The sequence below is a fragment of the Pseudophryne corroboree genome, chromosome 1, assembly GCF_028390025.1.
Source record: "Pseudophryne corroboree isolate aPseCor3 chromosome 1, aPseCor3.hap2, whole genome shotgun sequence".
Taxonomy (NCBI): Eukaryota; Metazoa; Chordata; class Amphibia; order Anura; family Myobatrachidae; genus Pseudophryne; species Pseudophryne corroboree.
In genome coordinates this window covers 1,228,107,797-1,228,251,975 of record NC_086444.1, presented here as the reverse complement: position 1 = coordinate 1,228,251,975, position 144,179 = coordinate 1,228,107,797, and the positions used below count along the sequence as shown (strand labels likewise).

At 45.9% G+C, this 144,179-nt stretch overlaps 1 protein-coding gene across 1 annotated transcript; it reads right to left on the bottom strand.

Moving 5' to 3' along the window:
• Positions 1-67,849: 67,849 nt before the first annotated feature.
• LOC135028309 (tachylectin-2-like) lies at positions 67,850-116,224 on the bottom strand. The gene is made up of 2 exons (XM_063953771.1): positions 115,945-116,224; positions 67,850-68,750 (listed from the first exon to the last, which is right to left on the bottom strand). The coding sequence occupies exons 1-2, from the start codon at positions 116,039-116,041 to the stop codon at positions 68,056-68,058; spliced, it is 792 nt and encodes a 263-aa protein (XP_063809841.1). The 5' UTR covers positions 116,042-116,224; the 3' UTR covers positions 67,850-68,055.
• Positions 116,225-144,179: the final 27,955 nt, after the last annotated feature.

The window sequence follows — 144,179 nt, the reverse complement described above, 5'->3', positions numbered from 1 at the left end:
TCCTCACAATTTCACACTTCTGTATTAGGTGCTTCTAATGCTAAATGTAATCTCAGATCTCCCAGAACTAAGAGTCCTGGTGTCTGCTGTCTGCAAATAGGCTACACTGAGTGTGGTGCTTGTACTGTGCAGGTCTATATAGAGTACTCTATCCCCCTCCCCATTCCACCTCCTTCTATCTCCACTCCCTTCCATTGTATCCCTCTCCCCTCTCCACCACACCCCTCCATCCCCCTCCCCTCTCCATACTCCTACCTGCTCCACTCCCCTTATCCCACCACTCCCAACCCCATGCATCCCCCTCCCCTTTCCACCACACTCCTCCATCCTCCTACCTTATCCACCCTCCTACCTGCTCCACTCTCCTCATCCCTGCACTCTAATCACCATGCATCCCCCTCCCCTTCCCACCACACTCCTCCATCCCCCTCCCCTCTCTATCCTCCTACCTTCTCCACTCCCCTCATCCCTCCACTACCCTCCCCCTGCATCTCTTTCCCCTCTCCACCACACCCCTCCATCCCCCTCTCCTCCACACCCCTCCATCCCCCTCTCCACCACACCCCTCCGTCCCCCTCCCCTCTCCATCCTCCTACCTTCTCCACTCCCCTCATCCCTCCACTACCCTCCACTACCCTCCTCACTCTACCACACCCCTCCATCCTCATCCCCTTTTCAAACCTCACCATTATGGTCTCCATCTCCTTCCCCAATATCCTGTAGGGTACACTGATATTTGCTCAAACCGCAATAAGAGGCATATTCACTAATTATCGGTTTTAGATCTAATAATTAGAATTTTTAATCGGTTCTATTCATGGCAATATGAAATTCAAATTCCCCGAATTTAATAAAAATGTAGAGACAGGGTTTCCGAAATGAGTCCATCCCTGTGATGTGTAAAGAATAGTGATGTGCACCGCACTTTTTTGTGTTTTGGTTATGGATTCGTTTCCGCAGCCGTGTTTTGGATTCGGAGGCGTTTTGGCAAAACCTCCCTGAAATTTTTTTGTCGGATTCGGGTGTGTTTTGGATTCGGGTGTTTGTTTACAAAAAACCCTCAAAAACAGCTTAAATCATAGAATTTGGGGGTCATTTTGATCCCATCGTATTATTAACCTCAATAACCATAATTTCCACTCATTTCCAGTCTATTCTGAACACCTCACACCTCACAATATTATTTTTAGTCTTAAAATTTGCACCAAGGTCACTGGATGGCTAAGCTACAGTAAGCGACCCAAGTGGCCGACACAAACACCTGGCCCATCTAGGAGTGGTACTGCAGTGCCAGACAGGATGGCAGATTAAAAAAATAGTCCCCAAACAGCACATGATGCAAAGAAAAAAAGAGGTGCACCAAGGTCGCTGGATGGCTAAGCTAAGCGACCCAACTGGCCGACACAAACACCTGGCCCATCTAGGAGTGGCACTGCAGTGTCAGACAGGATGGCAGATTTTAAAAATAGTCCCCAAACAGCACATGATGTAAAGAAAAAAAAGAGGTGCACCAAGGTCGCTGGATGGCTAAGCTAAGCGACACAAGTGGCCGACACAAACACCTGGCCCATCTAGGAGTGGCACTGCAGTGTCAGACAGGATGGCAGATTTAAAAAATAGTCCCCAAACAGCACATGATGTAAAGAAAAAAAAGAGGTGCACCAAGGTCGCTGGATGGCTAAGCTAAGCGACACAAGTGGCCGACACAAACACCTGGCCCATCTAGGAGTGGCACTGCAGTGTCAGACAGGATGGCACTTCAAAAAATAGTCCCCAAACAGCACATGATGCAAAGAAAAATGAAAGAAAAAAGAGGTGCAAGATGGAATTGTCCTTGGGCCCTCCCACCCATCCTTATGTTGTATTAACAGGACATGCACACCCATCATTTCAGCCACAGGGTCTGCCACATGACTGACTGAAATGACTGGTTGGTTTGGGCCCCCACCAAAAAAGCAATCAATCTCTCCTTGCACAAACTGGCTCTACAGAGGCAAGATGTCCACCTCCTCCTCATCCTCCGATTCCTCACCCCTTTCACTGTGTACATCCCCCTTGTCAAAGTCGAAAAATATCATGATTCATATGCCTTGTATTAACCCCTAATGTGTGCGCATGCTGCTTTTCGCCTGGTCCCCCGTGCGTACACATCCCCGCAGGTTTTGTAAGGGACGCTTCAGCGTCTCGTGCGCATGGGATGTGTAAATACGGCGGAGTTTGTGAGCTTGTAGCGTGCGACTCGATCGTGACATATTTAACCCAAATAGCGTATATTATAGTTAATATTCCCCTTAACAATGTCAGCAAGTATGGTAAATTTAAAACTTCTTGGACAGAGAGATTCCTCTTTGCATGCTGGGAGGGCTCAGACAAAGGTTGGAGGGTAGTGTTTGGTGTCCAGCTGTGGGGTATTGAAGGGGTGTTGTGCCTATGATAGTTGGGAGGGATTCGCATGTTCCTGCGCATGGTTATGCGCAGAGGTAGAGAATAAGATGGATTGTATTCAGAATTAAATTAGAAATAAGTGCAGGGTAAGTAAATGGAATTCAGTCATTTCTTTCCCACAGACTGAATACAATGGCCTTATTTACACTAAGCTTTGAGATTCTATGAAGAGGACTTACACCTTTGTTTATGAATAGGACCAGGTTTCTCTCCAGAATAATGAGTGCTGAGTTGTCAATTGTCTCAACTGAAGGTGGGGTAAACAAAGCCCAGAGACAGAGTTTGTTTGGAAGATCCAAAACAATAGCTTTCCACAATACAACCAGACAGAGAGGAATTTAGAATACTAACAAGTCCTAGCCATCGCCCACTTCTTGAACTAACCAATGATCCCCGGTGCAGTACATGTTTTACCCCCTAACCAATGGAAAGAGAGCACACAGTGTCTATTGTAGTATGTCTTGAGTTAGTAAATAAATATAGCTTGCAATAGGCTTGGTCACACAAGACTCTGCAAGGTTTTCACACTGAAGGCTGGAGCCCAGGTCCAGGAGCGCCTGCGAATCATTCCCACGTGTGTAAGTTTCTCTGTGGCCATTTCGTTACTCTGTATGTATGCAATTGTTCTCTTTTAGTTATCCTATAAGTTTTTGCCATTTATTCTCTTTGTGTTTATTCTATTTGTGATCGTTCGCTATTGTGTATACTTCTGTTTAGTCATTAATGTTAGGACTGTACTGTATAAGCTGTTAACTGTACTTTTCCCTTTTACGTACTAAAATCATCTAGTAAAGGTGTTGGAACCTTAGCAAGGAGTGTGTGTTTTACTAGTTATTATATAGGGTTTCTGAGCGTCTTAATCGCTCCAACAGCTTTCATATGATAAGGGTTAATCAGTGTTACATTGTGGTAATATTACAGTCATAAGGTTTACAGCATAAGCATACCCTTACAGTGTGTTGATAACAAGGTTTTCTGTGTGTAATTCAGTGAGCGTCAGCGCCGCTCGTATCCCGCTCTCGCGGTACAGCATCTGCTAAGCTAAGTGCGTACCATTACGGCACCTCGTGCGCCTATTGCGTACATTGTCTTTAATAAGTATGTAGCTTAGGTTCAAGGTAAATATTTAGCTTTATCAATTGGGGATCTCGTCCAGTCCACCTCATATCCGCAGTCAAGCGAAAACAGGCAGACTTTATCGATCAGCAAAGGGCAGAAAGGTATCCCCTGTATCCGTGTTTGTGGTTGGGGATACAGTAGTGCTGATCGGATGAGCGTCTGCTTCTCTTGGTTTGTAGGGATGCTGGTGGAATCCGGTTCCAGAAGGTAAGAACGTTAAGCTATTGTCTTTTTAAATCTGGTTTTAATTTCTATTTGGTGCCAACTGCACACGCAACACATGTAGCACACGCACACACCTGTACTCTGCATATCTGACCATATCGTTGCGGAACGGGGTTCGAATGAGTCATATCGTGTTTGATTCAGATTGGATTGCTTGTCTGTTTAAATAGGTTTAAAAGTATTTTTAATCGCTCTGCATAGCTTGATAGTTTTATTTTTAACCCAGGCCTAAAATAACTTCAGGGGCTTGGATGGTGATTTTTTTTTGTGACAATAGAAGCCGCATGGTCTGTCCTCCATTTTGTGTAACCCTCATGTATGTGGAAGGGGGAGGAGCAGCGGCCATTTTGGGAAGGTCAAAATTTTTGTTTTTTTCTGAATGGCTGATTTTCAGTTGACTCTGGAATAATCAGCCGTCCCTCATCAAATAGAAATCACCATTTGAGTTACCAATGCATTTATTTAACCCATGCATAAGCAATTATAAATAGTTCAGATAGGGTTTAATGTAAGTTAATAGTAAAATGAATATTTGATTTAAGAACGATACACAGATAAAGCAAAGTTTTTTTGTTTTTTTTTTCTCTCTTCCTTACCTCCTGTGATTCAGTTAAACTTTGCTTGCTGTAGGATAAGCCATTGAAATGCAAATTAACCTGTGTGGCTGCTTTTTCCTGGCAGTGAAGAGAATCACCCTCACACACAGTCAAGGGCACATTCATATGCAAATTAGAGAAGTGAATGGGTCTCATAGATGTAATAGTGAGTAGTACAGAGATGTAATATTATAATTATGTGTGTGTTTACAGCAATGTATGCTCTGCAAGATGGCTATCATACTATTGGAAGCATTGATTATTAGATTAATTTAGAATTTTCATTTGTGTATTTTCATCTATCTACCTTCCTGTTTGCCATTTGCATTTGATAACGTGCTGAGAAAAATTTGTTGCTACTTTAGTTAAAAGTAAGATTAAATACTTAAAGGGAGTAATTGTAAGGCACGCACATAGCCTGGCCTAATTAAAGGTTGATACAGTGGAATACTGTGTGATGTGCGGTAAGTGATTATAGTTAAATATCGTTTACATTTATAGAAGCGTGTTACTTGTGTTACTGCGGACGTATCTAGGCTGTGTACACGTGTCTCTCACCAAGTGTGAGTCAAGCGTACGCGACGCAAAGGCCTACGCAGGTAGCGTGTATTACGCAACGTGCGTACAGATGCGCCCGCTAAATACAAATCACACGATAACATTGTTTTAGTAAGGCGATACGGGAGCAACGCGATAATAGCACAAATTGATTTCAGTCTCCTAAAACTAGTTTAAAAAGATCCTTCTCTTGTTGCAACTCCTCTGGGATTAGCCTGTGTTACCTGAGTGAAAGAAAAATTTTCTGTACAGAAAAGTCAAAGAGTATATGAGGTGAAAAAGCGTGTGTATGAAAGTAAATTTTTCTTTGGGGTGAACCTTGAGAAAATTCGAGATCTCGTAGAAGTACACCCGTGAAGTGAACACGTGGTGGCGTGGGAGAAGGCCATCTCACGTTAAAAGTGATTTAAGGTAAAAGGAGCAATTAGTGTTAAAGCAGACCAGAAGGTCGCTAAGTTTAAAGACCCTGACTTAAGAAAGGTCAGAGGCAGTGGGCGCAACCCACAGAGAGGTTGGCGCAAAACCCATATAGGCCCGTGTTAAGAATAAAGCTCCGGCTGAAGGTTTCGCAGCCTAAACAATCGGTTCCGCTGGTCGTAAGGCGTATAAATAATAGTTATTTATACACAGTGCGACTGTACCGCACGTAATTGTGTGCATTAGTTTGTTACCTTGATACCCACTAAGATTTACTGTGGGATCATAAACGCTACTTTTACATTCTAACGTGATTTGTGTAGGTTTTTTTTTATTTTAAGGGAGGTTCGCTGATCACTCAGGAATTCTCCAGCAACTGATATTTACTGGGGAGGGTAAGTGCTCTGCGGATCACTCCCACATGCCACAGTAAATAGAGGTTCAGGTTGCAGGGGCCCTAGGTTGAGTACGCCAGCGCTAAAGCAGAGTGTGGGCATATTGGTCGACGTGGGCGAGAGTGTGTGAAGGTACTCGTTAAACTTTTACCGTTGCCTTACCTCTGGGAACTTGGTTTTTTGTAAGGGTTCGCTGAGAAGGCAACGCCTGCAAATAATGGGGGCCAGTTGCTCAAGTAAGGGGCGATCAACCAAGGTTCAGGTTGATGTTATTCCGCGCCCAGCTGGGTCGGCGAGGTACATAATGTGTGAAAAATATGGATCACACGCAGAGGTATTATGCAATGAGTGGGAACGAATGACTGTGCATGATGGGGAAAAGTTCCCACGAGTAGGCAGTTTTAGTCCTGAGGTGTTACAAAATTTAAGGAGAAGGATATGTCTAATTAAATCCGGCAAGCAGCGGATCAGACATTATGAATATTTACAGTTATGGCAACAGGAAGGAGATATACAAAGAGGATTGGCTCAAGCGGCTGGTACAAACTCTATCAGGAAACTGATAGCCACCGCACCCCCACCATACATGGCAACTGAAGAACAAATGGCTGCAGAGAATGACATACTGGGATATGATGATAATTGTGCACTTAGTAACTGTATTATTAATGATAAGAGTAATTGTAATAAATGTAATAATGATAGAAGGAAAACTGATAAATGTACAAATTCTAACCCGTGCAAGTTGCACTCCATGTTAAACTTCCCTCAGGATAACAAGCAAGACAGAGAGCCCAGCACGATGTCGGCACCTTTTCCAGCAGCCATCATACGAGACACCCAGGTGGGCACGAACCAATCGGTAAAGGCAGTAGTCAAACCCCCTAACGGAGGGTCAGGTGAGGTCGTGTCCACAGGTAAGTACGGTATTGTATATCATACACAGACAAATGCATAGAGATGAGCGGGTTCGGTTTCTCTGAATCCGAACCTGCCAGAACTTCATGTTTTTTTTCACGGGTCCGAGCGACTCGGATCTTCCCGCCTTGCTCGGTTAACCCGAGCGCGCCCGAACGTCATCATGACGCTGTCGGATTCTCGCGAGGCTCGGATTCTATCGCGAGACTCGGATTCTATATAAGGAGCCGCGCGTCGCCGCCATTTTCACACGTGCATTGAGATTGATAGGGAGAGGACGTGGCTGGCGTCCTCTCCATTTAGATTATAAGAGACTGAGAGAGATTTACTGGAGCTGACTAGGAGGAGTACTGTTACTGTAGAAGTGTAGAGACTGAGTGGAGAGAGTTTACTAGTGAGGACAGTGCAGTTTACTTTATATTTATAATCCGTTCTCTGCCTGAAAAAAGCGATACACAGCACACAGTGACTCAGTCACATACCATATCTGTGTGCACTGCTCAGGCTCAGGCCAGTGTGCTGCATCATCTATTATCTATATATAATATTATATATATCTGTCTGACTGCTCAGCTCACACAGCTTATAATTGTGGGGGAGACTGGGGAGCACTACTGCAGTGCCAGTTATAGGTTATAGCAGGAGCCAGGAGTACATAATATATTATATAGTGAGTGACCACCAGACACACAGTGCAGTTTATTTAATATATCCGTTCTCTGCCTGAAAAAAGCGATACACACAGTGACTCAGTCAGTCACATACCATATCTGTGTGCACTGCTCAGGCTCAGGCCAGTGTGCTGCATCATCTATTATCTATATATAATATTATATATATCTGTCTGACTGCTCAGCTCACACAGCTTATAATTGTGGGGGAGACTGGGGAGCACTACTGCAGTGCCAGTTATAGGTTATAGCAGGAGCCAGGAGTACATAATATATTATATAGTGAGTGACCACCAGACACACAGTGCAGTTTATTTAATATATCCGTTCTCTGCCTGAAAAAAGCGATACACACAGTGACTCAGTCAGTCACATACCATATCTGTGTGCACTGCTCAGGCTCAGGCCAGTGTGCTGCATCATCTATTATCTATATATAATATTATATATATCTGTCTGACTGCTCAGCTCACACAGCTTATAATTGTGGGGGAGACTGGGGAGCACTACTGCAGTGCCAGTTATAGGTTATAGCAGGAGCCAGGAGTACATAATATATTATATAGTGAGTGACCACCAGACACACAGTGCAGTTTATTTAATATATCCGTTCTCTGCCTGAAAAAAGCGATACACACAGTGACTCAGTCAGTCACATACCATATCTGTGTGCACTGCTCAGGCTCAGGCCAGTGTGCTGCATCATCTATTATCTATATATAATATTATATATATCTGTCTGACTGCTCAGCTCACACAGCTTATAATTGTGGGGGAGACTGGGGAGCACTACTGCAGTGCCAGTTATAGGTTATAGCAGGAGCCAGGAGTACATATTATATTAAAATTAAACAGTGCACACTTTTGCTGCAGGAGTGCCACTGCCAGTGTGACTGACCAGTGACCTGACCACACTGACCACCAGTATAGTTAGTAGTATACTTATATTGTGATTGCCTGAAAAAGTTAAACACTCGTCGTGTGACTTCACTTGTGTTTTTTTTTTTTTATTCTATAAAAATAAAACTCATTCTGCTGACAGACAGTGTCCAGCAGGTCCGTCATTATATAATATATAATATATACCTGTCCGGCTGCAGTAGTGATATATATATATATTTTTTATATCATTTATCATCCAGTCGCAGCAGACACAGTACGGTAGTTCACGGCTGTGGCTACCTCTGTGTCTCTGCACTCGGCAGGCAGTCCGTCCATAATTGTAATACCACCTAACCGTGGATTTTTTTCATTCTTCTTTATACATACATAGTTACATAGACATCTTCTCTTTATCAACCAGTCTATATTAGCTGCAGACACAGTACAGTACGGTAGTTCACGGCTGTGGCTACCTCTGTGTCTGCACTCGGCAGGCAGTCCGTCCATAATTGTATACCACCTAACCGTGGTTTTTTTTCATTCTTCTTTATACATACATAGTTACATAGACATCTTCTCTTTATCTACCAGTCTATATTAGCTGCAGACACAGTACAGTACGGTAGTTCACGGCTGTGGCTACCTCTGTGTCTGCACTCGGCAGGCAGTCCGTCCATAATTGTATACCACCTAACCGTGGATTTTTTTCAGTCTTCTTTATACATATATAGTTACATAGACATCTTCTCTTTATCAACCAGTCTATATTAGCTGCAGACACAGTACAGTACGGTAGTTCACGGCTGTGGCTACCTCTGTGTCTGCAGTCGGCAGGCAGTCCATAATTGTATACTAGTATCCATCTCCATTGTTTACCTGAGGTGCCTTTTAGTTGTGCCTATTAAAATATGGAGAACAAAAATGTTGAGGTTCCAAAATTAGGGAAAGATCAAGATCCACTTCCACCTCGTGCTGAAGCTGCTGCCACTAGTCATGGCCGAGACGATGAAATGCCAGCAACGTCGTCTGCCAAGGCCGATGCCCAATGTCATAGTACAGAGCATGTCAAATCCAAAACACCAAATATCAGAAAAAAAAGGACTCCAAAACCTAAAATAAAATTGTCGGAGGAGAAGCGTAAACTTGCCAATATGCCATTTACCACACGGAGTGGCAAGGAACGGCTGAGGCCCTGGCCTATGTTCATGGCTAGTGGTTCAGCTTCACATGAGGATGGAAGCACTCAGCCTCTCGCTAGAAAAATGAAAAGACTCAAGCTGGCAAAAGCAGCACAGCAAAGAACTGTGCATTCTTCGAAATCCCAAATCCACAAGGAGAGTCCAATTGTGTCGGTTGCGATGCCTGACCTTCCCAACACTGGACGTGAAGAGCATGCGCCTTCCACCATTTGCACGCCCCCTGCAAGTGCTGGAAGGAGCACCCGCAGTCCAGTTCCTGATAGTCAGATTGAAGATGTCAGTGTTGAAGTACACCAGGATGAGGAGGATATGGGTGTTGCTGGCGCTGGGGAGGAAATTGACCAGGAGGATTCTGATGGTGAGGTGGTTTGTTTAAGTCAGGCACCCGGGGAGACACCTGTTGTCCGTGGGAGGAATATGGCCGTTGACATGCCAGGTGAAAATACCAAAAAAATCAGCTCTTCGGTGTGGAGGTATTTCACCAGAAATGCGGACAACAGGTGTCAAGCCGTGTGTTCCCTTTGTCAAGCTGTAATAAGTAGGGGTAAGGACGTTAACCACCTCGGAACATCCTCCCTTATACGTCACCTGCAGCGCATTCATAATAAGTCAGTGACAAGTTCAAAAACTTTGGGTGACAGCGGAAGCAGTCCACTGACCAGTAAATCCCTTCCTCTTGTAACCAAGCTCACGCAAACCACCCCACCAACTCCCTCAGTGTCAATTTCCTCCTTCCCCAGGAATGCCAATAGTCCTGCAGGCCATGTCACTGGCAATTCTGACGAGTCCTCTCCTGCCTGGGATTCCTCCGATGCATCCTTGCGTGTAACGCCTACTGCTGCTGGCGCTGCTGTTGTTGCCGCTGGGAGTCGATGGTCATCCCAGAGGGGAAGTCGTAAGCCCACTTGTACTACTTCCAGTAAGCAATTGACTGTTCAACAGTCCTTTGCGAGGAAGATGAAATATCACAGCAGTCATCCTACTGCAAAGCGGATAACTGAGGCCTTGACAACTATGTTGGTGTTAGACGTGCGTCCGGTATCCGCCGTTAGTTCACAGGGAACTAGACAATTTATTGAGGCAGTGTGCCCCCGTTACCAAATACCATCTAGGTTCCACTTCTCTAGGCAGGCGATACCGAGAATGTACACGGACGTCAGAAAAAGACTCACCAGTGTCCTAAAAAATGCAGTTGTACCCAATGTCCACTTAACCACGGACATGTGGACAAGTGGAGCAGGGCAGGGTCAGGACTATATGACTGTGACAGCCCACTGGGTAGATGTATGGACTCCCGCCGCAAGAACAGCAGCGGCGGCACCAGTAGCAGCATCTCGCAAACGCCAACTCTTTCCTAGGCAGGCTACGCTTTGTATCACCGCTTTCCAGAATACGCACACAGCTGAAAACCTCTTACGGCAACTGAGGAAGATCATCGCGGAATGGCTTACCCCAATTGGACTCTCCTGTGGATTTGTGGCATCGGACAACGCCAGCAATATTGTGTGTGCATTAAATATGGGCAAATTCCAGCACGTCCCATGTTTTGCACATACCTTGAATTTGGTGGTGCAGAATTTTTTAAAAAACGACAGGGGCGTGCAAGAGATGCTGTCGGTGGCCAGAAAAATTGCGGGACACTTTCGGCGTACAGGCACCACGTACAGAAGACTGGAGCACCACCAAAAACTACTGAACCTGCCCTGCCATCATCTGAAGCAAGAAGTGGTAACGAGGTGGAATTCAACCCTCTATATGCTTCAGAGGTTGGAGGAGCAGCAAAAGGCCATTCAAGCCTATACAATTGAGCACGATATAGGAGGTGGAATGCACCTGTCTCAAGTGCAGTGGAGAATGATTTCAACGTTGTGCAAGGTTCTGATGCCCTTTGAACTTGCCACACGTGAAGTCAGTTCAGACACTGCCAGCCTGAGTCAGGTCATTCCCCTCATCAGGCTTTTGCAGAAGAAGCTGGAGGCATTGAAGAAGGAGCTAAAAGGGAGCGATTCCGCTAGGCATGTGGGACTTGTGGATGCAGCCCTTAATTCGCTTAACAAGGATTCACGGGTGGTCAATCTGTTGAAATCAGAGCACTACATTTTGGCCACCGTGCTCGATCCTAGATTTAAAGCCTACCTTGGATCTCTCTTTCCGGCAGACACAAGTCTGCTGGGGTGCAAAGACCTGCTGGTGACAAAATTGTCAAGTCAAGCGGAACGCGACCTGTCAACATCTCCTCCTTCACATTCTCCCGCAACTGGGGGTGCGAGGAAAAGGCTCAGAATTCCGAGCCCACCCGCTGGCGGTGATGCAGGGCAGTCTGGAGCGACTGCTGATGCTGACATCTGGTCCGGACTGAAGGACCTGACAACGATTACGGACATGTCGTCTACTGTCACTGCATATGATTCTCTCAACATTGATAGAATGGTGGAGGATTATATGAGTGACCGCATCCAAGTAGGCACGTCACACAGTCCGTACTTATACTGGCAGGAAAAAGAGGCAATTTGGAGGCCCTTGCACAAACTGGCTTTATTCTACCTAAGTTGCCCTCCCACAAGTGTGTACTCCGAAAGAGTGTTTAGTGCCGCCGCTCACCTTGTCAGCAATCGGCGTACGAGGTTACATCCAGAAAATGTGGAGAAGATGATGTTCATTAAAATGAATTATAATCAATTCCTCCGCGGAGACATTGACCAGCAGCAATTGCCTCCACAAAGTACACAGGGAGCTGAGATGGTGGATTCCAGTGGGGACGAATTGATAATCTGTGAGGAGGGGGATGTACACGGTGATATATCGGAGGGTGAAGATGAGGTGGACATCTTGCCTCTGTAGAGCCAGTTTGTGCAAGGAGAGATTAATTGCTTCTTTTTTGGGGGGGGTCCAAACCAACCCGTCATATCAGTCACAGTCGTGTGGCAGACCCTGTCACTGAAATGATGGGTTGGTTAAAGTGTGCATGTCCTGTTTTGTTTATACAACATAAGGGTGGGTGGGAGGGCCCAAGGACAATTCCATCTTGCACCTCTTTTTTCTTTTCTTTTTCTTTGCATCATGTGCTGATTGGGGAGGGTTTTTTGGAAGGGACATCCTGCGTGACACTGCAGTGCCACTCCTAGATGGGCCCGGTGTTTGTGTCGGCCACTAGGGTCGCTAATCTTACTCACACAGTCAGCTACCTCATTGCGCCTCTTTTTTTCTTTGCGTCATGTGCTGTTTGGGGAGGGTTTTTTGGAAGGGACATCCTGCGTGACACTGCAGTGCCACTCCTAGATGGGCCCGGTGTTTGTGTCGGCCACTAGGGTCGCTAATCTTACTCACACAGCTACCTCATTGCGCCTCTTTTTTTCTTTGCGTCATGTGCTGTTTGGGGAGGGTTTTTTGGAAGGGCCATCCTGCGTGACACTGCAGTGCCACTCCTAGATGGGCCCGGTGTTTGTGTCGGCCACTAGGGTCGCTAATCTTACTCACACAGCTACCTCATTGCGCCTCTTTTTTTCTTTGCGTCATGTGCTGTTTGGGGAGGGTTTTTTGGAAGGGACATCCTGCGTGACACTGCAGTGCCACTCCTAGATGGGCCCGGTGTTTGTGTCGGCCACTAGGGTCGCTTATCTTACTCACACAGCGACCTCGGTGCAAATTTTAGGACTAAAAATAATATTGTGAGGTGTGAGGTATTCAGAATAGACTGAAAATGAGTGTAAATTATGGTTTTTGAGGTTAATAATACTTTGGGATCAAAATGACCCCCAAATTCTATGATTTAAGCTGTTTTTTAGTGTTTTTTGAAAAAAACACCCGAATCCAAAACACACCCGAATCCGACAAAAAAAATTCGGTGAGGTTTTGCCAAAACGCGTTCGAACCCAAAACACGGCCGCGGAACCGAACCCAAAACCAAAACACAAAACCCGAAAAATTTCAGGCGCTCATCTCTACAAATGCACCTCATAAAGTAGTAGTTTATGTATTAATGGATGGTTTAAAGGAAGTATTGAGGACGAGGGTACAGACCACCCAACCATGTTGGCGAGGTTTGTCAGTGGCTACTTTGAGAGAGGCCGCTATTGATCATGATCGGAACATCACGAGACACAGGGAGTCACAGGAGGGTAAGAAGTACCCCAGACCCCTGTGGGTAAGTCGAATGTGATAAGATGTTATAGCTGCCAGAAGGAAGGTCATTATGCACGAGATTGTATGTTTAAAGATCTACAGAAGGTATATCAACCCCCTAGACAACAACATAACCGTGGTATCCAAGGAATCAGGGAAGCACAGGGAGAGCGGTCAATGGTGATGAGCATCCAAACACTAGAGGAGGCATCAAATCGACCGAAACCCCAGGCCACTGGCACATGGAGGAAGCCAAGGGTTTGTTATCTTTGTAAAAGAGAAGGGCATTATGCCACCAACTGTAACAGCCCACATAAAGTCAGACCCCCTAGACAAGAACACGAGCAAAGTCATGTTACACGAAATTGTAATCAGGGATCACATATGAAGAATCTTGGGCCGCACCTGTAATTTGCAGTCAGTAAAGTTGATCATTAGCCTTGATAGTAAGCCTGAGGTTACAGTTAATGAAATTGGGAGGTCATTTCCTTGTAAGACACAGGGACGGCCGGGTAAACTTTGTAATTTATCTTTAAATGTTTTCTTCTCATCTGTAACTTTCACCAACAGAACTCAAACGTCACATGGCTACTTGGTCTTTTCAGAGGTCTACCTAACCCCAGTATGTCTTACCCGCATCGTTGTGTTTGGCCAGATGCAAAGGGTGGAGAGGGGAAATACTGGTGGGGGGGGGAGACTATGCAGAGATACTGGTGGACATGTTGATGCGACAGCCTGTTGATGAATCTGACAATGTTTTTCTTTTCTATTGTTCTCTCTCTTTGTGTTCTTTCTTGTTTTACAGATAGTAAGTCACACCTCAGTCAGACAAATGGTAATGCAAGATTTATGCTCCTTACAGAAAGATCGCTGATTCGGAAAGAATATTGTATCACCGGAGTGTTCATTTTGGGAAGACTGAGAGACAGCACCTTTGAGATGACATCTGAGCAAGAAGAACAAGACCAGAGGACAAATCATCGTAACAAGTTTTTTTTCCCCCTTCAATTATTTTCTGTACCCCCATTACAACTTTCCCTTTCTCCTCCTATAAGATGGACTCGCCCCAAGAGACTGCAGTCCGTGTTTTCCTGTTGACCCTGTTGTTGACCAGAGCAGTCTGTTTCGGTGAGAGTACCAGTGAGTTCGAGAAAGGATCTGGAATGGGTTCTGATGATCAGGATGGATTCGTAGAGTTCCAAGAACAACACAATCACCGAGCAAAGGCGAGTATCAGAAAACGATCTGGTAGCCATGTTATCAATAGACATTGTGAAGGATTGTTAGCTGAAGAGAATTGCATCTGTAGGAATTGTGACAACATAGTTGAGGACGGCTGCATCAAGGAATGTCAGTCCCGTTTTAATATTAATATGGACTGGCATCCATTGAGTGACTATCACTCATTGGTGGGTAAAGTGTTAAATCAGACAGACTGTTGGGTGTGCTCACAAGTACCTCTTGGTCATAGAAAGTCAGGACTAGTGCCATATCCTTTAACGGTAGATGAGGTACTTGAGTTAAAAGGTGGGAGATGTGGACAAGAGATTTAATATTTCTAGTCCTCCTAGTTTGAAGCTCCATCAATACCATGTAGATAGGTCCCTAATATGTTTTAACATTTCCAATCCCCGAAAGCCGGGAAATTGGGAGGTGTCATGGAACAACCAAACCATGACATTTTCACACAGAGCCGACAGAATGCCCATAGATTCAGAGCTTATACGCCACATAGCCAACAGTGGAAAATATTTCCAGTATAGGTACACTCTAGGAAGTAGGATCATGCGAGTTGGAGAAGTATCACCAGGATACTGTGCACATATCATACAAACTGATACGTGTACTAGACAAATGAGAGAGTTAGGGATAGGACTGTTTTCATGGAAGGTTTGTAATATGGTTATGTCATTTTCCATCCCGTATGTTCTCCCCGATGACGCATATTTCATATGTGGGAGGAAGGCGTATAGGTTCCTTGCCCCAAACTCAGAGGGATTGTGTTATATTGGAAAAGTGTGGCCTGAAGTGAATTTATGACCCAACGATTGAGACAATGTTGTGATAAGATATGATTCCAAGGACCGTTTCTTTCACCCGTTTCTCCTTTGATTTTCTCCGAGGTACCAAGAGATCCACCTGGAAGAAGAATTTGATGACCTTTTATACAAGACCACTGATGAACTGTGTCACAGACACCTAATAAGTTTTTTTAGAGACTGTAATTCTTTTTATGGACACTTGAAAAAGCTTTTTGTTTGCCATTAAACCTTAAAGCTACAGTAAAGACCCGACGATCCCGACAAGACATCAGACAACACATCAACAAAACCTCAATCGGCGACTGTATACTAAATCTCACATAGTTATATGACTGCATTTATAACGCATGTTTCTTATCTTCATCTCTACTATGTTCAGGTAATGACACACATAGGCGACAGGGAATATAGACCCATATATCAGCACTCACATATTCTCCCCCTTCATGTATCATCAACTAATGTGCACCCCATTTGTTGTAACCAAAAGCCGAAAAGAGCTCGGTAGAGTTTGACAGCCCATACACAGACCCTTGATACGGTATAAGAAGGATTCAAATGTATACTTCGCAATACCTCGAAGCTTGATTTAGAACACGTACGGCACGATGATACATGACCCCTCAGACATGGATCTCATACACACATGCTTTTACTATCTCACTAGGTCATACATTTCCCACCTCCTCCTCTCCTCCCTACTCCCAATCATAATGAGGTATTTCATGATAACATATATTTTTCTGTTTGGATTATTTAGATAGTGGCAGTTATTGTTGACAAAAGGCTGGACTGTCAAAGTCGAAAAATATCATGATTCATATGCCTTGTATTAACCCCTAATGTGTGCGCATGCTGCTCGTCGCCTGGTCCCCCGTGCGTACACATCCCCTCAGGTTTTGTAAGGGACGCTTCAGCGTCTCGTGTGCATGGGATGTGTAAATACGGTGGAGTTTGTGAGCTTGTAGCGTGCGACTCGATCGTGACATATTTAACCCAAATAGCGTATATTATAGTTAATATTCCCCTTAACAATGTCAGCAAGTATGGTAAGTTTAAAACTTCTTGGACAGAGAGATTCCTCTTTGCATGCTGGGAGGGCTCAGACAAAGGTTGGAGGGTAGTGTTTGGTGTCCAGCTGTGGGGTATTGAAGGGGTGTTGTGCCTATGATATTTGGGAGGGATTCGCATGTTCCTGCGCATGGTTATGCGCAGAGGTAGAGAATAAGATGGATTGTATTCAGAATTAAATTAGAAATAAGTGCAGGGTAAGTAAATGGAATTCAATCATTTCTTTCCCACAGACTGAATACAATGGCCTTATTTACACTAAGATTTGAGATTCTATGAAAAGGGCTTACACCTTTGTTTATGAATAGGACCAGGTTTCTCTCCAGAATAATGAGTGCTGAGTTGTCAATTGTCTCAACTGAAGGTGGGGTAAACAAAGCCCAGAGACAGAGTTTGTTTGGAAGATCCAAAACAATAGCTTTCCACAATACAACCAGACAGAGAGGAATTTAGAATACTAACAAGTCCTAGCCATCGCCCACTTCTTGAACTAACCAATGATCCCCGGTGCAGTACATGTCCCACCCCCTAACCAATGGAAAGAGAGCACACAGTGTCTATTGTAGTATGTCTTGAGTTAGTAAATAAATATAGCTTGCAATAGGCTTGGTCACACAAGACTCTGCAAGGTTTTCACACTGAAGGCTGGAGCCCAGGTCCAGGAGCGCCTGCAAATCATTCCCACGTGTGTAAGTTTCTTTGTGGCCATTTCGTTACTCTGTATGTATGCAATTGTTCTCTTTTAGTTATCCTATAAGTTTTTGCCATTTATTCTCTTTGTGTTTATTCTATTCGTGATCGTTCGCTATTGTGTATACTTCTGTTTAGTTAGTCTGTTTAGTCATTAATGTTAGGACTGTAGTGTATAAGCTGTTAACTGTACTTTTCCCTTTTACTTACTAAAATCATCTAGTAAAGGTGTTGGAACCTTAGCAAAGAGTGTGTGTTTTACTAGTTATTATATATGGTTTCTGAGCGTCTTAATCGCTCCAACAGCTTTCATATGATAAGGGTTAATCAGTGTTACATTGTGGTAATATTACAGTAATAAGGTTTACAGCATAAGCATACCCTTACCGTGTGTTGATAACAAGGTTTTCTGTGTGTAATTCACTGAGCGTCAGCGCCGCTCGTATACCGCTCTCGCGGTACAGCGTCTGCTACGCTAAGTGCGTACCATTATGGCACCTCGTGCGCCTATTGCGTACATTGTCTTTAATAAGTATATAGCTTAGGTTCAAGGTAAATATTTAGCTTTATCACCCTCCTCACAGATTATTAATTCGTCCCCACTGGAATCCACCATCTCAGATCCCTGTGTACTTTCTGGAGGCAATTGCTGGTGAATCTCTCCACGGAGGAATTGATTATAATTCATTTTGATGAACATCATATTCTCCACATTTTCTGGAAGTAACCTCGTACGCCGATTGCTGACAAGGTGAGCGGCTGCACTAAACACTCTTTCAGAGTACACACTGGAGGGGGGGCAACTTAGGTAAAATAAAGCCAGTTTCTGCAGGGGCCTCCAAATTGCCTCTTTTTCCTGCCAGTATACGTACGGACTGTCTGACGTGCCTACTTGGATGCGGTCACTCATATAATCTTCCACCATTCTTTCAATGGTGACAGAATCATATGCAGTGACAGTAGATGACATGTCAGTAATCGTTGGCAGGTCCTTCAGTCCGAACCAGATGTCAGCACTCGCTCCAGACTGCCCTGTGTCACCGCCAGCGGGTGGGCTCGGAATTCTTAGCCTTTTCCCTGCAGCCCCAGTTGCTGGAGAATGTGAAGGAGGAGCTGTTGACGGGACACGTTCCGCTTGACTTGACAATTTTCTCACCAGCAGGTCTTTGAACCTCTGCAGACTTGTGTCTGCCGGAAAGAGAGATAAAATGTAGGTTTTAAATCTAGGATCGAGCACGGTGGCCAAAATGTAGTGCTCTGATTTCAACAGATTGACCACCCGTGAATCCTGGTTAAGCGAATTAAGGGCTCCATCCACAAGTCCCACATGCCTAGCGGAATCGCTCTGTTTTAGCTCCTCCTTCAATCTCTCCAGCTTCTTCTGCAAAAGCCTGATGAGGGGAATGACCTGACTCAGGCTGGCAGTGTCTGAACTGACTTCACGTGTGGCAAGTTCAAAGGGTTGCAGAACCTTGCACAATGTTGAAATCATTCTCCACTGCGCTTGAGTCAGGTGCATTCCCCCTCCTTTGCCTATATCGTAGGTAGCTGAATAGGCTTGAATGGACTTTTGCTGCTCCTCCATCCTCTGAAGCATATAGAGGGTTGAATTCCACCTCGTTACCACTTCTTGCTTCAGATGATGGCAGGGCAGGTTCAGAAGTGTTTGCTGGTGCTTCAGTCTTCGGCACGTGGTGGCTGAATGCCGAAAGTGGCCCGCAATTCTTCGGGCCACCGAGATCATCTCTTGCACGCCCCTGTCGTTTTTTAAATAATTCTGCACCACCAAATTCAATGTATGTGCAAAACATGGGATGTGCTGGAATTTTCCCACATGTAATGCACGCACAATATTGGTGGCGTTGTCCGATGTCACAAATCCCCAGGAGAGTCCAATTGGGGTAAGCCATTCTGCGATGATGTTCCTCAGTTTCCGTAAGAGGTTGTCAGCTGTGTACCTCCTATGGAAAGCGGTGATACAAAGCGTAGCCTGCCTAGAAACGAGTTGGCATTTGCGAGATGCTGCTACTGGTGCCGCCGCTGTTGTTCTTGCTGCAGGAGGCAATACATCTACCCAGTAGGCTGTCACAGTCATATAGTCCTGAGTCTGCCCTGCTCCACTTGTCCACATGTCCGTGGTTAAGTGGACATTGGGTACAACTGCATTTTTTAGGACACTGGTGACTCTTTTTCTGATGTCTGTGTACATTCTCGGTATCGCCTGCCTAGAGAAATGGAACCTAGATGGTATTTGGTACCGGGGAGACACAGTACCTCAAGAAATTCTTTAGTTCCCTGTGAATTAACGGTGGATACCGGAAACACGTTTTTCACCACCCAGGCTGCCAAGGCCTGAGTTATCCGCTTTGCAGCAGGATGACTGCTGTGATATTTCATCTTCCTCGCAAAGGACTGTTGGACAGTCAATTGCTTACTGGAAGTAGTACAAGTGGTCTTCCGACTTCCCCTCAGGGATGACGATCGACTCCCAGCAGCAACAACAGCAGCGCCAGCAGCAGTAGGCGTTACACTCAAGGATGCATCTGAGGAATCCCAGGCAGGAGAGGACTCGTCAGACTTGCCAGTGACATGGCCTGCAGGACTATTGGCTTTCCTGTGTAAGGTGGAAATTGACGCTGAGGGAGTTGGTGGTGTGGTTTGCAGGAGCTTAGTTACAAGAGGAAGGGATTTAGTTGTCAGTGGACTGCTTCCGCTGTCACCCAAAGTTTTTGAACTTGTCAATGACTTCTAATGAATGCGCTCCAGGTGACGTATAAGGGAGGATGTTCCTAGGTGGTTAAAGTCCTTACCCCTACTTATTACAGCTTGACAAAGGCAACACACGGCTTGATACCAGTTGTCCGCATTCCTGTTGAAATAATTCCACACCAAAGAGGTGATTTTTTTTTTGTAATTTGACCAGGCATGTCAATGGCCATATTCGTCCCACGGACAACAGGTGTCTCCCCGGGTGCCTGACTTAAACAAACCACCTCACCATCAGAATCTTCCTTGTCAATTTCCTCCCCAGCGCCAGCAACACCCATATCCTCATCCTGGTGTACTTCAACAGTGACATCCTCAATTTGACTATCAAGAACTGGACTGCGGGTGCTCCTTCCAGCACTCGCAGGGGGCGTGCAAATGGTGGAAGGTGCCACCTCTTCGCGTCCAGTGTTGGGAAGGACAGGCATCGCAACCGACACAATTGGACTCTCCTTGGGGATTTGTGATTTAGAAGAACGCACAGTTCTTTGCTATGTTTTTGCCAGCTTAAGTCTTTTCATTTTTCTAGCGAGAGGATGAGTGCTTCCATCCTCATGTGAAGCTGAACCACTAGCCATGAACATAGGACATGGTCTCAGCCGTTCCTTGCAACTCCGTGTCGTAAATGGCATATTGGCAAGTTTACGCTTCTCATCAGACGCTTTTAGTTTTGATTTCTGGGTCATTTTACTGAACTTTTGTTTTTTGTACTTTACATGCTCTCTACTATGACATTGGGCATCGGCCTTGGCAGACGACGTTGGTGGCATTTCATCGTCTCGGCCATGACTAGTGGCAGCAGCTTCAGCACGAGGTGGAATTGGATCTTAAACTTTAGATATTTTATTCTCCACATTTTTGTTCTCCATTTTTTAATGTGTGGAATTATATGCCAGTAATATATCAATAGCAATGGTCTACTACTATATATAATGCGCACAAACACTTAAATGCACCACAGGTATGGATGGATAGTATACTTGATGCCACAGAGGTAGGTAGAGCAGTGGCCTACTGTACCGTACTACTATATATTATATACTGGTGGTCAGCAAAATTATGCACTGTCCTACTATATATATATGTATACTGCGCACAAAAACTTAAATGCACCACAGGTATGGATGTATATTGTATACTTGACGACACAGAGATAGGTAGAGCAGTGGCCTTCTGTACCGTACTGCTATATATTATATACTGGTGGTCAGCAAAATTATGCACTGTCCTACTACTATATATCTACTGCGCACAAAAACTTAAATGCACCACAGGTATGTATGGATCAGGGACGTGCAGTCAGGGGAGGTAGGAGGCAATGCCTCCCCTGCCATTAATGATTAAAATAATACAAAAAAGAAACTTATGACACAGATTTTGTGTCATAAGTATATTTTTATTATTTTAATCATTTTTAGCTTTGCAAAAATTCATGTTAAGTGTTTCGGAGGCACCTCTCTCGGTGCCTCCCGCTGACAATGTAAAAGGGCCGGAAACGGGGGGCGGGGCCAAGCAGCGGGGAATAAAATCCCATTTACAAAAAGCCCTGAAAGCGGCACTAGTATAAGTGCCTCTTTGACAGGGGCGTGCTTTCAGCCCATATGAAAGCACGCCCCTGTCACTGTGGAGGAGGTGATTGGGCAGTGGTGGATTCGGGGCGGTGTTTTTTGTTTATTATGTTTACATTAATGACAGTATATGTGGCTGTGACCGTCCCCTCTCCCCAGTACCTGCCATTCCTACGCTCCTGTTCACTTCTGAGGGCAGACTGAACAGCCACTGTCTCGCACTGGGAACCCCCTGCATGATGATCGCGCTGATGGATCCCGGGCAGCAGGGGCACCAACAGGAGACGCGTGAAGAGCCCCTGAGCCGGTGGGACCACTCAAGTCTACCTGGCCGGCACCTGGCAGCAGAGGAATGCATTGCGGGTGGGAAGGGGGCGGAGCCTAATGCCGTGAAGTGCCCGCCCCCAATGAGAGACCTGAGCTAAAGCCTAGCAAGCCTGGGACAGGTAGTGTGTCTCTCCCCATCCCTCCTCCCTCTCTCTCTCTCTCCTATCTCTCCACATTCGTCCTCCCTCTCTATCTCTCTCCCTCATTCTCTCGCCCCTCATCTATCTCTATCTCTCCCCCTCTCTCTCCATCTCTCTCTTCATCTCTCCCCCATTCCTCCTCCCTCTCTATCTCTCCCCCTCTCTCTCCTCTCTCCATCTCTCTCTTCATCTCTCCCCCATTCCTCCTCCCTCTCTATCTCTCCCCCTCTCTCTCCTCTCTCCATCTCTCTCTTCATCTCTCCCCCATTCCTCCTCCCTCTCTATCTCTCCCCCTCTCTCTCCTCTCTCCATCTCTCTCTTCATCTCTCCCCCATTCCTCCTCCCTCTCTATCTCTCCCCCTCTCTCTCCTCTCTCCATCTCTCTCTTCATCTCTCCCCCATTCCTCCTCCCTCTCTATCTCTCCCCCTCTCTCTCCTCTCTCCATCTCTCTCTTCATCTCTCCCCCATTCCTCCTCCCTCTCTATCTCTCCCCCTCTCTCTCCTCTCTCCATCTCTCTCTTCATCTCTCCCCCATTCCTCCTCCCTCTCTATCTCTCCCCCTCTCTCTCCTCTCTCCATCTCTCTCTTCATCTCTCCCCCATTCCTCCTCCCTCTCTATCTCTCCCCCTCTCTCTCTCTTCATCTCTCCCCCATTCCTCATCCCTCTCTATCTCTCCCCCTCTCTCTTCATCTCTCCCCCATTCCTCCTCCCTCTCTATCTCTCCCCCTCTCTCTTCATCTCTCCCCCATTCCTCCTCCCTCTCTATCTCTCCCCCTCTCTCTTCATCTCTCCCCCATTCCTCATCCCTCTCTATCTCTCCCCCTCTCTCTTCATCTCTCCCCCATTCCTCCTCCCTCTCTATCTCTCCCCCTCTCTCTCTCTTCATCTCTCCCCCATTCCTCATCCCTCTCTATCTCTCCCCCTCTCTCTTCATCTCTCCCCCATTCCTCCTCCCTCTCTATCTCTCCCCTCGCTCTCCCCTCTCTCTCTCTCGCTCCCCTCTATTTCACCCCTCTCTCTCTCTTCCTCTATCTCTCCCCATCAGGGGCGGAACTCCTGGAGGCAACGGAGTCTTTTGCCGCCGGGCTCCAGCCCTGAAGGGGGCACCTGGCTACTCCACAGTCTCCCATCCCTGCCCTTCTTGCTTCAATAGAAGATCCACGAGCAGAGGCGGAGCGGCGATCAGCATCAATGGGGCGCTCCCCCTCTGTGACCTAGAGAGTCAATAGGGAAAAGGGGTCACTAAAAGACCCCCTCTCGAGCAGGGACACATAAAAGGACTCACTCTCACTGCCATTTAGGGGCTGCCTGAGAACGGAGAGTACTGCGGAATACGCTGGGAACAATAGCGGAAGGAGCGGAGACCGGGACACAGGGAGGAGCCGCCCCCACGACCAGCCGCCCTGACTGAGAGAGGGGTACAGCAAGGCCAGAAGAAGTGCCGCACCGCATCTCCCAGCGAGCACCACAGGCAAGGAGGGTAAGTATGGAGAAAATTTGTGGCTATTGTGCAGGGGGCACCGGGAGTCTCCTCTCTGCCGGGAAACTCTAGGAGTGAGACCACAGTGTGTGGCAGTGTGTGGCACTTCCGATGCCATATTCATCACCCAGCGTCCCAGAGCAGCAAAAGTTTCAGTGTACGTCACCCTGTGCTGTTTCCTCTTTCTCTCTCTTTCTCCATGTCTCTCTCCCTCATCTCTCTCTCTCCCCCTCAACCTGTGTTTCTGTCTCCCTCTCTCTGCGTCTCTCTCACTCTCCCTGTGTCCCTCTCCCTGTCTCTCTCCCATGTCTCCCTCACTTCTCTCTCCCGATCTGTCTCTCCCTGTTTCTTTCCAACGTCTCTCTCTCCGTCTCTCTCCCTCTGTCCTCTCTCTCACTCTGTCTCTCTCTGCCTGTCTCTCCCCCTCTCTCTCTCTCTCTCCCTGTGTCCCTGTCTCCCTCTCCCTGCATCTCTCTCACACTCCGTCTCCCTCTCCCTGTCTCTATCCTGTATCTCCCTCACTTGTCTCTCTCTCTCCATCTGTCTCTCCCTGTCTCCCTCTCCCTGTCTCTCTCCCTGTGTCCCTGTCTCCCTCTCTCTGCATCTCTTTCATTCTCCCTGTCTCCCTCTCCCTGTCTCTCTCCCGTATCTCCCTCCCTTCTCTCTCCTCATTTGTGTCTCCCTCTCCCTGTCTGTCTCCCACATCTCTCTCTCCGTCTCTGTCTCTCTGTTTCTTTCTCTCTGTCTCTCCCCCTCCCTCTCTCTATCTTTCTCTCCCTTTCCCTGTCTGTGTCCCTGTCTCTCTCCCTCTCCCTGTCTCCCCCTCTCTCTCTCTCCCTCCCTTTCCCTGTCTGTGTCCCTGTCTCTCTCTCTCTCCCTGTCTCCCCCTCTCTCTCTCTCCCTCCCTTTCCCTGTCTGTGTCCCTGTCTCTCTCCCTCTCCTTCGCTTCTCTCTCTCCGTATGTCTCTGTCTGTCTCTCTCTCGCTAATCTCGCTCTCCCTGTTTCTCTCCATGTCTCTCTCTTTCCCTTGTCTCTCTCTGTCTCCCTGTCTCTCCCTTTCCCTGTTTATGTGTCCCTGTCTCTCTCGCTCTCCCTGTCTCTGCATCTCTCTCTGTCTCTCTCCCTCCGCCTGTCTCTCACTCGTCTCTCTCTCTCTTCCACATCTCTCTCCGTGTCCCTGTCTCCCTCTTCCTCTCTTCTCTCTCCCTGTCTGTCTCTCTCTCCGTCTGTCACTCCCTGTCTTCCTCTCCCTCGTCTCTCTCTCCTTCTCCCTTGTCTATGTCTCTCTCCGCCTGTCTCTCTCTCCTTCTGTCTCTCCCTCGTCTATCTCCTTTGTCTCTTTCTCTCATCTATTTCTCTCTCTCTCCCTCGTCTCTCTTCCCCTCTCCATCTCTATCTCCCTTTCCCTGTCTCTCTCCCTGTCTCTACGTCTCTCTCCCTCTTCCTTCTCTCCCCTCTCTCTCTTTCAGTCTCCATCCCTCCCCTCTCTCTCTCTCCCTCCCTGACACCCTCTTTCACTATCTCACTCTTCTCTCTTTCTCCCTGATACAGTCTGTCTCTCACTCATTCTCCCCCCCCTCTCTCTCCCCTTTTCCCCCCTCTTTCTCTCTCCCTGAAACCCTCTTTGTTTCTCTCTCTCACTCCGTCACTCTCTCTCCTGCTTCCCCTGATGCCGTATATCCAACCCTCACACACTGTGACTCATGACTCACCCGTCTCCCCTTTCCCGAGTGGGAAGAGGGTATTGTGATGGGGGGGGGGGGGGGAGGCGAAGTAGGCAGAAGTTTTGCCTCGGATGTTGAGAAACTTTGCACCGGACCTGCCTGGCACAGTGGCAGATAGAAGGGAGAAGCGCCGGACAGGGAAATGTATACAGAGAAAGTTCCCTGCGCGCGGTGCAGCCAGAGAGCCCCCAGTCCCGTTCCTTGCACCCACCATTCTCGCGCCACTAGTAACTACAATCACTAGCTGCTGCTGTGACTGAGTGCACTCTGGGCAGAGGGGCGGGGTGGGGGAGAGAGGGGTCACGATCACCCGCTCGTCCACTCTTCACTCACTCTTTCTCCATTGACGGATTCCTTTTCAAGCTGCTCGTCACTGGCGATCCCCGGAGTTAACACCAAGGGAGGAGCCAGGCTGCAGTTCTAGGCCCAGGTCCATGTAAGTAAATAGCAATATAATTGTCATTCACTGACTGTTCCCATCACCCTTTCCTTCTCTCTTTTACACGCTCACCCACTGCTACTGTTGTTAACCTTTCCCTGGAATCACCCCTCTCCCTGTCACCCACTAATGTTGCCCTCTCCTTAGCGTCACCCTCTCCCTGTCACCCTTTCCCTGGCATCACCCACTGCTGTCACACTCTTCCTGTCATGCTCTTCCTGTCACGCTCTCCCTGCACCCTCTCCCTGGCGTCACTCCCTGTCACCCACTGCTGCCACCCTCTCCATGGTGTCACCCTCCCCATCACCCTCTCCCTCCCCGGCATCATCCACTGCTGTCACCCTCTCTCTGGCATCACGCTCTTCCTGTCACCCTCTCCTTGGCATCATGCTCTTCCTGTCATACTCTCCCTGTCACCCACAGCTGTCACCCTCTCTCTGGCATCACCCTCTTCCTGTCACCCACTGCTGGCTATTTTGTTGTCCAGAACTTCCATTAACTTAATGGCGCCACACCCACAGTGCTATTAAGTTAATGGAAGCCCTGGACAACAAAATTGCATTCATGTCCTCCTTCCACTCCCTTCCCAGTCCCAAACACTATTTATTTTTTTTCTATTAAAATGTACAATATATTAGCCGCCTGCTCGTCACAAGGTTGATGAGCAGGCAGGCTGCGGAAATTGGCGGTGGAGGCGACATCAGACTGAGATGCGAATTAGTGGTGGAGGGCCGGGGCAGTTGATGGTGGGCGAGTTTGTAAGCCATTGGCGTAGGCGGGGTAGCGGGCATTGGCTCAGGGGCAGTAGCGGGCATTGTCTCAGTGGCGGTAGGGGGTCATCGGCGGGATTCGGTGGACATTATCGCTGCAATGCCTCACCAGCCACTGACCTCACCGCACGCCACTGGTATGGATAGTATACTTGACGACACAGAGGTAGGTAGAGCAGTGGCCTACTGTACCGTACTGCTATATATTATATACTGGTGGTCAGCAAAATTATGCACTGTACTACTATATACTACAATGCAGCACAGATATGGAGAGTTTTTCAGACAGAGAACGTATAATACTGGTGGTCACTGGTCACTGCTCAGCAAAACTCTGCACTGTCCTCCTTCTATATAATACTGGTGGTCCCCAGTCCCCACAATGCAGCACACTGAGCACAGATATTTGCAGCACACTGAGCACAGATATTTGCATTACACTGAACAATCTGAGAGAACGCCAGCCACGTCCTCTCCCTATCATCTCCAATGCACGAGTGAAAATGGCGGCGACGCGCGGCTCCTTATATAGAATACGAATCTCACGAGAATCCGACAGCGGGATGATGACGTTCGGGCGCGCTCGGGTTAACCGAGCAAGGCGGGAAGATTCGAATCTGCCTCGGACCTGTGTAAAATGGGTGAAGTCCGGGGGGGTTCGGAGTCCAAGGAACCGAACCCGCTCATCACTAATATATATATATATATATATATATATATATATATAAAATATATATATATATATTATTATTATTATTTTTTTCACCAATTTGTTTTGGCAATGAATGGGTCAATTAACACTTTCTCCTCAAAACACCAGAATGAATGTAAGAAAGATGGGTGAGGGGGGAAGGGGGGGGGACACAACTTTTAGGAGACAGAAATTCACATCCTCACCTTAGTAATGACAGTAGGAATTTCCCACTGTTCTGTGTTTGGGTTGGTGGTCCGCAGGCAGGAGGACAGGACAGCGCAGAATGGGCGGGCATGAGGGAGCATGGTGTGACGTCAGCACGTCACACCACGCCCAGGAACACAGCACAGGGCGGCCAGGAGTGCAGTGCAGGGCGGGGAGGAGGGAGCGCAATGTGACGTCAGCATGTCACATTGCGAGCCGGCCAGTGCTGGACGGGGCAGTGTCTCAGCAGCATGACTGTCCATTACCTTAGGAATTTCATTTTTACCCAATTTAGGGTAATTTACCCATGTTCCCGACCACTGCATTACAGTCACCAGTTATGAATAACATAAAAATATTAAAAAAAGAACAGATTGTAATTCAAGTGCGAAGGCACAGTATATTAGAATGCAGTAAACTGTAAAAACTGGAGTATAATACTTTTGTTTAGCCTGTGCTGTCCAGCAGGTGGCAGTCTCTGCTAAGTTTTTTCCTAAAGGGTTCACTGTAATGCTCCCAAAGTCCACACGGGGCAGAAAGGGCAATGTAAAACCTCAATGCCTATTGTAGTGTCCCTCTCATTAGCAAGGGGTCCACTTAGGTCATAAATTGTCTGAGCACTGTAGGAGGTAGAGCTAGCAGTAGTTAGCACAGAAAGCAAGTTTGGTTTGGCAGAAGCAAGCAGAGGAAGCCGACTAACAGTATAGGGAGACAAGAGACAAGTTCTGTGGCAATAAATAGCATGCAAGTTACATAGTTCACCTTTGCAGGAGCACAGTTCTGTAGCGATGGATAGCATGTGTTATGATCTAAGTATCTACTCTAGCCACTGACTCTGTTATTCCCCTGAGTGGTCGGTTGGCACCTGCAAAGCTAATCTTCTATAGCAGCCAAGTTTGAATGGGTGAATTAGGTCCGCCCATACTCCAATGCCCCCAGGTCTTACGAGATGACAAAGCACCAACTGAGACTGAGTGTGAAGAAGAGGAAACCTGACTAAGACTGTGAAAGTAGGATGACCATAATATCCCTTTAAACTGGGACACATATGATTTACACAGGTTCTGTGGTTGGCTAAAACCCGGTGAAATTCTGGCTAGAGTTTAGCCAGCCATAGAACCTGTGTAAATCATAGGTGTCTCAGATTAAAGGGATATTATGGTCACCCTAGTGAAAGCAACAATGATCAAAGATGATATAAGCAACTTTATAAACTGGGGAAGCAACAATGCTCAAAAGTGTTATAATACAGAAATGCAGGCAAGCAGTGTCTATGTGGAAACTCAACAAAAACCTGAGCAGCTGGATCTGGTCAGGTACCAATCTGACAAGGTCTCCGGGTCACAGGTTCAACATAGGCAGACAGGATCTCATACGAGCTGACAGGTTCTCATTGAAGCAGGAACTCAGGTGATGGGTAATGAACTCAGGATTTTCTCAGGACAGGGTACACAGGATTCCAGCTGGACAGGATATAACAAGTAATTTAACAGCACCAATTGCACAGGTAAAATATTCCACCATAGGACAAGGCCTGGACACTATTACAACCAGGAACATGTATCCATCACCAGCATCAGGTGCAGGGCAGGCTGGGTAATAAAGAAAGCATGCCCCAATCAGGATGGCTTGAAGCTAGACACAAGGTAATGGCCTAATTATCTGACAGGAGAGACTGCACAGGCCACACATACAGGAGACAGGTTGCAATTACACATACTCACCACATAATGGCCTAAACAGGTACATGAGAAGACCTGGAATGCAACTTAAAAACATAAACAGAATGCAAACAGGAATGAGCCATAGCGGTGGCTCATAACAGCATGCACAAGGAGTACTGAGAGCAGGTGAAGCAATGGTGCCTAAATCCATGCACTTCCTGTGGTTGATTAATAAGCTGTCCTGTAGCCCTAAACAGAAGTATCTTTCTTTACTGTGAAAAGTCTCCTCACTTTGGGGCTACGCAGCAGTTCTATTAGAACTGGTCACTACTGTCCATTCATACCATACCTTCTAACTGTCCCGATTTTAGCAAGTCAGTCCCGCTATTCAGACACTGCCCTGCTGTCCCACTCATGGGTCGCTGTGTCCCGTGTGATCTCCCAAGTATCCCCTCCCCCCCACCCATCTTTAACTAGGTGGCATACACAGGCTGACGGTCAATTACAATTATGTGCTAGTGTCTGTGTATTATGACATATGAAAGGTCACACTTGATTACTTTCATATGTTCCTATCTGGGAGAAGGTCAGACAGGAGACTCATGAGCAGTGGCGGATTTTACCCTTGCAGCCCCCACCAATAAGGAGTACTACAATATTGGTACAATAATGAGTGTCTGCAGGCAAGAGTGAAGCATGGTGGAGGTTTACTTGCAAGTTTGGGGCTGCATTTCATCAAATGGAGTTGGGGATTTGGTCTGTATTAATGGTGTCCGCAATACTGCGAAATATAGGCATGTACTGTACTTCTCCATTATGTAATACCATCAGGGAGGCATCTGATTGGCTCCAAATTTATTCTGCAGCAGGACAACGACCCCAAACATACAGCCACTGTCATTAAGAACTATCTTCAGCATAAATAAGAACAAGAAGTCCTGGAAGTGATGATATTGCCCCCACAGAGCCATGATCTAAACATCATCAAGTCTGTTTGGAATAACATGGAGACAGGAGGATCTGAGAAAGCCTACATCCACAGAAGATATTTGATTAGTTCTCCAAGATGTCTGGAACAACCACCCTATCGAGTTTTTCCAAAAACTGTGTGCAAGTGTACCTAGATGAATTGATGCTGGTTTGAAGGCAAAGGGTGGTCACACCAAATATTGATTTGATTTATATTTCTCTTCTGTTCATTCACTTTGAATTTTGCTAATTGATAAAAATAAACTAGTGAAACTTCTATTTTTGACAGCATTCTGCATTGCAGCATTTTTTTCAGCTACCTCACTGCACAAGTACACCAAGCATGCTTCTGAATTAGCATCTGCGCAACTAATTTTTCAATACATGTATAGGTTTGCAGAGGCAGAGAAGCTTGCAGAGAAAGCAGGAAGGATTTGGGCAGGTGCCCACTGTGGCAGGAGTTACCCCATGCTCATAGAGTATAAGTTATAGAGGAAGCCAGTCCAGGCTGACTTGGGCTAGTGATGGTTGAGGATTTAGGGAGGGGGGGGGGGGGGGGGGGGGTTATTCTGTCCATATCTTTGTGTTTATTCCTCTTTAACTTTGAATGGTTTCAGTCCATTAAAACTACACTTGGGTCCGGGAAGGTTCATTTTCAAGGAACTATCAAATCGATGAGGCTACAGTATTTCATGCCATTTTATCTAGGCATACATCAAGCAATCACGTAAAAACTTCAAACACACACAAAATTCTCATGAGATAAAAAGATACCCAATGTACCCTCACTCTCATAATGGGTGGGATGTACTAAATGGAAAATGTGGTAAAACCCCATTTTCCGGGGCTTTACCGCATTTTCATGTGTATTAATCCCCTGCTGCCGTGTTTTCGCCGCTGAGGGTATAAACATCTTTTGATGGTGATACCCTATAGAAGCCCATGGGCTTCTTACCACCGCAGATGCTGACCCCCCTCCCCCCGGCATACCTTCATCCAGGCAGCCCTGGTACCTGAAGCCAAACTCCTTCTCCCCCTAGCAACACAGCCAGAGGCCCTTCCAGCTGCATGGAGGAGGCGTCGGGGACAGCCTGCTACTTGCTTCCCGGCCAGGGAGGAGAGGGAGAGACCAAGGATATGATGAATACGCCCGCACACCACCTCACTGGCTCCTGAGAAAGTAGAGCCTCAGGTAGGCTTAGTAAATGACCATGTAGATGGGTCAGACAAAGCTCGAGGTCAGGAGTAACAAAGATTTATAGATGAGCGATTCCTGCTAGAGTCAATACCGGGATGCCCAACACATTATAACAGGGTACAAGAACCAGAGTGGACTAGACACTAATACCTGGAACTAAGGAGATCCACATGGCTAACTGAAGAGTGCCTGTACCTTCAGCTGGAAACCAATGTGCATCCTGAGGGCATGAGCAGGTGTCTTGTCCTTGGCAGGTACACTGAAGCACCAGTAATAGACAGAGCGTGCAGAGAAAGAATAGAGTGAGCACACATCCATTACAGCCAGGACCTCTTACCTCAGACTTAATGTTTATAGAGTAAATTTGTGCAGAACATTTAGTTACAAAAACAGTTTCCAACTAAAGCTCTTGAACAAGGTGCATCAGGAGGTCATTGGTACGGCCTCATCTGGAAAGCTGTGATCAGTTCTGGAGACCATGGGGCTAATTCTGAGTTGATCGCAGCAGGTACTTTGTTAGCAAATGTGCAAAACCATGTGCACTGCAGGGGAGGCAGATGTAACATGTGCAGAGAGAGTTAGATTTGGGTGGGGTGTGTTCAATCTGCAATCTAAATTGCAGTGTAAAAATAAAGCAGCCAGTATTTACCCTACACAGAAACAAAATAACCCACCCAAATCTAACTCTTTCTGCACATGTTATATCTGCCCCCCCTGCAGTGCACATGGTTTTGCCCAATTGCTAAAAAACTTCCTGCTGCGATCAACTCAGAATTACCCCCCATATCTCAAGAAGGATATAAATATATTATAGATGGTACAAATAAGGGCAACTAACATGGTGCATGGCCTACATCACACAACTTACCCGGAGGGACTAAAAGATCTTACTATGTACAGTTTGGAGCAGAGAAGGGGAATTGGGGACATGATAGAGACTGCCACATATATCCAGGGTTTTACCAAGGTCCAAGTGGGAGACATTCTTCAAATGAAGAGAAGTATTAGAACACAAGAACATGAACTGAGACTGGAGTGGGAGAGGTTCAGGGGAAACTTGAGGAAAACTTCACAGAAAGGGACAAGTGGACTAGCAACTGGCCAGAGGTGGTAGAGACTGTCACAACTGAGGGTTTTGGCTGACAGGAGAAAGCCTCAGTTGTAGGGGCTGAGAGGAACTTAAACCGGGGAGGTTTAATCAGACCCCTGGACATGTAAGTGTTAAAAGGAAACCCGAAGGTGTGACTATGACAACCAGGTAAAAGTCAAAATAAAAGTTTATTAACAGACTCCGTGTAAACAAACAGCATTCAAGGTAAATAATGGCAATGATAAATAATATGATTCCTGGAGCACTCTGACCATGAAATGGTTACACAGGACACTGGTAGGTAAGAACAGCTGTTACAGTCCTTAGATGGAATAACCTTACCAGGCCTGGCTGTAGTAGTGAAGATATCCAAGGAACATGCCAGTAGATGGAACAGATGAAGTTGGTAACTTGAATCAGCTGTTGTAATTGCTGGATGGAACCAGCCAGGTGGTAAGACACGGAGTGGATGTGGAATGGAATCAGCCAGATGATAAAGTCACTGAATGAATGCTGGGTGGAACCAGCCAGGTGATGAAACACGGAGTAAATATAGTAAGATGCTAGGGAGCGTGGAAACAGAGGAATTGAAGGATGATTACCGGTGGTAATGGATACTGCTGGAAGCAGATGAAATAGCTGAAAGCTGGAAACTGGATCAGCCACGGAGGACTGCAGAGTCAGGCTGCACCGCAGGATGGTAGGCAGGTGCGGGTTTCTTTGGTGGATGCTGGAGACAGGAGCTGGAACCTGGAAACACAACCACAGGAGAGAGAGACTGGAACAAGGTATGACAAACAAAGCACTGACGATTTCCTGGCCCAGGCACAGGATACTTATACCTGCAGCAATGCAGGCATTGGCTGGGCAATTATGCAGATTTCCAGAGGCAGTGGATTGGAGGAACTGGGACATGTGATTGGATCCAACATGGCTGCGCCCATGTTAGAACTTGGAGGAAAGCTAGTTTGGAAACCATGTGGAAACATAGCAGTAATGGCGGCGCCGGCCGCAGAGGACAGGAGACGCCAGATTGACAAGTGTATGCTGAGACTCGTGGATGACAGCGGAGGCCGCAGCAGACATGAAGCACCACTCTGACAACCTGCAACTATAAAACAGGAGCGGTGGCGGAGGCCGCGGAGGGCGGGAGACGCCATGCAGAATTCAAACATGGCGGCGCTGTGACAGCGTCTCAGCGTGACAGGAGGGATATGCAGCATGTAGAGACAGATGGGATCCGGCCTTGGAACGCTGAGCCAGCCTCAGGAGACATCTGAAAGGCAAGTAATGGCGTCCAGATACCCGGATCGTGACAGAGGCTAAGACAGTAGAGCAATGTAAACATGCATGGGATAGACATAAGGATATCCTTACAAAGACCTAAGGATCAAATAAGGTAAACAAGGATATGTGCCCGCACACCATCTCACTGGCTCCTGAGAAAGTAGAGCCTCAGGTGGGCTTAGTAAATGACCATTGTATTTAAGCCATAAGTAAGGCTGAACCATGCAATTGTTTACAAGAAAACCAGACATTTACTCAACAATACTGTTAATAAGGGGACAATACACAACTCTCCACATTCAGCTTGTACTTTAGCTATGGGATGTGGCTCCTGAGAAAGTAGAGCCTCAGGTGGGCTTAGTAAATGATCATGTAGATGGGTCAGACAAAGGCCGAGGTCAGGAGTAACAAAGATTTATAGATGAGCGATTCCTGCTAGAGTCAATACCAGGATGCCCAACACATTATAACAGGGTACTAGAACCAGAGTGGACTAGACTCTAATACCTGGAACTAAGGAGATCCACGTGGCTAACTGAAGAGTGCCTGGCACAATGCCACAGGTACCAGCTGTACCTTCAGCTGGAAACCAATGTGCATCCTGAGGGCATGAGCAGGTGTCTTGTCCTTGGCAGGTACACTGAAGCACCAGGAATAGACAGAGCGTGCAGAGAAAGAATAGAGTGAGCACACATGCGTTACAGCCAGGACCTCTTACCTCAGACCTAATGTTTATAGAGTAAATTTGTGCAGAACAATTAGTTACAAAAACAGTTTCCAACTAAAGCTCTTGAACAAGGTGCATCAGGAGGTCATTGGTACGGCCTCATCTGGAAAACTGTGATCAGTTCTGGAGACCATGGGGCTAATTCTGAGTTGATCGCAGCAGGATTTTTGTTAGCAAATGGGCAAAACCATGTGCACTGCAGGGGAGGCAGATGTAACATGTGCAGAGAGAGTTAGATTTGGGTGGGGTGTGTTCAATCTGCAATCTAAATTGCAGTGTAAAAATAAAGCAGCCAGTATTTACCCTGCACAGAAACAAAATAACCCACCCAAATCTAACTCTCTCTGCACATGTTACATCTGCCCCCCCTGCAGTGCACATGGTTTTGCCCAACTGCTAACAAAGTTCCTGCTGCGATCAACTCAGAATTACCCCCATATCTCAAGAAGGATATAAATATATTAAAGATGGTACAAAGAAGGGCAACTAACATGGTGCATGGCCTACATCACACAACTTACCCGGAGGGACTAAAAGATCTTACTATGTACAGTTTGGAGCAGAGAAGGGGAATTGGGGACATGATAGAGACTGCCACATATATCCAGGGTTTTACCAAGGTCCAAGTGGGAGACATTCTTCAAATGAAGAGAAGTATTAGAACACAAGGACATGAACTGAGACTGGAGTGGGAGAGGTTCAGGGGAAACTTGAGGAAAACTTCACAGAAAGGGACAAGTGGACTAGCAACTGGCCAGAGGTGGTAGAGGCTAAGACAGTAGAGCAATGTAAACATGCATGGGATAGACATAAGGATATCCTTACAAAGACCTAAGGATCAAATAAGGTAAACATTACATAAAGGTTAAAAAAGGGACAGACTGGATGGGCCAAGTGGTTCTTATCAGTCATCACATTCTATGTAGGAGTGTGGACAGTCCCAGTACCAGACAACAGATAAGACGCCCAGACTGATGCCTCTGACCTGTAACATTATTATCATCACCAACTTGTAAGGCTCCATAACATATATGCAGTGCAGGATGAACATACAAACATTGCACAGTAACAGGGTAACCGGGTGACCAGAGCCGGCCATAACCAATATGATGCCCTAGGCAAGATTTTGGCTGGTGCCCCCTAGCACCGCTGCTAGTTCTGCAGGAGATGCCTGGCACGAGTCAGCTGGTAGCTCTGCTAACGTCAGGCGTGTTTTGTTTATGAAAATGCATCTTATTTGCATTACTGTGTGGCTAGGATGCACAAGCAGCTTCTGCTGATTTAAATGATATGCAGCACCTATTTTCTGTGTGTGACTGCGGCTGTATCTGCATACGAAATGCTACATTACAGCGATTTCCAGGAATACACTGCAACGTAGCATTTCGGATGCAGATACAGCCGCAGTCACACACAGAATATAAAAGAAACAAAGGAGTCCCGCAACAGCTTAATTGAATAATGGAAAATATTTGTAGGAGTTTAGTCTCTTGATAACTGTATATAATACAGATATGAAATTATAGACTGGTGCTACCCACTGATCTTGAAACATGTACAGAAAGGGTGAAGAAAAAAGGGATCAGTTTCTCTGGGTGCACTCACTCCCAAAACCAACAAAAATTCCTAATATTGGATCTGTGTCCTTATACATTTTATATATATATATGTATTAACACTTGATTCTTAGTACCTCCCAATACCCATATGGAATGTATCAACTTTATTAGTATCCCATATGAAGTATTAAGACCCTTAATTGGGCCGTAAACAGTGAAATATAAAATTGATAAAAGATAGTATAGACGTGAGTCAGAAAAATGGACAAAACAGAAAAAAGAAAGGATTGGTTTTGTCCTAGTGCCAAATAATAAAGAAAATTAAAAACTGAGCCGTGTGCCGCTACTTATTGTTTTGTATTTAATGTGCAGATTGTATTCCACTGCTGTATTCCTCAAAAGATTATGATAGGGATATATATGTGTATATATTCTTTATAATAAGTATAACAGCCCCTGGTTAATACTATAAATCTTCATAAGCCTGCCACAACCTTATTCTAATTATTTGATAGGGAAAAAAGTTCCCAGTTTGGGCATTACTTCTGTGTTTCTGTCCTGCCAAAAGTAACAGTTGCTTCTGGGTGATACATGTAATAACTTTTAATACACAGCAGAATATTGTAACTGATACAATTGTTGCTTTATTGAACAGAATGTCTTTCTGTGTTATGATTATACCACCATATCATTGGAGGTCTGCAGTACCTCATTCCAGATTGGATATAGTAGTAAAATTTTTTCTTTATCATAGGCAAGAAGAAACAATAGAAGTCTTTCTTATATGGAGTCCTTATTATATATACATACACGCATGTAACGTTATTAACTATACCATATCCCCTTTTTAGCTAATAATAAAATTACACATTAATCATACCTAAGCCATTCAAAAAGGGATTAAATCACATTCCCTTATTTGATTTATTAAGTGTTTATGTGTTATATATCTCTCAAAAAGAGGTAATGCATCCGTGTTTAGCTGATGTCAAATTATATGTGTAATAAGCTCACGCCAATAAGAGCTATTACCCAGATGCATGCAATTTAATACACAGCAAGTATGATTCTAGTCTCTGTTGTCAGACGCCATGGACTTAGTGCACGGCTGACATGTTCCTAATCTCTATTGCTGGACGCCACAGACGTATATAAAAGAGACTAGTGCTGTTTGTATTGCGGGCTGCCGTATATCCCAGCTAAGACTTATATTGTTTCTTCTTGCCTATGATAAAGAAATTTTTTTACTACTATATCCAATCTGGAATGAGGTACTGCAGACCTCCAATGATATGGTGGTATAATCATAACACAGAAAAACATTCTGTTCAATAAAGCAACAATTGTATCAGTTACAACATTCTGCTGTGTATTAAAAGTTATTACATGTATCACCCAGAAGCAACTGTTACTGGCCCTCATTCCGAGTTGTTCGCAGCGGATCATCGCATCGCAAACGGCAGGAAACCTACAAACTGCGCATGCGCAAAAGCGGAAATACGCATGCGCAAGCATAGCGATACGACACTTGTGCAGAATTACTACGAAGAAAACTGCTCATAATACACAAACGAAAACGGGGAGTGATGGAGGCGTGGCAGAGGCACGGCTTCGCAATCCTACGACATGGGCGTGAAAGTGGGTGGCTAGTGTGGGAGTATGCATCCAGCAGTAGGCGTGTTTTTGGCAAAAATGCGTATCCTATGTTAAAAGTACATAACCAATTTTCGCTATCTTCACGCAGCAGAAGAGTGAGTCTGCAGCTACTCAGCACTTGCGAAGTACTGTTACAAGTGTGTGTGCGCTCTAATTAGCAATTAATTAGCAACTGAATTCACCTGTTGAGCATTTACTTGCAAAACACTGCTCTTACAAAATAATACAAGCAGCAATTATATGACCACTTCATATTTGTTTTGTTAGCACAAACAAATCTGACACACTCACAAATAATGCACTGTATTTTTTGAACCAATAAAAATTAACTGATGTTAAATGCATGTTTAAAATATTTGTTTTATAATCTCAAATGTGACTAAACTAACTAATAAACTACATCAGCTAAATCTTCTCAACATAGATATATTCATTTGTACATACCAAATAACATGAGCACCATAATGCAGCCTACATTTAATGTGACTTATTTTTTTTTTTAAATCATTTTAAAAATATGTGTCCATATCTAATACTATGGCATGTTGCCCCTAGTAACCCAAGTTTTTTTTGGTTTTTTTTTTGTATATGTTAATTTAAGTGTTGTGCAAGGCATACAGATTTAAAATTACACTATGCAATGTTTGTCTTAATATTCTGATTGTTCCCTTGTTCCACAAATGTCAATATGCCATGTTCAAGTTTACAGGGCACAGTTTTCATGAGTGCATAACCTTTAATAAAACACACAAACAATTGTAAAGTAATTTTTTTTTACTTCAAATAAAGTTCAAAATCAACACAACATGGCTACAAATGAGCATCACATACAGAGATGGACATAGCAGCAAGCAGATGGCATTGGGCAAATGCACATAGCAGAACCCAGTACTATGGTAACCCCTTATTTTGCCAGAATTTGTTTTTTTCAATTAAGTAAGTGAACCCCCAGCCAGACTAAACTTTTAGGGGAACTGAGGTAGATTCCGGAACAAACACACAAACACAAACATACACAGCACGCTAGGAAGAGGAAGATGGCTCAGGTGTAGGCACAAATAACTCACAGGCTACAATTTAAAGAAAACATTTCACTTTGAGGGAGTTCTACATTCTGACCACACAAGCCAAAATCAAAAAATACATCGAGGCAACATGTAAAACATGGGTGCTGCCCATCTGGAGAGACATCACTTTCTCTTTTTTTTCCCTACCTGATGATGTTCTTCTTGGCTTGGTCTGCGGAGCGTCCTTCGAGGGCCCTGCCCAGTGGGATGTTCTTCCTGGCAGGGGGAGGGGAGGGAGCCGATGTGGCTGGCTCTCTGCCACTGTGGGCAAGGGAGACAGCATGTCCTGGAGCCCTTGCCGAATGGAATTGGCAAGTTCATGGAAGGAGGAGGCGAGTTGATCTTGTCCCTGCCTGATCTCTGCCAGACCTTGGCAGAGTTGAGCTACACCTTGCTCCACACTGGTTCTGTGCTTAGTGAGCCGGACAGGTATCTGGCTTACCTCCCGGAGCATCCTGTCCTGAAAAGCATTCAGGCTCTCACCATACCTGGCTATTTCAGTCAGGATTTCCGGGACAGCAGAGGGTTGGGTGGGGGGGGCCAGTTGGAATCTGGATGGGTGGGATTTGTGGTCCCACACTGCCAGACACACTAGGTCCCTCCACCTCAGCCTCAGCCACATAACCCTCCTGTGACTCTACCTGCTCACCCCCCTGTGCTGTGTTATGTGCAAAGCAAATAGAAGAATGAGTGGAAAAAGAGTAGATAAAAACAATATGAGATTTTTGTTTAACTTAAAAAAAAAATGTGTGGGAACTTACCTGGCAAGTCATGTGCATGGAGTATTTCAGGCAGGTCTGTGTCCATATAAGACACCCCAACCCCCTCCTCATAGCTCACACAGTCCATCGCTATCTCCTCCAGATCTGTGTATTCCACAGTGGCAGCTGGTCCTCCCCCTGTTGCCCTCGAGGCATTCCACTCCGCAGACCTCTTGCCCTTCAGGCGGGATCTGAAGTCGGCCCAACTACATATGTGGGGAAAAACAGGCGCAAGGTAGTGTTAAATTTTGGAAACCTGCTTTAATATATAGTACACATGCTATGCATTTGGTTGCTATAGGCAACATCACATCTAAGTTACTTTTTAATAATACTTGGCACAGAAAATGGACTGGCAATATACACTTACCGTCTTCAAACTTCCTGCGAGGTGTGGACTATTGAGCCGACTTCATTAATAGAATTAGTGATGTCCCTCCAAATTCTGTCTTTGGTTGCAGCACCCATGTTTTTGGGTCCTCGATGTATTTTTTGCATGGCCTGTGTGACCAAAATCCGTAACTCCCTCTTAGTGAATGCGGGCTGTCTTTTTTTTTTTCTGGAAGTAGCCTGTGAGCTATCATCCTGACCTTCATCACCATCTTCCTCTTCACTAGCTGCTTGTGTAGTTTGTGTTTGAGCTGCTAGTCCAGAATCACCCTCAGTTTCCCCACTAGCTATGTCTGGCAGGGGATTCACTCCTAACTCCTGGGTAGCAGAAGGAGTTTGTATAGTACTGGGTCCTGGTATTTCTGAGTCAGCATTTGCAAAATCAAGCATCTGCCTCCGCAGTGCTAATCTTCTCTGTGTTAGTGCTGCCATCTGCTTCTGCACCTCGTCCATCTCTGCTGCCGTCTGCTCACGAGTAGCCATGTTGCTGGTAGCATGTGTGTATGCACGGGTGTTCGGGTATTTATAGCTGCTTGCGTTTTCCGGTGCGGAATTCCGCGCAGGTGTATATTTTGCTAATTGGTCCAGTAATTGCTGCACTGGCTATGTGAATGCCCTGCATGCACCTGTGTGTGGGTGTATGCGTAAAATTACTGAAGCACGGTGGACATTTCTGAGCACATTTCTGAGTGAGTTTAGAGAATATTTTATATTGTTTCAGTACAGTTTTATTTATATAATACTCTCCTTTCCATATATGTTGTGGAAGATTGTTGTATCCAATGTTTTTTTTTTTTAAACAAAATGTTATTATTTAAGATATATGTGAAGAATAATCTGTTTTTGATGAGAAGCCATATCTGAATGTGTGTGTGTGTGTGCGTGTGTGTGTGTGTGTGTCCGCGGGTGCTTATCTCCGCCCATGAGAACTGTACAAACTGTCCTGCACATCAATGTACACATATCAATAAAGTTGATTACAGATGACACCATACATTTCCAACCAATCACATGCAACCAAAAACTATAAATATAAGCCCATATATGGAAAACGCCATTGCCATGATGCGCGCAGCAGCATTCACGCGCCGCGAGCTGCGCGTCCTAGTGGCAGTGATGGACCGCCGCTTAGGCCGCGCAGGGCCCTTTGTCCCAAACAGGGTAAAGCGCGAGGCCTACGCAGAGGTCCGCCGCTTATTGCGGACCCGCGTCCGCTGCCGGAGGTCCGTGATACAGCTCGAGAGGCGCTGGAGCAATCTCCGCAGGCGTACGCCGGACCTGTTGGTGGAGCTGCGACAACAAATCCGGACCCTACGTGGGCGCAGTAAGTAACATTTCAGTACATGACAGATTTTAAGCATAACCTTTGCATACTCTCACTAAGTGAGAGTGTGAAAATTAGCACACTTACAATAAACTTGTAGAATAAACATGAGTGTGTGTGGGTAGGGCAAGCAGTACTGACTGTATATCAAGGTGCTTCTGCAAAAGTGAATGTTGTTGTGCATAATTGCTACACAGGCTGACAACTGAACCCAATAACCTGCTCAGTGGGTATTTTTTTAAAATGTGGATGGTTTTGAGAACTGGTGAGGTTGCCTATATCAAACAATCAGATTCTATATATTATCTGATAGAAGCAGCTTAATAAAGTTTATGTATAATATGATTGGTTGCTATGGGCAACATCACCAGTACAAACATTTTACAAACTTAGTAATGTTTCCCCTGTCTCTTTAACATGGGACAGAACAGAGTAATAGGAATATGCTGATGTTATAAATGTATATGCTAAAACCAAAATATTACATATGTCATTCTAGGGCGAGCACAACGGCAAGGTGCTGGTGCTGGGAGCCCACACCAGGCCATTTCTCAAGCCCCATCCCCTTCTGTCTCCCCCTCCCCCTCTCCAGCCCACTCCCCCTCTCCAGCCCACACCCCCTCTCCAGCCCACTCCCCCTCTCCAGCCACCACCCCCTCTCCAGCCACCACCCCCTCTCCAGCTCAATCCCCCTCTTCAGCCCAATCCCCTTCTCCAGCCACCACCCCCTCTCCAGCCTAATCCCCCTCTCCAGCCCACTTTCCCTCTCCAGCCCACACCCCCTCTCCAGCCACCTCACCCTCTCTTTCCCAAACCCCCTCTCCAGCCCAATCCCACTCTCTTTCCCAATCCCCCTCTCCAGCCCAATCCCCCTCTCCAGCCCACACCCCCTCTCCAGCCCAATCCCACTCTCTTTCCCAATTCCCCTTTCTGCCCCCCTCCCCCTCTGTGTCCCAAAAAACCACTCCACCACCCTCACCCTATCATTCCCAAACCCCCTCTGTAAGGACCTCCCCCTTCCATCCACTCACAGAATTAGACCCTCCTTCCCCCATCCTGCCTCCTTCCCCCATCCTGCACCCATCCCCCATCCAGCCAACCTCACCCATCCAGCCTCCATCCCCCAGCCAGACACCTTCGCCCCCAACAGAATGGGCAGCAGAGGCCCCGGAGCAACTTGAGGGAGGTGGCCAAGTGGCAGAGGAGAGTAAGTTCACACAAATTCCTTATTTTTTAAAGTAAAAAAAAACAAACATTCAAATAAATGCAGTGTTGTACTGTGGGCAATCTTTTGTCAAGGTTAAATGCTTGTCTTCTTCATCATGGTATGGATGATGCCTTTACATTTGTGTGCGGAACATTATATGTACAGTGTCTACATCTGGTTGACAATCACTATGTCGACAGGTTTGGCTGCACAACAGGGTTTGTATGTGATACATTATATGCAAAACATTTAGACCTGAGTGGTACTTTTTGTGTGGTTTTACTTTACAATTGTGCTTGGGTGGAGAAAAAACACCAAAAAAGCCAATGCGCAAACACCACAAGTGCAGCCCAGGTCAACTCAAAATGGCTCACCACACCATAGACAATACATACAATAGAAAAGAGAGAGACCCTGTGGCGCAGATATGGTATATAATGTTTACAATACAGTCCCCTTTATTTCCCTTGTTAGGGATAGTAGATTTCTTCCAGGAATGTCCTCCTCCTCTCAAGGGATTCACTCCAGATAAATACCTCAGATAGGAGGAAAATATTCTTAGTGTAACACTGTTAGATCTAAATGAAACACACTTTTAACTTATGATGTCGCACTAACATTCTATGATAAATATATATGCCCATCATCCTCCACATGTCTGTTCCTCCTTCACCGCAACATATGTGGCTCAAATAAAGAGAAATATTTAGTGCAACACTGTTTGTTTAAAAGCGAAAATGGATTTATTACAGGGTTACACTCACATTTATTAAAAGAAAACAAAGCATATAGAACCTCCTCAATAGGGTAAGATGATTCTCACGACAGCTAGATTCGGAGTCAGCCGGTCCAACCGCCAAAAAGGTATCACCGTCCCCAAGATGTTCCCAGAGGCAAGTCCAAAGTCCAAAAGTCCAGAGCACAGAATCCACCTACTTTACGCGTTTTGGAAGCTCCTTTCCAATTATAGGGTCTTTAAGGAGTGGAAACCAAGTTCTCTTAATACATTTTTCTATTTCTTTAGAGTTAGAACTGAATCGACTGGTGAAAGCCCATGTATAGCTGTTATCATTTAATGCTTTTGATTTGTTCTTTAGTAGATCAGTCTTCCGGTAATCGGAAGTGATGCAACTTGAAGAACGGCTCCGTTTCTTGCCCTATTGGCTGTTTTGAATTTTGGCGCCCATTCTCAGGTGGGGTGGGGGTGGTCCCAATTATGCTTCTTTGGTATAAAAACCCAATTAGATTGTATTCCACCATGCTTCTGATGAAGGACCTTTGAGTTCGAAACGCGTAAAGTAGGTGGATTCTGTGCTCTGGACTTTTGGACTTTGGACTTGCCTCTGGGAACATCTTGGGGACGGTGATACCTTTTTGGCGGTTGGACCGGCTGGCTCCGAATCTAGCTGTCGTGAGAATCATCTTACCATATTGAGGAGGTTCTATATGCTTTGTTTTCTTTTAATACATGTGAGTGTAACCCTGTAATAAATCCATTTTCGCTTTTAAACAAACAGTGTTGCACTAAATATTTCTCTTTATCTGAGCCACATATGTTGCGGTGAAGGAGGAACAGACATGTGGAGGATGATGGGCATATATATTTATCATAGAATGTGAGTGCGACATCATAAGTTAAAAGTGTGTTTCATTTAGATCTAACAGTGTTACACTAAGAATATTTTCCTCCTATCTGAGGTATTTATCTGGAGTGAATCCCTTGAGAGGAGGAGGACATTCCTGGAAGAAATCTACTATCCCTAACAAGGGAAATAAAGGGGACTGTATTGTATACATTATATAAAATTGTGCTTGGGTATTGCAATATTTACACAAAAAAGTCGCAGGAGTCACTTTGTTAGGCAGGCTAAGGACACAGTGATTTGTGTTGTGAAAGTTACACTCCTACTATTTAGGATTTATGCATTTATAAAGCTGTTTGACCTTATGTTGTAAGGCAGGCTTTCATGGAGTGTGGGCATGCTACGATATGTGGTCCTTCTGAAGATGTTGATATGCAGTGTGATGATGCAGGGCCAACCCCAAAAAAGATAAGTTGGCTTCACTCCAGATATGATGGAATGCCAACATGGTGTTACATTTACTAAGATGGTAGTTCTCTTTAAGATGGGATGTTGCCCATAGCAACCAATAAGATTATACTTGTAATTTTTAAAACCCCTTCTACAAGATAATATGTTGAATTTGTTTGGTTGCTATGGTCACCGTCCCATCTTAAATAGATCTCCCATAGTAGTAAATGTACCCCATGGTGTGGTACACTTTTTCAAATTTAAAAAAAAACAAAACATTGCTGAGCAGGCTTGTGTGTTGTTCTGCTACTGATTTATCCTTAAAACAGCCATGATGTAGTCACTTTGCCATTAAAGCCGGCCTGTCCAAACTGCGGCCCTCCAGCTGCTGAGAAACTACACATCCCAGCATGCCCTGACACAGCTTTTGCATTCTCTGACCCCAAAACTGTGTCAAGGCATGCTGGTATATGTAGTTTCACAACAGCTGGAGGGCCTCAGTTTGGACATGCCTGCATTAAAGTGTGCTTTGTGCCTTGCTTGTATAATAGGTAATGTGAGTAAGTTAGTAATGTTTATGTTGCCTCTAAATTTCAGATGTTGCAGTTGGAGAACCCATCTCTTTTGTGGCCATTCTGGACAACATGCGCCAACACCTGCATGGCTTAATGAGGTGTATTGACCAGCTACAAAAATATTCATGATTTTTTTTGTGTTAAAATTTTATTTTTCTGTTTAAAAAAAAAAAAGTTATTTCAAGTTAACCGGGTGTTGTGTTTATTAATGCAATAAAGGATCAGCAGATTGGCTAGCAGAAATTGATTACCTTAAACATTTCACACATCTAACGTAAGATTTTAAAAAAATACAAAAATACAGTTAGGAGGTTATTGTCTAAATAAACATGTAAACACCTTCATTCACAAACTAAACCTCAACACCAAAAAAAAAAAAATAGACCAGGCACATTTAAAACATCTATATTTATAATTTAAACATTTAAATGATGATGGCCAATTATGCCTACAAAGTGTTCTTCAGGTATTTTTAAAAGACTTAATTGGTCATGAACATTATCATTCATTACACTAATTGGATTCGTAATTGAGGAGGGATTGTGGACTTTAAACTGAAAGGTGTAATTTCACTTAATAGAAAAAAAAACCCATTGTTGTGCGTTTTTCCGCAAAAGTGAGCACTTTTAAGAGGAATGTGTAAATCTACGAAAACTTAGGTTTTTTACGTTGAGGTTTGTGTTAATGCGATGCTTTTGCATTGCTGCGATGTCATTTGGCGTACGCCCACTTTGTGTAATACTGCGGACGAATTAGCAAAAATACGTTGGGGCAGATATTCGCAATTTTGCAACATGTTCGCAATTTTGCTCATACCTTGTGCGAACGAAAAAAATAGCGAACAACTCGGAATGACCACCACTGTTGGCAGGACAGAAACACAGAAGTAATGCCCAAACTGGGAACTTTTTTCCCTATCAAATAATTAGAATAAGGTTGTGGCAGGTTTATGAAGATTTATAGTATTAACCAGGGGCTGTTATACTTATTATAAAGAATATATACACATACATATCCCAATCATATTCTTTTGAGGAACACAGCAGTGGAATACAATCTGCACATTAAATACAAATCAATAAGTAGCGGCACACGGCTCAGTTTTTAATTTTCTTTATTATTTGGCACTAGGACAAAACAAATCTTTTCTTTTTGCTGTTTTGTCCATTTTTCTGATTCACGTCTATACTATCTTTTATCAATTTTATATTTCACAGTTTAAGGACCAATTAAGGGTCTTAATACTTCATATGGGATACTAATAAAGTTGATACATTCCATATGGGTATTGGGAGGCACTAAGAATCAAGTGTTAATATATATATATATATATATATATATAAAAATGTATAAGGACACAGATCCAATATTAGGAATTGTTGTTGGTTTTGGGAGTGAGTGCACCCAGAGAAACTGATCTCTTTTTTCTTCACCCTTTCTGTACACACAGAATATAGGCATGCTGCATATCATTTTAATCAGCAGAAGCTGCTGGTGCCCCTAATCATACCAAATGCCCTATGCATTTGCCTAGTTTGCCTATGCTTAAGGCCGGCTCTGCGGGTGACGTTTGTTATGTAACCTAATACCGTGTCTCATGCTGATAAACCAGATATTTTTGGTAAAAGATTACTCTGCATGTATCTGCATTTATACATTGCCATAATAAGTAGAGATGTACGGCGGGCACTTTTCGGGTTTTGTGTTTTGGTTTTGGTTCTGGATCCCCACTCGTGTTTTGGATCTGGTTTGGTTTTGCCAAAACCACCCTTTCGGGTTTTGATTTTGGATCTGGATGATTTTTGGAAAAAAATCCATAAAAACAGCTAAAATCACAGATTTGGGGGTAATTTTGACCCTACGGTATTATTAACCTCAATAACATTAATTTATCATTAAATTGTCGAAGCAGAGAAACCCTCATTTAGAGTGATATTAACTATATAGGAACACTGAACCTTTATAACATCTTCAGTTGCTTTGCATGATTTATATCCGAAATAGAACATAACTGCTTTGAGGCTTTGCATGCTAATCTACTAATAAACTATAGACGGAGAGAAGTCTGCTACTAACATCAGCTGCATAGTATTACTGAACGTTCCTTTATTCCTTATAAAGAAGAAGCTATAATGCTAACCTGCCACTAACATCAGCTGCATAGTATTACTGAACGTTCCTTTATTCCTTATAAAGAAGAAGCTATAATGCTAACCTGCTACTAACATCAGCTGCATAGTATTACTGAACGTTCCTTTATTCCTTATAAAGAAGAAGCTATAATGCTAACCTGCTACTAACATCAGCTGCATAGTATTACTGAACGTTCCTTTATTCCTTATAAAGAAGAAGCTATAATGCTAACCTGCCACTAACATCAGCTGCATAGTATTACTGAACGTTCCTTTATTCCTTATAAAGAAGAAGCTATAATGCTAACCTGCTACTAACATCAGCTGCATAGTATTACTGAACGTTCCTTTATTCCTTATAAAGAAGAAGCTATAATGCTAACCTGCTACTAATATTAACCTTCGGGTGTATTGTTGATAATAATTTAATGCTAATCGCTATTTACATTGTTTAGGATACAAGGTGAAATTTGTTTTATGCTATGCTAATGAGACATTTAAAGTCTTTATTGTGCTGGTGATAAATGGTTACATGTTTGCCGCGTTGAGTCAGTAGTAAATTGCTACAAGTATATATAGGTTTGGCTTTGGAGGCATACGAAAGGATTATTAAATAAAAATAAAAAATTCTTTTTTAATAGAGTCTGTGAGCGCTGTCTGCATTTTATGTTTGTTTTTTGCTAGATAGTTTGAAAGGGTAGAGAAGTCCCTTTTACTACAGTGAGCTGCTTATAGACAGTTGTATTAAAAAAAAAAATTATTGGAAACTGAGCCATTTTAATTAGCGCCAGGGGGTACACTTGTTGTACTTTTTCTCTATTAGGTATGAGGAAAGATCTGGTAAAGGGAGGTATAAGGATATACCCAGTAAAGGGACATATGAAACTATATCCGGTAAAGAGAGGTATGAGGATATACCCGGTAAAGGGAGGTATTAGGCTATATCCGGTAAAGGGAGGTATGAGGCTATATACGATAAAGTGAGGTATGATGATATATCCGGTAAAGGGAGGTATGAGGATATACCCAGTATATGGAAGTATGAGACTATAACCAGTAAAGGGAGATATGAAGCTATATACAATAAAGGGAGGTATGATGATATATCTGGTAAAAGAAGGTATGAGGATTTACCCGGTAAAGGGAGGTATGAGGCTATATCTGGTAAAGGGCTGTATGAGGCTATATTTGGAAAAGGGAGGTATGAGGCTTTGTCCCATAAAGGGAGGTATGAGGCTATATCTGGCAAAGGGAGATGTAAGGCTATATCTGGTAAATGGTGGTATGAGGATATACCCGGAAAAGGGAGTTATGAGGGTATGTCCGTTAAATGGTGTTATGAGGATATATCCGGTAATGGGAGGTATGAGGTTATATCCAATAAAGGGAGGCATTAGGCTATATCTGGTAAAGGAAGCTATTAGGATATACCTGGTACAGGGAGGTATGAGGCTATATCTGGTTAATTGTGGTATGAGGATATACCCGGTAAAGGGAGGTATGATGCATTATCCAGAAAATGGTGGTATGAGTTTATATCCGGTAAAAGGAGATATGAGTCTATAGTAAAGGGAGGTATGAGACTATATCTGGTAAAGGGAGGTATGAGGCTCTATCTGGTAAATGGTGGTATGAGGATATTTCCAGTAAAGGGAGGTATGAGGCTAAATCTGGTAAATGGTGGTCTGAGGATATATCCGGTAAAGGGAGGTATGAGGCTATATCTGGTAAAGGGAGGTATGAGGCTATATCTGGTAAAGAGAGGTATGAGGCTATACCTGGTAAAGGGAGGTATGAGGCTATATATAGTAAAGGGAGTTATGTAGCTATATCTGGTAAAGGGAGGTATGTGGATATATATGGTACAGGGAGGTATGAGTATATACCCGGTAAAGGGAAGTATGAGGTTATATCCGGTAAAGGGAGGTTTTTTAGCCTTTTTTTGTGTTTTTTTTAGGTCTCTTCCAGGAAAATTACAGGTAAATAGCTATAAGAAAAGTAGGGGAAAAAGGGGGGCGTAACATAAACCAGGAAAAGACCTAAAAAAACAAAAAAGTTAAACAACCAAAGAAATAAAATGAGGTGAACTTCAGGTCGGACATGTTGGGAGATGGAAACATTGGATCCCCCTATACACAGGGAGGGGAAACCCGAAATCTATGTGGAAAGGTGAAAATATTTAACTTAAGTTCACACAATCTATCTAAAAGTGAGACCTCGGTACTACAAAAAGGCTTAAAATATGCACTCACGAATTTTATTGATCCATTCCAGTTATACCTTGATGTTCAGAGATTTACTAGAAAGCTAACCATTAAAAAATGATTTGCTAGTCAGGAAAGTCAAAATCAACAGGGACATGATTCCATAGCTCCATTTAAACCCAAAGCAATCTTTTACCCCAAACATATACAATGTCCCTTCATTGAATCAGTTGCAACTTTAATTATGGATGATCTGAAGGAATTACAGTTGAACACTAAGAAAAAGTTTAGTATAACATCAAAGGAAAGAAAGGTCTTTGGTGACTTAAAAAAAGAATAAAACGATTATCATCAAACCCGCCGATAAAGGAGGGGGGAATTGTTGTGATGGACCAAAACAAATATGAAGACAAAGTAATGCAACAACTTAAAGATCCATCAACATATATAAAGCTAAGAAATAACCTCACTGAGCTCACTATGTTGAAATAAAAAAAAACTAATAGATAAATATGAGAAAAAAGGGACAATAAGTGAGAAAGAAGCTAAATTTATTTTGGTTGAGAATCCAGTAACCCCAGTATATACTTCCTAAGGTGTATAAGAGCCTTGTCGATCCCCCAGGGAGACCAATTATATCAGGGGTGGGCTCTATAATAGCCAACTTATCACAGTTCATAGATTTTGTATTGCAACCCATGATATTATATATATATATATATAGGTCACACCTTAAAGACACAAAGGATTTTCTTTTGATTTTAGAAATAGTAGAGTGGCAAGAGGGGGACTGGCTTGTCACTGCGGATGTTAGTTCCCTCTACATGATAATAGAACATAAACAAGGGATAGAGGTGACCCAGTACTTCCTTAATCAGTCAGAATTGCCAGAAGACTTGAGGGATCTCGTTATCGAAGGGATACAATTTATCCTTAATAATAATTTTTTTCTGTTCAGGGAACAATTCTATTAAAGGAAATCTGGAACAGCTATGGGCACCGGGTTTGCTCCGAGTTACGCTAATCTTTTTTGTGGGACTTTGGGAGACCGAAACCATCTGGTCCAGTAACATGCTCGGAGTGAACTTGGTGTCTTTTGTCCGCTACATCGACAACATTTTCTTTATTTAGAGAGGAGACAAGGATATATTAAAAAGCTTCTGTTCCCTTTTGAATTTAAATAATAAAAACATAAAGCTTCCCTTTACTATGGATAAACAAACAATTAATTTTTTGGATATTACAGTTTATATACAGGAAAAAAAACCTTTTCCAAACCTACCGATTGTGGCACTTATATTACAGCCACCAGTTGCCATCATGAGAACTGGCTAAATTCAGTTCTGGTAAGCCAATTTAAAAGACTCAAAAGAAACTGTAGCGATGATGTAGCCTTTCATATCCAGGCAAAAGAATTAGTCCAAAAGTTTGAGACATGTGTGTATAACAAAGATAAAATTAATCAAGCGAGAGATGAAAAAAGTATAGTGGAACGGAAAAACCTTCTGACAAATAACACACAGCATAAAAAGAAAGATGAGAAATTTGAATGGGCTTTTATTACTGAGTTCAATATACAACACAAATCAATTGAAAATGTCCTAAAGAAACATTGGGGACTCTTGAAAAAAGATCCTGTGATCGGGACTCTCGTACCCAAGAGACAAGTCCACATTTACTGTAGAGCCCATAACCTAAAACTAAGTTAGTTTCTAGCACCCTCCAAGCTCCATCACATCCTGCAAGAGTTATCTCTAAGGGTTTTTATAGGTGTGGCTGTTGTATCGGCTGCAAAAATGTAAAAAGTGAGGGAACTAATAAGATCACTAATTCTCCATTAACGACAAGGATGTAAATATTAGGGACTTTATAACATGCAACACTAAGTATGTCATGTATGCCATCAGGTGTAAGTGCGATTTATTCTATATCGGTAAGACATTGCGCCCCTTAAAAGTTAGAATAGGGGAACACATTAGAAATATAAAAAAAGGGTTGGAAACCCACTCTTTGTCCCTATCACAGTTTTTTTGGGGATCAGACATGCCCGTGGTACACTAAGAAATGGGGACACGGCAGGTCTCTTAGCAAGAACCAAAAAGAGCTGCATATATTACAACAATACCCTTACATCCCACGGATTAAACTGTGACTTTGAATTAAAGTGGTTTTTGTAATTTTTCCATCCACTTTGTATAATATATATATATATATATATATATATGCATACACAGAGAGGCGGCACTCACGGCTAGTTGTTTTCAAGGATAAAAAATGCCACACAAGAGGCTTGTTTCAACGTTTCAATTCGAGTGAATTTTCGTCAGGATACACATATACCATCAAAAACTTACCTTATATCCCCTCACCAAATGTGTTCAGGTGTGCTCGCCGCCGGGACCCGGCTCCCCGGCCGCGTCACTCACAAATGACGTCATCGCGCCAGCCGGCGCACGCCAGCGTCACCGTCACCATGGTCACCCGGGATGTGTTTACAACAGACAGGGAAGGGGATACAGCAGCTACAAAAGTAGAATCGTGCATAAGCACATATGATATAAAAGTGTATAAAATACACATGCAGTACAATACAAATAATCACGCCAATTAGGACTAATAGCGCCAAGAGCAGATGTCACATAATTAATGACACCCAATCACATACCTTAAGTTAATTAAAGCAAGATAGCGGTATCATTTCATTTAGACCTCTAGGATACACTGTGTCCAAACGATGAATCCAACGAGATTCACAGCGTAATAGAGCCGATCCACGATCTCCTCCCCGTAAACGAGGCGGGATGTGGTCAATCATGCGATACCTTAAACTGACTAGATTGTGGCGTGCCTCCAAAAAGTGGCGTGCCACCGGTTGGTCACTGGTGCCATTATTAAGTGCCAGGCGTATAGCCGACCTGTGAGCCGTCATACGCTCTTTAAACTGACGGGTCGTTTTGCCCACATATACAAGGCCACAAGGGCACACGATCTGGTATACTACATATGACGATTCACAGGTAAGATGATGCCGAATCTGGTACTTTGTACCTTTACGAGGATGACAAAATGTTTCACCTGTGAGCAAAACTTACAGGTGGTGCAACTACATTTAAAACAACCATTCTTTTTCTGTTGCAAAAAACCAATACGGGGTACCCCCCTGCCTGAAATATCAGTTCTCACTAGTATATCTTTAAGATTTCTAGCACGTCTATAACAAGGCATTAATCTCGTATCACCCAATCCCAGATCCTTATCTGATTGGATGAGGTTCCAATGTTTCTTAGCAATATTTTTAATCTTATTTGAAGCTGTATTGAATGTGTTAACCCAAGGCAGTGACAACGAAGAATTATCCTTCTGTTGTTTAGATAATAAAGAGTCCCTGTCCATAGCTAAGACTTTCCTTTTACATTCCTGTAGAGACTGATAGTTATAACCTCTATCCATAAATTTATTAATTAAATCGTCGATTTGAGTTGCGGCTAGCCCTACATCACTATTGATCCGCAAAATGCGAATCATCTGTGAATAGGGCAACCCACCCTTCAAACTCTTGGGATGGCAACTGGAATTATGTAGGAAGGTATTCCGGTCAGTGCTCTTACAGAAAACACTAGTATCAATTCTAGGCCCATTTCGAGTGATCATCACATCTAAGAATGCAATCTGATGTTGACTCATTGTGTAAGTTAATTTAATAGGACTTGTAGTAGCATTATGTCTGCCCAAAACACCAATCAGCCTCTCTATAGGACCATTCCAAAATAACAGAAGATCATCTATATACCTTGTATAAAAAAATATATCCAAGGCAATAGATGGATCTTCAAAAAATAAATCAGATTCAACATCAAACATATAGATATTTGCATAGGCCGGTGCGACGGCAGAACCCATCGCACACCCACGGTTCTGAATAAAAAATGTATTGTCATACAGAAAAAATTATTCGTAAGAATTAGTTCTAATAGCCTCAAAAAAATATCTATATGTATGGAGGAAAGCTCACTCTGGGTAGACAGAAATTTTTTGACTGAAGCCAGACCCTCTTGATGAGGGATAACAGTATATAAGCTGGTCACATCAATTGTAACCAACCACAAATCTTCCGGTACCACCCCTAACTGATTCACTTTGTTTAACAACATCGTGGTATCTAAAAGAAAATACGGTTGTTTCTGAATCAGGGATTGTAACATAGAATCCAACAAAATGGCAGTGGGTTGAAATAACGACCCCCGTGCAGATATTATAGGGCGCCCTGGGGGCGGGTTGATACCCTTATGTATCTTGGGTAAAGTATAAATTAATGGCACTACAGGAAATTCAGGTATCAATAAATCATATACTTCCTCAGAAATAAAACCCACATCCTTAGCCATAATAAGCACTTCACGTAATTCTTTCAAAAACACTGACGATGGATTACCCCTCAATTTGCTATAAACCCCAGGTTCGTCCAATTGACGTTGTATCTCGGTCTTATAGGCTGGCAAATCCTGTAGCACAATCGCCCCACCCTGATCTGCGGGGCGTATAATCAATAACTCGTTGTTAGATAAAGATTTTAATGCTACTTTCTCGGATTTGGTTAGATTCGAAGTAATCGAGGTTACATTCAATGCGTTCACTTCCTGATCCACCATTCTAATAAAGGTTTTAATACTGGAATTGTTCGACAAAGGGTCAAAGGAAGATTTTTTCTTAAATTGAGCTAATTTGTCCGGAATCTCAGTCGAGACAGCTGATGGTTTATTCAAGAAATGTTCTTTTAATTTAAGTTTGCGATGTAATTGATTCCTTTCAATTTGCCACTGAAGTGGATCAAATGTTTTGCTCGGAACAAATGATAGTCCTTTAATCAAGACGCTCTTTTCACTGTTGGATAATTCGTGACTAGACAGATTGAAAATTAATTTTTCTTGCTCTTCACGCTTTTGGCTCTTCCATGTCCTTTCCCGTTTGTATTGCCCGCCTCTCCTTGTGTGTCTACTTTTTTGGTGCCTATTTTGCGTGTAGTCATCCCTAAAGGGATGTTCTTGGCACCAGATTTGGAGCTGCGAGGTTCTTGTTCACTGCCAGTACTACTGTTTTCAGCAGATGTTCAGTATGAGCGAAAGTTTTAGGATATCTCCGTCTGCGGAAGAACGGGCGTTTATTCTCAGCAGATGTAGAGCCGGACAACCAGCGATAAACCTGATGGTTCTCATAGTCCTTATCAACCTTAGTAAACTTCTCTTTCTTGAAATTCACAAGGTCACGTTTATATGCAGTAATCTGGTTATTAAGCTTGGTTAGCCAATCAGTGTCGGTGTCCGTAACAAGCGTTGCAAGATTAATTGTTTCAAATTCAGCTATCTTCAATATAAGAGTCTCAACTTCTTTGTTAGAAAATTCAATGACGAGTAACATCAAATCTGATGAACATTTGTTTAAAATAGAGACCCATTTACGACAGAATGCTGGATCAAATCTGCCGATGGTCGGGCAATTTCGTACTCTGAATCCACGTGGGATTTTCTTTGCACGAAAATAATCACTTAGAGTAATAGAGTGTAGAGGGCCTATTGTAATGCTTTTACGAGTGCCGGTCCATTCTCTCATTCTATATATATATATGTAGGTTTTTAAATTATTTGTGTATATTTAAAAGTTTGTTTATGTGAGTGACAATTCGGTGGAATACCACGTTTTGTTTATTAATTTATTTGAAAAAGTAAGCACGGTATATGGACTGATATCTGATCTCATTGTAGAAGTGTACATAAAAAACTAAATGTTACATCAGCTGCATAGAGGAATTCCAGTGTGGAAACTACTAGGACTACATCTTTCGTGGAACCTAGCATGAGCTGTTGTTTCCGCTGTGATGTGGAACCGAATTTCTGGAAGCACTGTGATTTGAACTACATAGGACTCAATGGACAAACTACATTTCCCATCAGCCCCGTTTTTAGGAACTTCTGGGTGGCGCAGAATGAACACTTGTTTGTCCAGTAAGGCTTTGTTGTGGAAATGATTTGTGTTTTAATGAAAATGACCATAGCTATATATATTCAGTCCTTGAGCATTTGATTTGAAACAATGTTGTGAAATATTATAATTACGCGAGGTCACTTCCTGGTACGATACAATTGGCTACTTGCACTATAAATATCCAGCTCCTGCACACGCCAATCTATCTTGATAAAGGTCACATGACCGAAACGCGTTGATATTGTTACCAGGAGTGTGAGTAGCTGCATTTTAAACCATTTGAACTTTGTCTTTTTAATCTTTTTTTTTTTTATTCGGATCTGGTCTTTTATTGACTCTGCTTGTTTTATGTGGATGTAGTTATATTTTTTGTTAGTATTTTGCACAATCCAATAAATATATTTTTTGTGATACATTTTGGATGCCTTTAACTTTCCTGGAAGGGGACCCGAGGAAGGGAAACCACACTAATTGGCTAAATATACTAGTGATGAGCGGGTTCGGTTCCTCGGAATCCGAACCCCCCCGAACTTCAGCCTTTTTACACGGATCCGAGGCAGACTCGGATCTTCCCGCCTTGCTCGGCTAACCCGAGCGCGCCCGAACGTCATCATACCGCTGTCGGATTCTCGCGAGGCTCGGATTCTATCGCGAGACTCGGATTCTATATAAGGAGCCGCGCGTCGCCGCCATTTTCACACGTGCATTGAGATTCATAGGGAGAGGACGTGGCTGGCGTCCTCTCCATTTAGATTAAAAGAGAGAGAGTGAGAGTGAGACACTTGATTTACTGGAGCTTAGGAGTACTCAGAGAGTGCAGAGTTTACTAGTGACTGACCAGTGACCACCAGTGCAGTTTTATTATATTATTATTTAATATAATCCGTTCTCTACCTGAAAAAAAATGATACACAGTGACACAGTAACAGTATACCATATCTGTGCTCAGCCTCAGTGTGCTGCATCATCTATGTATATCTGACTGTGCTGAGTGCTCACTGCTCACACAGCTTAATTGTGGGGGAGACTGGGGAGCAGTAGCAGGAGTACATATTATTTAACAGTGCACACTTTTGCTGCCAGAGTGCCACTGCCAGTGTGACTGACCAGTGACCAGTGACCACCAGTATATTGTGATTGTCTGCTGACCACCAGTATATTGTGATTGTCTGCCTGAAAAAGTTAAACACTCGTCGTGTGGTGTTTTTATTCTATAAACGCATTCTGCTGACAGTGTCCAGCAGGTCCGTCATTATATAATATATACCTGTCCGGCTGCAGTAGTGATATATATATATATATATTTTTTATATCATTATCATCCAGTCTATATTAGCAGCAGACGCAGTACGGTAGTCCACGGCTGTAGCTACCTCTGTGTCGGCAGTCGCTCGTCCATCCATAATTGTATACCACCTACCTGTGGTGTTTTTTTTTTTTTTCCTATCTTCTTGATACTACTAGTAGCTTACTTTAGGAGTCTGCAGTGCTGACAGTGTCCAGCAGGTCCGTCATTATAATATATACCTGTCCGGCTGCAGTAGTGATATATATATATTTTTTATATCATTATCATCCAGTCTATATTAGCAGCAGACGCAGTACGGTAGTCCACGGCTGTAGCTACCTCTGTGTCGGCAGTCGCTCGTCCATCCATAATTGTATACCACCTACCTGTGGTGTTTTTTTTTCTATCTTCTTGATACTACTAGTAGCTTACTTTAGGAGTCTGCAGTGCTGCTGACAGTGTCCAGCAGGTCCGTCATTATATAATATATACCTGTCCGGCTGCAGTAGTGATATATATATATTTTTTATATCATTATCATCCAGTCTATATTAGCAGCAGACGCAGTACGGTAGTCCACGGCTGTAGCTACCTCTGTGTCGGCAGTCGCTCGTCCATCCATAATTGTATACCACCTACCTGTGGTGTTTTTTTTTCTATCTTCTTGATACTACTAGTAGCTTACTTTAGGAGTCTGCAGTGCTGCTGACAGTGTCCAGCAGGTCCGTCATTATATAATATATACCTGTCCGGCTGCAGTAGTGATATATATATATTTTTTATATCATTATCATCCAGTCTATATTAGCAGCAGACGCAGTACGGTAGTCCACGGCTGTAGCTACCTCTGTGTCGGCAGTCGCTCGTCCATCCATAATTGTATACCACCTACCTGTGGTGTTTTTTTTTCTATCTTCTTGATACTACTAGTAGCTTACTTTAGGAGTCTGCAGTGCTGCTGACAGTGTCCAGCAGGTCCGTCATTATATAATATATACCTGTCCGGCTGCAGTAGTGATATATATATATTTTTTATATCATTATCATCCAGTCTATATTAGCAGCAGACGCAGTACGGTAGTCCACGGCTGTAGCTACCTCTGTGTCGGCAGTCGCTCGTCCATCCATAAGTATACTAGTATCCATCCATCTCCATTGTTTACCTGAGGTGCCTTTTAGTTGTGCCTATTAAAATATGGAGAACAAAAATGTTGAGGTTCCAAAAATAGGGAAAGATCAAGATCAACTTCCACCTCGTGCTGAAGCTGCTGCCACTAGTCATGGCCGAGACGATGAAATGCCAGCAACGTCGTCTGCCAAGGCCGATGCCCAATGTCATAGTTTAGAGCATGTAAAATCCAAAACACCAAATATCAGTAAAAAAAGGACTCAAAAATCTAAAATAAAATTGTCGGAGGAGAAGCGTAAACTTGCCAATATGCCATTTACCACACGGAGTGGCAAGGAACGGCTGAGGCCCTGGCCTATGTTCATGGCTAGTGGTTCAGCTTCACATGAGGATGGAAGCACTCAGCCTCTCGCTAGAAAAATGAAAAGACTCAAGCTGGCAAAAGCACAGCAAAGAACTGTGCGTTCTTCGAAAACACAAATCCACAAGGAGAGTCCAATTGTGTCGTTTGCGATGCCTGACCTTCCCAACACTGGACGTGAAGAGCATGCGCCTTCCACCATTTGTACGCCCCCTGCAAGTGCTGGAAGGAGCACCCGCAGTCCAGTTCCTGATAGTCAGATTGAAGATGTCAGTGTTGAAGTACACCAGGATGAGGAGGATATGGGTGTTGCTGGCGCTGGGGAGGAAATTGACCAGGAGGATTCTGATGGTGAGGTGGTTTGTTTAAGTCAGGCACCCGGGGAGACACTTGTTGTCCGTGGGAGGAATAGGGCCATTGACATGCCTGGTGAAAATACCAAAAAAATCAGCTCTTCGGTGTGGAAGTATTTCAACAGAAATGCGGACAACATTTGTCAAGCCGTGTGTTGCCTTTGTCAAGCTGTAATAAGTAGGGGTAAGGACATTAACCACCTCGGAACATCCTCCCTTATACGTCACCTGCAGCGCATTCATCATAAGTCAGTGACAAGTTCAAAAACTTTGGGCGACAGCGGAAGCAGTCCACTGACCAGTAAATCCCTTCCTCTTGTAACCAAGCTCACGCAAACCACCCCACCAACTCCCTCAGTGTCAATTTCCTCCTTCCCCAGGAATGCCAATAGTCCTGCAGGCCATGTCACTGGCAATTCTGACGAGTCCTCTCCTGCCTGGGATTCCTCCGATGCATCCTTGCGTGTAATGCCTACTGCTGCTGGCGCTGCTGTTGTTGCTGCTGGGAGTCGATGGTCATCCCAGAGGGGAAGTCATACTCGTAAGACCACTTTTACTACTTCCACCAAGCAATTGACTGTCCAACAGTCCTTTGCGAGGAAGATGAAATATCACAGCAGTCATCCTGCTGCAAAGCGAATAACTGAGGTCTTGGCATCCTGGGCGGTGAGAAACGTGGTTCCGGTATCCATCATTACTGCAGAGCCAACTAGAGACTTGTTGGAGGTACTGTGTCCCCGGTACCAAATACCATCTAGGTTCCATTTCTCTAGGCAGGCGATACCGAAAATGTACACAGACCTCAGAAAAAGACTCACCAGTGTCCTAAAAAATGCAGTTGTACCCAATGTCCACTTAACCACGGACATGTGGACAAGTGGAGCAGGGCAGGCTCAGGACTATATGACTGTGACAGCCCACTGGGTAGATGTATGGACTCCCGCCGCAAGAACAGCAGCGGCGGCACCAGTAGCAGCATCTCGCAAACGCCAACTCTTTCCTAGGCAGTCTACGCTTTGTATCACCGCTTTCCAGAATACGCACACAGCTAAAAACCTCTTACGGCAACTGAGGAAGATCATCGCAGAATGGCTTACCCCAATTGGACTCTCCTGTGGATTTGTGGCATCGGACAACGCCAGCAATATTGTGTGTGCAATAAATCTGGGCAAATTCCAGCACGTTCCATGTTTTGCACATACCTTGAATTTGGTGGTGCAGAATTATTTAAAAAACGAGAGGGGCGTGCAAGAGATGCTGTCGGTGGCCAGAAGAATTGCGGGACACTTTCGGCGTACAGGCACCACGTACAGAAGACTGGAGCACCACCAAAAACGCCTGAACCTGCCCTGCCATCATCTGAAGCAAAAAGTGGTAACAAGGTGGAATTCAACCCTCTATATGCTTCAGAGGTTGGAGGAGCAGCAAAAGGCCATTCAAGCCTATACAACTGAGCACGATATAGGAGGTGGAATGCACCTGTCTCAAGCGCAGTGGAGAATGATTTCAACGTTGTGCAAGGTTCTGCAACCTTTTGAACTTGCCACACGTGAAGTCAGTTCAGACACTGCCAGCCTGAGTCAGGTCATTCCCCTCATCAGGCTTTTGCAGAAGAAGCTGGAGACATTGAAGGAGGAGCTAACACAGAGCGATTCCGCTAGGCATGTGGGACTTGTGGATGGAGCCCTTAATTCGCTTAACAAGGATTCACGGGTGGTCAATCTGTTGAAATCAGAGCACTACATTTTGGCCACCGTGCTCGATCCTAGATTTAAAACCTACCTTGGATCTCTCTTTCCGGCAGACACAAGTCTGCTGGGGTTCAAAGAACTTCTGGTGACAAAATTGTCAAGTCAAGCGGAACGCGACCTGTCAACATCTCCTCCTTCACATTCTCCCGCAACTGGGGGTGCGAGGAAAAGGCTCAGAATTCCGAGCCCACCCGCTGGCGGTGATGCAGGGCAGTCTGGAGCGACTGCTGATGCTGACATCTGGTCCGGACTGAAGGACCTGACAACTATTACGGACATGTCGTCTACTGTCACTGCATATGATTCTCTCCCCATTGAAAGAATGGTGGAGGATTATATGAGTGACCGCATCCAAGTAGGCACGTCAGACAGTCCGTACTTATACTGGCAGGAAAAAGAGGCAATTTGGAGGCCCTTGCACAAACTGGCTTTATTCTACCTAAGTTGCCCTCCCACAAGTGTGTACTCCGAAAGAGTGTTTAGTGCCGCCGCTCACCTTGTCAGCAATCGGCGTACGAGGTTACATCCAGAAAATGTGGAGAAGATGATGTTCATTAAAATGAATTATAATCAATTCCTCCGTGGAGACATTCCCCAGCAGCAATTGCCTCCACAAAGTACACAGGGAGCTGAGATGGTGGATTCCAGTGGGGACGAATTGATAATCTGTGAGGAGGGGGATGTACACGGTGATATATCGGAGGATGATGATGAGGTGGATATCTTGCCTCTGTAGAGCCAGTTTGTGCAAGGAGAGATTAATTGCTTCTTTTTTGGTGGGGGTCCAAACCAACCCGTCATTTCAGTCACAGTCGTGTGGCAGACCCTGTCACTGAAATGATGGGTTGGTTAAAGTGTGCATGTCCTGTTTATACAACATAAGGGTGGGTGGGAGGGCCCAAGGACAATTCCATCTTGCACCTCTTTTTTCTTTCATTTTTCTTTGCGTCATGTGCTGTTTGGGGGGTGTTTTTTGGAAGGGCCATCCTGCGTGACACTGCAGTGCCACTCCTAGATGGGCCAGGTGTTTGTGTCGGCCACTAGGGTCGCTTAGCTTAGTCACACAGCTACCTCATTGCGCCTCTTTTTTTTCTTCTTTGCGTCATGTGCTGTTTGGGGACTAGTTTTTTGAAGGGCCATCCTGCGTGACACTGCAGTGACACTCCTAGATGGGCCAGGTGTTTGTGTCGGCCACTTGGGTCGCTTATCTTAGTCACACAGCTACCTCATTGCGCCCCCTTTTTTTTTTCTTCTTTGCGTCATGTGCTGTTTGGGGAGTGTTTTTTGGAAGGGCCATCCTGCGTGACACTGCAGTGCCACTCCTAGATGGGCCAGGTGTTTGTGTCGGCCACTTGGGTCGCTTATCTTATTTACACAGCTACCTCATTGCGCCTCTTTTTTTCTTTGCGTCATGTGCTGTTTGGGGAGTGTTTTTTGGAAGGGCCATCCTGCGTGACACTGCAGTGCCACTCCTAGATGGGCCAGGTGTTTGTGTCGGCCACTTGGGTCACTGAGCTTAGTCATCCAGCGACCTCGGTGCAAATTTTAGGACTAAAAATAATATTGTGAGGTGTTCAGAATAGACTGAAAATGAGTGGAAATAATGGTTATTGAGGTTAATAATACTTTGGGATCAAAATGACCTCCAAATTCTATGATTTAAGCTGTTTTTTAGGGTTTTTTGAAAAAAAAAAAAACGAATCCAAAACACACCCGAATCCGACAAAAAAAATTCGGTGAGGTTTTGCCAAAACGCGTTCGAACCCAAAACACGGCCGCGGAACCGAACCCAAAACCAAAACCCGAAAAATTTCCGGTGCTCATCACTAAAATATACCTTGATAGAAACAGCCTTTCTTCTCTGACTGTGAGTCAGGGTATGCTATGTGTGGTTATCATTGTACCTCAAAGATACCTTGATGTGTCTGCTACCTATATCTTTCCTGTGAGTTTTGGGGTACGCCTCCTTTCTTGTAAGCCATTTATATAAGGATCACTTTCGCTTTGCACTTGGGTGGTGGACGGATATATCATCGGATGACTGAAAGTGTTTAAAGATACCTTGATGCGCACATATTTACTCCCACCTGTGTGAGTGGGGTACGCCTCAGTTTGTTACCTGGAATAATAACATTTTGTTGGTATCTAAACTATACTACACATTGGTTGTTTTTTTGTATTTTTATGACAAACCGAGAGTACAAGCCATTTCCCTGGAAGGGTCTCTGAGGAAGGAAACTGTTGCCAATCGTGTAAAGATACCTTGATAGGAATTGCCATACATCATTGAGTGTGAGTCGGGGTACGCTGTGCCTGATAATTACTTCATCATAAAGATACCTTGATGTGTTTGCCACCTATATTTTCCATGTGAGTTCCAGGGTATGCTTCCCATCTTGCAAGCTGTCTTCAGTCTATACGATTCACCTCCGTTTTACATTCTCGAGGGTGGATGGATATATCACTAGACGGTTGATGGTGTGAAAAGATACCTTGATGTGCACATATTTACTTCTTTTTGTGAGTGGGGTACGCCGGAGTTCAACATCTGCACTCGTGTTAATGGGTGATATTCAGTATAACGGTTGTTGGGATCCCAGCGCACAGTATACCAGCGCCGGAATCCCGACACCCGGCATACTGACACGTTTTCTTCCTCTTGGGGGTCCATGACCCCCCTGGAGGGAGAATAGATAGCGTGGTGTGCATAGCGCATCACTGTGCCCGCAAGGGGCTAATTTGCGCTCACCCCGCTGTCTGCAAGCCGGCAGTCTGGATCCTGGTGACGGTATGTTGGGCGCCGGGAACCCGGCCGCCGGCAACTCACACCACACCCGTGTTAATGACTATTTCTGTTATCCTGAATATACTACACATTGGTTGTTTTTCTATTTTTACTTTCCATATCTGGAGCTCATACATCTGACAACAAATGGAAGAAGTTTGTCAGGAACACCCTTATCTACGTTCAAAACACCAAGGGAAGTATCCATGTTTCTTTGTTTGCTGCGCTTAGTGTGTGAAGGAGGCTCAAAAATATATTGTATGTTCTATTCTATGCTTTAAATGTGGTGACATTTATATTTGGGCCTTTAACACCTTAGCTGCATTGTGCCATCTGATATACTGTAATTTCCAAACTAATTCTAGTCCTTCTAGCCATACCTCACCCATCAATTCCCACCAGATCCTCAGTAACCTGCCCCCTCCTTTCCCTGACCACACTTCCCTAATCCATCTTACCAACTCTGACTTCTTTTTTCCCTGTACCTGGAGAAGAAGTCATGGCCCTCACCTGGTCCTTCCCTCCACTTCTCCAATTGACTCTATCCCCTCCCACCTCCTCCACTACCTCTCTCCTGCTGCCTGTTCCCATCTTGCCCACCTCCTCAATCTCTCCCCTCATCAGACACCGGCCCCCCTGCCTTCAAGCATAGCCTTGTCTCCACTATTCTTAAAAAACTACCCTTGAACCTAACACGCTATTCAACCACTAACCCATCTCTCTCCTCTCCTTTGCCTCTAAACTCCTTTAGCATATTGTCTACAGCCACCTTACTGCCTCTCTTTACTCCAACTCCCTGCTTGACCCACTTAAGTATACATTGGCTAATGTCCTCTCCATTACACTGAAATTGCCCTCCCAAAGTCTGCAATGACCTCCTTGAGGCCAAATCCAAGGGCCACTATTTTCTGCTTATTTACATTGACCTATCTGCTGCTTTTAACACTGTGGACCACCCACTCCTCCTGCAAATCCTTCACTCTCTTGATCTGAATGGAAATGCCCTCTCTGGCTGTCTTCCTACCTCTCGGACTGTTCCTTCTTTGTTTCCTCTCATGACTCCACCTTCCCCCACTTCAACTAACAGTAAGTGTCCCCCAAGGTTTTGTTCTTGGACATCTCGTTTTCTCTCACTATACAGTATGTCCTCTTTAGGTGAGCTCATTAGCTCTTTTGACTTACAATATCATCTCTATGCTAATGATCTACCTTCCCACTCCTGACCTCTCTCTCTGTCTGTCCTCCCTCATATCTCCAACTGTCTCTCTGATCTCTCTTCTTGGATGTCCCAGCGCTTTCTTAATCTTAACTTTTCTAAGAATGATCTGATCATCTTCCCACTCTCACCTACAACATCACCTCCCACAAGTTCATTATCTATTGATGGCATAAATATCACCTCTAGCCCCCAAGTATGCTGTGTAGGAGTAATCCTTGACTCTGACATCTCCTTCAAACCACACATTCAGTACCTCCCACAATCTTGCCATTTCCATCTCAAAAATACTTCCAGGATCAGACCCTTTCTCACCCTAGATGCTACTAACTGGAGGGAGGCAGGTTCAGGGGAAATTTAAGGAAAAATTACTTCACAGAAAGGGTAGTGGATAAGTGGAATAGCCTCCCATCAGAGGTGGTAGAGGCTAATACTGTAGAGCAATTTAAACATGCTTGGGATAGGCATATGAATATCCTTACAAAGAATGAAGGTTCAAAAAGGGTTGAGATTACCTAAAGGATAAAAAGTAAAAGGGGCAGACTACATGGGCCAAGTGGTTCTTATCTGCCGTCAAATTCTATGTTTCTATGTTACTAAGACCTTCATCCACTCACTGGTCATCTCCAGATTGGACTACTGTAATCTCCTCCTATCCGGCCTCCCTATCAACTGCCACTCTCCACTCCAATCTATCCTCAATGCTGCTTCCCAGCTCATCTTCCCTCATGCCTCCCCTCTCTTACATGTTTCTCACACTCACTTACAAAGCTCTCACCCATTCCTCTCCCATTTACATTGATGACCTTATCTCCCATTTCACTCGCGCCCATCCTCTTCACTCTACAGATGCATGCCTTCTGGCCTGCCTAGTGATTACTCCCTCCTACTCCTGCCGTTAAGATTTTGCATGAGCTGCTCCCTGACTCTGGAATTCTCTAACTTTTCTCATCAGTCTCTCTACGTCTCTACATAATCTCAAGATCCACTTCTTCTTCAAACCCAGGCAACTATCATCCTAACCCTCTGATCCATGCTCACTATTTCCCCATCTGTGTCACCCCCATCTGTCTGTCCCTTTTCTGTAGAGTGTAAGCTCTCATGAGCAGGGCTCTTTCCACACATGTACTTTTCTTTTTGTCTTCTACTCCTTACGACGATACCTAACCCTCGGTTTCTGCAAACCTGATGCCTATTCAGTGTCATGTCTGCTAATGCATAACATTTTTTATACCATGTACTTGTCCTACATTGTCTTGTCCCGTAAGTCGCTGTTTTCTTGTTTTGCTAATTTGTTTATGTACTTTATTAAGCACTGCGTAACTCTTGTTGTGCCATATAAATAAAGGAAAATAAGAACTAGATGATGTGCTCGGTTTCAACTGGGCAAAGGTTTGCTGGGTGGAACATTTTGCCATTTTTCACCCCCTTAGGAGTCAAAATTCTAAAAATCCTTGCTTAGTCAGTGGCTGCAAATAACTGTCACAGTTTCCAGACCACCCAGCAGGTCACATGTTCCAGGTCACCCAGCAAGTGCACAGGGAGAGTACACCAACCTTCACATTTCCAGAGCACAATGGTGATGCATTGTAAAAGGCAAACAGATGTTTTGCCACATACCAAATACAGCGCCATTATTTTTCTGCAAATATACCGACCAAGACCTGTACAGACCTCCTTTTATAGAGATGGCTTCATATTTGGTGCCAACGTGACGTCACATTTTTGGCGTGCCTGTCCTTTAAATCATACATGGGAGCTGCAGCTGAGAGCAGTATCTGCCTGTGACAGAAACCAGCAGCAGAACCGCAGCAGTGAATGAGGGGTCAGAGAGATCCTGGGGCCAGCAGCTGGAGAAGGAGCCAGAGCCGCCTATACTGTAGCTGGGAAGGGGAAGCACCAGTCAGCACCATGGACACTGGGAAGAGGGGAGGCAGGATACCAAACCACACAAGACCAGCACCCACCGGACCTGTTACAGATGAGCTGGGCTCTGGCGTGCTGTCACAGTAGTTTTGTCACCTCCAGTTGTTTTATTGGTGTGAATAAGATGCACATTTTTGAGTGGCACTGGGCCTGGCACGCCGGGATGGGCAGTTTGGCACAGGCTACAGTGTATGAGAACCATCTAATGTTCCTCTGTTTTGTTTTTGTGCTCATGAGACAGATGAATGTTTCTGTGATTTTGCTGATGCCTAGCATCCAATGCAAGCACCACTAATGGCTTAACATGGGGGTAAGCAGGGGCACATCAAGGGAGGAGGGGGCCTGTGTGCAGTTTCCGACTGGTTCCCCTCCTCTCTAAGATGGCAGCGCTGCAGACTCTGCCCTCTGGAAGCCATTAGAAATACACCAGTGGGTGTAAGTGCATATGACCTAAGTCTGGGTGCCAGAGTTCTTCACCAATGTCTTTCTAGGTCAGTCTGGCTCCGAAATCCCCATCATGGCCAAATCTTGTAGGTTTCTCATGAAAACCTCTGGATTCTATAATCTTCAACTGGACATGACAATCTTTTTTCAAGAAATAATTTTTATATTGAATGATTTTCTTGTAGCATTTACTGTAATAAGATACTTCAGATGTTATGTGGTCTTGCAATGGGTTTCTCTGTCCTACCAGGATTCAGCCTATAAGATTGCAGCTGACATAATCATCCATAGGGAGAGAACAATAAATGCCCTTACCCCCACAACAAAGTGTGAAACTGAGGGGTAAGCAATGCCCCCATCCTCCTGTGGTAGAAGATGTAGATGGAAACTAATGCACGGGTGGTCTTCAGTCTCCCGGCGGCCAGGCTCCCGACGACCAGCATACCGGCGCCGGAATCCCGAACGCCGGCATGTAGACAGCTTTTCTCTCTCTTAGGGGTCCACGACCCCCCCTGGAGGGAGAATAGATAGCGTGGCGTGCGTAGCTCTCCACCGTGCCCGCAAGGGGCTCATTTGCGCTTGCCCTGCTGTCTGTATGCCGGTGGTCGGGATTCCAGTGCGCGGGGGGAGGGGGCGAGTGCAGGAAGCCCCTTGCAGGCTCGCTGTTGTGTCCACGCTGCGGGCTCGCTGGTGACCTGCGGTCACCACGGGTCCTATTCCCACTCTATGGGAGGCAAAGAGAGCCATGCGAGTAGACACGGTACACTAATCGGGGTTCATGGTCAGATTACAAAGAAATCGACACTAAAAAAACAAAAAACTCATGTCGACCTTGTTCATGCCGATCTTTTGTCCGTAACGACCTATTTGTGGTGTTGACCTAAGTGGTGTCGACCTAGTCACTGTCAACCTTGAGTCTGAGACCCATCACAAGATGCTGAGCTAATTAATTGGAAATCCCCCATAAGGGGAGTATATAAATGATAATATATTCTGATATATGAAATGTATATGATTGGCCCGTTGATTTGATTGGTTTATGTACTACTGTCATTAAGGTGGGTGTGGTATGTAAGGTCGACGGTAAGTAGGTCGACAATGTTTAGGTCGACCACTATTGGTCAACAGTAAGTAGGTCGACAAGGATGCTAGGTCGACAGGGTCTTTAGGTCGACATGTTCTAGGTCGACAGGTCAAAAGGTCAACATGAGTGAGACCAATAGTGGTTGACCTAAACATTGTCGACCTGCTTACTGTCGACCTAGAGACTGGATCCCCAGTAAGGTATATAAGAGTAAATCATTATGTATGTGTACAGTTCACAATTCATTTTTATTGTGATCTCCTGTGTACGTTACACAAAATAAATCTACAGAGACTTCATTTTTCTCCAATGACTTATTGATGCTCTATGAAAGGTGCTATTTAATGTAGAGTTGTTCTTCTGTTGTCATAGGATTGTCTTCTGCTACTTCCGTGCTTTCAGACACTGTTTTGGCCGCTGCTGGCAGGAATTCAAGGCTTCTGACTGTCAATTGTCTTGTCTGGTGGCTTAGAAAGATGATAGTTCCATCCTGAATAATCAGATGCACAGATATAACTAGAAAGTCCTGGTCTGACTCTATTAACAACCAACATTTCTCCTTTATCGGTGAAAGACATGAACTGCGTGTTCCCCCAGCCACTTTTCTCCACCGTTGTGCTCACATCTAAGAAGTCCATTGGCTGTGACGGGATATCTACCTTCAGAAGACTGTCATTGACCACAGCATACATGGTTCCGTCAGGATAGAATGCCACTGTATCACACAGGTCCCAGTTCTTTGTTCCTATCATCGTTGCTTTTTCATTGCGCCAGTTTTCGCCTATAGTTCCCGATTCTAGATCAATGTACAATTTTCCATCATTTGTTATTAGATAGGTTACTGCCTCTCTGCTCAAAAAATATATCTTGGCATTCTCATATGTTGTTTCTAGATTTGATCTGGCATCAGAAAACGAGTCATCATGATTACGTGGGGGCCAAGGGCCTTTGTGCATAAAACCATTGCTGCTATAATGTATCTCATCATTGTAGTCAATATAAAAATGGTTTAAATTTCTTAGTGCGCCTGCAGTGACCATGTTTTCATTAAATATATATTCACTATTGCAAGGTCGCGGAACCATGTAGAGAGAGAAATCTTCAGTCCCTTCCACTATGACCATGCCTAAAATTAGACACAAACACAAATTATGCAGTAAAACATAATTATTATGAATCATCATATATATAACTCTTTTTCAACAATTACAGAATAGCTTTTACCATGACCCTCCTCTCCAGTCCCCTATACTCCTCCCTTCTCTACCCCACTCCTCTCCTACCTGGCCGGTATTCATCTCATGCCAGCGGCCAGCTTGCCTGACTTCAGTACCTTCCTCCCTGTGCACATGGCTGCCTTTATTAGCCAGGTAAGTGGCTGGTGAGTGCACATGTTATATTATAAAAAAAAATGTTTATGTACTTGTTAGTGTGTACCTATGTGTGCTTATGTATGTATTTGTGTATACATATATATATATATATATATACAGTATATAAATATATTTATTTATTTTTTTCTTTTTGTGAGATGGGTTGTCTCTCACCTGAATTACCCACATTCCTTTGGGATCAGCTTGCTCCAAGGGAGGCTAAAGTAGAACCTGTGCAGTCTACAGAAGCAGTAGGTTTGGAACTCCAGGTTTTCATGGCTGCACAAGTCCTGCTGCAACTCATCAGAGTCAGGAAGGGTTTAAAACTCTCATACAGCCGGTGCTCTGGGCAGTGATGCTGAATAGCAGCCGGTGAGTAGGCCAGTGTTTCTTTAGTGCCAGGGACTGATGATATTGGCTGTGTCAGAGGAGAATAGCAGATTGTGGCTGCAGGCCTTGCAGCAGACTGATCATTAAACACTTTAGTGCTGGGACATTTACTTTAATATGTTTATTTAATGTGGTGTTTCTCCAGGCCTATGTCTGTGAATGATAAAGTGCAGTGTTTGATATAATTAAAAATACACTGCTTCACTGAGAACATGCCTGTCTTGAGTCTTCATTTCTACAACCCTGTTACATTTGGTGGCCCTAGTGGGGAACTGCACTTGTCTGGCACAGCCCAGATGCCAAACTCCTCTGGCATGGCAAAGGAACTGACGACACAGAACATTCTGGTATATGCGAGTAAGGCAAACGAGCCTAAAAACTGTAGTTGTATCAACACTGTGTATTGCTGTGCACTGTGAGAAGAAGCTGTTCTGTGTATACTGAAGAAAATTTTTTTATTTCCTTTTCCTTACTGTGGTGCTTAAAAAATGTTTTACAAGTCAAATGCTGTCAGCCTGTTCTCCAGGTGTTAATTGCATGCTGTGAAACAGAGCGATGCTCACATTATTTGATTTCCATTAACCATTGCATTGCTGAGAAGGAAATAAAGCAGCGTTTTCTGTTTTGTGCTAAACCTTGTTGACTGTTGCATTGCTGGAGGAGGAATCAGTGTTTATTTGAGAAGTTATAAAAGCTTAGCCCACACATGTATATATTTCTTGTTAGAGAACACTGGCTTCTAATTGCCCTTATTTAATTCCTTGCATAGGGAGGCATTCAATTTGCTCAGTAGTTCCCTGTCTATGTAACCTAACTGCAAAGCAGGAGCGTAACAAGAGCATTGAAGGCTCCATAGCAAAATCTTGAAAGGGCCCCCCGAGAGAGAAACAAGTGTGTAATGGGGAGAAAGAGAGAGAGGAGCAAGAAAGAGGGAGAAAGAGAGGGGTCAGGGAGAGAGAGAGAGAGAGAGAGAGAGAGAGAGAGGGAGAGAGAGGCTTTCATGAGAATAGAGGGAATAAGAGAAAGAAGGCGTAAGAGAGAGGGTGTCAGGGAGAAAGAGAGAAAAAGGGAAGAGAGAGAGAGAGAGAGAGGGGGGGGGATCGGGTAGAGAGAGGATGTCAGAGGGAGAGACAGTGTCAGGGAATGAGAGTAACAGAGAAGGGGAGCAAGAGAGAGTGGGAGTGTTAGGAAGAGACAGCCATTGAGAGAGAGAATGAGAGAGAGAGTCAGGGAGAGATAGACACGCACACACACACACACACACACACACACACACACACACACACACACACACACACTATCAGGGAGGGAGAGACAATGTCAGGAAGAGAAACAGTGCCAGGGAGAGACAGTGCCAGGGAGAGAGTGTCAGGGAGAGAAACAGTGCCAGTGAGAGACAGTGCCAGGGAGAGAGTGTCAGGGAGAGAAACAGTGCCAGTGAGAGACAGTGCCAGGGAGAGAGTGTCAGGGAGAGAAACAGTGCCAGTGAGAGACAGTGCCAGGGAGAGAGTCAGTATCAGGGAGATAGAGAGAGAGGGAAGGAGAAACAGACAGTGCCAGGGAGAGAGAGAGATCATGTCAGGGAGGGACATAAAGGTAAATTTACTAAATTGAAAGGTTTTTTTAGAACTGGTGATGTTGCCCAGAGCAACCAATGAGATTCTATCATCTTCTAGAAACAGCTAGATAAATGTAAAGTAGATTCTGATTAGTTGCTATGAGAAACATCACCATTTCTAAAAAAAACTCCTACCTTAGTAAATTTACCCTAGAGAGAGAGAGTGTCATTGAGAGAGAGGGGTAGACAGACAGTGTCAGGGGGAGAGTGAGATAGAGATTGAATGCCAGAGAGAAAAAGGGAGATAGTGTTAGAGAGAGAGGGAGCAGTATATACATTACCTGCTTCAGAAGAGGTCTCTATTGGGGGAAGGGCTTCATGGCATTAGGCCCCACCCCCTAAATCCCTGTGAATTGCGGCACAGCACTGCTCTTCTGCAGATACTCGGAGCCTGCCAGGTAGGACCTCCCCACCCCCTGCCACGGCTCATCCTCCAGGAGGCTGCAGGGGGATGCAATCGGCAGTGGCCGTTCATCCCGTGGGAGGGGTGAAAGGGGAGCAGCGGGCATCGGAGGCAGCCGGCAAATGGGAGCAGGGGGATGCTACGGGCCTTTGAAGCATCTCAGGCCCCATAGCAGCTGCACCCCCTGCACCTACAGTTACATCACCGCTGCGAAGGCAGATGGCTACCCGCCATGTTTTTAGCCGCAGCAGCTGCGTGTGGCATCACGCAGCTGCTGGGGCCCGCCCCACAAATGGTCCAAACACACCTGCCAGACAGTTGCCTTCGCATCTCACATGTGCGCATGTGCAGTGCGGCTGCTGCACGTGCGCTCACACCACAGGGCTTCAGACTGCGGCCACTGCCACTACAGCGTTGCAGACTGAATTATGCCCCCAGTCAGTGTAAATAACAGCTGCAGGGCGTCTGCCTCAGATGACCCAGAGACATACTGATTAATATTTGAGAAGGTCCCACAATGTTTGAAATGGACAGCCGCTTCTTGGGCTGATTATTTTGCCCCCGTTCTCACTAGCGCAGCCCAAAAGGCATATGCTGATTTATCTTCCACTGATACGTAAATATATGATATGGTCAAAAATGCCATTTTGGCCTGGTCAGAAAATGCTCCAGCTCTGAAAGTGCAGCACTTCCATGAGTGGTTCCTACTACCAGGGATCCCAATTCAGAAGCACGTTGCAGAACTTGCCAGACAGGGGCAGAGTTGGCTCCAGTTGGAGGTCCGCAATGTCACACAGATTGTGGAAATGGTAGTTATTGACCCGTGCATAAGAACCTTAGGCTGAAGTATGCAGCGCTGGGTGAATCACGCCGATACGCAAAACGTGGAGGAATTAATTACATTATTGGAGCAGTATGAAACTGCTGGCTCTGTACTGTACAGGCTCTATGTGACAGGTCCCCAGGTGCAGTCACCATAGTGTCTCTCGCTGAATCAGGCCAGATACTAATAGTACTGTACAGGCTCTATGTGACAGGTCCCCAGGTGCAGTCACCACAGTGTCTCTCGCTGAATCAGGCCAGATACTAATAGTACTGTACAGGCTCTATGTGACAGATCCCCAGGTGCAGTCACCATAGTGTCTCTCGCTGAATCAGGCCAGATACTATTAGTACTGTACAGGCTCTATGTGACAGGTCCCCAGGTGCAGCCACCATAGTGTCTCTCGCTGAATCAGGCCAGATACTAATAGTACTGTACAGGCTCTATGTGACAGGTCCCCAGGTGCAGTCACCATAGTGTCTCTCGCTGAATCAGGCCAGATACTAATAGTACTGTACAGGCTCTATGTGACATGCCCCCAGGTGCAGTCACCATAGTGTCTCTCGCTGAATCAGGCCAGATACTATTAGTACTGTACAGGCTCTATGTGACAGGTCCCCAGGTGCAGTCACCATAGTGTCTCTCGCTGAATCAGGCCAGATACTAATAGTACTGTACAGGCTCTATGTGACAGGTCCCCAGGTGCAGTCACCATAGTGTCTCTCGCTGAATCAGGCCAGATACTAATAGTACTGTACAGGCTCTATGTGACAGGTCCCCAGGTGCAGTCACCATAGTGTCTCTTGCTGAATCAGGCCAGATACTAATAGTACTGTACAGGATCTATGTGACAGGTCCCCAGGTGCAGTCACCATAGTGTCTCTCGCTGAATCAGGACAGATACTAATAGTACTGTACAGGCTCTATGTGACAGGTCCCCAGGTGCAGTCACTATAGTGTCTCTTGCTGAATCAGGCCAGATACTAATAGTACTGTACAGGATCTATGTGACAGGTCCCCAGGTGCAGTCACCATAGTGTCTCTCGCTGAATCAGGACAGATACTAATAGTACTGTACAGGATCTATGTGACATGCCCCCAGGTGCAGTCACCATAGTGTCTCTCGCTGAATCAGGACAGATACTAATAGTACTGTATCGGCTCTATGTGACAGGTCTCCAGGTGCAGTCACCATAGTGTCTCTCGCTGAATCAGGTCAGATACTAATAGTACTGTACAGGCTCTATGTGACAGGTCCCCAGGTGCAGTCACCATAGTGTCTCTCGCTGAATCAGGCCAGATACTAATAGTACTGTACAGGCTCTATGTGACAGGTCCCCAGGTGCAGTCACCATAGTGTCTCTCGCTGAATCAGGCCAGATACTAATAGTACTGTACAGGCTCTATGTGACAGGTCCCCAGGTGCAGTCACCATAGTGTCTCTCGCTGAATCAGGCCAGATACTAATAGTACTGTACAGGCTCTATGTGACAGGTCCCCAGGTGCAGTCACCATAGTGTCTCTCGCTGAATCAGGCCAGATACTAATAGTACTGTACAGGCTCTATGTGACAGGTCCCCAGGTGCAGTCACCATAGTGTCTCTCGCTGAATCAGGCCAGATACTAATAGTACTGTACAGGCTCTATGTGACAGGTCCCCAGGTGCAGTCACCATAGTGTCTCTCGCTGAATCAGGCCAGATACTAATAGTACTGTACAGGATCTATGTGACAGGTCCCCAGGTGCAGTCACCATAGTGTCTCTCGCTGAATCAGGCCAGATACTAATAGTACTGTACAGGATCTATGTGACAGGTCCCCAGGTGCAGTCACCATAGTGTCTCTCGCTGAATCAGGCCAGATACTAATAGTACTGTACAGACTCTATGTGACAGGTCCCCAGGTGCAGTCACCATAGTGTCTCTCGCTGAATCAGGCCAGATACTAATAGTACTGTACAGGGTCTATGTGACAGGTCCCCAGGTGCAGTCACCATAGCGTCTCTCGCTGAATCAGGCCAGATACTAATAGTACTGTACAGGCTCTATGTGACAGGTCCCCAGGTGCAGTCACCATAGTGTCTCTCGCTGAATCAGGCCAAATACTAATAGTACTGTATAGGCTCTATGTGACAGGCACCCAGGTGCAGTCACCATAGTGTCTCTCGCTGAATCAGGCCAGATACTAATAGTACTGTACAGGCTCTATGTGACAGGTCCCCAGGTGCAGTCACCATAGTGTCTCTCGCTGAATCAGGCCAGATACTAATAGTACTGTACAGGCTCTATGTGACAGGTCCCCAGGTGCAGTCACCATAGCGTCTCTCGCTGAATCAGGCCAGATACTAATAGTACTGTACAGGATCTATGTGACAGGTCCCCAGGTGCAGTCACCATAGTGTCTCTCGCTGAATCAGGCCAGATACTAATAGTACTGTACAGGCTCTATGTGACATGTCCCCAGGTGCAGTCACCATAGTGTCTCTCGCTGAATCAGGCCAGATACTAATAGTACTGTACAGGCTCTATGTGACAGGTCCCCAGGTGCAGTCACCATAGCGTCTCTCGCTGAATCAGGCCAGATACTAATAGTACTGTACAGGATCTATGTGACAGGTCCCCAGGTGCAGTCAGCATAGTGTCTCTCGCTGAATCAGGCCAGATGCTAATAGTACTGTACAGGCTCTATGTGACAGGTCCCCAGGTGCAGTCACCATAGTGTCTCTCGCTGAATCAGGCCAGATACTAATAGTACTGTACAGGCTCTATGTGACAGGTCCCCAGGTGCAGTCACCATAGTGTCTCTCGCTGAATCAGGCCAGATACTAATAGTACTGTACAGGCTCTATGTGACAGGCCCCCAGGTGCAGTCACCATAGTGTCTCTCGCTGAATCAGGCCAGATACTAATAGTACTGTACAGGCTCTATGTGACAGGTCCCTAGGTGCAGTCACCATAGTGTCTCTCGCTGAATCAGGCCAGATACTAATAGTACTGTACAGGCTCTATGTGACAGGTCCCCAGGTGCAGTCACCATAGTGTCTCTCGCTGAATCAGGCCAGATACTAATAGTACTGTACAGGCTCTATGTGACAGTTCCCCAGGTGCAGTCACCATAGCGTCTCTCGCTGAATCAGGCCAGATACTAATAGTACTGTACAGGATCTATGTGACAGGTCCCCAGGTGCAGTTACCATAGTGTCTCTCGCTGAATCAGGCCAGATAATAATAGTACTGTACAGGCTCTATGTGACAGGTCCCCAGGTGCAGTCACCATAGTGTCTCTCGCTGAATCAGGACAGATACTAATAGTACTGTACAGGCTCTATGTGACAGGTCCCCAGGTGCAGTCACCATAGTGTCTCTCGCTGAATCAGGCCAGATACTAATAGTACTGTACAGGCTCTATGTCACAGGTCCCCAGGTGCAGTCACCAGAGTGTCTCTCGCTGAATCAGGACAGATACTAATAGTACTGTACAGGCTCTATGTGACAGGTCCCTAGGTGCAGTCACCATAGTGTCTCTCGCTGAATCAGGCCAGATACTAATAGTACTGTACAGGCTCTATGTGACAGGTCCCCAGGTGCAGTCACCATAGTGTCTCTCGCTGAATCAGGCCAGATACTAATAGTACTGTACAGGCTCTATGTGACAGGTCCCCAGGTGCAGTCACCTTAGCGTCTCTCGCTGAATCAGGCCAGATACTAATAGTACTGTACAGGATCTATGTGACAGGTCCCCAGGTGCAGTCACCATAGTGTCTCTCGCTGAATCAGGCCAGATATTAATAGTACTGTACAGGCTCTATGTGACAGGTCCCCAGGTGCAGTCACCATAGTGTCTCTCGCTGAATCAGGACAGATACTAATAGTACTGTACAGGCTCTATGTGACAGGTCCCCAGGTGCAGTCACCATAGTGTCTCTCGCTGAATCAGGCCAGATACTAATAGTACTGTACAGGCTCTATGTCACAGGTCCCCAGGTGCAGTCACCAGAGTGTCTCTCGCTGAATCAGGACAGATACTAATAGTACTGTACAGGCTCTATGTGACAGGTCCCCAGGTGCAGTCACCATAGTGTCTCTCGCTGAATCAGGCCAGATACTAATAGTACTGTACAGGCTCTATGTGACAGGTCCCCAGGTGCAGTCACCATAGTGTTTCTTGCTGAATCAGGCCAGATACTAATAGTACTGTACAGGCTCTATGTGACAGGTCCCCAGGTGCAGTCACCATAGTGTCTCTCGCTGAATCAGGCCAGATACTAATAGTACTGTACAGGCTCTATGTGACAGGTCCCCAGGTGCAGTCACCATAGTGTCTCTCGCTGAATCAGGACAGATACTAATAGTACTGTACAGGCTCTATGTGACAGGTCCCCAGGTGCAGTCACCATAGTGTCTCTCGCTGAATCAGGCCATATACTAATAGTACTGTACAGGCTCTATGTGACAGGTCCCCAGGTGCAGTCACCATAGTGTCTCTCGCTGAATCAGGCCAGATACTAATAGTACTGTACAGGATCTATGTGACAGGTACCCAGGTGCAGTCACCATAGTGTCTCTCGCTGAATCAGGCCAGATACTAATAGTACTGTACAGGCTCTATGTGACAGGTCCCCAGGTGCAGTCACCATAGTGTCTCTCGCTGAATCAGGCCAGATACTAATAGTACTGTACAGGCTCTATGTGACAGGTCCCCAGGTGCAGTCACCATAGTGTCTCTCGCTGAATCAGGCCAGATACTAATAGTACTGTACAGGCTCTATGTGACAGGTCCCCAGGTGCAGTCACCATAGTGTTTCTTGCTGAATCAGGCCAGATACTAATAGTACTGTACAGGCTCTATGTGACAGGTCCCCAGGTGCAGTCACCATAGTGTCTCTCGCTGAATCAGGCCAGATACTAATAGTACTGTACAGGCTCTATGTGACAGGTCCCCAGGTGCAGTCACCATAGTGTTTCTTGCTGAATCAGGCCAGATACTAATAGTACTGTACAGGCTCTATGTGACAGGTCCCCAGGTGCAGTCACCATAGTGTCTCTCGCTGAATCAGGCCAGATACTAATAGTACTGTACAGGCTCTATGTGACAGGTCCCCAGGTGCAGTCACCATAGTGTCTCTCGCTGAATCAGGCCAGATACTAATAGTACTGTACAGGCTCTATGTGACAGGTCCCCAGGTGCAGTCACCATAGTGTCTCTCGCTGAATCAGGCCAGATGCTAATAGTACTGTACAGGCTCTATGTGACAGGTCCCCAGGTGCAGTCACCATAGTGTCTCTCGCTGAATCAGGCCAGATACTAATAGTACTGTACAGGCTCTATGTGACAGGTCCCCAGGTGCAGTCACCATAGTGTCTCTCGCTGAATCAGGCCAGATACTAATAGTACTGTACAGGCTCTATGTGACAGGTCCCCAGGTGCAGTCACCAGAGTGTCTCTCGCTGAATCAGGCCAGATGCTAATAGTACTGTACAGGCTCTATGTGACAGGTCCCCAGGTGCAGTCACCATAGTGTCTCTCGCTGAATCAGGCCAGATGCTAATAGTACTGTACAGGCTCTATGTGACAGGTCCCCAGGTGCAGTCACCATAGTGTCTCTCGCTGAATCAGGCCAGATACTAATAGTACTGTACAGGCTCTATGTGACAGGTCCCCAGGTGCAGTCACCATAGTGTCTCTCGCTGAATCAGGCCAGATGCTAATAGTACTGTACAGGCTCTATGTGACAGGTCCCCAGGTGCAGTCACCATAGTGTCTCTCGCTGAATCAGGCCAGATACTAATAGTACTGTACAGGCGCTATGTGACAGGTCCCCAGGTGCAGTCACCATAGTGTCTCTCGCTGAATCAGGCCAGATACTAATAGTACTGTACAGGCTCTATGTGACAGGTCCCTAGGTGCAGTCACCATAGTGTCTCTCGCTGAATCAGGCCAGATACTAATAGTACTGTACAGGCTCTATGTGACAGGTCCCCAGGTGCAGTCACCATAGTGTCTCTCGCTGAATCAGGCCAGATACTAATAGTACTGTACAGGCTCTATGTGACAGGTCCCCAGGTGCAGTCACCATAGTGTCTCTCGCTGAATCAGGCCAGATACTAATAGTACTGTACAGGCTCTATGTGACAGGTCCCCAGGTGCAGTCACCATAGTGTCTCTTGCTGAATGAGGCCAGATACTAATAGTACTGTACAGGCTCTATGTGACAGGTCCCCAGGTGCAGTCACCATAGTGTCTCTCGCTGAATCAGGCCAGATACTAATAGTACTGTACAGGCTCTATGTGACAGGTCCCCAGGTGCAGTCACCATAGCGTCTCTCACTGAATCAGGCCAGATACTAATAGTACTGTACAGGCTCTATGTGACAGGTCCCCAAGTGCAGTCACCATAGTGTCTCTCGCTGAATCAGGCCAGATACTAATAGTACTGTACAGGCTCTATGTGACAGGTCCCCAGGTGCAGTCACCATAGCGTCTCTCACTGAATCAGGCCAGATACTAATAGTACTGTACAGGCTCTATGTGACAGGTCCCCAGGTGCAGTCACCAGAGTGTCTCTCGCTGAATCAGGACAGATACTAATAGTACTGTACAGGCTCTATGTGACAGGTCCCCAGGTGCAGTCACCATAGTGTCTCTCGCTGAATCAGGCCAGATACTAATAGTACTGTACAGGCTCTATGTGACAGGTCCCCAGGTGCAGTCACCATAGTGTTTCTTGCTGAATCAGGCCAGATACTAATAGTACTGTACAGGCTCTATGTGACAGGTCCCCAGGTGCAGTCACCATAGTGTCTCTCGCTGAATCAGGCCAGATACTAATAGTACTGTACAGGCTCTATTTGACAGGTCCCCAGGTGCAGTCACCATAGTGTCTCTCGCTGAATCAGGCCAGATACTAATAGTACTGTACAGGCTCTATGTGACAGGTCCCCAGGTGCAGTCACCATGGCGTCTCTTGCTGAATCAGGCCAGATACTAATAGTACTGTACAGGCTCTATGTGACAGGTCCCCAGGTGCAGTCACCTTAGTGTCTCTCGCTGAATCAGGCCAGATACTAATAGTACTGTACAGGATCTATGTGACAGGTCCCCAGGTGCAGTCACCATAGTGTCTCTCGCTGAATCAGGACAGATACTAATAGTACTGTACAGGCTCTATGTGACAGGTCCCCAGGTGCAGTCACCAGAGTGTCTCTCGCTGAGTCAGGCCAGATATTAATAGTACTGTACAGGCTCTATGTGACAGGTCCCCAGGTGCAGTCACCATAGTGTCTCTCGCTGAATCAGGCGAGATACTAATAGTACTGTACAGGATCTATGTGACAGGTCCCCAGGTGCAGTCACCATAGTGTCTCTCGCTGAATCAGGACAGATACTAATAGTACTGTACAGGATCTATGTGACAGGTCCCCAGGTACAGTCACCATAGTGTCTCTCGCTGAATCAGGCCAGATACTAATAGTACTGTACAGGCTCTATGTGACAGGTCCCCAGGTGCAGTCACCATAGTGTCTCTCGCTGAATCAGGCCAGATACTAATAGTACTGTACAGGATCTATGTGACAGGTCCCCAGGTGCAGTCACCATAGTGTCTCTCGCTGAATCAGGCCAGATACTAATAGTACTGTACAGGCTCTATGTGACAGGTCCCCAGGTGCAGTCACCATAGCGTCTCTCGTTGAATCAGGACAGATACTAATAGTACTGTACAGGCTCTATGTGACAGGTCCCCAGGTGCAGTCACCATAGTGTCTCTCGCTGAATCAGGCCAGATACTAATAGTACTGTACAGGCTCTATGTGACAGGTCCCCAGGTGCAGTCACCATAGTGTCTCTCGCTGAATCAGGCCAGATACTAATAGTGCTGTACAGGCTCTATGTGACAGGTCCCCAGGTGCAGTCACCATAGTGTCTCTCGCTGAATCAGGCCAGATACTAATAGTACTGTACAGGCTCTATGTGACAGGTCCCCAGGTGCAGTCACCATAGCGTCTCTCACTGAATCAGGCCAGATACTAATAGTACTGTACAGGCTCTATGTGACAGGTCCCCAGGTGCAGTCACCATAGTGTCTCTCGCTGAGTCAGGCCAGATATTAATAGTACTGTACAGGCTCTATGTGACAGGTCCCCAGGTGCAGTCACCATAGCGTCTCTCGTTGAATCAGGACAGATACTAATAGTACTGTACAGGCTCTATGTGACAGGTCCCCAGGTGCAGTCACCATAGTGTCTCTCGCTGAATCAGGCCAGATACTAATAGTACTGTACAGGCTCTATGTGACAGGTCCCCAGGTGCAGTCACCATAGCGTCTCTCGCTGAATCAGGCCAGATACTAATAGTACTGTACAGGCTCTATGTGACAGGTCCCCAGGTGCAGTCACCATAGTGTCTCTCGCTGAATCAGGCCAGATACTAATAGTACTGTACAGGCTCTATGTGACAGGCCCCCAAGTGCAGTCACCATAGTGTCTCTCGCTGAATCAGGCCAGATACTAATAGTACTGTACAGGCTCTATGTGACAGGTCCCCAGGTGCAGTCACCATAGTGTCTCTCGCTGAATCAGGCCAGATACTAATAGTACTGTACAGGCTCTATGTGACAGGTCCCCAGGTGCAGTCACCATAGTGTCTCTCGCTGAATCAGGCCAGATACTAATAGTGCTGTACAGGCTCTATGTGACAGGTCCCCAGGTGCAGTCACCATAGTGTCTCTCGCTGAATCAGGCCAGATACTAATAGTACTGCACAGGCTCTATGTGACAGGTCCCCAGGTGCAGTCACCATAGTGTCTCTCGCTGAATCAGGCCAGATACTAATAGTACTGTACAGGCTCTATGTGACAGGTCCCCAGGTGCAGTCACCATAGTGTCTCTCGCTGAATCAGGCCAGATGCTAATAGTACTGTACAGGCTCTATGTGACAGGTCCCCAGGTGCAGTCACCATAGTGTCTCTCGCTGAATCAGGCCATATACTAATAGTACTGTACAGGCTCTATGTGACAGGCCCCCAGGTGCAGTCACCATAGTGTCTCTCGCTGAATCAGGCCAGATGCTAATAGTACTGTACAGGCTCTATGTGACAGGTCCCCAGGTGCAGTCACCATAGTGTCTCTCGCTGAATCAGGCCAGATACTAATAGTACTGTACAGGCTCTATGTGACAGGTCCCCAGGTGCAGTCACCATAGTGTCTCTCGCTGAATCAGGCCAGATACTAATAGTACTGTACAGGCTCTATGTGACAGGTCCCCAGGTGCAGTCACCAGAGTGTCTCTCGCTGAATCAGGCCAGATACTAATAGTACTGTACAGGCTCTATGTGACAGGTCCCCAGGTGCAGTCACCATAGTGTCTCTCGCTGAATCAGGCCAGATGCTAATAGTACTGTACAGGCTCTATGTGACAGGTCCCCAGGTGCAGTCACCATAGTGTCTCTCGCTGAATCAGGCCAGATGCTAATAGTACTGTACAGGCTCTATGTGACAGGTCCCCAGGTGCAGTCACCATAGTGTCTCTCGCTGAATCAGGCCAGATACTAATAGTACTGTACAGGCGCTATGTGACAGGTCCCCAGGTGCAGTCACCATAGTGTCTCTCGCTGAATCAGGCCAGATACTAATAGTACTGTACAGGCTCTATGTGACAGGTCCCTAGGTGCAGTCACCATAGTGTCTCTCGCTGAATCAGGCCAGATACTAATAGTACTGTACAGGCTCTATGTGACAGGTCCCCAGGTGCAGTCACCATAGTGTCTCTCGCTGAATCAGGCCAGATACTAATAGTACTGTACAGGCGCTATGTGACAGGTCCCCAGGTGCAGTCACCATAGTGTCTCTCGCTGAATCAGAACAGATACTAATAGTACTGTACAGGCTCTATGTGACAGGTCCCTAGGTGCAGTCACCATAGTGTCTCTCGCTGAATCAGGCCAGATACTAATAGTACTGTACAGGCTCTATGTGACAGGTCCCCAGGTGCAGTCACCATAGTGTCTCTTGCTGAATGAGGCCAGATACTAATAGTACTGTACAGGCTCTATGTGACAGGTCCCCAGGTGCAGTCACCATAGCGTCTCTCGCTGAATCAGGCCAGATACTAATAGTACTGTACAGGCTCTATGTGACAGGTCCCCAGGTGCAGTCACCATAGCGTCTCTCACTGAATCAGGCCAGATACTAATAGTACTGTACAGGCTCTATGTGACAGGTCCCCAGGTGCAGTCACCATAGTGTCTCTCGCTGAATCAGGCCAGATACTAATAGTACTGTACAGGCTCTATGTGACAGGTACCCAGATGCAGTCACCATAGTGTCTCTCGCTGAATCAGGCCAGGTACTAATAGTACTGTACAGGCTCTATGTGACAGGTCCCCAGGTGCAGTCACCATAGTGTCTCTCGCTGAATCAGGCCAGATACTAATAGTACTGTACAGGCTCTATGTGACAGGTCCCCAGGTGCAGTCACCATAGTGTCTCTCATTGAATCAGGCCAGAAACTAATAGTACTGTACAGGCTCTATGTGACAGGTCTCCAGGTGCAGTCACCATAGTGTCTCTCATTGAATCAGGCCAGATACTAATAGTACTGTACAGGCTCTATGTGACAGGTCCCCAGGTGCAGTCACCATAGTGTCTCTCGCTGAATCAGGCCAGATACTAATAGTGCTGTACAGGCTCTATGTGACAGGTCCCCAGGTGCAGTCACCATAGCGTCTCTCGCTGAATCAGGCCAGATACTAATAGTGCTGTACAGGCTCTATGTGACAGGTCCCCAGGTGCAGTCACCATAGTGTCTCTCGCTGAATCAGGCCAGATACTAATAGTACTGTACAGGCTCTATGTGACAGGTCCCCAGATGCAGTCACCATAGTGTCTCTCGCTGAATCAGGCCAGGTACTAATAGTACTGTACAGGCTCTATATGACAGGCCCCCAAGTGCAGTCACCATAGTGTCTCTCGCTGAATCAGGCCAGATACTAATAGTACTGTACAGGCTCTATGTGACAGGTCCCCAGGTGCAGTCACCATAGTGTCTCTCGCTGAATCAGGCCAGATACTAATAGTACTGTACAGGCTCTATGTGACAGGTCCCCAGGTGCAGTCACCATAGTGTCTCTCGCTGAATCAGGCCAGATACTAATAGTACTGTACAGGCTCTATGTGACAGGTCCCCAGGTGCAGTCACCATAGTGTCTCTCGCTGAATCAGGCCAGATACTAATAGTACTGTACAGGCTCTATGTGACAGGTCCCCAGGTGCAGTCACCATAGTGTCTCTCGCTGAATCAGGCCAGATACTAATAGTACTGTACAGGCTCTATGTGACAGGTCCCCAGGTGCAGTCACCATAGTGTCTCTCGCTGAATCAGGCCAGATACTAATAGTACTGTACAGGCGCTATGTGACAGGTCCCCAGGTGCAGTCACCATAGTGTCTCTCGCTGAATCAGGCCAGATACTAATAGTACTGTACAGGCTCTATGTGACAGGTCCCTAGGTGCAGTCACCATAGTGTCTCTCGCTGAATCAGGCCAGATACTAATAGTACTGTACAGGCTCTATGTGACAGGTCCCCAGATGCAGTCACCATAGTGTCTCTCGCTGAATCAGGCCAGGTACTAATAGTACTGTACAGGCTCTATATGACAGGCCCCCAAGTGCAGTCACCATAGTGTCTCTCGCTGAATCAGGCCAGATACTAATAGTACTGTACAGGCTCTATGTGACAGGTCCCCAGGTGCAGTCACCATAGTGTCTCTCGCTGAATCAGGCCAGATACTAATAGTACTGTACAGGCTCTATGTGACAGGTCCCCAGGTGCAGTCACCATAGTGTCTCTCGCTGAATCAGGCCAGATACTAATAGTACTGTACAGGCTCTATGTGACAGGTCCCCAGGTGCAGTCACCATAGTGTCTCTCGCTGAATCAGGCCAGATACTAATAGTACTGTACAGGCTCTATGTGACAGGTCCCCAGGTGCAGTCACCATAGTGTCTCTCGCTGAATCAGGCCAGATACTAATAGTACTGTACAGGCGCTATGTGACAGGTCCCCAGGTGCAGTCACCATAGTGTCTCTCGCTGAATCAGGCCAGATACTAATAGTACTGTACAGGCTCTATGTGACAGGTCCCTAGGTGCAGTCACCATAGTGTCTCTCGCTGAATCAGGCCAGATACTAATAGTACTGTACAGGCTCTATGTGACAGGTCCCCAGGTGCAGTCACCATAGTGTCTCTCGCTGAATCAGGCCAGATACTAATAGTACTGTACAGGCTCTATGTGACAGGTCCCCAGGTGCAGTCACCATAGCGTCTCTCGCTGAATCAGGCCAGATACTAATAGTACTGTACAGGATCTATGTGACAGGTCCCCAGGTGCAGTTACCATAGTGTCTCTCGCTGAATCAGGCCAGATATTAATAGTACTGTACAGGCTCTATGTGACAGGTCCCCAGGTGCAGTCACCATAGTGTCTCTCGCTGAATCAGGACAGATACTAATAGTACTGTACAGGCTCTATGTGACAGGTCCCCAGGTGCAGTCACCATAGTGTCTCTCGCTGAATCAGGCCAGATACTAATAGTACTGTACAGGCTCTATGTCACAGGTCCCCAGGTGCAGTCACCAGAGTGTCTCTCGCTGAATCAGGACAGATACTAATAGTACTGTACAGGCTCTATGTGACAGGTCCCTAGGTGCAGTCACCATAGTGTCTCTCGCTGAATCAGGCCAGATACTAATAGTACTGTACAGGCTCTATGTGACAGGTCCCCAGGTGCAGTCACCATAGTGTCTCTCGCTGAATCAGGCCAGATACTAATAGTACTGTACAGGCTCTATGTGACAGGTCCCCAGGTGCAGTCACCTTAGCGTCTCTCGCTGAATCAGGCCAGATACTAATAGTACTGTACAGGATCTATGTGACAGGTCCCCAGGTGCAGTCACCATAGTGTCTCTCGCTGAATCAGGCCAGATATTAATAGTACTGTACAGGCTCTATGTGACAGGTCCCCAGGTGCAGTCACCATAGTGTCTCTCGCTGAATCAGGACAGATACTAATAGTACTGTACAGGCTCTATGTGACAGGTCCCCAGGTGCAGTCACCATAGTGTCTCTCGCTGAATCAGGCCAGATACTAATAGTACTGTACAGGCTCTATGTCACAGGTCCCCAGGTGCAGTCACCAGAGTGTCTCTCGCTGAATCAGGACAGATACTAATAGTACTGTACAGGCTCTATGTGACAGGTCCCCAGGTGCAGTCACCATAGTGTCTCTCGCTGAATCAGGCCAGATACTAATAGTACTGTACAGGCTCTATGTGACAGGTCCCCAGGTGCAGTCACCATAGTGTTTCTTGCTGAATCAGGCCAGATACTAATAGTACTGTACAGGCTCTATGTGACAGGTCCCCAGGTGCAGTCACCATAGTGTCTCTCACTGAATCAGGCCAGATACTAATAGTACTGTACAGGCTCTATGTGACAGGTCCCCAGGTGCAGTCACCATAGTGTCTCTCGCTGAATCAGGCCAGATACTAATAGTACTGTACAGGCTCTATGTGACAGGTCCCCAGGTGCAGTCACCATAGTGTCTCTCGCTGAATCAGGGCAGATGCTAATAGTACTGTACAGGCTCTATGTGACAGGTCCCCAGGTGCAGTCACCATAGTGTCTCTCGCTGAATCAGGCCAGATACTAATAGTACTGTACAGGCTCTATGTGACAGGTCCCCAGGTGCAGTCACCATAGTGTCTCTCGCTGAATCAGGCCAGATACTAATAGTACTGTACAGGCTCTATGTGACAGGTCCCCAGGTGCAGTCACCATGGCGTCTCTTGCTGAATCAGGCCAGATACTAATAGTACTGTACAGGCTCTATGTGACAGGTCCCCAGGTGCAGTCACCATAGTGTCTCTCGCTGAATCAGGACAGATACTAATAGTACTGTACAGGCTCTATGTGACAGGTCCCCAGGTGCAGTCACCAGAGTGTCTCTCGCTGAGTCAGGCCAGATATTAATAGTACTGTACAGGCTCTATGTGACAGGTCCCCAGGTGCAGTCACCATAGTGTCTCTCGCTGAATCAGGCCAGAAACTAATAGTACTGTACAGGCTCTATGTGACAGGTCCCCAGGTGCAGTCACCATAGTGTCTCTCTCTGAATCAGGCCAGATACTAATAGTACTGTACAGGCTCTATGTGACAGGCCCCCAGGTGCAGTCACCATAGTGTCTCTCGCTGAATCAGGACAGATACTAATAGTACTGTACAGGCTCTATGTGACAGGTCCCCAGGTGCAGTCACCATAGTGTCTCTCGCTGAATCAGGCCAGATACTAATAGTACTGTACAGGATCTATGTGACAGGTCCCCAGGTGCAGTCACCATAGTGTCTCTCGCTGAATCAGGCCAGATACTAATAGTACTGTACAGGCTCTATGTCACAGGTCCCCAGGTGCAGTCACCGTAGTGTCTCTCGCTGAATCAGGCCAGATGCTAATAGTACTGTACAGGCTCTATGTGACAGGTCCCCAGGTGCAGTCACCATAGTGTCTCTCGCTGAATCAGGCCAGATACTAATAGTACTGTACAGGTTCTATGTGACATGCCCCCAGGTGCAGTCACCATAGTGTCTCTCGCTGAATCAGGCCAGATACTAATAGTACTGTACAGGCTCTATGTGACAGGTCCCCAGGTGCAGTCACCATAGTGTTTCTTGCTGAATCAGGCCAGATACTAATAGTACTGTACAGGCTCTATGTGACAGGTCCCCAGGTGCAGTCACCATAGTGTCTCTCACTGAATCAGGCCAGATACTAATAGTACTGTACAGGCTCTATGTGACAGGTCCCCAGGTGCAGTCACCATAGTGTCTCTCGCTGAATCAGGCCAGATACTAATAGTACTGTACAGGCTCTATGTGACAGGTCCCCAGGTGCAGTCACCATAGTGTCTCTCGCTGAATCAGGGCAGATGCTAATAGTACTGTACAGGCTCTATGTGACAGGTCCCCAGGTGCAGTCACCATAGTGTCTCTCGCTGAATCAGGCAAGATACTAATAGTACTGTACAGGCTCTATGTGACAGGTCCCCAGGTGCAGTCACCATAGTGTCTCTCGCTGAATCAGGCCAGATACTAATAGTACTGTACAGGCTCTATGTGACAGGTCCCCAGGTGCAGTCACCATAGTGTCTCTCGCTGAATCAGGCCAGATACTAATAGTACTGTACAGGCTCTATGTGACAGGTCCCCAGGTGCAGTCACCATGGCGTCTCTTGCTGAATCAGGCCAGATACTAATAGTACTGTACAGGCTCTATGTGACAGGTCCCCAGGTGCAGTCACCATAGTGTCTCTCGCTGAATCAGGACAGATACTAATAGTACCGTACAGGCTCTATGTGACAGGTCCCCAGGTGCAGTCACCAGAGTGTCTCTCGCTGAGTCAGGCCAGATATTAATAGTACTGTACAGGCTCTATGTGACAGGTCCCCAGGTGCAGTCACCATAGTGTCTCTCGCTGAATCAGGCCAGAAACTAATAGTACTGTACAGGCTCTATGTGACAGGTCCCCAGGTGCAGTCACCATAGTGTCTCTCGCTGAATCAGGCCAGATACTAATAGTACTGTACAGGCTCTATGTGACAGGTCCCCAGGTGCAGTCACCATAGTGTCTCTCGCTGAATCAGGCCAGATACTAATAGTACTGTACAGGCTCTATGTGAGAGGTCCCCAGGTGCAGTCACCATAGTGTCTCTCTCTGAATCAGGCCATATACTAATAGTACTGTACAGGCTCTATGTGACAGGTCCCCAGGTGCAGTCACCGTAGTGTCTCTCGCTGAATCAGGCCAGATACTAATAGTACTGTACAGGATCTATGTGACAGGTCCCCAGGTGCAGTCACCATAGCGTCTCTCGCTGAATCAGGACAGATACTAATAGTACTGTACAGGCTCTATGTGACAGGTCCCCAGGTGCAGTCACCATAGTGTCTCTCGCTGAATCAGGCCAGATGCTAATAGTACTGTACAGGCTCTATGTGACAGGCCCCGAGGTGCAGTCACCATAGTGTCTCTCGCTGAATCAGGCCAGATACTAATAGTACTGTACAGGCTCTATGTGACAGGTCCCCAGGTGCAGTCACCATAGTGTCTCTCGCTGAATCAGGGCAGATGCTAATAGTACTGTACAGGCTCTATGTGACAGGTCCCCAGGTGCAGTCACCATAGTGTCTCTCGCTGAATCAGGCCAGATACTAATAGTACTGTACAGGCTCTATGTGACAGGTCCCCAGGTGCAGTCACCATAGTGTCTCTCGCTGAATCAGGGCAGATGCTAATAGTACTGTACAGGCTCTATGTGACAGGTCCCCAGGTGCAGTCACCATAGTGTCTCTCGCTGAATCAGGCCAGATACTAATAGTACTGTACAGGCTCTATGTGACAGGTCTCCAGGTGCAGTCACCATAGTGTCTCTCGCTGAATCAGACCAGATACTAATAGTACTGTACAGGCTCTATGTGACAGGTCTCCAGGTGCAGTCACCATAGTGTCTCTCGCTGAATCAGGCCAGATACTAATAGTACTGTACAGGCTCTATGTGACAGGTCCCCAGGTGCAGTCACCATAGTGTCTCTCGCTGAATCAGGCCAGATACTAATAGTACTGTACAGGCTCTATGTGACAGGTCCCCAGGTGCAGTCACCATAGTGTCTCTCGCTGAATCAGGCCAGATACTAATAGTACTGTACAGGCTCTATGTGACAGGCCCCCAAGTGCAGTCACCATAGTGTCTCTCGCTGAATCAGGCCAGATACTAATAGTACTGTACAGGCTCTATGTGACAGGTCCCCAGGTGCAGTCACCATAGTGTCTCTCGCTGAATCAGGCCAGATACTAATAGTACTGTACAGGCTCTATGTGACAGGTCCCCAGGTGCAGTCACCATAGTGTCTCTCGCTGAATCAGGCCAGATACTAATAGTACTGTACAGGCTCTATGTGACAGGTCCCCAGGTGCAGTCACCATAGTGTCTCTCGCTGAATCAGGCCAGATACTAATAGTACTGTACAGGCTCTATGTGACAGGTCCCCAGGTGCAGTCACCATAGTGTCTCTCGCTGAATCAGGCCAGATACTAATAGTACTGTACAGGCTCTATGTGACAGGTCCCCAGGTGCAGTCACCATGGCGTCTCTCGCTGAATCAGGCCAGATCCTAATAGTACTGTACATGCTCTATGTGACAGGTTCCCAGGTGCAGTCACCATAGTGTCTCTCGCTGAATCAGGCCAGATACTAATAGTACTGTACAGGCTCTATGTGACAGGTCCCCAGGTGCAGTCACCATAGTGTCTCTCGCTGAATCAGGACAGATACTAATAGTACTGTACAGGCTCTATGTGACAGGTCCCCAGGTGCAGTCACCATAGTGTCTCTCGCTGAATCAGGCCAGATACTAATAGTACTGTACAGGCTCTATGTGACAGGTCCCCAGGTGCAGCCACCATAGTGTCTCTCGCTGAATCAGGCCAGATACTAATAGTACTGTACAGGCTCTATGTGACAGGTTCCCAGGTGCAGTCACCATAGTGTCTCTCGCTGAATCAGGCCAGATACTAATAGTACTGTACAGGCTCTATGTGACAGGTCCCCAGGTGCAGTCACCATGGCGTCTCTCGCTGAATCAGGCCAGATACTAATAGTACTGTACAGGCTCTATGTGACAGGTCCCCAGGTGCACTCACTATAGTGTCTCTCGCTGAATCAGGCCAGATGCTAATAGTACTGTACAGGCTCTATGTGACAGGTCCCCAGGTGCAGTCACCATTGTGTCTCTCGCTGAATCAGGCCAGATGCTAATAGTACTGTACAGGCTCTATGTGACAGGTCCCCAGGTGCAGTCACCATAGTGTCTCTCGCTGAATCAGGCCAGATACTAATAGTACTGTACAGGCTCTATGTGACAGGTCCCCAGGTGCAGTCACCATAGTGTCTCTCGCTGAATCAGGCCAGATACTAATAGTACTGTACAGGCTCTATGTGACAGGTCCCCAGGTGCAGTCACCATAGTGTCTCTCGCTGAATCAGGCCAGATACTAATAGTACTGTACAGGCTCTATGTGACAGGTCCCCAGGTGCAGTCACCATAGCGTCTCTCGCTGAATCAGGCCAGATACTAATAGTACTGTACAGGCTCTATGTGACAGGTCCCCAGGTGCAGTCACCATAGCGTCTCTCGCTGAATCAGGCCAGATACTAATAGTACTGTACAGGCTCTATGTGACAGGTCCCCAGGTGCAGTCACCATAGCGTCTCTCGCTAAATCAGGCCAGATACTAATAGTACTGTACAGGCTCTATGTGACAGGTCCCCAGGTGCAGTCACCATAGTGTCTCTCGCTGAATCAGGCCAGATACTAATAGTACTGTACAGGCTCTATGTGACAGGTCCCCAGGTGCAGTCACCATAGCGTCTCTCGCTGAATCAGGCCAGATACTAATAGTACTGTACAGGCTCTATGTGACAGGTCCCCAGGTGCAGTCACCATAGCGTCTCTCGCTGAATCAGGCCAGATACTAATAGTACTGTACAGGCTCTATGTGACAGGTCCCCAGGTGCAGTCACCATAGTGTCTCTCGCTGAATCAGGCCAGATACTAATAGTACTGTACAGGCTCTATGTGACAGGTCCCCAGGTGCAGTCACCATAGTGTCTCTCGCTGAATCAGGCCAGATACTAATAGTACTGTACAGGCTCTATGTGACAGGTCCCCAGGTGCAGTCACCATAGTGTCTCTCGCTGAATCAGGCCAGATACTAATAGTACTGTACAGGCTCTATGTGACAGGTCCCCAGGTGCAGTCACCATAGCGTCTCTCGCTGAATCAGGCCAGATACTAATAGTACTGTACAGGCTCTATGTGACAGGTACCCAGGTGCAGTCACCATAGTGTCTCTCGCTGAATCAGGCCAGATACTAATAGTACTGTACAGGCTCTATGTGACAGGTCCCCAGGTGCAGTCACCATAGCGTCTCTCGCTGAATCAGGCCAGATACTAATAGTACTGTACAGGCTCTATGTGACAGGTCCCCAGGTGCAGTCACCATAGCGTCTCTCGCTGAATCAGGCCAGATACTAATAGTACTGTACAGGCTCTATGTGACAGGTCCCCAGGTGCAGTCACCATAGCGTCTCTCGCTGAATCAGGCCAGATACTAATAGTACTGTACAGGCTCTATGTGACAGGTCCCCAGGTGCAGTCACCATAGTGTCTCTCGCTGAATCAGGCCAGATACTAATAGTACTGTACAGGCTCTATGTGACAGGTCCCCAGGTGCAGTCACCATAGTGTCTCTCGCTGAATCAGGCCAGATACTAATAGTACTGTACAGGCTCTATGTGACAGGTCCCCAGGTGCAGTCACCATAGTGTCTCTCGCTGAATCAGGCCAGATACTAATAGTACTGTACAGGATCTATGTAACAGGTCCCCAGGTGCAGTCACCATAGTGTCTCTCGCTGAATTAGGGCAGATGCTAATAGTACTGTACAGGCTCTATGTGACAGGTCCCCAGGTGCAGTCACCATAGTGTCTCTCACTGAATCAGGCCAGATACTAATAGTACTGTACAGGCTCTATGTGACAGTTCCCCAGGTGCAGTCACCATAGTGTCTCTCGCTGAATCAGGCCAGATACTAATAGTACTGTACAGGCTCTATGTGACAGTTCCCCAGGTGCAGTCACCATAGTGTCTCTCGCTGAATCAGGCAAGATACTAATAGTACTGTACAGGCTCTATGTGACAGGTCCCCAGGTGCAGTCACCATAGTGTCTCTCGCTGAATCAGGCCAGATACTAATAGTACTGTACAGGCTCTATGTGACAGGTCCCCAGGTGCAGTCACCATAGTGTCTCTCGCTGAATCAGGCCAGATACTAATAGTACTGTACAGGCTCTATGTGACAGGTCCCCAGGTGCAGTCACCATGGCGTCTCTTGCTGAATCAGGCCAGCTACTAATAGTACTGTACAGGCTCTATGTGACAGGTCCCCAGGTGCAGTCACCATAGCGTCTCTCGCTGAATCAGGCCAGATACTAATAGTACTGTACAGGCTCTATGTGACAGGTCCCCAGGTGCAGTCACCATAGTGTCTCTCGCTGAATCAGGCCAGATACTAATAGTACTGTACAGGCTCTATGTGACAGGTCCCCAGGTGCAGTCACCATGGTGTCTCTCGCTGAGTCAGGCCAGATATTAATAGTACTGTACAGGCTCTATGTGACAGGTCCCCAGGTGCAGTCACCAGAGTGTCTCTCGCTGAATCAGGCCAGATACTAATAGTACTGTACAGGCTCTATGTGACAGGTCCCCAGGTGCAGTCACCATAGCGTCTCTCGCTGAATCAGGACAGATACTAATAGTACTGTACAGGCTCTATGTGACAGGTCCCCAGGTGCAGTCACCATAGTGTCTCTCGCTGAATCAGGCCAGAAACTAATAGTACTGTACAGGCTCTATGTGACAGGTCCCCAGGTGCAGTCACCATAGCGTCTCTCGCTGAATCAGGACAGATACTAATAGTACTGTACAGGTTCTATGTGACAGGTCCCCAGGTGCAGTCACCATAGTGTCTCTCGCTGAATCAGGCCAGAAACTAATAGTACTGTACAGGCTCTATGTGACAGGTCCCCAGGTGCAGTCACCATAGCGTCTCTCGCTGAATCAGGACAGATACTAATAGTACTGTACAGGCTCTATGTGACAGGTCCCCAGGTGCAGTCACCATAGTGTCTCTCGCTGAATCAGGACAGATACTAATAGTACTGTACAGGCTCTATGTCACAGGTCCCCAGGTGCAGTCACCATAGTGTCTCTCGCTGAATCAGGACAGATACTAATAGTACTGTACAGGCTCTATGTGACAGGTCCCCAGGTGCAGTCACCAGAGTGTCTCTCGCTGAATCAGGACAGATACTAATAGTACTGTACAGGCTCTATGTGACAGGTCCCCAGGTGCAGTCACCATAGTGTCTCTCGCTGAATCAGGCCAGATACTAATAGTACTGTACAGGCTCTATGTGACAGGTCCCCAGGTGCAGTCACCATAGTGTTTCTTGCTGAATCAGGCCAGATACTAATAGTACTGTACAGGCTCTATGTGACAGGTCCCCAGGTGCAGTCACCATAGTGTCTCTCGCTGAATCAGGCCTGATACTAATAGTACTGTACAGGCTCTATGTGACAGGTCCCCAGGTGCAGTCACCATAGTGTCTCTCGCTGAATCAGGCCAGATACTAATAGTACTGTACAGGCTCTATGTGACAGGTCCCCAGGTGCAGTCACCATAGTGTCTCTCGCTGAATAAGGCCAGATGCTAATAGTACTGTACAGGCTCTATGTGACAGGTCCCCAGGTGCAGTCACCATAGTGTCTCTCGCTGAATCAGGCCAGATACTAATAGTACTGTACAGGCTCTATGTGACAGGTCCCCAGGTGCAGTCACCATAGTGTCTCTCGCTGAATAAGGCCAGATGCTAATAGTACTGTACAGGCTCTATGTGACAGGTCCCCAGGTGCAGTCACCATAGTGTCTCTCGCTGAATCAGGCCAGATACTAATAGTACTGTACAGGCTCTATGTGACAGGTCCCCAGGTGCAGTCACCATGGCGTCTCTTGCTGAATCAGGCCAGATACTAATAGTACTGTACAGGCTCTATGTGACAGGTCCCCAGGTGCAGTCACCATAGTGTCTCTCGCTGAATCAGGACAGATACTAATAGTACTGTACAGGCTCTATGTGACAGGTCCCCAGGTGCAGTCACCAGAGTGTCTCTCGCTGAGTCAGGCCAGATATTAATAGTACTGTACAGGCTCTATGTGACAGGTCCCCAGGTGCAGTCACCATAGTGTCTCTCGCTGAATCAGGCCAGAAACTAATAGTACTGTACAGGCTCTATGTGACAGGTCCCCAGGTGCAGTCACCATAGCGTCTCTCGCTGAATCAGGACAGATACTAATAGTACTGTACAGGCTCTATGTGACAGGTCCCCAGGTGCAGTCACCATAGCGTCTCTCGCTGAATCAGGCCAGATACTAATAGTACTGTACAGGCTCTATGTGACAGGTCCCCAGGTGCAGTCACCATAGTGTCTCTCGCTGAATCAGGCCAGATACTAATAGTACTGTACAGGCTCTATGTGACAGGCCCCCAAGTGCAGTCACCATAGTGTCTCTCGCTGAATCAGGCCAGATACTAATAGTACTGTACAGGCTCTATGTGACAGGTCCCCAGGTGCAGTCACCATAGTGTCTCTCGCTGAATCAGGCCAGATACTAATAGTACTGTACAGGCTCTATGTGACAGGTCCCCAGGTGCAGTCACCATAGCGTCTCTCGCTGAATCAGGCCAGATACTAATAGTACTGTACAGGCTCTATGTGACAGGTCCCCAGGTGCAGTCACCATAGTGTCTCTCGCTGAATCAGGCCAGATACTAATAGTACTGTACAGGCTCTATGTGACAGGCCCCCAAGTGCAGTCACCATAGTGTCTCTCGCTGAATCAGGCCAGATACTAATAGTACTGTACAGGCTCTATGTGACAGGTCCCCAGGTGCAGTCACCATAGTGTCTCTCGCTGAATCAGGCCAGATACTAATAGTACTGTACAGGCTCTATGTGACAGGTCCCCAGGTGCAGTCACCATAGTGTCTCTCGCTGAATCAGGCCAGATACTAATAGTACTGTACAGGCTCTATGTGACAGGTCCCCAGGTGCAGTCACCATAGTGTCTCTCGCTGAATCAGGCCAGATACTAATAGTACTGTACAGGCTCTATGTGACAGGTCCCCAGGTGCAGTCACCATAGTGTCTCTCGCTGAATCAGGCCAGATACTAATAGTACTGTACAGGCTCTATGTGACAGGTCCCCAGGTGCAGTCACCATGGCGTCTCTCGCTGAATCAGGCCAGATCCTAATAGTACTGTACATGCTCTATGTGACAGGTTCCCAGGTGCAGTCACCATAGTGTCTCTCGCTGAATCAGGCCAGATACTAATAGTACTGTACAGGCTCTATGTGACAGGTCCCCAGGTGCAGTCACCAGAGTGTCTCTCGCTGAATCAGGACAGATACTAATAGTACTGTACAGGCTCTATGTGACAGGTCCCCAGGTGCAGTCACCATAGTGTCTCTCGCTGAATCAGGCCAGATACTAATAGTACTGTACAGGCTCTATGTGACAGGTCCCCAGGTGCAGTCACCATAGTGTTTCTTGCTGAATCAGGCCAGATACTAATAGTACTGTACAGGCTCTATGTGACAGGTCCCCAGGTGCAGTCACCATAGTGTCTCTCGCTGAATCAGGCCTGATACTAATAGTACTGTACAGGCTCTATGTGACAGGTCCCCAGGTGCAGTCACCATAGTGTCTCTCGCTGAATCAGGCCAGATACTAATAGTACTGTACAGGCTCTATGTGACAGGTCCCCAGGTGCAGTCACCATAGTGTCTCTCGCTGAATCAGGCCAGATACTAATAGTACTGTACAGGCTCTATGTGACAGGTCCCCAGGTGCAGTCACCATAGTGTCTCTCGCTGAATCAGGCCAGATACTAATAGTACTGTACAGGCTCTATGTGACAGGTCCCCAGGTGCAGTCACCATAGTGTCTCTCGCTGAATCAGGCCAGATACTAATAGTACTGTACAGGCTCTATGTGACAGGTCCCCAGGTGCAGTCACCATAGTGTCTCTCGCTGAATCAGGCCAGATACTAATAGTACTGTACAGGCTCTATGTGACAGGTCCCCAGGTGCAGTCACCATGGCGTCTCTCGCTGAATCAGGCCAGATCCTAATAGTACTGTACATGCTCTATGTGACAGGTTCCCAGGTGCAGTCACCATAGTGTCTCTCGCTGAATCAGGCCAGATACTAATAGTACTGTACAGGCTCTATGTGACAGGTCCCCAGGTGCAGTCACCAGAGTGTCTCTCGCTGAATCAGGACAGATACTAATAGTACTGTACAGGCTCTATGTGACAGGTCCCCAGGTGCAGTCACCATAGTGTTTCTTGCTGAATCAGGCCAGATACTAATAGTACTGTACAGGCTCTATGTGACAGGTCCCCAGGTGCAGTCACCATAGTGTCTCTCGCTGAATCAGGCCTGATACTAATAGTACTGTACAGGCTCTATGTGACAGGTCCCCAGGTGCAGTCACCATAGTGTCTCTCGCTGAATCAGGCCAGATACTAATAGTACTGTACAGGCTCTATGTGACAGGTCCCCAGGTGCAGTCACCATAGTGTCTCTCGCTGAATAAGGCCAGATGCTAATAGTACTGTACAGGCTCTATGTGACAGGTCCCCAGGTGCAGTCACCATAGTGTCTCTCGCTGAATCAGGCCAGATACTAATAGTACTGTACAGGCTCTATGTGACAGGTCCCCAGGTGCAGTCACCATAGTGTCTCTCGCTGAATAAGGCCAGATGCTAATAGTACTGTACAGGCTCTATGTGACAGGTCCCCAGGTGCAGTCACCATAGTGTCTCTCGCTGAATCAGGCCAGATACTAATAGTACTGTACAGGCTCTATGTGACAGGTCCCCAGGTGCAGTCACCATGGCGTCTCTTGCTGAATCAGGCCAGATACTAATAGTACTGTACAGGCTCTATGTGACAGGTCCCCAGGTGCAGTCACCATAGTGTCTCTCGCTGAATCAGGACAGATACTAATAGTACTGTACAGGCTCTATGTGACAGGTCCCCAGGTGCAGTCACCAGAGTGTCTCTCGCTGAGTCAGGCCAGATATTAATAGTACTGTACAGGCTCTATGTGACAGGTCCCCAGGTGCAGTCACCATAGTGTCTCTCGCTGAATCAGGCCAGAAACTAATAGTACTGTACAGGCTCTATGTGACAGGTCCCCAGGTGCAGTCACCATAGCGTCTCTCGCTGAATCAGGACAGATACTAATAGTACTGTACAGGCTCTATGTGACAGGTCCCCAGGTGCAGTCACCATAGCGTCTCTCGCTGAATCAGGCCAGATACTAATAGTACTGTACAGGCTCTATGTGACAGGTCCCCAGGTGCAGTCACCATAGTGTCTCTCGCTGAATCAGGCCAGATACTAATAGTACTGTACAGGCTCTATGTGACAGGCCCCCAAGTGCAGTCACCATAGTGTCTCTCGCTGAATCAGGCCAGATACTAATAGTACTGTACAGGCTCTATGTGACAGGTCCCCAGGTGCAGTCACCATAGTGTCTCTCGCTGAATCAGGCCAGATACTAATAGTACTGTACAGGCTCTATGTGACAGGTCCCCAGGTGCAGTCACCATAGCGTCTCTCGCTGAATCAGGCCAGATACTAATAGTACTGTACAGGCTCTATGTGACAGGTCCCCAGGTGCAGTCACCATAGTGTCTCTCGCTGAATCAGGCCAGATACTAATAGTACTGTACAGGCTCTATGTGACAGGCCCCCAAGTGCAGTCACCATAGTGTCTCTCGCTGAATCAGGCCAGATACTAATAGTACTGTACAGGCTCTATGTGACAGGTCCCCAGGTGCAGTCACCATAGTGTCTCTCGCTGAATCAGGCCAGATACTAATAGTACTGTACAGGCTCTATGTGACAGGTCCCCAGGTGCAGTCACCATAGTGTCTCTCGCTGAATCAGGCCAGATACTAATAGTACTGTACAGGCTCTATGTGACAGGTCCCCAGGTGCAGTCACCATAGTGTCTCTCGCTGAATCAGGCCAGATACTAATAGTACTGTACAGGCTCTATGTGACAGGTCCCCAGGTGCAGTCACCATAGTGTCTCTCGCTGAATCAGGCCAGATACTAATAGTACTGTACAGGCTCTATGTGACAGGTCCCCAGGTGCAGTCACCATGGCGTCTCTCGCTGAATCAGGCCAGATCCTAATAGTACTGTACATGCTCTATGTGACAGGTTCCCAGGTGCAGTCACCATAGTGTCTCTCGCTGAATCAGGCCAGATACTAATAGTACTGTACAGGCTCTATGTGACAGGTCCCCAGGTGCAGTCACCATAGTGTCTCTCGCTGAATCAGGCCAGATACTAATAGTACTGTACAGGCTCTATGTGACAGGTCCCCAGGTGCAGTCACCATAGTGTCTCTCGCTGAATCAGGCCAGATACTAATAGTACTGTACAGGCTCTATGTGACAGGTCCCCAGGTGCAGCCACCATAGTGTCTCTCGCTGAATCAGGCCAGATACTAATAGTACTGTACAGGCTCTATGTGACAGGTTCCCAGGTGCAGTCACCATAGTGTCTCTCGCTGAATCAGGCCAGATACTAATAGTACTGTACAGGCTCTATGTGACAGGTCCCCAGGTGCAGTCACCATGGCGTCTCTCGCTGAATCAGGCCAGATACTAATAGTACTGTACAGGCTCTATGTGACAGGTCCCCAGGTGAACTCACTATAGTGTCTCTCGCTGAATCAGGCCAGATGCTAATAGTACTGTACAGGCTCTATGTGACAGGTCCCCAGGTGCAGTCACCATTGTGTCTCTCGCTGAATCAGGCCAGATGCTAATAGTACTGTACAGGCTCTATGTGACAGGTCCCCAGGTGCAGTCACCATAGTGTCTCTCGCTGAATCAGGCCAGATACTAATAGTACTGTACAGGCTCTATGTGACAGGTCCCCAGGTGCAGTCACCATAGTGTCTCTCGCTGAATCAGGCCAGATACTAATAGTACTGTACAGGCTCTATGTGACAGGTCCCCAGGTGCAGTCACCATAGTGTCTCTCGCTGAATCAGGCCAGATACTAATAGTACTGTACAGGCTCTATGTGACAGGTCCCCAGGTGCAGTCACCATAGCGTCTCTCGCTGAATCAGGCCAGATACTAATAGTACTGTACAGGCTCTATGTGACAGGTCCCCAGGTGCAGTCACCATAGCGTCTCTCGCTGAATCAGGCCAGATACTAATAGTACTGTACAGGCTCTATGTGACAGGTCCCCAGGTGCAGTCACCATAGCGTCTCTCGCTGAATCAGGCCAGATACTAATAGTACTGTACAGGCTCTATGTGACAGGTCCCCAGGTGCAGTCACCATAGCGTCTCTCGCTGAATCAGGCCAGATACTAATAGTACTGTACAGGCTCTATGTGACAGGTCCCCAGGTGCAGTCACCATAGTGTCTCTCGCTGAATCAGGCCAGATACTAATAGTACTGTACAGGCTCTATGTGACAGGTCCCCAGGTGCAGTCACCATAGTGTCTCTCGCTGAATCAGACCAGATACTAATAGTACTGTACAGGCTCTATGTGACAGGTCCCCAGGTGCAGTCACCATAGTGTCTCTCGCTGAATCAGGCCAGATACTAATAGTACTGTACAGGCTCTATGTGACAGGTCCCCAGGTGCAGTCACCATAGTGTCTCTCGCTGAATCAGGCCAGATACTAATAGTACTGTACAGGCTCTATGTGACAGGTCCCCAGGTGCAGTCACCATAGTGTCTCTCGCTGAATCAGGCCAGATACTAATAGTACTGTACAGGCTCTATGTGACAGGTCCCCAGGTGCAGTCACCATAGTGTCTCTCGCTGAATCAGGCCAGATACTAATAGTACTGTACAGGCTCTATGTGACAGGTCCCCAGGTGCAGTCACCATAGTGTCTCTCGCTGAATCCGGCCAGATACTAATAGTACTGTACAGGCTCTATGTGACAGGTCCCCAGGTGCAGTCACCATAGTGTCTCTCGCTGAATCAGGCCAGATACTAATAGTACTGTACAGGCTCTATGTGACAGGTCCCCAGGTGCAGTCACCATAGTGTCTCGCTGAATCAGGCCAGATACTAATAGTACTGTACAGGCTCTATGTGACAGGTCCCCAGGTGCAGTCACCATAGCGTCTCTCGCTGAATCAGGCCAGATACTAATAGTACTGTACAGGCTCTATGTGACAGGTCCCCAGGTGCAGTCACCATAGTGTCTCTCGCTGAATCAGGCCAGATACTAATAGTACTGTACAGGCTCTATGTGAGAGGTCCCCAGGTGCAGTCACCATAGTGTCTCTCGCTGAATCAGGCCAGATACTAATAGTACTGTACAGGCTCTATGTGACAGGTCCCCAGGTGCAGTCACCATAGCGTCTCTCGCTGAATCAGGCCAGATACTAATAGTACTGTACAGGCTCTATGTGACAGGTCCCCAGGTGCAGTCACCATAGCGTCTCTCGCTGAATCAGGCCAGATACTAATAGTACTGTACAGGCTCTATGTGACAGGTCCCCAGGTGCAGTCACCATAGCGTCTCTCGCTGAATCAGGCCAGATACTAATAGTACTGTACAGGCTCTATGTGACAGGTCCCCAGGTGCAGTCACCATAGCGTCTCTCGCTGAATCAGGCCAGATACTAATAGTACTGTACAGGCTCTATGTGACAGGTCCCCAGGTGCAGTCACCATAGTGTCTCTCGCTGAATCAGGCCAGATACTAATAGTACTGTACAGGCTCTATGTGACAGGTCCCCAGGTGCAGTCACCATAGTGTCTCTCGCTGAATCAGACCAGATACTAATAGTACTGTACAGGCTCTATGTGACAGGTCCCCAGGTGCAGTCACCATAGCGTCTCTCGCTGAATCAGGCCAGATACTAATAGTACTGTACAGGCTCTATGTGACAGGTCCCCAGGTGCAGTCACCATAGCGTCTCTCGCTGAATCAGGCCAGATACTAATAGTACTGTACAGGCTCTATGTGACAGGTCCCCAGGTGCAGTCACCATAGCGTCTCTCGCTGAATCAGGCCAGATACTAATAGTACTGTACAGGCTCTATGTGACAGGTCCCCAGGTGCAGTCACCATAGTGTCTCTCGCTGAATCAGGCCAGATACTAATAGTACTGTACAGGCTCTATGTGACAGGTCCCCAGGTGCAGTCACCATAGTGTCTCTCGCTGAATCAGACCAGATACTAATAGTACTGTACAGGCTCTATGTGACAGGTCCCCAGGTGCAGTCACCATAGTGTCTCTCGCTGAATCAGGCCAGATACTAATAGTACTGTACAGGCTCTATGTGACAGGTCCCCAGGTGCAGTCACCATAGTGTCTCTCGCTGAATCAGGCCAGATACTAATAGTACTGTACAGGCTCTATGTGACAGGTCCCCAGGTGCAGTCACCATAGTGTCTCTCGCTGAATCAGGCCAGATACTAATAGTACTGTACAGGCTCTATGTGACAGGTCCCCAGGTGCAGTCACCATAGTGTCTCTCGCTGAATCAGGCCAGATACTAATAGTACTGTACAGGCTCTATGTGACAGGTCCCCAGGTGCAGTCACCATAGTGTCTCTCGCTGAATCCGGCCAGATACTAATAGTACTGTACAGGCTCTATGTGACAGGTCCCCAGGTGCAGTCACCATAGTGTCTCTCGCTGAATCAGGCCAGATACTAATAGTACTGTACAGGCTCTATGTGACAGGTCCCCAGGTGCAGTCACCATAGTGTCTCGCTGAATCAGGCCAGATACTAATAGTACTGTACAGGCTCTATGTGACAGGTCCCCAGGTGCAGTCACCATAGCGTCTCTCGCTGAATCAGGCCAGATACTAATAGTACTGTACAGGCTCTATGTGACAGGTCCCCAGGTGCAGTCACCATAGTGTCTCTCGCTGAATCAGGCCAGATACTAATAGTACTGTACAGGCTCTATGTGAGAGGTCCCCAGGTGCAGTCACCATAGTGTCTCTCGCTGAATCAGGCCAGATACTAATAGTACTGTACAGGCTCTATGTGACAGGTCCCCAGGTGCAGTCACTAGAGATGAGCGCCTGAAATTTTTCGGGTTTTGTGTTTTGGTTTTGGGTTCGGTTCCGCGGCCGTGTTTTGGGTTCGAACGCGTTTTGGCAAAACCTCACCGAATTTTTTTTGTCGGATTCGGGTGTGTTTTGGATTCGGGTGTTTTTTTCAAAAAACACTAAAAAACAGCTTAAATCATAGAATTTGGGGGTCATTTTGATCCCAAAGTATTATTAACCTCAAAAACCATAATTTACACTCATTTTCAGTCTATTCTGAATACCTCACACCTCACAATATTATTTTTAGTCCTAAAATTTGCACCGAGGTCGCTGTGTGAGTAAGATAAGCGACCCTAGTGGCCGACACAAACACCGGGCCCATCTAGGAGTGGCACTGCAGTGTCACGCAGGATGTCCCTTCCAAAAAACCCTCCCCAAACAGCACATGACGCAAAGAAAAAAAGAGGCGCAATGAGGTAGCTGTGTGAGTAAGATTAGCGACCCTAGTGGCCGACACAAACACCGGGCCCATCTAGGAGTGGCACTGCAGTGTCACGCAGGATGGCCCTTCCAAAAAACCCTCCCCAAACAGCACATGACGCAAAGAAAAAAAGAGGCGCAATGAGGTAGCTGTGTGAGTAAGATTAGCGACCCTAGTGGCCGACACAAACACCGGGCCCATCTAGGAGTGGCACTGCAGTGTCACGCAGGATGTCCCTTCCAAAAAACCCTCCCCAAACAGCACATGACGCAAAGAAAAAAAGAGGCGCAATGAGGTAGCTGACTGTGTGAGTAAGATTAGCGACCCTAGTGGCCGACACAAACACCGGGCCCATCTAGGAGTGGCACTGCAGTGTCACGCAGGATGTCCCTTCCAAAAAACCCTCCCCAATCAGCACATGATGCAAAGAAAAAGAAAAGAAAAAAGAGGTGCAAGATGGAATTGTCCTTGGGCCCTCCCACCCACCCTTATGTTGTATAAACAAAACAGGACATGCACACTTTAACCAACCCATCATTTCAGTGACAGGGTCTGCCACACGACTGTGACTGATATGACGGGTTGGTTTGGACCCCCCCAAAAAAAGAAGCAATTAATCTCTCCTTGCACAAACTGGCTCTACAGAGGCAAGATGTCCACCTCATCTTCACCCTCCGATATATCACCGTGTACATCCCCCTCCTCACAGATTATCAATTCGTCCCCACTGGAATCCACCATCTCAGCTCCCTGTGTACTTTGTGGAGGCAATTGCTGCTGGTCAATGTCTCCGCGGAGGAATTGATTATAATTCATTTTAATGAACATCATCTTCTCCACATTTTCTGGATGTAACCTCGTACGCCGATTGCTGACAAGGTGAGCGGCGGCACTAAACACTCTTTCGGAGTACACACTTGTGGGAGGGCAACTTAGGTAGAATAAAGCCAGTTTGTGCAAGGGCCTCCAAATTGCCTCTTTTTCCTGCCAGTATAAGTACGGACTGTGTGACGTGCCTACTTGGATGCGGTCACTCATATAATCCTCCACCATTCTATCAATGTTGAGAGAATCATATGCAGTGACAGTAGACGACATGTCCGTAATCGTTGTCAGGTCCTTCAGTCCGGACCAGATGTCAGCATCAGCAGTCGCTCCAGACTGCCCTGCATCACCGCCAGCGGGTGGGCTCGGAATTCTGAGCCTTTTCCTCGCACCCCCAGTTGCGGGAGAATGTGAAGGAGGAGATGTTGACAGGTCGCGTTCCGCTTGACTTGACAATTTTGTCACCAGCAGGTCTTTCAACCCCAGCAGACTTGTGTCTGCCAGAAAGAGAGATCCAAGGTAGGCTTTAAATCTAGGATCGAGCACGGTGGCCAAAATGTAGTGCTCTGATTTCATCAGATTGACCACCCGTGAATCCTTGTTAAGCGAATTAAGGGCTGCATCCACAAGTCCCACATGCCTAGCGGAATCGCTCCCTTTTAGCTCCTTCTTCAATGCCTCCAGCTTCTTCTGCAAAAGCCTGATGAGGGGAATGACCTGACTCAGGCTGGCAGTGTCTGAACTGACTTCACGTGTGGCAAGTTCAAAGGGCATCAGAACCTTGCACAACGTTGAAATCATTCTCCACTGCACTTGAGACAGGTGCATTCCACCTCCTATATCGTGCTCAATTGTATAGGCTTGAATGGCCTTTTGCTGCTCCTCCAACCTCTGAAGCATATAGAGGGTTGAATTCCACCTCGTTACCACTTCTTGCTTCAGATGATGGCAGGGCAGGTTCAGTAGTTTTTGGTGGTGCTCCAGTCTTCTGTACGTGGTGCCTGTACGCCGAAAGTGTCCCGCAATTTTTCTGGCCACCGACAGCATCTCTTGCACGCCCCTGTCGTTTTTTAAAAAATTCTGCACCACCAAATTCAAGGTATGTGCAAAACATGGGACGTGCTGGAATTTGCCCATATTTAATGCACACACAATATTGCTGGCGTTGTCCGATGCCACAAATCCACAGGAGAGTCCAATTGGGGTAAGCCATTCCGCGATGATCTTCCTCAGTTGCCGTAAGAGGTTTTCAGCTGTGTGCGTATTCTGGAAACCGGTGATACAAAGCGTAGCCTGCCTAGGAAAGAGTTGGCGTTTGCGAGATGCTGCTACTGGTGCCGCCGCTGCTGTTCTTGCGGCGGGAGTCCATACATCTACCCAGTGGGCTGTCACAGTCATATAGTCCTGACCCTGCCCTGCTCCACTTGTCCACATGTCCGTGGTTAAGTGGACATTGGGTACAACTGCATTTTTTAGGACACTGGTGAGTCTTTTTCTGACGTCCGTGTACATTCTCGGTATCGCCTGCCTAGAGAAGTGGAACCTAGATGGTATTTGGTAACGGGGGCACACTGCCTCAATAAATTGTCTAGTTACCTGTGAACTAACGGAGGATACCGGACGCACGTCTAACACCAACATAGTTGTCAAGGCCTCAGTTATCCGCTTTGCAGTAGGATGACTGCTGTGATATTTCATCTTCCTCGCAAAGGACTGTTGAACAGTCAATTGCTTACTGGAAGTAGTACAAGTGGGCTTACGACTTCCCCTCTGGGATGACCATCGACTCCCAGCGGCAACAACAGCAGCGCCAGCAGCAGTAGGCGTTACACGCAAGGATGCATCGGAGGAATCCCAGGCAGGAGAGGACTCATCAGAATTGCCAGTGACATGGCCTGCAGGACTATTGGCATTCCTGGGGAAGGAGGAAATTGACACTGAGGGAGTTGGTGGGGTGGTTTGCGTGAGCTTGGTTACAAGAGGAAGGGATTTACTGGTCAGTGGACTGCTTCCGCTGTCACCCAAAGTTTTTGAACTTGTCACTGACTTATTATGAATGCGCTGCAGGTGACGTATAAGGGAGGATGTTCTGAGGTGGTTAACGTCCTTACCCCTACTTATTACAGCTTGACAAAGGGAACACACGGCTTGACACCTGTTGTCCGCATTTCTGGTGAAATACCTCCACACCGAAGAGCTGATTTTTTTGGTATTTTCACCTGGCATGTCAATGGCCATATTCCTCCCACGGACAACAGGTGTCTCCCCGGGTGCCTGACTTAAACAAACCACCTCACCATCAGAATCCTCCTGGTCAATTTCCTCCCCAGCGCCAGCAACACCCATATCCTCCTCATCCTGGTGTACTTCAACACTGACATCTTCAATCTGACTATCAGGAACTGGACTGCGGGTGCTCCTTCCAGCACTTGCAGGGGGCGTGCAAATGGTGGAAGGCGCATGCTCTTCACGTCCAGTGTTGGGAAGGTCAGGCATCGCAACCGACACAATTGGACTCTCCTTGTGGATTTGGGATTTCGAAGAATGCACAGTTCTTTGCTGTGCTGCTTTTGCCAGCTTGAGTCTTTTCATTTTTCTAGCGAGAGGCTGAGTGCTTCCATCCTCATGTGAAGCTGAACCACTAGCCATGAACATAGGCCAGGGCCTCAGCCGTTCCTTGCCACTCCGTGTGGTAAATGGCATATTGGCAAGTTTACGCTTCTCCTCCGACAATTTTATTTTAGGTTTTGGAGTCCTTTTTTTTCTGATATTTGGTGTTTTGGATTTGACATGCTCTGTACTATGACATTGGGCATCGGCCTTGGCAGACGACGTTGCTGGCATTTCATCGTCTCGGCCATGACTAGTGGCAGCAGCTTCAGCACGAGGTGGAAGTGGATCTTGATCTTTCCCTAATTTTGGAACCTCAACATTTTTGTTCTCCATATTTTAATAGGCACAACTAAAAGGCACCTCAGGTAAACAATGGAGATGGATACTAGTATACAATTATGGACTGCCTGCCGACTGCAGACACAGAGGTAGCCACAGCCGTGAACTACCGTACTGTACTGTGTCTGCAGCTAATATAGACTGGTTGATAAAGAGAAGATGTCTATGTAACTATGTATGTATAAAGAAGACTGAAAAAAATCCACGGTTAGGTGGTATACAATTATGGACGGACTGCCTGCCGAGTGCAGACACAGAGGTAGCCACAGCCGTGAACTACCGTACTGTACTGTGTCTGCAGCTAATATAGACTGGTTGATAAAGAGAAGATGTCTATGTAACTATGTATGTATAAAGAAGAATGAAAAAAAACCACGGTTAGGTGGTATACAATTATGGACGGACTGCCTGCCGAGTGCAGACACAGAGGTAGCCACAGCCGTGAACTACCGTACTGTACTGTGTCTGCAGCTAATATAGACTGGTTGATAAAGAGAAGATGTCTATGTAACTATGTATGTATAAAGAAGAATGAAAAAAATCCACGGTTAGGTGGTATTACAATTATGGACGGACTGCCTGCCGAGTGCAGAGACACAGAGGTAGCCACAGCCGTGAACTACCGTACTGTGTCTGCTGCGACTCGATGATAAATGATATAAAAAATATATATATATCACTACTGCAGCCGGACAGGTATATATTATATATTATATAATGACGGACCTGCTGGACACTGTCTGTCAGCAGAATGAGTTTTATTTTTATAGAATAAAAAAAAAAAAAACACACAAGTGAAGTCACACGACGAGTGTTTAACTTTTTCAGGCAATCACAATATAAGTATACTACTAACTATACTGGTGGTCAGTGTGGTCAGGTCACTGGTCAGTCACACTGGCAGTGGCACTCCTGCAGCAAAAGTGTGCACTGTTTAATTTTAATATAATATGTACTCCTGGCTCCTGCTATAACCTATAACTGGCACTGCAGTAGTGCTCCCCAGTCTCCCCCACAATTATAAGCTGTGTGAGCTGAGCAGTCAGACAGATATATATAATATTATATATAGATAATAGATGATGCAGCACACTGGCCTGAGCCTGAGCAGTGCACACAGATATGGTATGTGACTGACTGAGTCACTGTGTGTATCGCTTTTTTCAGGCAGAGAACGGATATATTAAATAAACTGCACTGTGTGTCTGGTGGTCACTCACTATATAATATATTATGTACTCCTGGCTCCTGCTATAACCTATAACTGGCACTGCAGTAGTGCTCCCCAGTCTCCCCCACAATTATAAGCTGTGTGAGCTGAGCAGTCAGATATATATAATATTATATATAGATAATAGATGATGCAGCACACTGGCCTGAGCCTGAGCAGTGCACACAGATATGGTATGTGACTGAGTCACTGTGTGTATCGCTTTTTTCAGGCAGAGAACGGATTATAAAGTAAACTGCACTGTCCTCACTAGTAAACTCTCTCCACTCAGTCTCTACACTTCTACAGTAACAGTACTCCTCCTAGTCAGCTCCAGTAAATCTCTCTCAGTTTCTTATAATCTAAATGGAGAGGACGCCAGCCACGTCCTCTCCCTATCAATCTCAATGCACGTGTGAAAATGGCGGCGACGCGCGGCTCCTTATATAGAATCCGAGTCTCGCGATAGAATCCGAGCCTCGCGAGAATCCGACAGCGTCATGATGACGTTCGGGCGCGCTCGGGTTAACCGAGCAAGGCGGGAAGATCCGAGTCGCTCGGACCCGTGAAAAAAAACATGAAGTTCTGGCGGGTTCGGATTCAGAGAAACCGAACCCGCTCATCTCTAGCAGTCACCAGAGTGTCTCTCGCTGAATCAGGACAGATACTAATAGTACTGTACAGGATCTATGTGACAGGTCCCCAGGTGCAGTCACCATAGTGTCTCTCGCTGAATCAGGCCAGATACTAATAGTACTGTACAGGCTCTATGTGACAGGTCCCCAGGTGCAGTCACCATAGTGTCTCTCGCTGAATCAGGCCAGATACTAATAGTACTGTACAGGCTCTATGTGACAGGTCCCCAGGTGCAGTCACCATAGTGTCTGTCGCTGAATCAGGTCAGATACTAATAGTACTGTACAGGCTCTATGTGACAGGCCCCCAGGTGCAGTCACCATAGTGTCTGTCGCTGAATCAGGTCAGATACTAATAGTACTGTACAGGCTCTATGTGACAGGTCCCCAGGTGCAGTCACCATAGTGTCTGTCGCTGAATCAGGTCAGATACTAATAGTACTGTACAGGCTCTATGTGACAGGCCCCCAGGTGCAGTCACCATAGTGTCTGTCGCTGAATCAGGCCAGATACTAATAGTACTGTATAGGCTCTATGTGACAGGTCCCCAGGTGCAGTCACCATAGTGTCTGTCGCTGAATCAGGTCAGATACTAATAGTACTGTACAGGCTCTATGTGACAGGTCCCCAGGTGCAATCACCATAGTGTCTCTCGCTGAATCAGGCCAGATACTAATAGTACTGTACAGGCTCTATGTGACAGGTCCCCAGGTGCAGTCACCATAGTGTCTCTCGCTGAATCAGGCCGGATACTAATAGTACTGTACAGGCTCTATGTGACAGGTCCCCAGGTGCAGTCACCATAGTGTCTCTCGCTGAATCAGGCCAGATACTAATAGTACTGTACAGGCTCTATGTGACAGGTCCCCAGGTGCAGTCACCATAGTGTCTCTCGCTGAATCAGGCCAGATACTAATAGTACTGTACAGGCTCTATGTGACAGATCCCCAGGTGCAGTCACCATAGTGTCTCTCGCTGAATCAGGCCAGATATTAATAGTACTGTACAGGCTCTATGTGACAGGTCCCCAGGTGCTGTCACCATAGTGTCTCTCGCTGAATCAGGCCAGATACTAATAGTACTGTACAGGCTCTATGTGACAGGTCCCCAGGTGCAGTCACCATAGTGTCTCTCGCTGAATCAGGCCAGATACTAATAGTACTGTACAGGCTCTATGTGACAGGTCCCCAGGTGCAGTCACCATAGTGTCTCTCGCTGAATCAGGCCAGATACTAATAGTACTGTACAGGCTCTATGTGACAGGTCCCCAGGTGCAGTCACCGTAGTGTCTCTCGCTGAATCAGGCCAGATACTAATAGTACTGTATAGGCTCTATGTGACAGGTCCCCAGGTGCAGTCACCATAGTGTCTCTCGCTGAATCAGGCCAGATACTAATAGTACTGTACAGGCTCTATGTGACAGGTCCCCAGGTGCAGTCACCATAGTGTCTCGCTGAATCAGGCCAGATACTAATAGTACTGTACAGGCTCTATGTGACAGGTCCCCAGGTGCAGTCACCATAGTGTCTCTCGCTGAATCAGGCCAGATACTAATAGTACTGTACAGGCTCTATGTGACAGGTCCCCAGGTGCAGTCACCATAGTGTCTCTCGCTGAATCAGGCCAGATACTAATAGTACTGTACAGGCTCTATGTGACAGGTCCCCAGGTGCAGTCACCATAGTGTCTCTCGCTGAAACAGGCCAGATACTAATAGTACTGTACAGGCTCTATGTGACAGGTCCCCAGGTGCAGTCACCATAGTGTCTCTCGCTGAATCAGGCCAGATACTAATAGTACTGTACAGGCTCTATGTGACAGGTCCCCAGGTGAAGTCACCATAGTGTCTCTCGCTGAATCAGGCCAGATACTAATAGTACTGTACAGGCTCTATGTGACAGGTCCCCAGGTGCAATCACCATAGTGTCTCTCGCTGAATCAGGCCAGATACTAATAGTACTGTACAGGCTCTATGTGACAGGTCCCCTGGTGCAGTCACCATAGTGTCTCTCGCTGAATCAGGCCAGATACTAATAGTACTGTACAGGCTCTATGTGACAGGTCCCCAGGTGCAGTCACCATAGTGTCTCTCGCTGAATCAGGCCAGATACTAATAGTACTGTACAGGCTCTATGTGACAGGTCCCCAGGTGCAGTCACCATAGTCTCTCGCTGAATCAGGCCAGATACTAATAGTACTGTACAGGCTCTATGTGACAGGTCCCCAGGTGCAGTCACCATAGTGTCTCTCGCTGAATCAGGCCAGATACTAATAGTACTGTACAGGGTCTATGTGACAGGTCCCCAGGTGCAGTCACCATAGTGTCTCTCGCTGAATCAGGCCAGATACTAATAGTAATGTACAGGCTCTATGTGACAGGTCCCAGGTGCAGTCACCATAGTGTCTCTCGCTGAATCAGGCCAGATACTAATAGTACTGTACAGGATCTATGTGACAGGTCCCCAGGTGCAGTCACCATAGTGTCTCTCGCTGAATCAGGCCAGATACTAATAGTACTGTACAGGCTCTATGTGACAGGTCCCCAGGTGCAGTCACCATAGTGTCTCTCGCTGAATCAGGCCAGATACTAATAGTACTGTACAGGCTCTATGTGACAGGTCCCCAGGTGCAGTCACCATAGTGTCTCTCGCTGAATCAGGCCAGATACTAATAGTACTGTACAGGCTCTATGTGACAGGTCCCCAGGTGCAGTCACCATAGCGTCTCTCGCTGAATCAGGCCAGGTACTAATAGTACTGTACAGGCTCTATGTGACAGGTCCCCAGGTGCAGTCACCATAGTGTCTCTCGCTGAATCAGACCAGATACTAATAGTACTGTACAGGCTCTATGTGACAGGTCCCCAGGTGCAGTCACCATAGTGTCTCTCGCTGAATCAGGCCAGATACTAATAGTACTGTACAGGCTCTATGTGACAGGTCCCCAGGTGCAGTCACCATAGTGTCTCTCGCTGAATCAGGCCAGATACTAATAGTACTGTACAGGCTCTATGTGACAGGCCCACATTACAGGATTTTAAATGTTTTACCAATTTTAAAAGAAATCAAGAAACACGTGAGGATCTGCGCTCATCTCTAATAACCAGGGACCCATCCATGTGCGGCACTGTGGCTGCAGGAATTATGGGCTCCTGCGTCTTTGGTTACCCCACGAGCAAATGGTGACAGGCTGCGGCTTAGGGGACATTCAGTGGCAAACGCAGGATTTGCATGGGGGGGTTTCCAATACTGGGCGGAGCCAATCACGGGGGTGCGGACTGAGGTGACCCAGTATATGCTGGGTCCGTAAAACTAGTGTGTCTGTGTGTGTGTGTGTGTGTGTGTGTGTGTGTGTGTGTGTGTGTGTGTGTGTGTATATATATACATATATCTACACACATATATATACAAACAGAGAACCCAGCACTCACCAAAGTAAACTCACTTATCCTCAACAATTCAATAAATAAATGATGGGGGTTTAGTTGGTGGATTGGCCAATGCACGGAAGCCTGCATACCGATTTTCAAGGTACCCCACCTTCATGCAGGTCCTACACTATCACAGAGTCTTAAAACCTGACTACCACACTGCTGCATCATCTGCCTGCTAGATGTAATGTGTACCTGCCACAGACTTTGTGGCTTTTAAAGGCACACTAGTCACCTATTGCACTGGCTCAAAGATGATTGCTAAAAAACAGCTGAGACAGGTTCAGGATAATAAAGTCCACACAGGGGTGCATGAGAAAGCTAGTGGCCACGGTTAATAAGAGCTAACCATAGATTAACCCCTTCATATACACACAGAGGAAAAACCACAGCACTCATCGCACCAGAAGCGGGGCACAGCTATGCACTTACCACTCACAGGGTGGGGTGCATGTAACACTGCACTCTCCACCACAGAAGCGGGGTACACAGCTGTACTTACCACTCACAGGGCGGGGTGCATGTAGCCCATGACCACATCGCTCTAATAAATACAAACAGAGAACCCAGCACTCACCAAAGTAAACTCACTTATCCTCAACAATTCAATAAATAAATGATGGGGGTTTAGTTGGTGGATTGGCCAATGCACGGAAGCCTGCATACCGATTTTCAAGGTACCCCACCTTCATGCAGGTCCTACACTATCACAGAGTCTTAAAACCTGACTACCACACTGCTGCATCATCTGCCTGCTAGATGTAATGTGTACCTGCCACAGACTTTGTGGCTTTTAAAGGCACACTAGTCACCTATTGCACTGGCTCAAAGATGATTGCTAAAAAACAGCTGAGACAGGTTCAGGATAATAAAGTCCACACAGGGGTGCATGAGAAAGCTAGTGGCCACGGTTAATAAGAGCTAACCATAGATTAACCCCTTCATATACACACAGAGGAAAAACCACAGCACTCACCGCACCAGAAGCGGGGCACAGCTATGCACTTACCACTCACAGGGTGGGGTGCATGTAACACTGCACTCTCCACCACAGAAGCGGGGTACACAGCTGTACTTACCACTCACAGGGCGGGGTGCATGTAGCCCATGACCACATCGCTCTAATAAATACAAACAGAGAACCCAGCACTCACCAAAGTAAACTCACTTATCCTCAACAATTCAATAAATAAATGATGGGGGTTTAGTTGGTGGATTGGCCAATGCACGGAAGCCTGCATACCGATTTTCAAGGTACCCCACCTTCATGCAGGTCCTACACTATCACAGAGTCTTAAAACCTGACTACCACACTGCTGCATCATCTGCCTGCTAGATGTAATGTGTACCTGCCACAGGCTGTGTGGCTTTTAAAGGCACACTAGTCACCTATTGCACTGGCTCAAAGATGATTGCTAAAAAACAGCTGAGACAGGTTCAGGATAATAAAGTCCACACAGGGGTGCATGAGAAAGCTAGTGGCCACGGTTAATAAGAGCTAACCATAGATTAACCCCTTCATATACACACAGAGGAAAAACCACAGCACTCACCGCACCAGAAGTGGGGCACAGCTATGCACTTACCACTCACAGGGTGGGGTGCATGTAACACTGCACTCTCCACCACAGAAGCGGGGTACACAGCTGTACTTACCACTCACAGGGTGGGGTGCATGTAGCCCATGACCACATCGCTCTAATAAATACAAACAGAGAACCCAGCACTCACCAAAGTAAACTCACTTATCCTCAACAATTCAATAAATAAATGATGGGGGTTTAGTTGGTGGATTGGCCAATGCACGGAAGCCTGCATACCAATTTTCAAGGTACCCCATCTTCATGCAGGTCCTACACTATCACAGAGTTTTAAAACCTGACTACCACACTGCTGCATCATCTGCCTGCTAGATGTAATGTGTACCTGCCACAGACTTTGTGGCTTTTAAAGGCACACTAGTCACCTATTGCACTGGCTCAAAGATGATTGCTAAAAAAACAGCTGAGACAGGTTCAGGATAATAAAGTCCACACAGGGGTGCATGAGAAAGCTAGTGGCCACGGTTAATAAGAGCTAACCATAGATTAACCCCTTCATATACACACAGAGGAAAAACCACAGCACTCATCGCACCATAAGCGGGGCACAGCTATGCACTTACCACTCACAGGGTGGGGTGCATGTAACACTGCACTCTCCACCACAGAAGCGGGGTACACAGCTGTACTTACCACTCACAGGGCGGGGTGCATGTAGCCCATGACCACATCGCTCTAATAAATACAAACAGAGAACCCAGCACTCACCAAAGTAAACTCACTTATCCTCAACAATTCAATAAATAAATGATGGGGGGTTAGTTGGTGGATTGGCCAATGCACGGAAGCCTGCATACCGATTTTCAAGGTACCCCACCTTCATGCAGGTCCTACACTATCACAGAGTCTTAAAACCTGACTACCACACTGCTGCATCATCTGCCTGCTAGATGTAATGTGTACCTGCCACAGACTTTGTGGCTTTTAAAGGCACACTAGTCACCTATTGCACTGGCTCAAAAATGATTGCTACCCCGCTTCTGTGGTGGAGAGTGCAGTGTTACATGCACCCCACCCTGTGAGTGGTAAGTGCATAGCTGTGCCCCACTTCTGGTGCGGTGAGTGCTGTGGTTTTTCCTCTGTGTGTATATGAAGGGGTTAATCTATGGTTAGCTCTTATTAACCGTGGCCACTAGCTTTCTCATGCACCCCTGTGTGGACTTTATTATCCTGAACCTGTCTCAGCTGTTTTTTAGCAATCATCTTTGAGCCAGTGCAATAGGTGACTAGTGTGCCTTTAAAAGCCATAAAGTCTGTGGCAGGTACACATTACATCTAGCAGGCAGATGATGCAGCAGTGTGGTAGTCAGGTTTTAAGACTCTGTGATAGTGTAGGACCTGCATGAAGGTGTGGTACCTTGAAAATCGGTATGCAGGCTTCCGTGCATTGGCCAATCCACCAACTAAACCCCCATCATTTATTTATTGAATTGTTGAGGATAAGTGAGTTTACTTTGGTGAGTGCTGGGTTCTCTGTTTGTATTTATTAGAGCGATGTGGTCATGGGCTACATGCACCCCGCCCTGTGAGTGGTAAGTACAGCTGTGTACCCCGCTTCTGTGGTGGAGAGTGCAGTGTTACATGTACCCCACCCTGTGAGTGGTAAGTGCATAGCTGTGCCCCGCTTCTGGTGCGGTGAGTGCTGTAGTTTTTCCTCTGTGTGTACACACATATATATATATATATATATATATATACATACACACACACATACATATACACAAATACATAGCATATTAAACATGCATACATATATATATATATATATATATGTACACACACATACAGTACACATATATATACACATGTATATATATATATATATATATATATATATCTATCGTGTGTGTGTGTGTGTGTGTGTGTGTGTTTATATGTATGTATGTATATACATGTGTATATATGTATGCACATGGATATATATGTACTATAATTAAAATAAAGTAAACTTTTATTGCACTTACAAGTGCCACCAGGAAGACAGCAGGCTGCAGAGGACGCTAGACAGCCATTAATAATACTCATGCAGCTAAAAAAAAATAATATATATATATATATATATATTTTTTTTTTTTAGTGGAAGGGGGTTTCTGGGTGCTCGGAAACCCCCCCCTGGGTGCGCCACTGACATTGTGTGTGACAACACAGGACAGATCCAGTACATGTGCAGGTGCCCCACCATCGGAGATGTACTGTACGCAACCCGGAATTAGGGGACCACAGAAGCTTCTTACATCTGCTATTTTATATTCCATTTCTTTTTCTGATTTTGAGATGGAAATCCAGAACCGAGCGAGAAGCCACTAGCCACAATCCATAGAATTAGATTTTAAAATTGATTTCAAAATCGAATCTTAGTGATTGAGTGATCTGGTGATAGAACTAGAGGGTCGGTATAATTAAATTTCAGTCATTTTAAATCGAATTTAAAATAAAATTTAAAATAAAATTCAAAATGGAAGATTAGTAAATCCCCCTTAGAGTATTGTCCCCCTGCTACTGTACGAGCTCTCTGCCATGGTTACAGTACAGAGGTTTCTCTCCCCAGTGTACAAGCTTCTATCACTGAATAAACATAATACCATCATGTACAATGAGCTTATAAAAGCAGCTGCGTACTGTACACCTTGTTATAGAGCAGCTATAGTACTCAGTGTACATAACATAATTATAGCGGAGCAGAGAGCGTTACATAACAATGTACATAAAGTAAGACAGTAACTGTACCCAGTGCAGCCTATGTACTACACGGCAGAGACCAGCACTTACACTCATCAGTGGTTTCGGTGCATCGCTGCGATAACGTGACAGTGATGAGTGCGCAGCACAGGATACAGACAGAGAGTCGGTGCAGAATACCAGTCATGGTGCGATGCAGCCGGTGCCTCCACTTCAGTCTCAGACCTTCCTGTCACCACCTGGGATTTCCTCCTCACAATTTCACACTTCTGTATTAGATGCTTCTAATGCTAAATGTAATCTCAGATCTCACAGAACTAAGAGTCCTGGTGTCTGCTGTCTGCAAATAGGCTACACTGAGTGTGGTGCATGCACTGTGCAGGTCTATATAGAGTACTCTACCCCCCTCCCCTATCCACCTCCTTCTCCCCCCACTCCCCTCCTATTGTATCCCTCTCCCCTCTCCACCACACCCCTCCATCCCCCTCCCCTCTCCACTCCCCTCATCCCTCCACTACCTTCCCCCTGCATCCCCCTCCGCTTTCCACCACACTCCTCCATCCTCCTACCTTATCCACTCTCCTACCCGCTCCACTCCCCTCATCCCTCCACTACCCTCCCCCTCCCCTCTCCATCCTCCTACCTGCTCCACTCCCCTCATCCTTCCACTCCCATCCCATGCATTCCCCTCCCCATTCCACCTCCTCCTCCCCTCACTCCCCTCCCATTGTTTCCCTCTCCCCTCTCCACCACACATCTCCATCCCCCTCCCCTCTCCATACTCCTACCTGCTCCACTCCCCTCATCCCTCCACTCCCATCACCCTGCATCCCCCTATCCCTTTCCACCACACTCCTCCATCCTCCTACCTTATCCACCCTCCTACCTTCTCTACTCTCCTTATCCCTCCACTACCCTCCCCCTGCATTCCCCTCCCCATTCCACCTCCTCCTGCCTCCACTTCCCTTTACATACCCCCGGATTATGGGTTCCATCTCTTCCCCTATCCACCCCTCCTCCCTCCACTACCCTCCTCGCTCTACCACACCCCTCCATCCCCCTCCCTTTACAAACCTCACCATTATGGTCTCCATCTCCTCCCCCTATTTCAGCAATATCCTGTAGGGTACACTGGTGTTTGCTCAAACCACAGTAAGGGGCATATTCACTAATTATGGGTTTTAGACCTAATCATTAGATTGTTTTTTATTGCTGCTATTCATAGCAATATGAAATTAAAATTCCCCTGAATTTAATAAAAATCACATGTAGAGACAGAGTAGGCTGTAGAGACCTGTAGGCTGGTGATCAAGCCCTGTAGGTGAAACGTACGTCCAGCTGCTAGCTGAGTTGCTCTAATCTCCATACAGCTCCTCTCTGCAGGAGGATGCTGTACTCGTTAGTCTGCTAATCCGTATTGGAAACTTGTACAAGAGAAGCTGCTGTGACTTTTATATTCCCCCGTATCAGAAGGAGGAGGACGTAGGTGCCAACACGTGAATATGACCCGAGAACTGGGATGACGCACCTGACAGTACTCCCCCTCTCCTCTCCCATCTCTCCTTTATGTAGCAGTTTTTCTTGTTTCATTACAGTACAACTAAAGGAGAGTTTTGTTACTTATTTTTTTATCCCCCATAATGTCATGCTTTGGCATTAAAAGTATCAATAGGTGTATATGGATCCCAAATTGAGGAGAGAGAGACATTTAATCTTGGCATTCTAATAACCATGACAGAGGATCTGGCAACATATAGTACTCTCCTCATCTGTCTTTTTTCACAAGTCTTCCCCCGGTTCCAGCGGCGCATTGAAGCCTTGCAATGCATTTGGTAACAGGGCTCCTCTAACACCGAATACGGTGACACGGAGGGACACTGGGGCTTTTTTTCTGCCAGCATAGCAGTATCCCCTCTCTCACCCATCTTCCGCTCTTATGATGAGGGTAGGCAGCAGAAGGGGATACCTGCAAAATATGCTGTACTAATCTTCTTGACTCTATAAGTTCTCACACGCTTCCCTAGTTAACAGGCATTACCAATTTAGTAAAGGTGCACCTATGATTTGAGACACACTTTATCATGCTAGATGTGATGGTGAATAATAAAGGAGACATCTTGTCCCTCACCGCACACTATGTCTGATTTCTTTATCAACATGGGTACCCAAAACTATAATTGATTATGTACTACTATCTGTCCTGATTTAGGAACAAAACATTGTATGTGGATACAACTTAACAGTTGGATGAATTCATATGTACTATCAACGCCTGTGAGAATACAGCGATATACTGTATGTGATCTGATACAGCTCTATTTCTTATATGCATGATATGCTCCATTTTGGGTATAAAATTGATCGCCTGTGATAATACAGCGACATATGTGATCTGATACAGCTTTATTTTTCATATGTATGATATGCCCAGCTGTGGGTACAAAATCAATGGGAAATTCTATGAATGACAGAGGTTTAGGGAGGTAAATGTGTGGCTTAGGAACTGGTGTAGGAAAGAGGGGTTTGTGTTCTTGGAACACTGGGCGGACTTCTCAGTCAGGCGCCATCTTTTTTCTCGCGATGGATTGCACCTGAATGAGGAAGAGGCTGCGGTGCTGGGGGGTAGGATGGTTAGTAGGTTAGAGGAGCTTTTAAACTAGGAGCAGGGGGGGAGGGTTTAGCTAGAAATTAATGGTCATGCAGTGAGAATAGTGGGGATGGTGGTAGTGAGATAAATGGGGGTGGAGAAGGGGGGAGGGAAAGTGCAGCCGGTAAGGGCATTAACATGGGTTCTAATAAGGGTATCAAGAAAGGTATTGCCAAAGCATTAACTAATAACAATTATGTGTCATCTTTACAGCCTATAGAAAATGATGTACGGGACATAAGGGAAAATACTTATGTCAGGGCAGTAAATTTAGATGGGAATATTGGGTTCCTCAAAGAGAAAAGTAAGGTGGGTAATACTAAGTACAGTGGGGTTGGAGTGGGAGCGAGAAGGACAGTCTGTATCAGTAACTCTACAGATGCACTAGCAAAGGATAGGATATCTTTGAAAAAACAAACGAATAAAGGAACCGCTAAACTAAAATGTATGCTTGCAAATGCTAGAAGTCTGGCAGGTAAAATGGGGGAATTGGAATTGTTAGCATCAAATGCTGAGTATGACATTATAGGTATTACGGAAACATGGTGGGACGACTCTCATGACTGGGTTGCAAACTTGGAGGGGTATTCTCTTTTCAGGAGGGACAGGGCAAGCAAAAGAGGAGGGGGTGTATGTCTTTATGTTAAACCATCACTTAAACCATACCTAAAGGAGGTTATCTATGAGGAGACTGGCGATAATGTGGAGTCACTATGGGTAGAAATCTCAAGTGGGGGTATTGATTCAAAAAAACTAGTCATAGGCATGTGCTACAAACAGCCGGATATTAGCATACATGAGGAAGAACAACTCTTGCAACAAATCAAAATGGCTGCGGGATTGGGGGACACCCTTGTGATTGGGGATTTTAATTACCCGGATATAAACTGGAGTAATGATTCATGTGCTAATACGAGGGGCAATAGGTTCTTAAATATGTTAAAGGATCACTACTTATCTCAATTAGTCGAGGACCCAACTAGGGATAAAGCTATTTTGGATCTAGTAATTACTAATAATGTGGATATTATATCAAACACTAAAGTTGGGGAGACCTTGGGTAACAGTGACCACTATATGATCACATTCGTCATCAGTTTCAGGAAACAATCCAAACAAATATTCCTAGCGCTTATGATTGATAACAAATGGACGCTGCACTTCCTAAGGGTTTTTGGTTATAACCCTCTATATAGCAACCGAAAAATACAATACAGGAACTGCGCAGTCCAATTTGATGTGGATTTTATTCACAAAAACAATTATATTCCTACATACATGATTTACTTCTTGCCAGCCAGCATCACATAAAATATCTTTACATAAAATTTAATAATATACACTGCTATATACTACTAATCATAAAATAGTAAAAACATATTTTATATACTAAACAACCTCCTGTTGTAAACATGCATATATCTTCCTTGAAAATAATTAATTAATTATTTCTTCAAAGCCATTTGAGATTACCACCAATTAATATGATTTAATATATATCGCTCTCCTCCACTCTTTGCATACACCAGCATGCAGTATTATAACAACCGCTGTAATTTTCCAAGCAGGTCATGCAGTTCCTTGTTAGTAACTTTGCATATCAAGCATAGATTAGTCTCTCAATTGCTCTTATTAGTACTTAGGTGTAGCATGCATTAGATGAAGCACTTTTATAACAGGTGAGCTCTCTCCTTGAATTAGTATCAGCCACAAGCAATGGTTATTAGATAAACTTTATATAGGCTCCTGTTCTTTAACCCAGCAAGTCAAGCATATTTGAAGCCTTAGATTTAACAGCTCAGTTCATTCAATAAGTGGTATACTATGCCTGTGAGATGTTTAAGGCAGTCCCTCTGCTGGTTTGCTTAGCCTTATCTGGAGTTTCCGGGTGTTCTCAGCAGTGCGTTCTCCTCCCTGCCCCACACAAAGGAGCTTTTCCACTTGCGGCCGGCCGGCTGGCTGCCTAGTGCTTTGAGCTGTATCTCAAATGTGGAGATCGTAGCAATTACAAACGCGTTTCTCTGCCTTTAAAATTCATCAGCGGCTTCCTCAGTGTCCAAACCATTTGGACACTGAGGAAGCCGCTGACTAATTTTAAAGGCGGAGAAAAGCGTTTGTCATTGCTACGATCTCCACATTTGAGATACAGCTCAAAGCACTAGGCAGCCAGCCGTCTGCAAGTGGAAAAGCTCCTTTGTGTGGGGCAGGGAGGAGAATGCACTGCTGAGAACACCCGGAAACTCCAGATAAGGCTAAGCAAGCCGGGAGAGAGACTGCCTTAAACATCTCACAGGCATAGTATACCACTTATTGAATGAACTGAGCTGTTACATCTAAGGCTTCAAATATGCTTGACTTGCTGGGTTAAAGAGCAGGAGCCTAAAGAAAGTTTATCTAATAACCATTGCTGGTGGCTGATACTAATTCAAGGAGAGAGATCACCTGTTATAAAAGTGCTTCATCTAATGCATGCTACACTTAAGTACTAATAAGGGCAATTGAGAGACTAATCTATGCTTGATATGCAAAGTTACTAACAAGGAACTGCATGACCTGCTTGGAAAATTACAGCGGTTGTTATTATACTGCATGCTGGTGTATGCAAAGAGTGGAGGAGAGCGATATATATTAAATCATATTAATTGGTGGTAATCTCAAATGGCTTTGAAGAAATAAATAATTAATTATTTTCAAGGAAGATATATGCATATTTACAACAGGAGGTTGTTTAGTCTATAAAATACGTTTTAACTATTTTATGATTAGTAGTATATAGCAGTGTATATTATTAAATTTTATGTAAATATATTTTATGTGATGCTGGCCGGCAAGAAGTAATTCATGTATGTAGGAATATAATTGTTTTTGTGAATAAAATCCACATCAAATTGGACTGCGCAGTTCCTGTATTGTATTTTTTAGTTTCAGGAAACATAGCTACAGGGGTGCCACCAAAACTTTTAGTTTTAGGAAGGCTAATTTCAGTATGCTGAGATGTGCACTTGACGACATAAAGTGGGAGATTTTGTTTAATAACAATAATACTTCGGAAATGTGGGATGTTTTCAAGGGGTTGCTGGATAGCAATATTCATAAATTTATTCCCATGGGCAGTAAACACAGGAGTATTAAACTCAAGCCGATGTGGCTTAACAAGAAGGTTAAGGCAGAAATGGATTTAAAAAAGCGGGCTTTCAAAGCATTTAAATCTAATGGAAAGGAAGAGTCCTTCAAGTATTACAAGGAATGGAATAAGAAAAGCAAAAAAGCAATAAGAGCAGCTAAAATGGAAAATGAAAAGCAAATTGCTATAGTGAGTAAAACCAATCCTAAAAATTTTTTTAAATACATAAACGGTAAAAGGCTAAAAAAGGAGAATATAGGTCCATTAAAAGATGAATTTGGAGAATTGATAAATGATGACGAATTAAAAGCGGACATACTGAACAATTTTTTTTCATCAGTATTCACCAGAGAAGAACTGTTGGTGAGAGTACAGCATAACAATTGTGACAGTATAGATCCATGGTTAAAAACTTGTTTAAGTGAAGAAATAATCCGAGAAAGACTAAGCAAAATTAAGGTTAATAAATCACCTGGTCCCGATGGACTTCACCCGAGGGTTCTTATGTAGCTTAGTTCACAACTAGCACGACCCCTATACTTGATTTTCAATAGTTCAATTAGATCAGGCATGGTACCGAAGGATTGGCGTATAGCTGAGGTAGTGCCATTATTTAAAAAGGATCCAAAAATCTTCCGGGTAACTACAGACTAGTTAGTTTGACATCTATAGTGGGGAAAATATTGGAAGGAATTCTAAGGGATAGCATACAGGAGTATCTACAGACCACTAGGATTATCAGCAAGAACCAGCATGGTTTTGTGGGGGACAGGTCATGTCAGACTAACTTAATTAGCTTTTATGAGGAAGTGAGCAATAATCTTGATCAGGGAAAAGCAGTGGATGTAGTCTTCCTAGATTTTGCAAAAGCATTCAATACAGTGCCTCACCGGAGACTGGTCATCAAATTAAAGGAGCTTGGCCTAGGAAAAACTATTTGCACATGGATAAGCAACTGGTTGGATAGCAGGGTACAGTGAGTAGTGGTCAACGGGAAGTACTCAACCTGGTCCCCAGTAGTCAGCGGTATACCACAAGGGTCCATACTCGGTCCACTACTGTTCAATATATTTTAGAGATGAGCGCCTGAAATTTTTCGGGTTTTGTGTTTTGGTTTTGGGTTCGGTTCCGCGGCCGTGTTTTGGGTTCGAACGCGTTTTGGCAAAACCTCACCGAATTATTTTTGTCGGATTCGGGTGTGTTTTGGATTCGGGTGTTTTTTTCCAAAAACACTAAAAAACAGCTTAAATCATAGAATTTGGGGGTCATTTTGATCCCAAAGTATTATTAACCTCAAAAACCATAATTTACACTCATTTTCAGTTTATTCTGAATACCTCACACCTCACAATATTATTTTTAGTCCTAAAATTTGCACCGAGGTCGCTGTGTGAGTAAGATAAGCGACCCTAGTGGCCGACACAAACACCGGGCCCATCTAGGAGTGGCACTGCAGTGTCACGCAGGATGTCCCTTCCAAAAAACCCTCCCCAAACAGCACATGACGCAAAGAAAAAAAGAGGCGCAATGAGGTAGCTGTGTGAGTAAGATTAGCGACCCTAGTGGCCGACACAAACACCGGGCCCATCTAGGAGTGGCACTGCAGTGTCACGCAAGATGGCCCTTCCAAAAAACCCTCCCCAAACAGCACATGACGCAAAGAAAAAAAGAGGCGCAATGAGGTAGCTGTGTGAGTAAGATTAGCGACCCTAGTGGCCGACACAAACACCGGGCCCATCTAGGAGTGGCACTGCAGTGTCACGCAGGATGGCCCTTCCAAAAAACCCTCCCCAAACAGCACATGACGCAAAGAAAAAAAGAGGCGCAATGAGGTAGCTGACTGTGTGAGTAAGATTAGCGACCCTAGTGGCCGACACAAACACCGGGCCCATCTAGGAGTGGCACTGCAGTGTCACGCAGGATGTCCCTTCCAAAAAACCCTCCCCAAACAGCACATGACGCAAAGAAAAAAAGAGGCGCAATGAGGTAGCTGTGTGAGTAAGATTAGCGACCCTAGTGGCCGACACAAACACCGGGCCCATCTAGGAGTGGCACTGCAGTGTCACGCAGGATGGCCCTTCCAAAAAACCCTCCCCAAACAGCACATGACGCAAAGAAAAAAAGAGGCGCAATGAGGTAGCTGACTGTGTGAGTAAGATTAGCGACCCTAGTGGCCGACACAAACACCGGGCCCATCTAGGAGTGGCACTGCAGTGTCACGCAGGATGTCCCTTCCAAAAAACCCTCCCCAAACAGCACATGACGCAAAGAAAAAAAGAGGCGCAATGAGGTAGCTGTGTGAGTAAGATTAGCGACCCTAGTGGCCGACACAAACACCGGGCCCATCTAGGAGTGGCACTGCAGTGTCACGCAGGATGTCCCTTCCAAAAAACCCTCCCCAATCAGCACATGATGCAAAGAAAAAGAAAAGAAAAAAGAGGTGCAAGATGGAATTATCCTTGGGCCCTCCCACCCACCCTTATGTTGTATAAACAAAACAGGACATGCACACTTTAACCAACCCATCATTTCAGTGACAGGGTCTGCCACACGACTGTGACTGATATGACGGGTTGGTTTGGACCCCCCCCAAAAAAGAAGCAATTAATCTCTCCTTGCACAAACTGGCTCTACAGAGGCAAGATGTCCACCTCATCTTCACCCTCCGATATATCACTGTGTACATCCCCCTCCTCACAGATTATCAATTCGTCCCCACTGGAATCCACCATCTCAGCTCCCTGTGTACTTTGTGGAGGCAATTGCTGCTGGTCAATGTCTCCGCGGAGGAATTGATTATAATTCATTTTAATGAACATCATCTTCTCCACATTTTCTGGATGTAACCTCGTACGCCGATTGCTGACAAGGTGAGCGGCGGCACTAAACACTCTTTCGGAGTACACACTTGTGGGAGGGCAACTTAGGTAGAATAAAGCCAGTTTGTGCAAGGGCCTCCAAATTGCCTCTTTTTCCTGCCAGTATAAGTACGGACTGTGTGACGTGCCTACTTGGATGCGGTCACTCATATAATCCTCCACCATTCTATCAATGTTGAGAGAATCATATGCAGTGACAGTAGACGACATGTCCGTAATCGTTGGCAGGTCCTTCAGTCCGGACCAGATGTCAGCATCAGCAGTCGCTCCAGACTGCCCTGCATCACCGCCAGCGGGTGGGCTCGGAATTCTGAGCCTTTTCCTCGCACCCCCAGTTGCGGGAGAATGTGAAGGAGGAGATGTTGACAGGTCGCGTTCCGCTTGACTTGACAATTTTGTCACCAGCAGGTCTTTCAACCCCAGCAGACCTGTGTCTGCCGGAAAGAGAGATCCAAGGTAGGCTTTAAATCTAGGATCGAGCACGGTGGCCAAAATGTAGTGCTCTGATTTCAACAGATTGACCACCCGTGAATCCTTGTTAAGCGAATTAAGGGCTGCATCCACAAGTCCCACATGCCTAGCGGAATCGCTCCGTGTTAGCTCCTTCTTCAATGCCTCCAGCTTCTTCTGCAAAAGCCTGATGAGGGGAATGACCTGACTCAGGCTGGCAGTGTCTGAACTGACTTCACGTGTGGCAAGTTCAAAGGGCATCAGAACCTTGCACAACGTTGAAATCATTCTCCACTGCACTTGAGACAGGTGCATTCCATCTCCTATATCGTGCTCAATTGTATAGGCTTGAATGGCCTTTTGCTGCTCCTCCAACCTCTGAAGCATATAGAGGGTTGAATTCCACCTCGTTACCACTTCTTGCTTCAGATGATGGCAGGGCAGGTTCAGTAGTTTTTGGTGGTGCTCCAGTCTTCTGTACGTGGTGCCTGTACGCCGAAAGTGTCCCGCAATTTTTCTGGCCACCGACAGCATCTCTTGCACGCCCCTGTCGTTTTTTAAAAAATTCTGCACCACCAAATTCAAGGTATGTGCAAAACATGGGACGTGCTGGAATTTGCCCATATTTAATGCACACACAATATTGCTGGCGTTGTCCGATGCCACAAATCCACAGGAGAGTCCAATTGGGGTAAGCCATTCCGCGATGATCTTCCTCAGTTGCCGTAAGAGGTTTTCAGCTGTGTGCGTATTCTGGAAAGCGGTGATACAAAGCGTAGCCTGCCTAGGAAAGAGTTGGCGTTTGCGAGATGCTGCTACTGGTGCCGCCGCTGCTGTTCTTGCGGCGGGAGTCCATACATCTACCCAGTGGGCTGTCACAGTCATATAGTCCTGACCCTGCCCTGCTCCACTTGTCCACATGTCCGTGGTTAAGTGGACATTGGGTACAACTGCATTTTTTAGGAGACTGGTGAGTCTTTTTCTGACGTCCGTGTACATTCTCGGTATCGCCTGCCTAGAGAAGTGGAACCTAGATGGTATTTGGTAACGGGGGCACACTGCCTCAATAAATTGTCTAGTTCCCTGTGAACTAACGGCGGATACCGGACGCACGTCTAACACCAACATAGTTGTCAAGGACTCAGTTATCCGCTTTGCAGTAGGATGACTGCTGTGATATTTCATCTTCCTCGCAAAGGACTGTTGAACAGTCAATTGCTTACTGGAAGTAGTACAAGTGGGCTTACGACTTCCCCTCTGGGATGACCATCGACTCCCAGCGGCAACAACAGCAGCGCCAGCAGCAGTAGGCGTTACACGCAAGGATGCATCGGAGGAATCCCAGGCAGGAGAGGACTCGTCAGACTTGCCAGTGACATGGCCTGCAGGACTATTGGCATTCCTGGGGAAGGAGGAAATTGACACTGAGGGAGTTGGTGGGGTGGTTTGCGTGAGCTTGGTTACAAGAGGAAGGGATTTACTGGTCAGTGGACTGCTTCCGCTGTCACCCAAAGTTTTTGAACTTGTCACTGACTTATTATGAATGCGCTGCAGGTGACGTATAAGGGAGGATGTTCCGAGGTGGTTAACGTCCTTACCCCTACTTATTACAGCTTGACAAAGGGAACACACGGCTTGACACCTGTTGTCCGCATTTCTGGTGAAATACCTCCACACCGAAGAGCTGATTTTTTTGGTATTTTCACCTGGCATGTCAACGGCCATATTCCTCCCACGGACAACAGGTGTCTCCCCGGGTGCCTGACTTAAACAAACCACCTCACCATCAGAATCCTCCTGGTCAATTTCCTCCCCAGCGCCAGCAACACCCATATCCTCCTCATCCTGGTGTACTTCAACACTGACATCTTCAATCTGACTATCAGGAACTGGACTGCGGGTGCTCCTTCCAGCACTTGCAGGGGGCATGCAAATAGTGGAAGGCGCATGCTCTTCACGTCCAGTGTTGGGAAGGTCAGGCATCGCAAACGACACAATTGGACTCTCCTTGTGGATTTGGGATTTCAAAGAACGCACAGTTCTTTGCGGTGCTTTTGCCAGCTTGAGTCTTTTCAGTTTTCTAGCGAGAGGCTGAGTGCTTCCATCCTCATGTGAAGCTGAACCACTAGCCATGAACATAGGCCAGGGCCTCAGCCGTTCCTTGCCACTCCGTGTGGTAAATGGCATATTGGCAAGTTTACGCTTCTCCTCCGACAATTTTATTTTAGGTTTTGGAGTCCTTTTTTTTCTGATATTTGGTGTTTTGGATTTGACATGCTCTGTACTATGACATTGGGCATCGGCCTTGGCAGACGACGTTGCTGGCATTTCATCGTCTCGGCCATGACTAGTGGCAGCAGCTTCAGCACGAGGTGGAAGTGGATCTTGATCTTTCCCTAATTTTGGAACCTCAACTTTTTTGTTCTCCATATTTTATAGGCAGAACTAAAAGGCACCTCAGGTAAACAATGGAGATGGATGGATTGGATACTAGTATACAATTATGGACGGACTGCCACGGTTAGGTGGTATAAAAAAACCACGGTTAGGTGGTATATATTATAATAATAATACAATTATGGATGGACGGACTGCCTGCCGACTGCCGACACAGAGGTAGCCACAGCCGTGAACTACCGCACTGTACACTGGTTGATAAAGAGATAGTAGTATACTCGTAACAACTAGTATGACACTATGACGACGGTATAAAGAATGAAAAAAAAACCACGGTTAGGTGGTATATATTATAATAATAATACAATTATGGATGGACGGACTGCCTGCCGACTGCCGACACAGAGGTAGCCACAGCCGTGAACTACCGCACTGTACACTGGTTGATAAAGAGATAGTAGTATACTCGTAACAACTAGTATGACACTATGACGACGGTATAAAGAATGAAAAAAAAACCACGGTTAGGTGGTATATATTATAATAATAATACAATTATGGATGGACGGACTGCCTGCCGACTGCCGACACAGAGGTAGCCACAGCCGTGAACTACCGCACTGTACACTGGTTGATAAAGAGATAGTAGTATACTCGTAACAACTAGTATGACACTATGACGACGGTATAAAGAATGAAAAAAAAACCACGGTTAGGTGGTATATATTATAATAATAATACAATTATGGATGGACGGACTGCCTGCCGACTGCCGACACAGAGGTAGCCACAGCCGTGAACTACCGCACTGTACACTGGTTGATAAAGAGATAGTAGTATACTCGTAACAACTAGTATGACACTATGACGACGGTATAAAGAATGCAAAAAAACCCACAGTTAGGTGGTATATATTATAATAATAATACAATTATGGATGGACGGACTGCCTGCCGACTGCCGACACAGAGGTAGCCACAGCCGTGAACTACCGCACTGTACACTGGTTGATAAAGAGATAGTAGTATACTCGTAACAACTAGTATGACACTATGACGGTATAAAGAATGAAAAAAAAACCACGGTTAGGTGGTATATATTATAATAATAATACAATTATGGATGGACGGACTGCCTGCCGACTGCCGACACAGAGGTAGCCACAGCCGTGAACTACCGCACTGTACACTGGTTGATAAAGAGATAGTAGTATACTCGTAACAATTAGGATGACACTATGACGGTATAAAGAATGAAAAAAAAACCACGGTTAGGTGGTAGGTATATAATAATAAATAATACAATTCTGGTCGGACGGACTGCCTGCCGTGTGCCGACACAGAGGTAGCCACAGCCGTGAACTACCGCACTGTACACTGGTTGATAAAGAGATAGTAGTATACTCGTAACAATTAGGATGACACTATGACGGTATAAAGAATGAAAAAAAAACCACGGTTAGGTGGTAGGTATATAATAATAAATAATACAATTCTGGTCGGACGGACTGCCTGCCGTGTGCCGACACAGAGGTAGCCACAGCCGTGAACTACCGCACTGTACACTGGTTGATAAAGAGATAGTAGTATACTCGTAACAATTAGGATGACACTATGACGGTATAAAGAATGAAAAAAAAACCACGGTTAGGTGGTAGGTATATAATAATAAATAATACAATTCTGGTCGGACGGACTGCCTGCCGTGTGCCGACACAGAGGTAGCCACAGCCGTGAACTACCGCACTGTACACTGGTTGATAAAGAGATAGTAGTATACTCGTAACAATTAGGATGACACTATGACGGTATAAAGAATGAAAAAAAAACCACGGTTAGGTGGTAGGTATATAATAATAAATAATACAATTCTGGTCGGACGGACTGCCTGCCGTGTGCCGACACAGAGGTAGCCACAGCCGTGAACTACCGCACTGTACACTGGTTGATAAAGAGATAGTAGTATACTCGTAACAATTAGGATGACACTATGACGGTATAAAGAATGAAAAAAAAACCACGGTTAGGTGGTAGGTATATAATAATAAATAATACAATTCTGGTCGGACGGACTGCCTGCCGTGTGCCGACACAGAGGTAGCCACAGCCGTGAACTACCGCACTGTACTGTGTCTGCTGCTAATATAGACTGGTTGATATTTAAAGAGATATTAGTAGTATACAACAATACTATACTGGTGGTCAGGCACTGGTCACCACTCCTGCAGCAAAAGTGTGCACTGTTAATTAATATAATTGTACTCCTGGCTCCTGCTAACAACCTGCAGTGCTCCCCAGTCTCCCCCACAATTAATTATAAGCTTTTAATTTATACATTGATGACTGTGCAGCACACTGGGCTGAGCTGAGTGCACACAGACTGAGTCACACTGTGTGACTGACTGTGCTGTGTATCGTTTTTTTTTTCAGGCAGAGAACGGATATAGCAGAGAGAAGTGAACGGATATATTATATTAAATAAAAGTTAACTAGCAACTGCACTGGTCACTGACTGTGGTAAACTAACTCTGTCTGCGACTCTGCACAATCTCTCTCTATCTAATCTATCTATCTCTATTCTAATGGAGAGGACGCCAGACACGTCCTCTCCCTATCAATCTCAATGCACGAGTGAAAATGGCGGCGACGCGCGGCTCCTTATATAGAATCCGAGTCTCGCGATAGAATCCGAGCCTCGCGAGAATCCGACAGCGTCATGATGACGTTCGGGCGCGCTCGGGTTAACCGAGCAAGGCGGGAAGATCCGAGTCGCTCGGACCCGTGGAAAAAAAAGTGAAGTTCGTGCGGGTTCGGATTCAAAGAAACCGAACCCGCTCATCTCTAATATATTTATCAGTGACCTAGAAATAGGCCTGGAAAGCACAGTGTCAATCTTTGCAGATGATACTAAACTGTGTAAGGTAATTAACTCGGAATTGGATGTTGAGTCCTTACAGTATGATCTATCTAAACTTGAACTCAGGGCGTCTAAATGGAAAATGAGGTTCAATACAGACAAATGCAAGGTTATGCATTTCGGGACTAAAAACAAAATTGCAGCCTACATACTAAATGGGGAACGACTAGGTAAAACAGATTTGGAAAAGGATTTGGGGGTACTCATTGATAATAGGCTAAATAACCATACACAATGTCAAATCGCAGTAAAGAAGGCTAGTAAGGTGCTAGCATGCATAAAACGGGGGAATTGAGTCAAGGGACTCGGATGTAATCCTACCGCTGTATAAAGCATTGGTACATCCGCACCTGGAATTATGTGTTCAGTTTTGGGCACCACTGTATAAAAAAGATATCTGTGAACTCGAAAGAGTTCAAAGGCTAACAACAGACAAAGAGGAAGGGGGGTGCAAATCCCCTCCCCTAAATTCCCTTCCGCACACTGAAAATTACCTGTAACCATCTCTGAACCTATCTGGTAATAAAATTCAGAGAATTAGTCACAAATGTTTGCAAACACATGTTTAGCTGCTGGCCACTTCACGGCTTCTCTGATACAGCAGTCCTAACCTACATAATAGCAGTGCCCACATAGGGCCATGTAATTTGTCACAGTAGGCCTCACGATAAAGGCTATTACTAAAACACGTCCAGACAGAGAGCTAACTTACCCGGGAGCCATCCCCAGGATCTCCCATTGGCACTACAAGGAACAGCATGCCTTCCAAATGCTGCTCCCATTCAATGCCTCTTGCACACAAGCAGACAAACAATTTGGAAGCTGCTCAATCATACCTGGAGATAATTATATATCAGGTGCTGGAAGGGGGAGGGGTGACAGACAAACAACAGACAAAGAGGAAGGGGGGTGCAAATCCCCACCCCTAAATTCCCTTCCTCACACTGAAAATTACCTGTAACCATCCCTGAACCTATCTGGTAATAAAATTCAGAGAATAAGTCACAAATGTTTGCAAACACATGTTTAGCTGCTGGCCACTTCACGGCTTCTCTGATACAGCAGTCCTAACCTACATAATAGCAGTGCCCACATAGGGCTATGTAATTTGTCACAGTAGGCCTCACGATAAAGGCTATTACTAAAACACTTCCAGACAGAGAGCTAACTTACCCGGGAGCCACCCCCAGGATGTCCCATTAACACTACAAGGAACAGCATGCCTTCCAAACGCTGCTCCCATTCAATGCCTCTTGCACACAAGCAGACAAACAATTTGGAAGCTGCTCAATCATACCTGGAGATAATTATATATCAGGTGCTGGAAGGGGGAGGGGTGACAGACAAACAACAGACAAAGAGGAAGGGGGGTGCAAATCCCCACCCCTAAATTCCCTTCCGCACACTGAAAATTACCTGTAACCATCCCTGAACCTATCTGGAAATAAAATTCAGAGAATTAGTCAAAAGCGAGCTACTAAATTGATTAAAGGCCTAGAGGGACTGGATTATGAGGAAAGGCTTAATAGGTTGAATATATATACACTGGAAAAGAGGCGTCTAATAGTGGATATTATTAATATCTTCAAATATGTAAAGGGGCATCACAAAGAGTTATCAGAGGAATTATTTATTAAAAGAACACAGTTTAGGACAGGTGGGCACTCGCTGCAGCTGGAGGAGAGAAAGTTCCGAACGCGACGGAGGAAAGGGTTCTTCACTGTTAGGGCAATCAGGATGTGGAATTCCCTGCCAGGGAAGGTGGTAATGGCGGACTCTATAAATGGATTTAAAAAAGGAATGGATACATTTCTGAATGAGAATGATATCCAAGGTTATAATATTTAAAATATGAAAATGGTTAATCCGGGGGTATATGAGTTATAGTAGTTAACTGGTTAGAAAACATTACTCAGCAGGTATGTAGACTCATCACAACTTAATACAAGTTGAACACGATGGGCAAATTGCCTCTTTTCAACCTCATTTACTATGTTACTATGTTACTATGTTTCGGTCTATCCTACTGCAGCAGAGATACATTTGAATCTAAATAATTATTTAGAAGCGAGTTGGTGGCTGCAAATACCATGCAAAACTTATTTTTATTAACGATACAGGACCTATAAAGACAGATTATGCATACTTTGGTGGAGATAAAAGCCTCATTTATATGCATTGATAGGTCTTGATTTGGGTTATTAGCTTAATTATGTCAAAATAATACTGTATATGGATTGTGGACAACTCATACAAGTGCTTGTCAAATGTTTATAAATATAAACTTACAATATGCTGGGACATAACCCATAGATAACAGCAAATGAAGCATGCCTGTATCAATTCTTTGTGAGTGATGTTGCCATGTATCTCTGTTAAAGAGACTCAACTACAAATGTAACAATATCACTTGTTACTACTGTGGAGGAAATTCTATGATAAATGTAATAGCTCTGTAGAAGTCATTCAGGGACAAGGGGAAGCGGCTATCTGATACTCCAAACAATATTGTTAATAATACATTGAAACACGGTATATTTGGAGGATCTACTTACATGAGATTGAGTAAAGTCCGCTAATCCCTACGAATATAATAACTACAAGCAGTGAACATTTCAATCCGTGTATACATACAGGGCTAAGTCCTGACTATTTTAACCACTATTGTCTCTCCATGAGTACTGCTAGGATCTGAGTTGCTCCTATTTTGGAATAAATGTTATTTTAAATCACCATAGGGGAGATAGTATTATGTATTGAACATTTGCTTTAGTTTATTGTTATACTTGTTTAAATTTATTTTTTTTCTAGTATAAACAACCCTTTTCCCCATTTATATTATATTGGTAAGAAATAAAAGTTAAGTTTTAATTATATACCTCATATCTTCAAAAATTATTTTTTGTCATTAATTAATACAAAAGAGTGCTCCAAAAAGGAATTTTCTACAGGGCGCTAGTCCCCACAAAAGTATGTCTATGTAAAGTTCTCCTATAATTCCAGGAGCACCTCCAGCTTAAGTAATGAACATATTGGGTTTTTCCCTTGGGTTAATGTTAGCTGGTTTGAGTTAAATTAACAATACTGAATATTGAGCACTTATCAGTCTGGTGCAGGATACAACTCTAGCTTTAGAAAAGGGGTGCCCAGCATCCTCTAAGGACTATGGGAAAAGGATTTACCGGCAGGTAATTAAAATCCTATTTTCTCTTACATCCTAGAGGATGCTGGGGTTACATTTAGTATCATGGGGATTTACCAAAACTCCCAGTATGGGAGGGAGATTGCTGAGGCTCCTGCAGAACAGATTGACCAAACTTGAGGTCCTCAGAGGCCAAAGTATCGAACTTGTAGAACTTAGCAAACGTGTTCGACCCTGACCAAGTAGCTGCTCTGCAAAGTTGTAAAACCGAGACACCCTGGGCAGCCGCCAAGGAAGTACCCCTTAACAGATTTTGGACACGGCAAGCCTGCCGTAGAATAAGCATGCTGGAAGTACACCTGATCCAGCGAGAAATTGTCTGCTTAGAAGCAGGACACCCAACCTTGTTAGGATCATAAAGGACAAACAGAGCGTCCGACTTCCTGTGACGAGAAGTTCTCGTCACATATATTTTCAAAGCCCTCACAACATCCAAGGACTTTGAGGTAATTAAGAAGTCAGTATCCACTGGCACCACAATAGGTTGATTGATATGAAAAGCTGACACAACCTTTGCTGACACGTTCTGAGCTCAGCTCTATCTTCATGGAAAATCAAGTAGGGGCTCTTGCATGACAATGCTCCCATTTCTGACACAAGTCTAGCAGATGCCAATGCCAACAGTTTGACCGCCTTCCAAGTAAGAAACTTGACGTCCACCTCCTGTAAAGGCTCAAACCAATCCGATTGCAGGAACTGCAGCACCACATTAGGATCCCAAGGTGCCGTGGGAGGCACAAGGGAGAAACATAGAAACATAGAATTTGTCGGCAGATAAGAACCACTTGGCCCATCTAGTCTGCCTTTTTTTTGTTTTTTACATTATTTTTATCTCTAACCTTATTTGATCCTTATTTCTTTGTAAGGATATCCTTATGTCTATCCCATGCATGTTTAAATTGCTCTACTGTCTTAGCCTCTACCACCTCTGATGGGAGGCTATTCCACTTGTCCACTACCCTTTCTGTGAAGTAATTTTTCTGCAAATTTTCCCTAAACCCCCCCCCCCCCTCCAGTCTCAGTGCATGTCCTCGTGTCCTATTGCTTCTCTTCATTTGGAGAATGTTTCCCTCCTGGACTTTGTTAAAACCCTTGATATATTTGAAAGTTTCTATCATGTCCCCCCTTTCCCTTCTCTGCTCCAAACTATACATATTGAGATTTCTTAGTCTTTCTGGGTATGTTTTGTGATGTAGGCCATGCACCATGTAAGTTGCACTTCTTTGTACAGTTTCTAATGTATTAATATCCTTTTGAAGATATGGCCTCCAGAATTGAACACAGGATTCTAGATGAGGCCGTACCAATGACCTATACAGTGGCATTATTACTTCTTTCTTTCTGCTGCTGATTCCTCTCCCAATGCAGCCAAGCATGTTTGAGACCCAAGTGCATGATTTTGCATTTTTTGGCATTAAACTGTAATTGCCACACTCTTGACCAATCCTCTAGTCTACCTAGATCCTCAGTCATTTGTTTTACCCCACCTGGTGTGTCTACCCTGTTGCATACCTTTGTGTCATCTGCAAAAAGGCATACTTTCCCTTTAATGCCATTTGCAATGTCACCAATAAAGATATTAAAAAGCACTAGTCCAAGTACAGATCCCTGGGGTACTCCACTGGTAACATTTCGCTCTTGTGAATGCACTCCATTTACCACAACTCTCTGTTTTCTATCCTTCAACCAAGATCTTATCCATTCAATAATCCTAATATCCAATCCCAAACTTTCAAGTTTATTTAGCAGTCTGCGATGTGGAACAGTGTCAAAAGCCTTACTAAAGTCTAGATAAGCTATATCCATGGCTCCACCTTTATCCGTCACTTTAGTCACAGTCAAAAAAGCAATAAGATTTGTTTGACATGATCTCCCCCCAGTGAATCCATGCTGTTTGGGATCCTGTAAATTGCCGGATTTGAGATAATCTACAACTCTTTCTTTTAAGAGTGTTTCCATCAGTTTCCCTACTACTGATGTAAGACTCACTGGTATGTAGTTATTTGCCTCTTCCTTGCTTCCACTTTTGTGCAGTGTGACTACGTTTGCTCTTTTCCAGTCCTCTGGAATTACTCCTGTAGCTAATGACTGGTTAAATAATTCTGTCAATGGTGCTACCAGCACCTCTTTAAGTTCTTTTAGTATCCTTGGATGTATCCCATCTGGCCCCATAGATTTGTCCACTTTCAGTTTTGAGAGTTCTCTTAGGACCTTCTCCTCTGTAAATGTACTTGTGTCATTTTTCTGAATATCCCTGCAACTTAACTGTGGCCCCTTCCCCTCTCTTTCAGTAGTTAATACTGAGCAAAAATAATTATTAAGATGATCTGCTATTGAATTTTCTCCCTCAACAAGACTCCCAGTGTCTGTCTTTAGTTTTATTATTCCGCCTTTTGTTTTTCTCCTTTCGCTTATATACCTGAAAAAAGTTTTGCTTTCTTTACCCACTGACTGGGCCATTTTCTCCTCAGCTTGTGCCTTTGCACATCTGATTACCTTCTTAGTCTCCTTCTGTCTAACAAGATATATCTCTTTGTCTTCATTATTTTGTGTCTGCTTATATTTCCTAAAAGCCATATTTTTTTGCTTTCACAATATTTGCTACTTCTTACGCAAACCACACTGGCTTCCATTTCCTTGTGTTTTTCCTAACACTTTTGATACAAAGGTCTGTTGCCTTTAATATTGCACATTTTATTGTTTCCCACCTCTCCTGCACAGCTTCCAAGTTCGTCCACTCTGCCAATGAATCGCTTACACATTTTCCCATCCCTACAAAATCAGCCTTCCTAAAAAAAAGGTTGAATGTGCAGAACTCCTTTCAAGAATGTCTGAACCTCAGGGAGAGCAGCCAATTGTTTCTGGAAGAAAATGGACATGGCCGAAATCTGGACTTTAATGGAGCCCAAGTGTAGGCCCACATCCACACCTGCTTGTAGAAAGAGTCCAAATTGAAACTCCACCATAGGAAACTTCTTGGATTCAAACCAAGACACATACTTTTTCAAAATCCGATGGTAATGTTTAGACGTTACTCCCTTCCTAGCCTGTAGCAGGGTAGGATTGGCCTTTTTCAGAATGCCCTTCCGAGCTAAGATCTGGCGTTCAACCTCCATGCCGTCAAAAGTAGCTACGGTAAGTCTTGATAAGTGAACGGTCCCTGTTGAAGAAGGTCCTTGCGAAGAGGAACACATACACTCAGTGGAACACCCATGGAGTTACCAGTGCGTCCACCGCCACTGCTTGCGGGTCTCTCGACCTGAAACAGTACCTCCGAAGCTTCTTATTGAGGCAAGAGGCCATCATGTCTATCTGAAGTACACCCCATCGGCTTGTTACCTCTGCGAACACCTCTGAGTGGAGGCCCCTTTCTCCTGGATGGAGATCATGTCTGCTGAGGAAGTCCGCTTCCCAGTTGTCCACTCCCGGAATGAAGATCGCTGACAGCGCCACCGTGTGCTTTTCTGCCCAGAGGATTCTTGTTGCCTCTTACATTGCCACTTTGCTCTTCGTTCCACCCTGTCAGTTTATGTAAGCCACTGTTGTTACATTGTCCGACTGCACTTGAATGGCCCGATTTCTTAGAAGAGGTGCCACCTCTCCAGAATGTTTATCGGAAGACTGGATTCCAGGTTTGGAAGGCTTCTCCCTGAGTTACTGCGCCCCATCATGGCACTCTCCTGATTGGCTGTGCGCTCCTGCCCTGTCAATCAGGAGGAGCGCACTGGTTACAATGTAGCTTAGCGCAGCTCCATTGTAACCAATGATGGGAACTTTGCGGTCTGCGGTAGACCGCAAAGTTAATTTGGGTCACCCACAAGAGTGACCCCAATTAACTTCCCTGATTGGCTGGCGGGACCGTCACTGACATAAGTCAAGGGGGGTCCCCCAATTCGAGAAAAGGGGTTCCAGGTGTAAACATGGAACCCCTTTAGTAGTGTGGTTCGGGTTTTTCAGTTTATTATTTTCAACAAGTCCGTGGATTACGACGTGAAAGAAGAGGACAAATCTACACAGTATTGGTTGTAAGTATAATTTTATTTTTACAGGTCATCCGTGGATTCTACATGGACAAATGGACGTGAATCGCAGCGTTGGATGTAGGTAAGTATGGGTGAGTGTGTAAGTGTGTGTTATTAAAAATGTACTTTCACGGTGTCTGTGTAGTGTTTTTTGGGGGGTATTTTTTTGTAGTAGAACTACAGGTATCAGTGGGCCTGTTATTTCCCCGCATGCTGGTACTTGTGGTTCTCCAAGTACCAAGCTTGCACAGAGAGCGGGTAGGAGTTGGACTGGTGCCCACTGTGGCAGGAGGTACCCCATGCTCATAGAGTATTAGTTATAGACAGAGGCGTAACTAAGGTGGGTCAAGAAGGGCACGTGACCTGGGTGCCTTGGCAGGCCCAACAGATGGGGCACCAGCAGCCAGGGCATCCTGCCCACTCACCCCCACTATTGCTCTGCCTGCCCCCGGGCTGTCACCCATCCCGCTGCTGTGAGAGGAGGAGAGCACAGCGCCTCTCCTGCCCTTCATTGTGCTGTGTCTGGTCTCTGTTTGGTTTGTTAGCGGACCGGCTCTTGATTGGCTGCCGGTCCGCGAGCTCTGATTGGCTAATGAACCAGCACCAAGATACCCGCCACTGGAGACCGGAGTCGAACTTCATGGAGCAGCATTGAGGGTCAGGAGAGGTGCTGCACTCTCTTCCTCACACATAGCAGAGGCAGCGCCGTGGTGAGCGGGGAGGGGCTATGTGTATCTTTCACTATATGGGGCAATGTGGATCTGTCTGTGTGGAGCAATGTGTATCTCACTATGTGGGACAATGTGTATCTCACTGTGTGGGGCAATGTGTATCTGTAACTGTGTGAAGAAATGTGTATCTCACTGTGTGGGACAATTTGTATCTCACTGTGTGGGGCAATGTGTATCTGACTGTCACTGTGTGGGGCAATGTGTATCTGTCACTGTGTGGGGCAATATGTATCTGTCACTGTGTGGGGCAATCTGTATCTCACTGTGTGGGGTAATGTGTATCTGTCACTGTGTGGGCAATATGTATCTGGCACTGTGGGGCCAGGGGCGTATCTAGCCATTGGCCAGGATGGCACTCGCCAGGGGCGCCAGCTGAGGAGGGGCGCCGCCTGGTGGTGCCACCCGTGGCCAAGGGGCAGGTTCACTATGCCTCTGTGTCGCCCACCTGCAGGGATGCCCGGCAAAGACCACAGAAGGCAGCAGCGGCAGACACCGTTCTTCTCCCCAGAGTCCGGCACCGCTCCGCAGTCTGCACTACAATCAAGTAACACTTTAAAACTACAGCTCCCAGCAGCCATTGCTGCTGTGAGCTCCCGGCAGCAATGGCTGCTGGGAGCTGTAGTTTTGCAGAGTTACTTGATTGTAGCATGGACTGCGGAGCGGTGCCGGACTCTGGGGAGAAGAACGGTGTCTGCCGCTGCTGCCTTCTGTAATTTTTGTCGGGCATCGGACGACGACAACACAGGTCAGCAGCAGCGTATTGGGATGACCCCCTTCCCTCCCGTTGACTTCAATGGCCGTGCTCCGCCCGTCTTTGGCCGATTCCTATATCCGCGGCTTCGGCGATATGAGCTTCTGCGCATGCGCAGAACAGAAGCTCATTCAAACTTGAGCCGCGGCGGCAGTGAAACTAGTGTGTGCTGAGGCAAGTGAGCTATGAGATTGTGTCTGACTGCAATGCGCCCTCCCAAGTTCCCTTCCCCTTATCTATATTTTTCAGCTGCATGGTCAAGTGCTGTGATAGGAGGTCGGGGGTTGGATGCCTAGGAGAGCTACAGTATCAGGAAAGTTATTCCTGAATCAGTCAGCTTCCAGCCTTGGGCAGGTCACACAGACAGAGTGTGGGGGGTGTTAAAAGTTCAGTTTAAGGAGCTGTTCAGCTGCAGTTAGCAGAGATGGGCATTTAATAGCAGCAGCAGCATGTGGGATCCTCGCTCTCCTCACGGCCATACTACATACAACCTCTCTCCCCAATCTCTAGCAGTGACTCTCAGGTCTACCTCATCTCTAGCAGTGACTCTCAGGTCTACCGTGTCCCCCTTTCACCCGGCGGCAGTGGCTTACACTTTGCCCCCCCAACTCCCACCTGGCGGCTGTGGCTTGCACTGTATCCTCCCCCTCCCCCCCTCCCACTTGGCAGATGCATGCGTGGAGGCAAGGGACACACATCATGGGAAGGTGAAATAGCTTGTGTGTCAACATCTGTTTGTGTGTCAGTGTCAGTTTCTGTATGTCAGTAAGTCAGGGTCTGTGTTAACATCTGTCAGCATCTACAAGTGTATCAGCATCTGTCTGTGTCAGCATCAGTGTGTCAGCATGTTTCTGTGTGTCAGTGTCAGCATCTGTCTGTGTGTCAGTGTCTGTCTGTGTGTCTGTGTCAGCATAAGTGTGCCAGCATCTGTCTGTGTGTCAGTGTGTCATTGTCTGTTTGCATGTCAGAGTCTGTGTGTCAACATCTGTGTCAGTGTGTAAGCATCAGCGTGTCAGCATCTTTCTGTGTGTCTTTGTCAGCATCAGTGTGTCAGCATCTACAAGTGTATCAGCATCTGTCTGTGTCAGCATCAGTGTGTCAGCATGTTTCTGTGTGTCAGCATCTGTCTGTGTGTCAGTGTGTCATTGTCTGTTTGCATGTCAGGGTCTGTGTGTCAACATCTGTGTCAGTGTGTAAGCATCAGCATGTCAGCATCTCTCTGTGTGTCTCTGTCAGCATCAGTGTGTTAGCATCTTTTTGTGTCTCAGTGTGTCAGCTGTGTGCGTCAGCCCCCTAGACAGAGTACCCCCCCCCCCCCCCCCCCCGAATGCAAGAACATACACAGTCCACCCCATTTTATATTTATTTTTGTAGGCCAATGTGTTTTAATATTTTAAATGTGGGAGACAATTTTTTATTTATTTTTTCTGTGGGGGATAAGTTTTTATTATTCCTGTTTGGGGTCATATTGTTTTTTTTCCTGTGGGGGCCAATGTGTTTGATTGTTTTTTGTAGAAGCCAATGTGTGTGTTTGTTTTCTGTGGGTGCCAATATATGGGTTGTTTTTTTATGTGGGGGCCAATGTGTTTATTTTTTCTGTGGATGCCAATATGTTTTTTTTATGTTGGGGCCAATGTCTTTTTTTTAATTTCCTACGGGGGTCAGTATGTTCATTTTTTTTCATGTCGGTGGTCAATTTGTTTGTTTGTTAGTTTTCTTGTGAAAGCCAGTGTTTTTATTTAATTTTTTTCTGTGTTGTTTGATGTTTTCTTTTCTGTAGGACCAATGGTGTGTGTGTTTTTTTTTCTGTGGGGGTCAAATATTTTTTTTCTTTGGAGGCATAGCATAATGTGAATAACGGACATTATTGTGCGTTGTAATGTGAGTAAGGGACACTACTGTGTGGTGTAATATGAAATAAGGGTACAATTGTGTGGCCATGCACCTTCTTTGGCACACGCGACTTCCATATTTTAACTATGAGGGGGGGGGGGGGCGCCAGTCCCTTACTTTGCCAGGGGTGCTCGGACCCCTAGATACACCCCTGTGTGGTGCAATGTGTATCTGGCATTGTGGGGCAATGTGTATCTGGCACTGTGTGGGGCAATATGTATCTCACTGTGGGGCAATAAGTATCTGGCACCGTGGGGTAATGTGTATCTGGCACTGTGGGGCAATATGTTCTGACACTGTGGGGCAATGTGTTTCTGGCACTGTGGGGCAATGTGTATCTGGCACTGTGGGGCAATGTGTATCTGGCACTGTGGGGCAATGTGTATCTGGCACTGTGGGGCAATGTGTATCTGGCACTGTGGGGCAATGTGTATCTGGCACTGTGGGGTAATATGTATCTGGCCCTGTGGGGCAATGTTTATCTGGCACTGTGTGGTAATGTTTATCTGGCACTGTGTGGTAATGTGTATCTGGCACTGTGAGGCAATGTGTATCTGGCACTGTGGGGCAATGTGTATCTGGCACTGTGGGGCAATGTGTATCTGGCACTGTGTGTACTGTGTAAAAAGGGGACTCTTCCTATGTACTGTGTAAAAAGGGGACTCTGCGTGCATACTGTGTAAAAAGGGGACTCTTCCTGCGTACTGTGTAAAAAGGGGACTCTACCTGCGTATTGTGTGAAAATGGGACTCTTCCTGCATACTGTGTAAAAAGGGGACTTTTCCTGCATACTGTGTAAAAGGGTACTCTTCCTGCATACTGTGTAAAAAGGGGACTCTGCCTGCGTACTGTGTAAAAGGGGGACTCTGCCTGAGTACTGTGTAAAAAGGGGACTCTGCCTGCGTATTGTGTAAAATGGGAACTGTACTGCTATAATGGGCAAAAATTGAATGAAGGTATGCAGAGAGATGACACAAGGGGTAGGTGATAGTGTGCTGAGAGGCGACACAGGGGTAGGTGATAGTCATGTCGGTATGCCCCATTTTCAGTAGCCATGCCCCTTCTGGTATGTGGCAACACCCCCTCTGGAGCGTGGCCATGCCCATTACAACTAATTGGTTTTCTGGGAGGGGGGGGGTTTGTGGGGGGAGAGGGGGTGCCACTCTTAATCTTGACCTGGGCTCCGAAAACCCTAGTTATGCCTCTGGTTACAGAGGAAGCCAGTCCAGGCTGACTTGGGCTGGTGATGGGTGAGGATTTAGGGAGGGGTTATTCTGTCCATATCTAATTGTTTATTCATCTTTAACTTTAAATGGTTTCAGTCCATTCAAACTGCACTTAGGTCCGGGAAGGGTTATTGTGGCCGGAGAGAACCCCCTGCCACATGGACAATGGCGGCCACTGTGCTGAACGGGTAACCCTCAGCTGCCGGTGGCCTTTTGACAGACAATAGGCGCTTGGCTCCACTTTTCAAATGTACTGGCACTGGGTGCGGACTGTTTAAAAACATGTTTAATGATGTTTTTTTAACTTGCATATGAAGTGCTCTGTGCACAATTATAGGATTGCATGTTTAAATGTATTTATATTTAAGATGTGGTCACATGTATTTTAAAGGGAAAATGCACTTGTTCCTTCCTTCTGGAACTAGGAAATGTGATGCTAATTGCCCTCTCCTAGCAGATCGGGTGAATGACAAAACCCTTTTGATGTTGGACAGTGCTCGGAAGGTAAATGCTGCGAGTGTGAATATGTAAAGTGGTATGGGTTGGGAACCTGTATTTATTTATGTAGCTGGTTTAATTGATATACGAATTCTGAATGATAGATGCAGGAAGGAAGAACATTTGTTTGGGGAATCAAATACAAACCGTATTTAGAAGCTATGTGATAAATAGTGAATGTTAAACTGCCAGGTGGGAACGGATGGAGTTTAAATGACATCAAACTTTGTCTGTGTGACAGGAAGGAGGAAATTGCTTTTTTTCACTTATATCCTTTTAAAATGTAATTTATTTATTTATTTATATTTTGTAAGATATCCTGATTGGATGGAAAGGACTCAGGGGGGAACTAACCCCCTGAGATGCATTGTGGGTTTACTGTATAAAAAGAGGAGGCCTGTGTGCTCCAAGTGTACTCTACCATTTTGATTCTGCTGTAACATCTTGCTGTATTGCTGAGTCTTTTTGAAGACTGTATTTGGCAAATAAACATCATCTGCCTCAAGATGACCACTTCATCTTGTGACCTGCAGGGCTAGGCAAAACCTAGCTCCATTTTCCGGCTGTCCAGGGTGTAACCAGCGTCTCCAAGTACCGCCTTCCACCAGCTACCGGCAGAGGCCTAGTCAAGCGACCAGTAGGGATTTGTTAACACCACACAGGTGTAGTAAGGCGGTGTGTCGAAGCATACAGAGCAGAATTGTGGTTCCAGACGCCACGGCAGGTTTGGAGTTTGGTGGTGGCAGCATAAACCCACCCACTACGCAGTGGGTGGAGTCAGTAACAGGCGGTTACTGACGGTAAGCGGGAATCCCCTATGTGGCTAGGTCCGGTATGACCTAAACATTTATTCTGTGTACTGGGGACGGGATGCGAAAGCGGTGACGGCTTTTGTACGGGACCGTCCGGTCACAGTCATTTTCCAGGAACCATCAAATTGATGAGGCTACAGTATTTCATGCCTTTAGAGGTGCAGAACATATCTAGGCATACTTCAAGCAATCATGTAAAAACTTCAAATACACACAAAATACTCATGAGATAAAAAGATACCCAATGTCCCCTCACTCTCATAATGGGCGGGATGTACTGAAGGGAAAATGCGTTAAAACCCCCACTTTTGGGGTTTTTAGTGCATTTTCATATGTACTAACCCCAGGTCACCGCATTTTCTTCGCTGAGGGTATTGCCATCTTTTGATGGTGATACCTTATAGAAGTCTATGGGCTTCTTACCGCCGGCCTCCGCATCCTGCTGCCTCCATCACCCCACGCTGCTGACACCGACCCCTGCCCCGGCATACCTCCGTCTAGGCAGCCTGGTCCCGAAAGCCAAACTCCTCCTCCTCCTAGAAACACAGCCGGAGGTCCTTCTGGCTGCAGGGAGGAGGAGGAGGCACCTGGGACAGCATACTGCTTCCCAGGCAGGGAGGAGAGGGAGAGCTCAGGGAGGTGACGGAGACCCCCCTCACAGGTATCGCGGGGGGCCTCCATCACTGCATTGCGATGTTTTTTGCATATGTTAGTACATAAGTGAATAGCCTCGCTGCGGTAGGCAGCGAGGGATGGCGATGTATGTTAATGCATCCT

Bases quoted from the DNA above. Each gene is read 5' to 3' on its own strand.
- LOC135028309 (XM_063953771.1), bottom strand. From the start codon at position 116,041: ATGACTGGTATTCTGCACCGACTCTCTGTCTGTATCCTGTGCTGCGCA. The intron at 68,751-115,944 runs GTAAGTGCTGGT...GTCTAATTTTAG, and splicing joins CACCGAAACCACTGATGAGT to GCATGGTCATAGTGGAAGGG.